The 141,097-nt window shown below is 50.8% G+C and overlaps 5 protein-coding genes across 11 annotated transcripts in view; 1 reads left to right on the top strand and 4 right to left on the bottom strand.

Annotated features, from left to right (window-relative positions):
- The window catches only part of PNMA8A (PNMA family member 8A), a 3,951-nt gene extending 3,151 nt beyond the window's left edge, over positions 1-800 (bottom strand). Inside the window, exons 1-2 of one of the 2 annotated variants that reach the window (XM_079907443.1) lie at positions 538-800; positions 1-414 (exon numbers count right to left, since the gene is read on the bottom strand). The exon at positions 1-414 is cut by the window's left edge and continues 3,151 nt beyond it. In XM_079907443.1, coding sequence (XP_079763569.1) covers positions 1-326 — 326 coding nt within the window. In that variant the 5' untranslated portion in view covers positions 327-414; positions 538-800. The remainder of the gene's footprint in view (positions 415-537) is intronic. The other variant, XM_079907442.1, reaches the window with a different exon arrangement.
- A 31,645-nt stretch (positions 801-32,445) lies between these two features.
- Positions 32,446-58,000, bottom strand: PPP5C (protein phosphatase 5 catalytic subunit). Its single transcript, XM_079907263.1, has 13 exons — positions 57,824-58,000; positions 51,390-51,631; positions 44,013-44,160; positions 43,201-43,322; positions 40,337-40,402; positions 39,917-40,015; positions 38,898-39,003; positions 37,367-37,509; positions 37,175-37,262; positions 36,258-36,298; positions 35,985-36,163; positions 34,997-35,078; positions 32,446-34,814 (listed from the first exon to the last, which is right to left on the bottom strand). Exons 1-13 carry the CDS (start codon positions 57,942-57,944, stop codon positions 34,752-34,754), a joined length of 1,500 nt encoding a protein of 499 aa, XP_079763389.1. The 5' UTR covers positions 57,945-58,000; the 3' UTR covers positions 32,446-34,751.
- A 4,625-nt stretch (positions 58,001-62,625) lies between these two features.
- HIF3A (hypoxia inducible factor 3 subunit alpha) lies at positions 62,626-91,865 on the bottom strand. Of its 3 annotated transcripts, XM_079908429.1 has the most exons (15): positions 91,826-91,865; positions 86,597-86,787; positions 85,395-85,540; positions 83,705-83,789; positions 83,034-83,146; positions 82,321-82,529; positions 80,748-80,854; positions 80,430-80,577; positions 75,401-75,519; positions 74,236-74,426; positions 72,809-72,913; positions 68,632-68,903; positions 67,412-67,529; positions 65,749-65,830; positions 62,626-63,417 (listed from the first exon to the last, which is right to left on the bottom strand). In XM_079908429.1, exons 1-15 carry the CDS (start codon positions 91,849-91,851, stop codon positions 63,320-63,322), a joined length of 2,010 nt encoding a protein of 669 aa, XP_079764555.1. In that variant the 5' UTR covers positions 91,852-91,865; the 3' UTR covers positions 62,626-63,319. The 3 variants fall into 3 exon arrangements, with proteins under 3 accessions (XP_079764555.1, XP_079764554.1, XP_079764556.1); XM_079908428.1 differs by lacking the exon at positions 91,826-91,865 and having other exon boundaries at positions 86,597-87,137; XM_079908430.1 differs by lacking the exons at positions 68,632-68,903; positions 91,826-91,865 and having other exon boundaries at positions 86,597-87,137.
- A 22,695-nt stretch (positions 91,866-114,560) lies between these two features.
- On the top strand, positions 114,561-118,323 carry PGLYRP1 (peptidoglycan recognition protein 1; the record flags this gene model as incomplete). Its single annotated transcript, XM_079906655.1, is given in 8 exon segments — positions 114,561-114,599; positions 114,601-114,702; positions 114,706-114,780; positions 114,784-114,842; positions 117,391-117,466; positions 117,470-117,512; positions 118,142-118,251; positions 118,255-118,323. Coding segments are annotated over 8 exon segments (573 nt in total).
- A 633-nt stretch (positions 118,324-118,956) lies between these two features.
- Positions 118,957-136,948, bottom strand: CCDC61 (coiled-coil domain containing 61). 4 transcript variants are annotated; one of them, XM_079907023.1, is made up of 14 exons: positions 136,891-136,948; positions 129,564-129,722; positions 129,232-129,314; positions 125,486-125,643; positions 124,743-124,904; positions 122,254-122,464; positions 122,082-122,164; positions 121,228-121,397; positions 121,034-121,109; positions 120,559-120,701; positions 120,391-120,469; positions 120,160-120,214; positions 119,371-119,449; positions 118,957-119,256 (listed from the first exon to the last, which is right to left on the bottom strand). In XM_079907023.1, exons 2-14 carry the CDS (start codon positions 129,709-129,711, stop codon positions 119,159-119,161), a joined length of 1,545 nt encoding a protein of 514 aa, XP_079763149.1. In that variant the 5' UTR covers positions 129,712-129,722; positions 136,891-136,948; the 3' UTR covers positions 118,957-119,158. The 4 variants fall into 4 exon arrangements, with proteins under 4 accessions (XP_079763149.1, XP_079763146.1, XP_079763147.1 ...); XM_079907020.1 differs by lacking the exon at positions 136,891-136,948 and having other exon boundaries at positions 118,957-119,274; positions 129,564-129,997; XM_079907021.1 differs by lacking the exon at positions 136,891-136,948 and having other exon boundaries at positions 129,564-129,997.
- Between the last annotated feature and the right edge of the window lie 4,149 nt (positions 136,949-141,097).

Here is a 141,097-nt window from a genome sequence, read left to right as displayed (position 1 = left end):
AATTCACTCAGGTTTTTTAAAAACTCAGCATCCTGGGTGGGGTCCCTACAGACCACTCTCCAGATGCCCCCCCTTCCTGGGAATTCCCGGGGTACGGCCCTCAGATTCACACCCTCGCCTACCTCAACGAGGGCAGCTTTGGCATTCTCTTCCCTCAAAAAAATCTTGTTGAGCACAAAGTATGGGCCCAGCGCGGAGAGGACCCCATTCAAGGTCTCCTCAATTTCCACTTGGCCACAGTCCTCCGGGATGCCTGTGACCAACAGGCACCTGTGGATGTCCACTTCCATCCCCCGGCACCAGTCCTCCAAAAGGTTCACCGCCATGGTCGTGGACACCTGGCAGCTCGATTCCCACGTGTACTGAAGAGTCTACGACGCGGACCGGGGCTGCAGTGGTCCCTAAACAGCGATCCTGTAAGGTGACAGGAGAGGGAGGTCAAATTCCCGGGAACAAGGCCAGGCTGAGTTCTCAGCTGCCCCCTCCAGGCTGGCCTGCAGGAGGCCTCGCGCTTTCCCAAGGTCTTCCTCCCCATACCGGGCCCCGGGTGCTCACACGTGTCCTGGAATCGCCGAAAACCGCGAGCGGCCTCCCCGGGGCCTGGCTCTCGGCCAGCCCGTCAGGGAAGCGGCAGCCCCGCCTCTGACCGCCCAGACGGGCCAAGGAGAGGCCGCCGGGATGCAGCCGCTCGCCAGGTGCCAGCTCGGGCCACGCCGGCACGGATGCTCTGGGCCAAGTGCCCGAGACGACAGCGTCCGCCCCCGCTCGGACAGGGCGCGTCAGGTGGCGTCTCGCCTGGGTCCAGGCAGCTGCGCTGAGCCGAGGCCGGCGTCCCAGGGCGCGCTTGCGCACTTGCTCCCGCGTAGTACCCGCGGTCTCCATGGCAACCGGTGGTTGCAAGCTAGCGCGTGGACTGTGCAACTGGGCCTGGGGAATCGCGTGGGAGTGCGACTGTTCACCTATTCACCGAGCCCGAGGTCTGCATGTTCTCTGATTGCCCTCCCGGACCCGGTCTTTCCACCTTTCTCTACTCAACATGGGCCTCCGGGACGGGGGTGGGGGGTGCTGACTTCTGTGGCTACACCAACTACCCTTCTTACCCTCAGCCTTCCTGTTGAGTTGAGCCAACAAGACTCCTAGGAGACAACAGAAAGCAGAGGGCGCGAGGAAACAGCAGCTTCAGTCCCCCTGAGTTCCCCTAATAAAAGCCACAGCTCTTGTTGAGAGCCTTCTAGGTTAGCTACAGTTCCTTGTTCCAGAAATTTCCAGAAGTTTCTAGAAACTTCTCGATTTCCCACCCCCTTCAAGCCTGGGGATAGTGCCTCACCTTTCCTTGCTGGTTTCCTCAACTCACTGCCTACAGGTAACACCTTTGTTAATAGTTAATGAAACAGTCCTCAGTGACTCAGGTTGAGTTGCCATGTTTCCTGTCCGGCCCTCACTGATACATCTATCAATGTGGCTTCCTAACTGTGCGATCTTAAACGAGAAATTTGAGCTCTCTGAGCTCCTTCCTCTTCTTCACAATAGGAATACCAATAAAAACTTTCCTGATCTGGAAATTTTGAAGATTGGGGGAGATCACATATGAAAAATGCAGTGGGCCTGGGTGTTCAACCAAAATCTGTTGTTTGGATTCCATTTTGGAATTGGCCTTTGCAAGACCAAATAGCCAGGTATCCATTTCACTTTCCTCTCTGATATCCCTGAACTTGGGCATGATCAATATTTGTGTGATTGATTGCCCGAGCTGCCATCATATTTTAGACATCATTCAAATTGCTAAATTTGAATATTCACATTCCAGTAAAGACAAACACTCTAGCTATAACTAAAGTTTTATTAGTTTTTAAAATTTATTTATTTTATTTTTGGCTGTGTTGGGTCTTTGTTGCGGTGCACAGGCTTCTTATTGCAGTGGCTTCTCTTGTTGCGGAGCATGGGCTCTAGGTGCGTGGGCTTCAGTAGTTGTGGTGTGTGGACTCAGTAGTTATGGCTCGAGGGCTCTAGGGCACAGGCTCAGTAGTTGTGGCACACGAGCTTAGTTGCTCCACGGCATGTGGGATCTTCCTGAACCAGGGCTCAAACCCGTGTCCCCTGCATTGGCAGGCAGATTCTTAAACACTGCGCCACCAGGGAAGCCCATAACTAGAGTTTTAAAATCTCAAGTGTTTAACATGTTGAAATTCTATGAATCAGCTGAAGAATGAATGTATGTCACTATGCAGTGGTTTTAAAACGTTGCCATAAATTCTTTAACATTCCTTCTACAGAGAGGTGGGGATCTATGTCCCCTCCTCTTGAATCTGAGCAGACTTGTAACTGCATTAACCAATAGCGAGTGTGGTAGAAAGGAAATGATTGAACCAATAGTATCATGGAAGGGAAGCTATGTGACTCCTCAGGCTAGGAGGCCATGCAACTTCTTCCTTTTTTTTTTTTTTTTTTTTTTTTTTTTTTTGCGGTACCCGGGCCTCTCACTGTTGTGGCCTCTCCCGTTGTGGAGCACAGGCTCCAGACGCGCGGGCTCAGCGGCCATGGCTCATGGGCCCAGCCACCCCGCAGCATGTGGGATCTTCCCGGACTGGGGCACGAACCCGTGTCCCCTGCATCGGCAGGCGGACTCTCAACCACTGCGCCACCAGGGAAGCCCCGCAACTTCTTCCTTGTTCATTGGGACAATCTCATCCTTGGATCTTTGAGCATCCAAGTAAGAAGTTCAACTATCCTCTGGCTGCCATGCTGTGAGGAAGCCCAAGCCACATGGAGAAGCCACATGTGTGTGCTCCAGTCAACGATTCCCAGCTGAGCCCAGCCTTCAAGTGATCTCAGTCCAGGCACCACACATGGGAGTAAAGAAACTTGTAGATGATTCTACCCCTCAACCACTTGAGTCACTCCCTAACCACTTACATCATCCCAGTTGAGGGCTAGACATGGCGTAGCAAAAACAAACCATCATTGCTTTACCCTGTGTAAATTCCTGACCCATAGAATCAGTGCGTATAACAAACAGTTGTTCTATGCCGCTAAGTTTGGGGATGGCTTATTATGCAGCAAGTGATAACAAGAAGATATTGCAGGGGCTTCCCTGGTGGCGCAGTGATTGAGAGTCTGCCTGCCGATGCAGGGGACACGGGTTCATGCCCTGGTCTGGGAGGATCCCGCGTGCCGCGGAGCGGCTGGGCCCGTGGGCCATGGCCGCTGAGCCTGCGCGTCCGGAGCCTGTGCTCCGCAACGCGAGAGGCCACAATAGCGAGAGGCCACAACGGGGAGAGGCCCGCGTACCGCAAAAAAAAAAAAAAAGAAGATATTGCAAAAGTAGAATGCGTCTAGGATTGGTGATGATTGACATCACTTCAAAAGACGCAGAGAGCAACGATCTTTGGTCCCTGAAAAGATTCCCCAAAGTAGCTTTTTCTAGCAGTGCACCGAGTTTCACTTCATGGGTTTGTTTCAATGATATACCATCATTACTATCAACAAGATCCTCCAGTTTCTCAGATGATGAGACAATAAATCTTCTACTTTAGTCAGTTACTTTTAGCAAGGAAGGAAAGGTTGATAGTTGGGTAAGTGTCACCATCAGCTGAGCTGGTCAAATATGTCTTGTTTCTTCTTCATCCATTTAGTATCATAACGTAGAGTCGCCAAAAGAGCAAGTTGTAGCTGACTTTGCTACAAGGTTATACACCCAAACTTAAGAAGAAATTGGGTACTAAATTTAAAAAATAAAATTGTAATAAAAAATTTTTGAATTTGATAGAATTTCAGATTTATTCTTTTATTCTCTAAAGTTCATTCTATGATGGTGATTTTTGCCTGTGACCAAGTACTCAGCATTCAACGTTTTATTTTAAAAAATGTGTATTTGGGGGCTTCCCTGGTGCTGCAGTTGTTAAGAATCCACCTGCCAATGCGGGGAGGCGGGTTTCATCCCTGATCCGGGAAGATCCCATGTGCCGCAGAGCAACTAAGCCTGTGCACCACAACTACTGAAGCCTGAGCACCTAGAGCCTGTGCTCTGCAACGAGAAGCCACCGCAATGAGAAGTCCGCACACCGCAACGAAGAGTAGACCCCGTTGGCCTCAACTAGAGAAAGCCCGTGAGCAGCAATGAAGACCCAATGCAGCCAAAAAATAAAATAAAATAAAATAAAATAAAATAAAATAAAAAATGTGTATTTGGGGGCTTTCCTGGTGGCTCAGTGGTTAAGAATCCACCTGCCAATGCGAAGCAATGAGAAGCCCACACACCGCAATGAAGAGTAGACCCCGCTGGCCCCAACTAGAAAAAGCCCGTGAGCAGCAACGAAGACCCAATGCAGCCAAAAAATAAAATAAAATATGTGAATTTGGAGCTTTCCTGGTGGCTCAGTGGTTAAGAATCCTCCTGCCAATGTGGGAGACATGGGTTCCATCCCTGACCCAGGAAGCTCCCACATGCCACGGAGGAACTAAGCCCATGTACCACAACTACTGAAGCCTGTGCACCAGCCCGTGCTCCGCAGCAGGAGAAGCCACTGCAATGAGAAGCCTGCACACTGCAACGAAAAGTAGCCCCGCTCTCCACAACTAGAGAAAGCCCACACACAGCAACGAAGACCCAGCGCAGCCAAAAATAAATAAATAAGTAAACAATGTGTATTTGGTCCTGACACATAGTAAACTGTTATTATTGTAAAGGCAAGAGTTCCAGGAGTCCTCCCACTGTTTTTTTTTTTTTTTTTTTGCGGTACGTGGGCCTCTCACTGTTGTGGCCTCTCCCGTTGCGGAGCACAGGCTCCGGACGCGCAGGCTCAGCGGCCATGGCTCACGGGCCCAGCCGCTCCGCGGCATGTGGGATCTTCCCGGACCGGGGCATGAACCCGTGTCCCCTGCATCGGCAGGCGGACTCTCACCTACTGTGCCACCAGGGAAGTCCCCCTCCCACTGTTGAGTGGAATTCTTCTTATACCATCTTTCCATTGACCTGGAGTTTGTTCTGGGATGGTTGAACCATTGGGTCCAGGAAAGTAACAAGAAGATTGGTAGTATAATGTATACCAAATGGGATGTTCTTGTTAGAAGAGTGTAGCAAGTTGTACTAAAATCTAGTGGTAGCACAAGGGCGCTGTTGTAAATTTGCTGATGGAAAATGGATAAAATTAAAAGGTCAAAAAATGCCAAGTGGTGATGAGGAGAAGATTGACTGGAACTCTCATACGTGTAATACGTGTACACGTCCCGTGTATGTGTATTTTGGAAATGCTTTGGCTGTATCCACTAAAGGAAAGCAGATGCTAGCCCTGCAACTTAGGAATCCCACGCCTAGCTATGTATGTACCCAACAGAAATGTGTTCACTAAAACTATAGACAAGGATATTCATTGCAGCATAGTTCCTAGTAGCCAAAACCTAGAAGCTACCCAAACACCAATCAACAGAAGAGCGGATAAACTGTAGAATGTTCACACAATAAAATACTAAACAATTAGAATGAATGATCTACAATGACACGCAACAATATAAATGAATCCTGCAAAATCTTGAGCAAAAGAAACCAGATACACAAGAGCACATACTGTATCATACCATTTATATGAAGTACAAAAACAGGCAAAATTAACCATGTTTTTAGAAGTCGGGAGAGTTGTTTCCTGTGGAATGTCTAATGACTTGAAATGTGTCTCCCTCCCGCTCTGTTTCTTGTTCCGGTTGTCGGTTATAGGTGTATTCCGATTGTGAAAATTCAACATGTTATATGCCTATGATATGTGCCCTTTTCTGTAAATATTTCATACCAGTCTTCGCTGTTTTGCTGATTGATTAGACGTAGGGTGCAAGGTAAACTAAGCAAATATGACCCCAGGGTTTTGGAACGAGTAACTAGAAGGGGCATGACGGCACTTAGTTTTATACGGGGAAGGTTTGATGGAGAACAGACTTGGGAAAGAAGGGAGAGGGTAAATCAGAAGTTTAGTTTGGGCCATGATGAATTTGAGATACTGGGTTGAGGGTCACAAGACCACCCTCAGTTTCAATGATTTGCTGGGAGTCTTCCTGGGACTCAGAAAAATGATTGTACTCACAATTATACTTTATTACAAGAAAAGGATACAGTTTCAAATCAGCAAAGGGAAAAGGTGCCTAAGGCAGAGTCTGGGAGAGACCAGGTGTCAGCTTCCAGTCATCCTCTCCCAGTGGAGTTACATGGACAGCACTTACTTTTCCCAGCAACAGTGTGTGATAATAGAGTATTGCCAACCAGGAAAGCTCACCTGAGCCTTAGTGTCCAGGATTTTTTTTTTTTTTTTTTTTTTTTTTTTTTGCGATACGTGGGCCTCTCACTGTTGTGGCCTCTTCCGTTGTGGAGCACAGGCTCCGGACACGCAGGCCCAGTGGCCATGGCTCATGGGCCCAGCCGCTCCACGGCATGTGGGATCCTCCTGGACCGGAGCACGAACCCGTGTCCCCTGCATCGGCAGGCGGACTCTCAACCACTGCGCCACCAGGGAAGCCCCAGGATTTTTTTTTTTCTGGGTCAGTCATGTAGGCATGGAGCACACATGTGACTGACTTTAGTTACTCAGCCGTCAGCATCTCCAGAGGTCAAAGCGATGCTGCGTGGCACAAGGCCACCACCATAAATTGCATTATTAGTACAGGATCCTCTAAGGCTTAGAGGTTACCCAGGAGTCAGAGAAGGGCTAGTTGATGCTTTAAAAGGTATGGGGTTTGGACAACCCAGACCTGTTGAGTTAACTCTTCACTACACGGATGCCTAAGAGTGTTTCAGTCAGGGTTGAATCAGAGAAGCAGATTGAGTTAATTAAGCATTCCAAAATAGTAAAGAGATAAATAAATGCGTGAGAGAGAAAAACTTTAAATTTGTTATTTATATATGAGCAAACAAATATTTATAATTACATATACAATATACAATTATATGTATAGGTAATTATAAATATATATTTGTACATATGTATATATGCATGTGTATATATATGTCTGTGAGTGTGTATGTGTGTGTGTAAGTGGAATCAGCTGCCTGAAACTTCTCCCAACAGTGAACCACCGATGATTACCAGTGGATCTAAAAATAGTTTTGAAGCAACTTTGGTAGGAGTCCTGGCTGTGGTTTCCATGACAACACTTCCAACTGCAGTTTCCATGACAACACGTCCATGCAGCCCCAACACTTTCACCCATCTTGGCACTTTAGGGTTACCTCTGCATCCTCTTCCTCTCTGTTTCACCTTTAGGTTTTTATTTTGTCTTCTTGTGTACTTTAAATGAGAACATACAGAATTTCCATGAATACTGAGGTCCAGGGGCTCTGGGCTCCCACCCAGATTTCCCCTCCTGAGTAAGTTGTAATAACCCACTGTGGTGGTTCTGTGACTCATCTGACTTGTTCTATCCGGTTTGTGCTGTGAGAGCTCCTTCTTGCTCCAGAGTTTCTTCAATTTGTACTTTCTAAAGGTCCTCTGACATGGCTTTCCCCGTCAATGCTAACCCCCAGACTGCTAACCTCAGCAACTGATGTGAGTCTGCACATATATTTCTCCATCTCATATAATCATTAAAAATACACAGACTATAGGGAATTCCCTGGTGGTCCAGTGGTTAGGCCTCCACGCTTCCACTGCAGAGGGAATTAAGATCCCACAAGCTGTGCAGTGTGGCAAAAAAAAAAAAAATACACAGGCTATTTCCAAATACCCATATAGTTTGAAAAAAATTATTGTTAAAATACTCCAGAAAAAACAAGAGGGTAGGGGGATAGAAGGAACAAGATTGGCTGTGAGTTGACCCTGAAAAAAAATTGTTATAGATGGAGGTAATTATACTATTCTCACTACTGTCATTTACATTTTTTAATTTCCATGAATTTTTTTTTTAAGGAAAGAAAGAAAATGTCTTCTATCTTTGGTATTTTATTTTTCATTTTTCTTGCTAACAGAAAGAGTAAAATGCATCCCCACAGGATTTTATTGTTTTAATCCTAACTGTTCTCATAATATCTGATACTACAACTTTTAAAAGGTAAAATTCATATTGTTAACTGGTTAGAAAGAGTCATCCTATCTGTCCTTGTTTTGTTGAAATATTTAACCAAATAAATATATACCCTGTTCTCTATTTAAATAATTATTCTCATAATTTTAGAAAACTGTCATTATTAAATATTTAGATATATGAAAAAAGGTATATACAATAATAGAATGAGTGCCTGCATGCCAGTTTACCCACCACCCCACCCCCAGCTTAAGAACTGAATCATTTCCATGTTCATTTACGTCTTTTTCAGCCATGATCTTCCACTATTCTCACCTTAGGATGTTTGTACTTGCTGTTCCCTATGTGGTTCCCTCCTTGCCCTTCAAGCCTTGGTCCAAATGTCACCTCCTCTAAGAAGCCTTACCAGATTCTACCTAACTGCAGGAGTTTCTCTTTCACACACACTCACAAAAATCACTATCACATCACGTTGGCTTATTAGTGTATCAGTTAGCATCACTGCGTAACAAACAATTCCCAAAGTGGTTTAAAGATAATACATGCACTATCTAAATTTGTACTCCCCATGACAACAGAAGCCCCCAAGGGTAGGCACCTTCCCTGTCTTTTTCACCATCAGATTCCCAGAATCTAGACAGTGTTCGCCATAGAGGGACATTTAATCATTCTTTACTGAATGAATAAATGACTGCATCCATTGACTGTCCTGGGTTGGAAATGGAGCCGGCCATTTGGACAACCACTGGAACTCTGAAGCCAGAGAGTGAGACACTCTCTTTAAAAATAAATAAATAAGACAAAAGAAAGAGGGTTGCCTCTGTCTGCAGTGCTGGGAAGGGAGCCAGAACAAAGGAGTGCTTATTCATCAGTGTAGACAGGTAAATAGTAAACTCCACAAGAGAGACGCCCGCCCTCCCCTGCCTTAGAGGGTGATATTTTTTCTTGATGACAGTCAATGACGCCAGTCACTCCAGGTGGCCATAAATCCTGTGGGTGGCCATTCCAGGGAAACTTTTCAACCTGTACTCTCTCTGCCTCTTCTCTCTAAGCTCAGGTCCCCCTAGTCAAATCAAGGTTGGAGTATTCACAGCTCAAGTCCCCTTCTCACCACCACCCTCCATTACTCTTCACATGTACATTTTCAAAAATCTCCACTGCTTGTTAACAGGCCTTACCACAAAAATTTACTTTTTATCCTGGCAAGCTTTCCCAGTGGATTTCTTGAATTCCCTCTCCTTGTTGGTCCAGCTAAAAGAAACATCAGATGGTCAGAGCCAATGAGAGCCATCTTCTAGGACAACCCCTGTTGGCCTGACTGTAGTGCATGCTGAGACCCAGAGAAAGTGAGGGCCAGAGGTAGGGGGGTTGTAATCAGGAAGAACAAATCTGACTCCGTACTGGATCTGTTTCTTTTATTTTAACTTTTGTATTTTATTGCTTTTGCTATAAGTTATTCACTAAAGGGATGTTACCTATAAGCTTAAAGTATACATAATAGCCCATCTCCAGGAACTCTGTCTCCCATGCCTGAGCGTTAAGCTAAAGTACCTTTGTTTAGCTCACAGGAAACATCCTGACCAGACTTACCTGTGAATGGCTGCAGGAAGGAAGAAATTAACACATCCCCTCTGGAATCTGGCTGGAACCAGGAAATACAATAACTTATCACCTTTTATACTTTACCTCCTTACCTCCCCCTCTTTGTTTTATAGAAGAAACTAACATCCACCCCAGGCAAGGTGGTTCTTTGGGACACTAGTCCACCATCTTCTCAGTCTGCTGGCTTTCCAAATAAAGTTGCTATTTCTTGCCTCAACAGTTCATCCCTCGACTTATTGACCTGTCATTCAGTAAGCAGTACAAGCTTAGACTTGGTAACAAGGTAACCTCAGGGATGGAGCTGAGCACTTGAATATGCCTAGGGGCTCTTGTAATAATTATGATCATCACTATTACCATTGTTATATTAATATAATATAATATAAAATTATTATTATTAAGCATGGTTCTAGTACTGTTTATACAGCAGTGAACAAAACAGATAAAATCCATGAGCCTTGCAGATAGATGGAGTAGAGTCTTTCCAGACAAGGAAACAGTCAGTGCAAAGGCCCAGGGGCTGGAGATCGTGAGATGTCTGAGGAGCAGCAAGGAGCCTAGTGTGACTGGTGCAGAGGGAGGGAGGGGGAGAAGGTGGGAGTTGTGATCAGAGAGGGACTGAGGTCTTGGGAGGACTTGGCTTTTTCTCAGAGGAACATGGGAGACACCATGGGGTTCTGAGCAGAGGTGTGATCTGATATGAATTTAACCCTCACAACAGGCACATGGACTAGAGATTATCAACCCATTATATAGATGAGGACACTGAGGCTCAGAAACCACACATCCAGTTTGTAGGGAGCCAGGATTTGGTGAGATTTTTTTTAAATTATTTTGGCCACACCATGTGGCATGTGGGATCTTAGTTCCCGGACCAGAGATCAAACCAGAGACCCCTGCAGTGGAAGCACGGAGTCTTAACCGCTGGACCACCAGAGAAGTCCCGGGAGTCAGGATTTGAACTTACATCTGTCTGGCTTGCTGTGTCCCTGACGGGGGACTTGGACCCCAAGCAAAGAGGATAAGGGCAGCCTGGTGACCCTGGCTCTGGAACTGAGCAGAGTAGATTTGGGAAAACAGAGATCCACAGAGCTCCCTGAGTAGGGCTGGGCCTGGAAGAGACTGCCAGCTGCTCTCATCAGAGACCCTCCTCTTCTGTTCCATCACCTGCCAACCAGAGACCAAACCTCATGGCCAGTCCTAAGATATGTGATTATCCAAGAGCAGTTCTGGGGAGGATCTGGAATTTACCTTTCTTGTTCAGCTTGGATTCCTCCACGCACTGTAAGTTTTTCTGGAGTCTCACAGTGCCCTGGGCTTCTCCCTGCAAAGCCTTGGTCACACTTGACCTGGATCACACCTCCTTGTCCTTCGGGGCTCAGCTTCCTCCAAGAAGCCCTCCCTGACTGCCCAAGATGGGTCCAGCGCCCCCTTGAGGCTCCTTCGTCCCAACTCTGCACACTCTGGGTCATCACTGCCTGGAGATGGGTCTGTCTCCCCCACTGGATTGTGAATCCTGGGGGGGTCAGAGCTGGGGCTGTCATTGGTCACCTCTGTGTCCCCAGCACAGGCCGAACACAGAGGAAGGGCTTGGGGAATATTTTTATTGGATGGATTTGCCATAAATTCTCCAAAGACACTAATGCAAGAGGGGGGGACGTTTAAAGTGATGGTCATCTTGGGTCAGGCTCATGACCTCAGAGCTGGGAAACCTTGAGCACATCACTCCATCTTTCTGAGCCTCAGCTTCTCTGTTTGCAAAATGGGGTGTTGGGAGGATTCTGGGGATGTTACATATGAATCTCAGGGCCTGGCACCTAGAACTCACTCAGCACATAGCTTTCATCACTATTATTATCCAAGATGGGGAAATGAATGGTTTTCTGGACAAGCACTTATTTTATCTTTTCCTAATTTGTGTGAGGGGGGCAAGTATGCATAAGTGTCTTAATCTGATTATAGAACACCAAAAAAGAGCAATAGATAGCTATTATGAAAGAACATACTGAAAAGAGGACAATAAAAATCTCCCACAGGGCTTCCCTGGTGGCGCAGTGGTTGAGAGCCCGCCTGCCGGTGCAGGGGACACAGGTTCGTGCCCCGGTCCGGGAAGATCCCACACGCCGCGGCGCGGCTGGGCCCGTGAGCCATGGCCGCTGAGCCTGCGCGTCCGGAGCCTGTGCTCCGCAACGGGAGAGGCCACAACAGTGAGAGGCCCGCATACCGAAAAAATAAAAAAATAAAAAAAATAAAACTCCCACAAATTCATGCTGCATGGAGAACCTCATGACCATCTTTTTTTCTTTTTTTTTGTGGTACGCGGGCCTCTCACTGTCGTGGCCTCTCCCGTTGCGGAGCACAGGCTCCAGACGCGCAGGCTTAGCGGCCATGGCTCACGGGCCCAGCCGCTCCGCGGCATGTGGGATCTTCCCGGACCGGGGCACGAACCCGTGTCCCCTGCATCGGCAGACGGACTCTCAACCACTGCGCCACCAGGGAAGCCCTCATGACCATCTTTTTAAAGGTAAAATCTCAACTCTCATACAACCATAAAATGGACACACACCAAATGTTTTATTTAACTCATCTAATAACTTGGTAAAATAGTACAACCAGCTCAAAAGGAAAAAGCCACAGGGCAGGCACACAGGTAAGCCATTAGGAAAGCTTAAATGAACTTCCTCTGTATATAGAAAACCGGCTTTTCCCCCAGCAGGAGAGGGAAATAATTTGTTCTCCAAGACAAAATTCACTTACTGTCTATGGGCAACAATCATTTGCATTGTTTTGTTATCTGCAGTTTACAGAGGAGTAAAGCACTCAAGGATTCGGAGACCCCATGGAATCTGAAAACCCAAAACAGAGTGCCGGACAACCCGGAATTTTCCAGCAAAGGCACCAGTCAGCTTTTTAATACATTTCAAGGTCTTGCACAATTTTTCCCAACAGAAACAACAGAATACAAAATATCTGAATTCATCTTGTGTAGTAATATGTTTCAGGAAGCTTTATTTTCTATAGGGCATGTGTGTGTGTGTGTGTGTGTGTGTGTGTGTGTGTGTGTGTGTGTCTGTGTGTGTGTTTTCTGGGTCACAGTAAAATTCATTTCTTACCATGGATCATGGTCAGTGATGTGTGACAGCCACTGACATAGGTTAATTAGCTACTCCCCTATGGATGGATAGGTAGGGTGTTTTTTGCTGATTTGTTTTGCTATTTCAAATGGAGGGCTGAGCAGAGTCATTGGGTAGGTTTTGTTTTTACGTTGCTTGAAATCAGATGTGACTTTTCAACTTGTGAGACGATGATGCTTTTCCAAAGACACTGCGTCTGGTTTGTACATTTTCATTGCATGGAACAGGAATCTAAAATACAGCCTTGGGACTTCCCTGGTGGTCCAGTGGTTAAGACTTTGCCTTCCAATGCAGGGGATGCGGGTTCCATCCCTGGTTGGGGAGCTAAGATCCCACATGCCTCGGGGACAAAAAACCAAAACATAAAACAGAAGCAGGGCTTCCCTGGTGGCGCAATGGTTGAGAGTCCGCCTGCCGATGCAGGGGAAACGGGTTCGTGCCCCAGTGCGGGAAGATCCCACATGCTGTGGAGCGGCTGGGCCCGTGAGCCATGGCCGCTGAGCCTGCACGTCCGGAGCCTGTGCTCCGCAACGGGAGAGGCCACAACAGTGAGAGGCCCACATACCGCAAAAAAAAAAAAACACCAAAATAACAGAAGCAATATTGTAACAAATTCAATAAAGACTTTAAAAATGGTCCACATCAAAATAAAAAAATTTAAAAATAAAATAAAATACGGCCTCATGCTTCAATACCACGGAACTGGCAACTCTATCCCCTCCCAGGGCCATTCTGAGTTCTCTCTCTCTTCCTCTCTGGAAATAATCGACAAAACCTTGGGATTATGTGTTGGGGGGAGAGATGTGTTCTCATCTGAGCTGGGGCTCAGGTTACAGCCACCAGCTGCAGGCCCTGAACTTTCTCCTGACAAAAAAATACCCAGCAGCTGTCTCCACTCTCTAAAGGGAAGGAACAAGGTTCCAAGGGAGGAAACATGGCCAGGAAACTGGGAGGCCCCATGTTCTTTTCCTTTGCTTAAGTTATTTTTCCTGAAAATCAGCCACACAGCAAAATAATCTATACAGTAGGATTGCATGAATATAACATTCAAAACTAGTCAGATCTATAGTGTTGAGAGATGCATAGCTTGGTAATAAACATACATATCTATAGAAAAGCAAGGAAGTGTTTATCACAAAGCAGGGTATGATTTACCCTGGGGGGAGGGAGGAATTTGTGATGAGCAGGACACGTGGGGCTTCTGGACTGACCGTTTCTTGATGGGTCATAGGACCATGGAGTTTGCTATGTTTTTTGTTAAACTGTGTTTGGGGCACATGTCTGTATGCATGATACATATTCCATGACTTTAAAAAATGTTTTTTACAAGCAGCTACTCATTCAGGTACAGCAATGGAATGAATGTTATGTCTACTTTCTAGAATGTTCCATGGATGAAAATCTGAACCCAGCGGTACAAGTGCGCATTTTAAAAAGACCAAATGCACAAAACAGTCAGATGAAGCTTCTCTCGTTTATGTTGTGGACACTGATCATGTTTCTTCCTGGTGTCTGGAAAGTGTCACGTGGTGAGAATAGTCGTCTTGGCTGGTGACTAATCCTGCGTTTTTGTGTGAAGCCTTTAACTAAAGGACAAAAGAGAATAAACTATTTTATTTATTTTTCTGAAAGAAGATGTGTATCGTTGTCTTCAAATTCTTTGAATACTAAATTATGTTTACGTTTGCCAAACATTATAAATATCTACTTGAAGATGGCAACACAGCAGAAAGACAACTGGTAAACCAAATTTAATAAACAACATGAAGAGAGGTAGATCATATTCCCTTGTGGGCCTGAAAGCTACCACATGGAGGGAAAAATCACATATCTTTGGGTGTGTCCTCTTACACTGTTGCTGGGAATGTAAATTGGTGCAGCCACTATAGATAACAGTAAGGAGGTTCCTTAAAAAACAAAAAATAGAGTTACTATATGATCCAGCAATCCCACTCTTGGGCATATATCTGGAGAAAATTCTAATTCGAAAAGATACATGCACCCCAATGTTCATAGCAGCACTATTTACAATAGCCAAGATGTGGAAGCCACCTAAATGTCCATCAACAGATGAATGGATAAAGAAGATATATATATAATGGAATATTACTCAGCCATAAAAAGAATGCTATTTGCAGCAAAATGGATGGACCTAGAGATTATCATATCAAGTGAAGCATGTGAGACAGAGAAAGACAAATATCATATCATTTATATGTGGAATCTAAAAAAAATGATATAAATAAACTTATTTACAAAATAGAAATAGACTCACAGACATAGAAAACAAACTTATGGTTACCGGGGGGATAGCGGGAGGTGGGAGTGGGAGATAAATTAAGAGTTTGGGATTAACACATACACACTACTATGTATAAAAGAGATAAACAGGGCTTCCCTGGTGGCGCAGTGGCTGAGAGTCCGCCTGCCGATGCAGGGGACACGGGTTCGTGCCCCGGTCCGGGAAGATCCCACATGCCGCGGAGCGGCTGGGCCCGTGAGCCATGGCCGCTGAGCCTGCGCGTCCGGAGCCTGTGCTCCACAGCGGGAGAGGCCACAGCAGTGAGAGGCCCGCATACCGCCAAAAAAAAAAAAAAGAGAGATAAACAACAAAGACCTACTGTACAGCAAAGGGAACTATATTCAATGTCTTGTAATAACCTATAATGGAAAAGAATACATATATATGAATATATATATGAATATATATATGAATATTCATCTATATATATGAATCACTTTGCTGTACACCTGAAGCTAACACAGCACTGTAAATTAGCTATACTTTCATTAAAAATGGTTTTTAAAAATGACGTATATTTAAGCCCTAAATGCAAGGAATTGGGCTATGGAGGACATTAGGAGAGGGGTCGTGGTAATGAGGAACGTACGTCTGACCCAGGACTAGAGAGATTTTATTCCAACTGAAATAAGGTTTATGCAGGAATGAGGCCACCCTCCAGGGCCACCCACTCACACACCAGGAAGGTTTTGAGCTTAGAGGTTGAAGGAAAAAATGAATCATTTGTACATTTTTCTTTTTTTTTTTTCCTGGCTAGAGCTGGCGTTTCCATTAAAATGCTCCGTGGCCGCCTCACCCTAGTTACTTGTTTTTGTTTTTTTTACCCTCAGTGTCATTTATATAGACATTCTTTATCTAACGATGTAAGTAATATATGATTACTATAGAAAAACCTCAATAAACATGGAAAAATTAGCCATCGTTTTGCCACGTATACACCATTTAAACATTTTGCTGTGGAACATTTTGCTTACTAAAGTTAGATTATTGGTTTTAATTCAAAGAATGTAGCAGCCTTTTGGGGCCTTCCCTGGCAGTCCAGTGGTTAAGACTTTGCCTTCCAAGGCAGGGGGTGTGGGTTTGAGCCCTGGTAGGGGAGCTAAGATCCCACATACCTCGGGGCCAAAAAACCAAAACATAAAACAGAAGCAACATTGTAACAGATTCAATAAAGACTTTAAAAATGGTCCACATCAAAAAAAAAAAAACTTAAAAAAAAAAAGAATGTAGGAGACTTCAAAGTAAGCCATATCAGTCTCCCCATGGCACATAAAAATAATTATTATTACTTTTAAAACAGCACCACCACCGACAGGGCCCAGGGCCGCCATATAGAATGAAAGGAAGCTTTGAAGGGGAATCAGGACTCCTGCGTTCTTCTCCTTCTCTGTCACCAACTTGCCCTGTGACCTTAGCAAGATCCTCCCCTTATCTGGCTTCAGCGTTTTGCCTCTGAAATTGGAGGATTGCAGCAGAAACGGTTCGAAGCCCTGGTCACACGTTAGGGTCACCTGGAGAGCTTTTCCAATTACGATGCCTATGCCCCATCCCATATCAACAGGTTCAAACTCTCTGGGGATGTGGCCAGGGCATTCCGATGTTTAAAATGCTCCCCAGGGAACTCCAATGAGGAGCCAAGGTTAAGGATCACCATCCCGGGAGTTCTCTGGTGGCCTAGTGGTTAGGATTCCGGGCTTTCACTGCTGTGGCCCGAGTTCAGTCCCTGGTTGGGGAACTGAGATTCCCACAAGCCACACGGTGCAGCCAACAATAAATAAATACACGAAAAGAATCACCATCATCATCTTTTAATCATCCTTTATCTGGGGTTCTGAGTAAGTAGTTTCCAGGGAGGAGAGAACCCGGGCTACTGCAGCTGCTCCAAGGAACACACCTTGAGAATCACTGCCGTAGATGTTAGCTAACTCTCTCCCTGCTGTGACATCCTACAAGTTGATGAGTCTCTGGTCATTATAAACAAAACCGAGAAGGATTGGGAGTCTGGGATTAGCAGATGCCAACTACTTTATATAGGATGGATAAACAACAAGGTCCTACGGTAAAGCACAGGGAACTATATTCAGTATCTCGCAATAAAACATAATGGAAAAGAGTAAGAAATAGTATACAGATACATGTATAACTGAGTCACTTTGCTGTACAGCAGAAATGAACATGACATTGTAAATCAAATATATGTCAATTAAAAACAAATGATTCCTGGATGACAACACGTTTTTAATAGTGAAGTCCTCTTGTGGTTGCCCCATAAAAGGTGGTTTTGTGGTTGGGTGGATCAAACACACCCCAAATCAGTTGGGATGTCGAGACTTATGATACCACAAGCACCAAGAGGGTATGAAAAGGTTTCTTACTCACAGGATGGATCTTTCTGGAGAGTCCAGGGCAGGCACAAGGCAGTCTGGTAGCTTGAACAGAATTGGAGTGAGTGAGTTGGGTCTTTACGGTAGGTGGGGCTGGGGGTTGTAAGCCTTGACCTTCACATCATTGCCAAGGACAGGAGGGAGTGGGCTTTTCTATGAGCTTTCCCAGACAGGGGGCCGGTGATCTAAACGCTGTGGATGGTCAAACCTCAAAAAGAAAGTCGGGGGACTTCCCTGGAGGTCCAGTGGTTAGGACTCCACACTTTTACTGTGGGGGGCCCGGGTGGACCCCTGGTTGGGGAACTAAGACCCCGCACAAGCGCGTGGCCTGGCCAAGTGGTTGGTGGGGAGTTGGCCCCTTTATGACAGAGGTGTTACATTGTGTGAGTACATTTATACATGATTACAAAATGTAAGTGGCACAAGGAACGGGCAGACCTTGCTCTGGGCTGGGTACTCTGAGTCCTCTGTGCTGAGGACTAAAACTTTACAGTGACCAGCGGGGAAAGGGCTGCATCCAGCATCACCCCATTTTCAGATGTGGAAGCTGAGGCCCATGGAGCTGAATGACTTGTCTAAGTTCACACAGCCTAGGAGTTCGGAGCTTAGCACTTGAACCCAGATCAGGCCTCCAGAGATTAGACCCTTGGCCACTCGTGCTGTTTTCTCTCTCTTTTTTTAAAAAAAATAATTTATTTTTGGCTGTGTTGGGTCTTCATTGCTGCGCCCGGGCTTTCTCTAGTTACGGTGAGCGGGTGTTTCTCTTTGCTGCGGTGCGAGGGCTTCTCAGTGCGGTGGCTTCTCTTGTTGCGGAGCACGGGCTCTAGGCGCGTGGGCTTCAGTAGTTGTGGCTCACGGGCTTAGTTGCTCTGCGGCATGTGGGATCTTCCCAGACCAGGGCTCGAACTTGTGTCCCCTGCATTGGAAGGCGGGTTCTTAACCACTGTGCCACCAGGGAAGTCCCACGTGCTGTTCTCTTTTTTTTACAGGAACACAATGCAAACAAAATCCTTTGTTCATCCATACACATATTTTCTCTTTTTTTGCTAATTCAGATGGTAATGCGCAAATGGTAATGTGCATCCAGGTCACCTCGGTTAAAATGCAGATCCTGAGGCAGTAGTTCTAGGCTGGCGCCTGGTGTCTGCTGTTTAACCAGCTCCCAGATGATGCAAAAGGAGATGGCAAGCACTGTTCTACACTTGCCGTTTTCAATAAACAGTACTTTTTTTTTTTTTTTTTTGCGGTACGCTGGCCTCTCACTGCTGTGGCCTCTCCCGTTGCGGAGCACAGGCTCCGGACGCACAGGCTCAGCGGCCATGGCTCACGGGCCCAGCCGCTCCGCGGCATGTGGGATCTTCCCGGACCGGGGCACGAACCTGTGTCCCCTGCATCGGCAGGCGGACTCTCAACCACTGCGCCACCAGGGAAGTCCCCTGACAACATCTTGATTTCAGACTTCCAGCCTCCAGAACTGTAAGCGAATACATTTCTGTTGTCTTAAGCCACCCAATTTATGACAGGTGGCCAGGGCCATTGCTTCTGTGATTGGCTGTGACCAGCACACCAGCTTCTGGTGGCCCCAGGTGGTCCTGGGCTTGTAGCAGCATCACCCCATCTCTGCCTCTGTCTTCACGTGGCTGTCTCCTCTGTGTCTCACTGTGCCCAAATTCCCGTCTCCTCCCTTTATAAAGACACCAGTCATATTGGATTTGGAGCCCATCTAGAGATCCTTAAAGGATTACAGCCGCAGGGCTTCCCTGGCGGCACAGAGGTTAAGAATCCGCCTGCCAATGCAGGGGACACAGGTTCAAACCCCGGTCCAGGAAGATCCCACTTGCCGTGGAGCAGCTAGGCCGGTGCACCACGACTACTGATCCTGTGTTCTAGAGCCTGCAAGCCACAACTACTGAGCCCACGTGCCACAACTACTGAAGCCCGCACACCTAGAGCCTATGCTCCGCAACAAGAGAAGCCACCGCAATGAGAAGCCCACGCGCACCACAACGAAGAGTAGCCCCCGCTCACTGCAACTAGAGAAAGCCCACACGCAGCAACAAAGGCCCAACGCAGCCATAAATAAATAAATGAAAAAAAACCAAAAAGAATTACATCCACAAACACCCTATTTCCAAACAACGTTGCGCTCCAAGGTACTGGGTGGACCTGAATTTTTTTCCTTGGCCGCACTGCGTGGCTTGCAGGATCTTAGTTTCCCAACCAGGGATCGAACTCTCGGCAGTGAAACCTCAGAGCCCTAACCACTGGGCCGCTAGGGAACTCCCTGGACCTGAATTTTTAAAAGACACTCTTCAGCCCAATACACCGCCTTAAGCAGAAAAGGCTTTGTTGGAAGTTTCAGAAGTGGGCTCAGAGAGACTCTGACAGCTTGACAAGAAGAGGATCATCCTACAATTTTTCTTTTAAAAAGTAGTTCTGCTTAATTTCCTTCTGCACACACATCACTTTACATGACTGGATAAACATGATCGCATAGGTGGTGACCCTTTGTGCCCTTTGTGGTTTAGGTCCACCCCCCACCCCACCCCATTCCCCTATAAATGCCCCTTTTCCCTGCATAACCAGGTTAACTAGGGACTTGTGTACTTATTGAGCACTTACTGTGGGCCAGGAGCTACTAGAAGCCCTTTACATGTCTCCCAGTCACCCTGCAAGGCAGATACTATTGTCTCCATTTTACAGATGAGGAAACTGAGGCCCAGAGAGGTCACCTGAGTTCACACAAGTCCCAGAGCCAAGATTTGGCTACGCTGTAACCCTCACCTTTATAGCCTGACACAGCCGTTCACATTTTCTCATTGTTCATGGACTCACAGAGATACAGAGGTTATTTGCAGTATTTTATTTTTGACAAAAAAAAAAAAAAGGAAATCCTATGACATACAACTTTTCTTGCCTCTCTCTGTGCTTACTCCAAAGGACCCCAGTCCATACATTCCGGGTGCATAAGACACCAGCGTGGTGTTGCACCATCATTTTCAGCCACTCTCCCAGCAATGGCATTTCCGGTGTTTCTGATGTGCTGCCCACGCAGGTAAGCCACCCTGAGGCTTGAAACCCAAGCCCCAGGCCAACCTGCATTGCACTAGAAATCGTCACTTTTTTCTGAGCCTACTAATTGTCTTGTGCACATCAGTGATTGTCTTTATTTGTCGTGTGTACTCAAGTCTTGCTTCCTTAAATGTAACTGGTCAAATTAGACCACTGTTTAGTGGTGTGTTCAGAATGTTTGGACACATCTTCTTCTTCTTTTTTTTTTTTTTTGGCCGCACGGTTTGTGGGATCTCAGTTCCCCCGCCAGGGACGGAACCCGGGCCATGGCAGTGAAAGTGCTGAGTCCTAACCACCAGACCACCAGGGAACTCCCGGGCACATCTTCATTTTTTTAATGAACTAGGGGACTTTTTAAAAACTGCGACGTGATTCTGACTTTTCTAGGGGTTGAGAGGTATCCTGAAGAGTTTGCCTGAGCCTTGGTGTCTATGTTTTTTTTTTTTTTTTTTTTTTAAAGAAGATGTTGGTGGGTAGGAGTTTATTAATTAATTAATTTATTTTTGCTGTGTTGGGTCTTCGTTTCTGTGCGAGGGCTTTCTCCAGTTGCGGAGAGCGGGGGCCACTCTTCATCGCGGTGCGCGGGCCTCTCACTATCGCGGCCTCTCTTGTTGCGGAGCACAGGCTCCAGACGCGCAGGCTCAGTACTTGTGGCTCACGGGCCTAGTTGCTCCGCGGCATGTGGGATCCTCCCAGACCAGAGCTCGAACCCGTGTCCCCTGCCTTAGCAGGCAGATTCTCAACCACTGCGCCACCAGGGAAGCCCTGTCTATGGTTTTTATTGGGGGTTGGTCACGTAAGCCTGGTTACTCAGTCTCCAGCCCCTCCAGGGATCAAACTCAGCAGCCTGGCCCAAACCTCCCAGGAACAAAAACAGGCATTCAGCATCAATCGCGTTGTTAGCATAGACTCTCTGCCCCAAGGCCCCAGGGGAAACAAAGACATTCTTATCAGGCAGTACATTCCAAGGGCTTAGACGTTCCCTCCCAGGAGGCCAGTTCTTTTTTTTGAAAATGCACGGGCCAAGCCCACTGAGTTAACCCCTTACCGCACAGGGACCATCTCTGGAGCCTACAGAGAGGAGGCTTGAGTGCCAGGATTGGAGGGAGGGAAACTGCTTGCCACAGACTAAGGAGGCCTCACCTATTTGGGAATCTGCAAGGTGGGAGGGTGTGGGAGAAGCAGAGATGGGGAGAGACCCTGGGAGGAGTTCAGGGAGCTGGGATCAGGGACCACTGCCCCAAGGAGCTCAGAGAGGAACTCATGCTATAGCAGTTTCCAGGTAAACCCTGCTCAAAGCCAGCTGAGTGTCCTTTTGTGCCTTGGTCACATGAACAGACCCACCCTTGTTAATCTTGAAACTGTTCTCCCTGAGGAGACTGTTTACTCCCTCCCTCACACCTACACACCCACAATCACAAACACACACAGGCATTCACACAGCCACAGACATGCAGACACACACCAAGGCATAAAGACTCATTCACGAATTCACAAACCATTACCCACCTTTTAAAACACCAGGCACCTGCTAGGACTTTCAATACAATGTTAAATAGATATGGGGAGATTGGGCGTCGTTGCCTTGTTCACAATCCTGGGAGGAAACACTTCAATCAAGTATGATGAAGTTTATGATATAGTATTTTGTTTTATCAGATGCCCTTTATCTGGTTGAAGAAAAATAAAATGGAATAGAATAAAATAAAATAAAAAATGAAATGAAATGAAATAATATACCATGCACCAACACCCATCAGCCCAGATACACATACACACACACACACACACACACACACACGAGCTTACAATCAACACAGATCTATACATACACCCACACAATTCTCTGGGTAGACATACACACCCACTCATACACACACTCACAAACACACATTCACATGGACACACGCACCCACATACACCTAATGGTTGAGACACAAACCCACGCTGGCATCCACACTGGGGCACTGACGTATGCACACGCAGTTTCACCCACCACAAACACGTGCAAACACACACTCAGAGACACACTTGTCAAATCACACACAAGGTATTCATCTTCACACCCCCTCTGAGTAGCCCTGAGACTCTGGACAAATTTGTCCCTTACTGAGTGTCTGTCCCTCCTTTGAGTGGACACAGGCTTCCCTGCCCTGCCATCCTGTGTCCCCAGCACGAGGATCCAGTGAGACCCCCAAGGTGGGAGGTCCCTTAGGTAACCTGAGACAGGGCTTTCACTATTACTTTTAATCCAAGGGGGCTTCAAATGTCACCAGCAGGGCCCAGTCCCCAAATGCAGCCTGTTGGTGCCTTCCAGGCTGTGGTTTCAAATGTGCCAAGATTTTCAGGGCAGAAGCCCCAAAACTGGAGTTTTGACTCCAAACCAGCGCTTATCTGGACTGACCTAGCCGCCATTCAACTATCACCACGGAGAAGAACAGTGAATCACAGACGTGGAGGGGATAGATACCACCCTGTGACAGGTGAAGACCTCCAGAGTCCCCCACCCCAGGGCCCAGGGTGGTGTGACAGGAAAAGAGGAAATCGTTGGGGGGATAAGATGAAGAGGGATTTCTGGAAGAGAGACTTGGAGCCTGGCTCACCCCTGGCACTGCCAATTATAAGCTGTGTGACCCTGGGCTGATTACTTAACCTCTCTGGGCCTCCACTTACTCATCTGAAAGGGGGATCATAATAGAGCTTTCCTCTCAGTTCAGATGTAAGGATTGAAGAAGATACTGTGTCAGTGTATCAGGGGCTGAGAACCGCTACCCTAGGGTTCCAGGGGAGATTCAGACCCCACAGCAGGCGTTCTCAAACAGGTCGTGCATCAGAATCACCTGGAGAGCCTTTTAAAACACAGATTGTTGGGCACCTCCCTCAAGGTTTCTGATTCTGTAGGTTGGAGGTGGGCCCGAGAATATGCATTTCTAAGTTGATGCAGCTGATCTCAGGATCTGACTTTGAGAAACACTGCCCTAGAGGAAAGTCCACTTTCTGCAGCCTGGCATTCAAAACACAGGCAGAGGGACTTCCCTTGGGGTGCAGTGGTTAAGAATCTGCCTGCCAACGAAGGGGACATGGGTTTGAGCCGGGAAGATCCCACATGCCCCAGAGCAACTAAGCCCATGTGCCACAACTACTGAGCCTTCGCTCTAGAGCCCGTGAGCCACAACTACTGAGCTGCATGCCACAACTACTGCATCCCCCGTGCCTAGAGCCTGTGCTCTGCAACAAGGAGTAGCCCCTGCCCGCGCACAGCAACGAAGACCCAACACAGGCAAAAAATAAATTAATTAATTAATTAATTAACGAAACAAAACACAGGCGGAGCTTTGGAGCTTAAGACGGCAGGCTAGTGCTCCGCACACCTTGAGCGCTCAGGAAACGCCATCAACCTCATGATTTTAACCGTCAGTCCTAGAGCGCCTCCTGGTGGGGACCGTGGGCGCACCCTGAGAGCCACCGCGGGCGCGATTTTAACCATCGGTCTTGGAGCGCCACCTGGTGGATAGTCGGGCTACGGCAACTTGCCTGAGTTGACACCGTCTCCGCAGGCCTAGACGAAGGAGAGGCGAGGCGTCCTGTGTGAGGGGCGGGGCCAGCAATGAGGAAGGCGGGGCCTTGTGGGCATAAGGCTTTGGGGAACCTGATGGCAGGAAAGGGGGGTTCTTTTCTGTTCCTGGAGTCCTGGCTTCTCACTCCGGCTCTTCTAGGACCAAGTCACATCCCTGGGAGTCTCAGGGCGCCCCCGTCTGTTTGATCCGGTCAAGGGTCGGGACAGTGCCTCTTAGAGGTTCGAGCCTGGGGCACGCTCCCGGCCTATCTGCACGCCGCGACCTGCCCCCTACCCCAGGGACCTCTGCAAGCAAGGAATCCTGGCACCAGAGGGGTCAGGGGTTACATGTGAATAAATCCCGATCACTAGGGCCCCGGCTCGGGCCTTTTGCACCAGCTGTTCCTGCCTCCTGAGTGCGGTTCCCTCCTGCATCCTCCGGCCTCACCCCTCCCCTCCTTCGGGTCTTTGCTCAGAAGCCACCTACATTTTAGTGAGGGCTTCTCTGAACAACCTTAACTAGGTCATGACCGCGAACCCTCTCCCGCCCCAGCTTCCTCAGGCCCCTGCCCTCCTGATTTTTCTGGTCTGCAGTCACCACAGCACAGGGAAGAAGCTTGTACTTGTCTAGGAAGCTTATGATTTGTCCCCCGATGATGCTCCGCGAGGGTCTGTGCTTGTCCGTCCCGCTTCCTGCCGCAGCCCCGGCGGGGCCTGGATCCGCGGCTCCCTCGGGCCTTTCCCGGGACGCCGCCTTCTTTTCCCGCCAGAGGCCGCCGCGTCTCCTCCGTCCTCCTCGGGGCCCGCGGCAGCTCCGGGGCTTCCCTCTCGGGGACCAACCCGCTGCTGCAGGGCCTCTGCGGGCTCCGCGCGCCGCGCTGTCCAGGCGGGAGCGTAAGACTTTGACGCGCGGAGACGGCAGGAGACGCTCCTCCCCGCGCCCCCTCGGCTGGCTCCCACCCCCGCGTAGCGTTCTAGCACCTTCCTCGCCCGGCGCATCTGGGCTCGGGTTGCCAAGTCCGCGCGGTTCACGCCTTCCGTCAGTCACTCAACAACCAGAATCTGCGCGGCCACGTGGGCGGGCACCGTGACGGCACTGGAGACGCGGCGAGGGCCGGGGGGACCCGACGGACCTCAGAGCCGCCCTGGCCGCCGCGCGGAGCCTGAGCGGCTCTGCTGCCCTTCCCCCCTCACAGAGGCCCCTCGGCCTCAGCCACCGTCCCGAGTCCTCTGCCAGCTGCGCCGCCGCTGCTGGCCCATGGACACTGGTGGCAGTTGGAAGCGGGAGGAGGGGGACTCAGGCTGTGGTGGCAGCAGCAGTGACGTGGGACAGGGGCTCCGGGAGCAGCGGCTGCATTTCTGATCTTTGGGCAACCTGACCTTCCCCTTTTTGCTCTTTGCCTTCAATACCCGTGTCCTCAATGCCCTCTATTAACCCCCCAGACAAACAGAGTCAGTGCACTGTTTAGAAACAAATAAGTGTGCCAAGTGACAATCAGAGGTCTGAAATAAAGTGGGGATGTGCGGGGAGGGTTACATTTTTAACAGGGTGGTCAGGGAAGCCCTCCTAGGAATGTGGCATTCGAAGAAAGACCCACACGAAGTGAAGGACACAGCCCTGCAAATATGCTGGGGAAGGGCACTCCAGGCAGCAGGAACAGCAAGTGCAAAGGCTCTGAGGCAGGAATATGCCTGGCGTGTTCCCTGAACAGCATGGATACCTGGGTGGCTGAAGTCACGTGAGAGTGGTGGACAATGAAGCAGAGACGGGACGTAGGGACAGAGTGAGTAGACCAGTGCTGTCCAAGAGAACTTGCTATACTTGCCTGGTATGGTAGCCATGGCCACGTTGTGGCTCCTGAGCACGTGTAATGTGGCTGGTATGGCTGAGGAAATGGATGTTCAATCTTATTTAATTTTAATTACATTTAAATTGCCCCTTGTGGCCATTGGTTACACTATTGGACAGAGCAGGTCTAGACCACCGTAAGGTCTGTGGCTTTGACCTTAATTGACATTGGAAGCCATTCGAGGGTTTGGGGAAGGGAGTGATTGACTGGACTTGACTTCTTAATCAAGCCAGGTCATAAGGCCAGCCCAGATTCAAGCGGAGGGGAAACAGACTCCACCTCTTGATGGGAGAAATACCAGGCATAGACAGGGAGGGAAAGAATTGATACTGGCCATTTTGGAGACAATTCTCCGCCGTGCGCCCTCTGGCGGCGGCTGGCAGAGAAGAGGCCGGAGTCTGTTTGCCCTGCTCCACTCAGAGTGGACACGACTAACTCCACCTTCCTGACCCCAGTGTGAGCATCTGTCAGGGGCAGGTAATAAATTGTGGGAAGGTGTTGGCTTGAATAAGAATCTGTTGAGAGAAGAGTTCTGACTACAGGTCACAGCCGTAAGTTCTTTTTTTTTTTTTTTTTTGCCACACTGCGCAGCATACGGGATCTTAGTTCCCAGACCAGGGATGGAACCCGCGCTCCCTGCAGTGGAAGCGCGGAGTCTTAACCACTGGACCGCTGTGGAAGTCCCTGTAAGGAAAATTTGGAACAGAATCTTCTGGGAAACATGGTCACTTCTTCAACAACTTTTTTTTTTCATAGACAGCTGGTAACCAAAGGATAGCATGGAGCAAAAAGATGGACCGTAAAAGGTGGATTTGTTTAAAAGGAGTCCTCTGTTGGTTCCATTCACCTAGAAGTCTATGATCTGTCATTCCTGTGACACTCTCTAATCAAATTATTTCATTTGATGATTCCCAAGATACTCATTTTAAGTTTTGTGTACAGAATATAAGAAAGTACTTGCTGTCTGAAGCCAGAGGAAAAAGACCTGAATTTTTTCAGGGTTGGCAGACTGATGTTACGAAGTGTATTCCACAACAGAAAAATGGCAGTGACTGTGGAATCTTTTGCTCCACACACACAAAAAGGCACTGCAAGTGCCTCTCCGGAGGGCAGCCTTTCCAGTGTTCACCAGAAGACATGCTTGAGTGTGGAAGAGGATTCACAAGTTGCTGTGTGAGTGCTGGCTCCTGGGCTGAAACTCAGCAGGGACTCTGGGAAATCTGACCAAGTCAGAGCAGATGATTTTGTTGCTTGAATCTCCAAACACTTATTTGAGTTTTTACAGATATTTCAGATCAGTGATGTTGGGCCACTCTTGCTACCTCAGGTTTATCTTTTTGTCCTTATTCATTTCTCCAGTTACCATGTACTATTTTTTAATGTTCGGGTTGGTTTCAGGTTTCTTTTTCTTTTTGTTTTTTGGTTTCAGTTTTAATTTGATGAATTCCATGCATCCCCTTTCCCTCATATTTAATATTTATATCCAAATGCATGCATATAGACAGGGCATGCGGTGCAGAGGGTGTTTTTTTTTTTTTTCAAGTCTAAAAATGAAATAATCGGGCTTCCCTGGTAGCGCAGTGGTTGAGAGTCCGCCTGCCGATGCAGAGGACAAGGATTCGTGCCCCGGTCCGGGAGGATCCCACATGCCGCGGAGCGGCTGGGCCTGTGAGCCATGGCTGCTGAGCCTGCGCGTCCGGAGCCTGTGCTCCGCAGCGGGAGAGGCCGCGGCAGTGAGAGGCCCGCGTACCGCAAAAAAAAGATGAGATTACCCTGAATTATTCAAGTGGGCCCTAAATCCAACGACAAGTGTTATTATGAGAGAAAGAAGAGGAGAACCCCATGTAAAGATGGAGGCAGAGATTGGAGCCAAGAAATGCCAGGAGAGAGAAGCTGGAAGAGGCGAAGAAGAAGTCTCCCCTAGAGCCCTGCTGACACCTTGATTTCAAACTTCCAGCCTCCAGAATTGTGAGAGAATACATTTCTGTTGTTTTAAGCCACCCAGTTTGTGGGCATTTGTTACGGCAGCCTTAGGAAACTAACACAAATCTGGACATAGATTGGCTTTGGATATCATTGTAGATATACGTACAGATAAGGACGCAGCTGTAGATACGACTGTAGCTCTAGATAAGGATACAGCTGTCAGTGTAGATATGGATGCAGATGTACTTAGATGGAAACCTACAGACAGAGACAGAGATAACACAGATCTTGAGGAAACCCTGATACAGGAATGGAGCCAACCTGGGCTAACCATGGGGGCACTGCCAGAGGGAGGCCACCGCAGATGTCACAGACACAGCCTCCCACAAATGCTCCGCAGCCAAACTCTCAAGGTTTTCTGGAGAATCCCAAATATCTGAAATGGCTTTCTTTAATGGCCCCAGAAAGCCTGCTCTTTTCTACTTGCTAGATAATCATTTTGCCCCCCACCACCAAAGTGTAGAAGCAATACTCGTCCCCAAACCATCTGAAGCTTTCTCTTATCTTTCTCGTATAAATCCCGTTTTGCCTTTATGCACTGACAGTAGCCCAAGGCCATCTGCCTCCCCTTCCCACGCTGATAACTCTCTTTAAGTTAGACACAGGGGTTTGGAGCCCAGGAAAGAAGAGGGAGCTAGAAAGGGCTGAGAGAGCGGGCGCTGGGCCCCTAGGGAAAGTCAGGAGGGGAGTGCCCACCAAGCCGCTTGGGGATCCAGCAGCCAGCGCCTTTAAACCAGCTCCAAATGAGCGTTGGGGCAGCTCTGGGAAAGAGGTCCCAAGAAAACTCCTTTAAACATCCCGGTCTTAGGGACAGGAAAACAGGCCCAGATAGGAGGGGACATAGAAAAGGGTAAATGCCAAATACTTTGATTCAGGCTCAGTTAAAATTGGTAGTTGAAACCAAGTGATGCAAATTAGAAATATGTCTGTCATACAAATGATTAGGGGGAAAAATGCGGAATAGAGAAGAGGTACTCCCTTTACCCCGGTACTTTACTGCCATCTGCTGGAACGGTGTTGTAATGAATATAGAACACCACGACGTTAACAGCGCCCCCTAGAGCTGTAGAATAGACAGTCACAAAAGTATCTAATGAGAAATCTTGAAAGGACAGATGGTTAACAAAAATGCTTTGAGAATTGCAAAGCTCTGAGGGATTTATGAGCCTTTATTATCCGCGGTAAGACTGCAAACCATCTGTCCTAAAAGGAGAAAAAAGAGATCACCCAGGTGGGATGAATTCTTACTTAACTTAAATCTTTATGTATTCTGTGTCTCATCATCGTGAAAATTTAGTCTGTTTTGTTTGCTGAAAGGGGTCAAAAGCTTTCCCCCAAATGTTCTGCTTTTAGCATTAGCGTCAAAGGTCTTATTGTCTCCCATTCAAGAAGCTCTGCCCCTTCCTAGCTGTCCTCAGGTAAACTGCTGCCTGACTCTGTGCCTCAGTTTCCTCATCTGTAAAATGGCGATTCTTGTTATGAGGAGCCAATGTGTTCATGCCTGCAATACGCCTGACACAGGGAGTGCTCAATATTACTGCAGACTGGTTAAAGGCACAGACTTGAGCCCAGCTCTGTGTTCAAGTTCCAGCTCTGCTGCTTGCTGGCTGTGTGATCTGGGACACATAATTTAACCTCTCTGTCCTTCGATTTGCTTATCTGTAAAATGGGCATCAAAAAGCATGTCTATCCACACAAATGAACTTATCTATGGAACAGAAACAGACTCACAGACATAGAGAACAGACTTGTAGTTGCCAAGGCGGTGGGGGGGGGGGGGGAGGGAAGGATTTGGGATTGGGATTAGCAGATGCAAACTAGTATATATAGGATGGATAAACAAGGTCCTTCTGCATAGCACAGGGAACTATATTCAATACCCTGCGATAAATCATAATGGAAAAGAATATGAAAAAGAATATATATATATGTATAACTGAATTACTTTGCTGTACAGCAGAAATTAACACATTGTAAATCAACTATACTTCAACATTTTTTAAAAACTGCGTCTATTCATAGCGTTGGCGTAAGAATTAAATGTTCATGCATGTAAAGTACTTAGAGCCGGCTACGTAGCAGTTACTTTATGAGTTGCCTGAAAAGGTGTCCATTTTATAGGTGAGGAAACTGAAGCTTGCACAGATGCAAGCCTTTCCTTGAAGGTTGCTATCCTGATTGCTATCCAGCCCAGGGTCTCTGCGAGGCCAAGGTGGGTGGTATCCCCCCCCGCCCCCCACCCCTGCCCTGCCTTCTTTCCCACCACATTTGCATCCCGCATCTCTGTTTTTAAAGTGAATGCGTTTTTTATTGTGGAAAAATAACATCCAACTTACCATTTAAACCATTTTAAAGTGCACAATTCAAGTGCACTTAGTACATTCACTGTGTTGTGCAACTTTCATGTCTATCTAGTTCCAAAATATTTCCACCCTTAAAAAACCCTCGTATCCGTTAAGTAGTCACTCCCCTTTCTCCCTGCCCTCCAGGCCCTGGCAACCACTCATCTTTCCGTCTCTACGGATCTGCCTCTTCTGGACATTTCAGATCAATGGAATCGTACAGTATGTGGCCTTTTGTGTCCAGCTTCTTCAGTTAGCATCATGTTTTCAAAGGTTCTGTTGTAACATGGATCAGAACTTCATTTCTTTTTAAGGCTGAGTTGATATTCCGTTGTATGAACAGACCACCTTTCTTAATCCATTCATCTGTTGGTGGGCATTTGGGTAATTTCTGCCTTTTGGCTATAGTGAATAATGCTGCTATGCACATTCGTGTACTAGTTTTTGCTTGAACACCTGTTTTCACTTCCTTCAGGCATATACCTAGGGGTGGAATTGCTGTGCATCAGGACTGTACCTGGGAATGGTAATTCTGTTTAACCTCTCGAGGAACTACTAAACGGTGTGCCACAGCGGCAGTGGCCGTTTCCATTCCCACTACGAACATGGGAGGGTTGCAATGTCCCCGTGACTGTTTGTTTTTAAAGTACAGGCTGCAAAGCATGAGGCCCCCTGAGGCTGCCCCTTTAGTCATCCCGAGATGGGCGCTCGCCCCAGCCTTCCCGACACTCTCAGGCTTTAATTGCTTCTGCCCATGTTCATTCTCCAATGCCTCAAGCGGGCTCCCTCATTCTTTGGGCCTCTAGCCCTGTGGTCATATTAACTCTGGATGTAGGCAGACCTGGGGGTCCAAATCCTGACTCCTTGCTTATTCTGTGTGCTCCGGGCAAGTGGCCTCAGTTTCCTCACCCTCTTCGTGCAAACACCAGAAGGAAACCTGAGGGAATTTCCCTGAAATCTGGGTGGAGGGAAAGGCGTTCTAACTCTGACTCACAAGCCAGAAGCAATCAAAGAAAAACCAATACATTTGATTTCTTACAAATAGGGAATTCCCTGGTGGTCCAGTGGTTAGGGCTTGTCACTTTTACTGCCGGGGGCCTGGGTTCAATCCCTGGTTGGGGAACTAAGATCCCACAAGCTGCGCGGTGAAAAATAAAAAAATAAATAAGTAAACTTTTACATGGCAAAGCCTAAAGATAAAAGACAGGTTGGGACAGAGTAAATTTTACGTGATGTGATTTTTTTTTTTTTTTTTTACCACAATACTAGTATTAAAAAAAAAGGCAGGAGGGAGAAAATTATTTGCAACACACATGACAAATACAGGGCCTTTTAGTACCTCACTATGTACTGTTCCGCCTGGAGATCCACAACCAGAGTCTGATCAGGCAGAAACATCAGACGGACCCCAAATAAACATTCTTTAAACAAAGAGGATGGGGAGGATTGTCTTCTTCACAAATGTCAATATCATAAAAGATAAAGAGGCTGAGGAAATGTTTCCGATTAGAGACCAAAGAGACAGGAGGACTAAATGTAACCCAGGGCATTATTGATCGGGTCAACAGATACAACTGGAATACAGTTAGTAGGATAAATACAAATAGCACAGCCATGTTAAATTTACTAGTGGATAACTGTAGTGTGATTATGTGAAAGCACCCTTAATCTTAGTTAAGACACACTGAAGTGCATAAGGATAAAGGATCATGAGGTATGCCACGCAATTTACTCTCGACTCAGAAAAAAGTGTGTGTGTGATACATACAGAGACACACACACACCAGTGCAAGCAAATGGAACAAAGTGTTCTGTGATAGGTGAGTCTAGGTAAACGGTACACAGGGGTGTTCTTCGGACCTTTTTGCAACTTTTTACCTTTAAAGTTGTTTCCAAATACAAAGTTAAAAAAGAAAAAAAGGAACCGTCGGTATTTTAAGAGGACTGCCAGCAGCATGCAGTCTGGAATCGAGTCATCCTTAAAATAAAAAGCCAAACCGAACAGCTGACAAAGTAAACGCGAGCTATGCGCCTCTTTCTATAGGAATAACTGCATCTCTGGGCTTAAAGTTAATTCTAAGCAACTTGAGACCAACCAATAAATTGACTTTTAATCAGAAATTTAAGTAAATTGTTAAAAAACTTCCCCTGAAAGTGCTGTCAACATGGGTCTCGGTGAGGCCTCGCGTGGCAGGCAGTGTTCCGGGGAGGGGGCTGGCACAGTGTCTCCCATCTATTTCCCCAGCCCCTTGAATCTGGGTCAGTCTAGATGACGTGGTCGATGGACACGATGTGGGGGAGGGGATGCATCGGGACTTCCGAGACCGGGTCGTGAGGTCCTGCGGCTTCTCTCTGGGCATCCAGGATGCTCCCTGGTGGGCCCCGGCTGCCGTGCTGTGAGAAGCCCGGGCCACAGGGAAGGCCAGTGTGGGCACTCCAGCCACAGTTCCCAGCCAGTAGCCTGCCCCAGCCGCCAGGCGTGGGAGTGAGCCATCCTGGACATCCAGCCAGGCCAGTCTTCAGGTGAGTCCAGGCCCAGAGGCCACCTGACCGACCACAAATGCCTGAGACTTCAAGTGAGAACTGCACGGCCGCCCTGTCAACCCATGAAACAGAAAAGACGGGGGTGGGGGGAGGGGTGTGTGTGTTTAAAGTGAGTTTTAGGGTTTGCTATGCAGTAAAGGATTCACCTCGCCCAAAGAAAGGTCTGGCCAAGGCGGGGCTCTAAGCCCTGGGAACATCCTCCCAGATAAGGGTCTTTTTTTATCCAGGTGGCCTATACCCGAGATTTATGCTGGGGACCCTGGGCCACACGGCATCGGCTAGTCTCTCTGGAGACTAAGGTCCGCCATGTGGGATGGGTGGCCAACGTGACCAAGCCCAGTACAGACCCTGAAAACCAAGGCCCAGGTGACCTTCCCTGTGCGTGCTGTCCCATGGCTGCTGGGAGAAAGCAGCGCTATCCGTGTGACTTCACTGGCAGAGACAACCGGAAACCCGCGGCTGATCTCTCCTGGGCTCCGCCCTGTGTGCCTCTTCTCTTTGCTGATTTTTTTTTCCTTGCTGTGACAAACTAACCGTGCGTATAACAGCTTTTCTGGGTTCTGTGAGTTCTTCTAGCAAATGACTGAACATGAGGGTGGGCCTGGGGACTCCTGAACTCCTGGGTTACCAGCAGGAGTAATCACAACACCCGGATGCGGGGTGCCTCGCCCGCTGGAATTCCCCCTGGAGGTCTGAAGGGCTCCTCAGAACACTTGTTTCCCATGGGAAGTAAATGCAACTGGCACATTGGGACTCGTGCCTATTTTCCTCAGGACAGCCCAGTGCATACCCCCTGGAAGGTGGTTCATTCACATCCACTGCAACACTGACTTGCCGTGGAGAAGAGGACCTACCCGCAGGACCTCTCTGAATGCCGAAACAGAATTAGGACTGAGATCACCTCATTTCTGTCCCCCGGGCCGGGGGGGCGGGGGCACCTGAGGGGTCAAGGTACTCACCCGGACTCCACCCCTCCATCTGCTGTCATCTGGAAAAGGTGGATCCAAAAGAGCTCAGACTTAAAAACAGACATCTCTCCAGTGGCCCAAGCCCGGGAGAGCAGCCTGAATGGGGTTCAACGGTAACCTCTGATGGAGAATAAAAGGGGAAGTGGTAGAAAATACCTCCAGTCTTCCATGGCGGGTGGAGACGTCTGCTTCGTTGCGTGATGTAAGGACCGAGGCTGGCCTGCCCAAGAGGGCTCTGCCCCGCTGGGCTGTGAGCAGCCTCAGTGAACACTTGCTGACGGGGATCGGCAGAGGGAAGGAGGAGCTTCTGCTCTGCCCTGGTCTCCCCACCTGCACGTGAGCCGCTGATGGGGGTTCTCTGTCCCAGGCAGCAGAACTCTCCCTCAGGAGCCCACTATGATGGGCAAAGGGGCTGCTTGGCTGGCTGGCCCCAAGACCGGCCTGTCCAGCTCCAGGGTGCCCCAGGGAGATGAGAGATGAGGGGACAGGACTTTATGAAGCGGTCACCCCCATCCCAGCAGCTCCCGAGGCTCCACCATCGGAGACAAGCTGACTTACAATAATGACTTTATTTTAACATAATTAATTACAGACATAAAAGAGCCGGGAAGGGGGTGAGCCCCAGCCTAGCCCCGCCCTGGGGCTGCCAGGAGCGGGTGAGGTGCAGGTGAGGCCTCCCTGATGACCCTCCTTCCAGGGGTCTTCCCATGGCGGGGACCTATTGCTTTAGCAGGGGAGGGGCCACGCAAGCAAGGGGGCGGGGAAGCCTCTGGGCCCCGCCCCCCCCAGCAGTGCTGGCCTCCCTCCAGAATGCCGGCTCGGTGCCCCACCCTCCGCCTCTCCACCTCCTTCTTCTTTGTCCAGGGAGCAGACCATCTGGCCAGCCCCCCACCCCCTCTGCAAACCTAAAGGGGAATAAATACAAACTTTACAAAGTAAAAGGGGGTTCCAACGTTGCCCTGGGCCGGGCCTGGGGTCGGATGGGGAGCAGGGCCCCTGCCACGTGGGCCTCACATCATCCCTAACTGCAGCAGCGTGCTGGCATAGGCCATGGGCTTGACGTCGGGATGAGGCTGAGAAACCAGAGGCACACAGGTTAGACACAGACAGAAATGGGCCGGCGCGTGGAGGAGGGTCTTCTGAGCACCAGATGCAGAAACCAGCCCTACCCCTGAGAGCCGTTATGCACTCGTAAGAGCCTCTTCCCCCCGGGGCCCAGGCCAGGGAGAGCAGGGGACCCAAGGGGGTGACTCACCACTGCTGTGAACTGGTGGAACTGGGGCCGCAGGTCAGAGCCCCGGAGGTGGATGTAGGCAGCTTTGTTCCCCATCTGGTCGCTGCGGGGACAAGGGCAGAAGGGCCGGTGTGGTCCATCAGAGGCTGGGTGGGCCTGGGGCATCAAGGAGGAGGCGGGGCAGGGAGAGGGAGGGAGAAGAGCCCTGGACAGAGTCAAGGACACGGACGGACAGAGGCTCACCAGGCAAGAGAGAGGAATCCAGGTGAAGAGGGGCCCAGGGGGCCGAGGCAGGAGGCGTGGGGATGAGGGGGAGAGAGGGCCACGTGGGAGCCGGGGGCGGGGAGGAGAGGGCCCAGGGAGCAGGGCCGGCAGAGGGCCTTCCTGACAGGATGGGCAGAGGGCACGGGCAGCCCCACAGAGGCAGGACTCTTGCCAAAACCTGGTCTCCAGGCTGACCATGCCCCGGCTCTAGTCAACAGGAAACACAGGGGACAGAGGAACGTGGTGTCCGGCCACCCGGGGATGGAACGGCCAGAGCACAAGAGACTCTGGTTTCTTCAACCAAAAACCAGCAAGGGGGAGGGCAAGAAGAACAGGCAACTCGAAGATCAGGAGACTGAAAACGTGGCCCTTGTTTGGGTCCTGCTTGGAAGAAATCGACTAAAATGAGACGTTGATGAGAGACGTGGGGAAATGGAACTCTGGCTGGGTTCAGGTGACCTCTTTAGAAGGTGTGACAGTGGTATCACAATTACACACAGAAAAGAAGACTTCCTTCTTTCAGAAATATACTAGGGCAACAACGGGTAGAAGCGAGAATGCCTGGGGTTTGCTTTACAATAGCCCACGGTAGGGGTGGTGAGAGCTGGTAACTGTTGAACCTGGGTGACAGGTACGTGGGCGTTCATCATACTATTTTATCTACTCTTATGTATCCTTGGAATTTTCTATCACAAAAAGTTAAAAAAAGAAAACCACCAGATGGGTGGGGCAGGTGGGGACGTACCAGTAGTTGGGGGCAGAGAAGACGGTGACGCAGCGCCCGCCGTGCGCCACCTCATAGCCCTCGGCCTTGACCTCATGGCTACGGATGATGTAGTCCAGGTTGTTCTCCTCCAGGAAGGCCTTGGTGACGTCGGGCCCGAACTGGCAACTCACACCCCGCTTGCTGACCGAGCGCCCGTTCTGGGGAGACAGGGAGCTCAGGGTGCCTGCTGCTCCAAGCCGCCCGCTCTGCCCACAGCCCGCACCTGCTGGCCACGGCCCCGGGCACACTGACCTGCGGCTGAGGGTCCGACCAGAGCAGGTCGCACATGGGACCTGGAAGGGAGCAGAGGGGAGCGTCGGGGCCTGGCGGAGGGCAGGGGAGGGGCCGTCCGCCGCGGGCAGGCGTGGGGCACGTGAGACAGGACTCTGAGCCGCTGCTCGCCTCCCCGCTGACCTTCCCCCGGGACCAGACCCCATTCAATCCATTAGGGCCCCAAAGCTGGAGGGAGCGTTTCTTTGTTGTTGTTGTTTTTTAGCCGCACCACGCAGCATGCAGGATCATAGTTCCCCCACCAGGGATGCAACCCGAGCCCCCTACAGTGGAGCGCGGAGTCCCAACCACTGGACCGCCCTGGGGCCAGGGAAGTCCCTGGAGGGAGCTTTTAACACTGCAGTTCTGACCAGGTCCCTCTGCTGCTCAAGCCTCTGTGGCTCCCACTGCCCTAGGAACAAAGACCAAGCTCTTCACCCGGACCTGTGAGGCCGGACAGGGTCTGGCCTCACCAGCCCCTCCGCGCCCCGCGCTTGCCCGGCCGCACTCCTGCGAGAAGGCACCTCCTCCTCCTGCCCTGTCGGTGTTCGCGTGGTGTCCCCAGGAGGCCCTCCCACGGCCCGCTACCTCACCACTCCACACACACCCTCTCCCCACAGCTGTGTGTGGCTAACACTCTGCTGTCTGTCCCCATCACATCACTCCAGGGGCAGCAGGTGAACTCACAAATAAATAAATAAATGACCGCCGAGTGCTGTGGACACTCATGCTCCCCGGCCAGCACTGCCTCACGAGGGAGGTGCACTGACCCAAGTTTCAGGTCAGGAAACTGAGGCTCAGCCTTGCTGTCTCTTGCCGAGGGCGCAAAGCCCATCGGGGCAGGGCTGGAGCCCCCGAGCCCCAGGAGGGAGGGGCTGTCCCCAGCCTTCCCCAGTCACCTGAATCTGGGGGCTGCCGACTCCGCTCGATCTTCCTGATGTCGTCCAGGGTGACGCCGTCTTCACTGAACAAGCCCCCGTGCATGATCTGGGGTTCAGGTGGGAACAGCAGCGTGAGGGCAGGGGCCAGCCACACCTCAACCCTCTGACTCGCTGCACCTCATAGCGGCGGCGGGGGCGGGCCTGCCTCACCAGCACTTTGCCATTGATACACTGGGCCAGCGGGAGCCACTCGAACACCTCGCTGAAGAGCTCGTACATCTGGGCTGTGTACTTGGCCTTCACCTCACCCTCAAAGCCGTAGATCTGGTTCATGTTGTCCGTCTCATGGTTGCCTGGCCGACAGCAGGACAAAGAGAAACCTCAGCACCGCTGGGTGCCCTCTGGCTCAGACCCCGGCCAAGGCTGAGGACAGCCTGGTGGCCCCAAGCCAATGGCATCCACACAGCAGCTCACTGGTCCCTCCCAGAAACCCGGCCCCTTTCTAGAGGGGCAAACGGGCTGAGAAGGCACATGGCCACAAGGCCCAGGCCTGCACTGATCATCACGGAGTGGGTGAGGCCTGGGTTCAGCCCTGGCCCCGATCCCAAGTGACCAGAGGCCTGTCCCTTGCCCCTGTGAGCCTTGGGCTCCTTCTTGAAGGACTTGCCGTACGTTTTGGGCAGGAAGTACCAAGGAGGGGGAGGTATTGACAAAGAAGAGGCCCCCTGCAGAATGCCTGCTGTGGGCCAGCCCCACGCCGTGCTTTTATCTTCCCACCCGCAATCTCATTCCTCCCTCCCGGGGCTTGGGGGAGACAAGGAAGCTGCCAGGCCCCCACGGCTGCAGCAGGCGCTCATCGAGCATCTGCCACATGCCAGGTCCTGCTGCAAGAACCCCCCGAACCTGGCTGCGAACCTGCCCGCTGTCAGCACTCGTGCCCCCAGGAGCCCCCAACCCAGCCTGCTGCCCTCACTTCCTCCTGGTTCTCCCCCTCTCCTGGCTGCACCTTCCGCTCACCGCCCCACCTCTCAGCGGGCAGGTCCTCCGCCGGCGGCCCTCACTCCCTGGTGAGCTCATCCTGCCCAATACCACATGTACGCTGAGGAACCCACACTTTACAGCCCCCGGGTGCCCCCAGACATCTCTCAGTCTCACAGCCACATCCAGAGCCAAGCTCCCCATCTTCCAGCCTACATCCTGCTCTTCCTGTCCCCACATCTGTCAGTGGCAGCCACAGCCCTCCAGATGCTCCAGTCAAAACCTTGGAGTACCCCCTTTGACCCCTTCTTTCTCTCACACCCTCATCCAGCCCACTGGCAAACACTCTGGGTTCTACTTTGAAAAGTGCGCCCCAATCCAACCACTGTTCCCACCCGGGTCCAGCCACCACCAGTCTCCCTGCTCCCACTCTCAGCCCTTGGTTTGTTCCCCACACGGAGGCCCAAGGGATCCTCTCAACACCAGAGAGAGCCCCTGACCCTCCTCTGCTCAGAGCCCTCCCATGACCAAGTCCTCACCAGGGCCCACAGAGCTCCATTAACGTGATGTCACTGCACAGTGCACAACCTGCCCAACCTTACAGGGCAGGCCCGTGCATGATCTCAGTGAAGACACAAAACAAACACACCTGCAACCGGTATCCCCACTTCTTAGATAAGAAATAGGAGGCTCACAGAGGAAAAAGCGAGGGCTCTGCCCAGGTCCCCACACTGACCCCAGACCCTGCTGCCTCCCAGCTCACCTCGAAGTAGGTGAAAGTGATCAGGGTACAGGAGCTTAAAGCCGAAAAGGGTGAGGATCACTTCTACGGAGAAGGAGCCGCGGTCCACGAAGTCGCCATTAAATATCTGCTCTGCTAAGGAAAACAAGGGTGGGGGGGACTGCTCCCTCCTCAGCCCCTCCACCCCGGCTCCTGTCAGCACTGCCCTGGGGTCGAGAACGCCAGCAGGGCTTGGGGCATCTGGGCTTTCGTCTCTCCTCACTGCATAGGTCTGGCCCAGCAGCTTGGCCTCTCCGAGCCTCGGGACGGTACTAAGATCTCCAACCTCGTCTGCTCCTCAGGGAAACTGATGGCAGGGGGGAGACCCCAGGTGGTCAGCCGGCTTCAGCTCTCCCCCCAGTATAGGCCCAAAGCCATAGGGCAAATGGGACACAGGCCCTCCCAGCCGACACTGCACAGGCCTGGTAGCCCCACCCAGTGGCCATTCATCAGGCAGTTATAACACGAGCAAATACTTATTCAGCATGGACCGTGGGCCACTGAGCGCGTCACAGGTGTTAACACACTATTCCTCTCAGCAGCCCGATGAGGGAAGCCCGCTTTACCACTATCTCTTCTCCCCATTTTACAAACGAGGAATCCGAGGAACTGCGAGGTGAAGTGACCTGCCACAGCCATAGCTGGAAAACGGCACAACCAAGAGGGAAGCCAGGTGTGGGCTGGGCCAGGCGCCCCACGTATATGCTCTTGTAACACACACATCCAGCCCTCTTTCACGCCGGGGAGAAGCTGGGGCTCGGACACACTGGCCACCTGCCCAGGTCACACAGCAGGCGGGGACTGGCCCTGACCGGTCTGGCCCCAGAGCCCGGAGCGCAAGGCCGCCAGCCGCTCCGCCCCCGCTCAGTGCCAGAGCAAGCACTCAGGCCTCTCCCTCCTCAGGCCCACGCCTGTTCCCCAGGCAGGGGGTCCTCTCCCTCCTGCACCCCATACCCGGGAGGCGGGGCAGGGGAGGGGCCTGCCCTTCCGAGGAAGGATACGTAGGGGTTGGTGTCCGAGGGTAAACCGTTGAGCTCAAATATGTTGAGGAGGTCATAGAACTGGCCGTGGGTGTCCCCGCACACTGTAATCTTCTCTGTCTGGAAGAAAAGAGGCCACCGGAGAGGGAGGGGCCCAGAGAGAGATGTGGGGAGGGGGGAGGAGTGAGGGGAGGGGTGAGAGGTCACAGCAGACCGAGAAGAACCGTGCAGAACACACAGGCGTAAGGCACAGAAATGAAGAGGGGAGGAGAGAGACAGCCAGGAGGAGAGAGACAGGGTGGGTGAGGAGGGCAGACGTCAGGGAGAGAGAAGGCAGACCAAGCCCGGTGGGTCTGTGAGTTTCTGAGCTCCGTGGCCCCTCCCCAGCCAGGGAGCCACCCGCCCCGGCCCGCCTGCCCGCACACTGCCCCCAGCGCGCACCTCTTTGAGCGTGGTCTCCACGAGTGTGCTCAGCTTGGAGAGGACCTCTTTGACCTGTACCAGAATCTGGAAGGCAGGGCAGGCTGTGAGTGGGGCCAGCTGGAGGGCCTGCCGCCCACCCCAGCCCCAGAGAGACTGTACTGGCCAGGAGATGCTGCTGGGCTGAGGGTGAGGGAGAGGCAGGGAGGGGAGAGGAGAGGAAGGGGCAGGGGAGGCCTGGCTGCACGGGTGCTGGCCGGGAACAGAGGCGGCCCCCAAGCTGTGACCCGAGTGTCCCATGCGGTATTTAAACATCAGGATTATTTCATGGGAAAACCTAGATTCTTGGTTTCTCTTAAAACAATCAGCATGGATGGACCTAGAGACTGTCATACAGAGTGAAGTAAGTCAGAAAGAGAAAAATAAATACCGTATGCTAACACATATATATGGAACCTAAAAAAAAAAAATTGGTTCTGAAGAACCTGGGGGCAGGACAGGAATAAAGATGCAGACATAGAGAAGGAACCTGAGGACACAGGGAGGGGGAAGGGTAAGCTGGGACGAAGTGAGAGAGTGGCATGGACTTACATATACTACCAAATGTAAAATAGATAGCTAGTGGGAAGCAGCCGCATAGCACAGGGAGATCAGCTACGTGCTTTGTGACCACCTTAGAGGGGTGGGATAGGGAGGGTGGGAGGGAGACGCAAGAGGAAGGAGATATGGGGATATATGTATATGTATAGCTGATTCACTTTGTTATAAAGCAGAAACTAACACACCATTGTAAAGCAATGACACTCCAATAAAGATGTTAAAAAAAAAAAAAAAAACAATCAGCATCATGAAGAAACACACAGGATGAAGCCAGATGTGGACCATTTTATAAAACAACTGGCTTGGAAACGTCTAAATGTCAATGTCACGAAAATCTCCCACAAAGGCTTGAGACTGCTCTAGATGAAAAAAGGTTAAAAAGGCAGGTCATGTGCAGCAACTGATCCTTCAGTGGATTCTGGATTTTATTTTATATTTTATTATTATTATTTTTGGCCACACCACACAGCTTGTGGGATTCTTAGCTCCCCAACCAGGGATTGAACACAGGTCCTCGGCAGTGAAAGCACAGAGTCCTAACCACTGGACTGCCAGGGAATTCCCCGGATTTTGGATTTTTTTTTTTTTTTTTTTTTTTTAAAAAAACAGCTAAAAAGAATGTCTGGGGGGAAAAAACTGGGGAAAATTAAAATATTTGTCTAGAAACACAGAGTATTAGTTCTTTCAGATTGAAGATGACCTTGACAATGTCATGTACACCTGACAGTGTTTGCAAATCTTATGGACAGCCTGTGGACTGTTTGCATTAGTCAGTGTTATTGTATTGGTACTAAATTACTAAGGTGGGATGACTAAATCATAGTCACGTAGGAGAATGTCCTGTTTTTAGGGGATACAGATTATGATGCAACTTATTCTCAAATGGTTCAGGAAGAAGAAGGAAGTGTATGTGTACCTACACACCCACATACATCGAAAGATGAAGTGAATGTGTCAAAACGTTAACGGTGAACCTAGGCGTGAAAGGGGCATGACGTTAACCACACTGTTCTTTTGCCTCTTCTGTAGGCTTGACAATTTTCTAAATACAAAGCTGGGAAAACAGAGTGTTAAAGAGAAGAGGAGGGAATTCCTTGGTGGTCCAGTGGTCAGGACTTGGCACTTTCACTGCCAGGGCCTGGGTTCAATCCCTGGTCGGGGAATTAAGAATCCCACAAGCTGCACAGCAGGGCCTGGGAAAAAAAAAAAAAAGTAGGAGAGGCCAAAAAAGAAACAAAAACAAAGGAACAAACAAAAAACCCCCTGAAACATCTGAGAGCAAGGACACAAAGAAACCTAAATTAATCAAACTGCAGGCAGTAACGGTGAGAAACCCTTCCCTGGGAGAAAGGGACCATGACTGCATCCCCCCTGGCAGCGCGCCAGGAGGGCAAGACCCTTCAAGGCTGAGGGGAAGCCAGCAGAACCCTCGTGCCTGCGTGGGCTGGCATTACAGAGCCCTGAGGGGCCCCGCCGCAGGCCTCCACCCTCGCCCTCGGATTCCCTCCCACAGCCACCCAGAAGGCGAGGCGCAAGGCGGCGTGGTGGAGAGAGGCCATCTGAGGCACAAAAGTGGGGGTGAGACTGGAAGGCAGAGAACTCCCCAGCCACCCCATCTTGGCAGCGGGGCTGAAAATCAGAGCGCTTTCCTCCAGTTCCAAAAGCTGGAGACTTTACAGCATAAAGACATCCCTGGGATTTTGCCAGGGCTGAGATCCCAAGCCCTGCAGACGGGAGAGTCCTGATTCCACTCTGAAGACACCTGAAACCGGTGGTGAACTAAGTCCAATAAGACCTGCCCCTGAACTGCAGATGAGATGGACACAGACCCTCACAATAGCAGCCCGACAGAATCAGGTCCTGCCGTTTCCTGAAGGAAAGTTTTGTCTCAGTCACTACTACTCTTTTACACAAGATGTCTGGCACACAATAAAAAATTATAAGACGCAGAGAGCACACAACGGAAGCAGACCCAGAGATGGTGGAACATCCAGACAGAGACTTTAAAATAACTATGAAAAAAATGTGTTAAAGGATCTAGCAGAAAAGGTAAATGACATGCATGAACATATGGGGCAGAGAGATGAAAGCTATTGAAAAAAATAACCCAATGGAAATGCTAGAAATAAAGAATTCATTTGCAGGGTGCCAGGCACACTACGGGCTCAGCAAGTGTTCGCTGCCGGTACCACCCTTCTCCTCTCGTGCCCTGTGATGGGGTTCAGGCCCGGCTGTGATGCTATCCTGGGGTCACAGGCGCGTTCAGCCCTCGACAGGGGCGTTACCTGGTAGGCGCATTTCCGGTGCAGTTTCTTCTGGTCCTTGTACCACTGCATGAGCTCTTTCATGAAAGTGATTGTCACTTTGCCGTCCTCAAGCTTGGGTCCGCTGTACTCATCCTCGATGGCTGGTGCGTGAATGGGGGGATGAGAGTCAGTGGCCATGGCCACTGTGAGGGTGGGAAGTGGGGCCTGGCTCCCAGGCACGGGGCAGATGGCGCTGGACACACAGGTTGAGAGGGGGATGGAGTGAGAGAAGATGCCACTCCCCGGCCGGGTCCTCTCATGGCCCGCTCCTTCCGTTCAGGTCAGCTCAAAGGCCCTCTCCTCGACTGGACTTGATAGCACTTGACACTGTTAACTGACTAGTCAATCCTCTCTCCCCACTAGGACACCAGCTCCAGGAGGGCAGGGGCTGTTTTGTTCTCAGCTGTGTCCCCAGTGCCTAGAACAGTGGCACCTATTAGGTGCCCAATAACCATCTGTGGAATGAATGACAGACTCAGCTGAGCGCCCAGAGGACCTACGGACAAACCAGACACAGGAGGCCCGTGACGGGTGAATGCAACTGTGGAGGGCAGGGTGGGTGGTACAGCAGGGAAGCTTGCCCGAATCCGGAACCTCCAGACCCAGCTCTGGACTGTGGAGTCCCCAGAAGCGCAGGCGAAGGAGCAACAGACAGCGTGTGGGGATGGGCACCAGAGGCACCACTGAGCCCCATCCCCCCTGCGCCCCAGCATGCACTGGGAATGGAGGGCTCAGGCAAAGACGAGGAATGCTCTGGGATGGGCACAGCGGGGCACCCAGGCCTGACTCACTCATGCTCTCGATGTCGAGTGAGTCCACGACGGAGCGCTTGTGCTCGTCACCTGCGATGGCCCGCTCGAAGGCCTTCTGCTTCACGATCTTGTTGCATTCCTGGTATTTCATCTTGGCATCCTTGTCGTGGGGCTTCACCTTCACCACCTGGGTGCGTGGGTGGGTGAGAGGGGAGGGAAGGAAAGAGGCATCAACACCCAGGCCGGGGTCGGGGCCATAGGGAGACGGGGACGCCGCGGCTGCCCTCGGCCTGCCTGGCCCGGGGCTTCACGACTGCTGAGCAGAGCACCCGTGCCGGGTGCACTAGGGGTGCAAGCCTGGGCTCGCTTCACCTCTGGCCCTCAGCTTCTGCATCCCCAAACTGGGCCTGACAGAGCTGCCCACACAGGGCTGCCGGGTGGGTAAACGTGCCAACCCACGCAGATGCTCTTAATAAATCTTAGCTCTGACCATCATCAGAATAAAACTGGCCCCACTTCAGCCTCCTCATTGGAATCAGAGCGGGCTGAGATGCACTTTACTGATACCGTTACAGTCAATACCAAGGAGGGTGGGATTGACAGGAAAGGGTGGGCCGGATCCAAAGTCATAATTTACAGCCCAGACTCATCTGAAGAGGCAATGATTTGCTGGATAACCCGGACTCGCTGAGCCTAAGTTTTCTCATCTGCAAGATGGGGGAGATGACAGGCTCCACCTGCCAGGGCTGTTGGGGGTGATACACAGGGCCTGGCATGCAGCCTGGGCTCTGTGGGCAGCAGCGGGCACCTCGTGGTGACGTGGCCCTTGTTCAATCTTGGGCTCTGGGGAGACCCAGGACAAGTGAGTTCCCTCAGTTTCCTCCTGTGTAAGGTAGAGGTGACAGTGTTTCTACCCTGGGGGCTGGGAGGACTAAATAAGTGAACACTTGTGAAGTGTGTGCAGCGGTGCCAAGCGTGAGTCAAGTCCACATTAGCGTAGGCTGCTCTTCAATGCCCCCTCTCGTGGGCTGCTGCATTCATTAAATGAGATCGTAAGGAGGAAGCGGCAGGCATACGGCTTTGGGACACACTCAGCTCTCAGGAAAAGGAGCCTGTCCTCTCCGCTCTCCTTACCTTCTACCCCGCTTCCTAAAAGCTCTGATCCTCCAAGCTGAGAGGCATGCAGGGCTGCATTCAGATCCCAGCTCTGCTACTTACTTGCTGGGTGACCCTGGGCAAGTGAATTCACCCCTCTGAGCCTCAGTTTAGTTATCTGTAACTGTTCCTGTAACTATTAGTGGACCCTGCCTGACCTGCGCACCCTGTTGGCCTCCCCAGGAGCGGACTCCCACAGCTCCTGTGCCGGGGGGGCCGAAAGGGGTGTGCCAGGGCTGGCCCTCAAGGGCAGGGATGCCCCCCGGTTGGAAAGCCTGGCAGAGTGAGTCAGAAGCCTGGGAAAAGACATCTGCTAATAACCTCTGAGGGTCAGTGTGGCTCACGCCCCTGAGAATGGGTGTGCAGGCCAGGAGCGGGGCAGGAAGCTGGTTCGGGGCAGGCTCAGGCTAGGGCACCCTGCCAGGCAGCTCCACCCAGGGTAGGGGTGCAGTGCGAGGCTTGGGAGAAAGGCAGCACCAGACCTTCCCTGGAGTCCTCCCCACCAAGGAGACCTTACGAGTCCACACCGCAGAACGAAGTCCCAACCACCACTGGGCCTGGCCCACAGGCCCGCCCACCCCTCCACGTTCTCTGTTTGCCCAGCACTACCAGCCAGACCAAACTCCCAAGTCCCCAAGCACCAGCTCCTTCTCAACTCCAGGCCTCGTACAGGCTGCCCCTGGCCCAGAGCACCTCATTTCTACCTCCAGCAACTTTCTAGTCCCTCCTCCTCCTCCAGGTCTCAGCTCCCCTTTCCCCTCTCCCCCAGGCTGGGTCAGGCACCCCCTCTGGGCTCACACAGGGCCCTGGGCTCCCCCCGCCCGCCCCAGCCCGGAGCACTGCTGGAGATGGGTCTGCCTCCCCACTGCAAGGCGGCCATGGCCACGAGGGCAGGGCTGAGGCCGAGTCCCAGCTGTGAACGAATGCCCGGAGTGGATGGATGCCCCACTAAGCATTCCCTCTGAGCCACTACCCTGTTCGCAGACAGCTCAGAGGCTGGGGTGCGGGATGCAGGCAAACGCCAACGATCCCGGGATCGTCGGGGCGGGAGCAGCGACAGCAGCAGCGGCACCGGGACACAGCTAAGTGTTCGAACGCTCATCACGCGGCTGATGTTGTGAGCAATTACCTCGCTCACTGTATCCTAGAGCAGCTCTATGTGATGTTATCACATCTCCACTTGACAGATTAGGAAACTGAGGCCCAGAGAGGTGAGGTCACTGACCCGAGAAGCCAGGATTCAGCTCTCTTGCTGCTTGAGATCCTGCTCCCCCAGCACGCTGGGATGTGCTCCCCTCCCTACCGCTGCCACCGTCCCCACGGTGCCCTGCGCGGCCTCCAGGGAGACACCGTCGTGGTCATGAGTGCAGGCTCTGGGGCCAGGCCTCCAGGGTCTGTATCCAGGCCTTCCAGGGCAGGCAGCCCTACCTCTCCAGCCTCCCTCAGCTTCTAGAAAGCGAGGGAGGCTGGAGAGGTGGAGGGTAGCTGTGAGAATTTAACATCAGGCCCATCACAGGGCTCAGCAGCGAGCAAGCGCCTGTGCCAGGGCCTGGGGCTGCTGCGACTGCTACTATAACTGGCTGCCTGGCTGGGAAAGGGAAGTGACCCTGCCAGGCTCCCGCTCCTGGGGAAGGTCGTTTGCTCCAGGTTGGAGGGGCCTAGTGGGTCCCAAGGCCTGTTGGGTCAGAAGCGAATGCTGGACTTTTCTTTAAAAAGTGGGATCTGGGGGCTTCCCTGGTGGCACAGTGGTTGAGAGTCCGCCTGCCGATGCAGGGGACACAGGTCCGTGCCCCGGTCCGGGAAGATCCCACATGCTGCGGAGTGGCTGGGCCCGTAAGCCATGGGCGCTGAGCCTGTGCGTCCGGAGCCTGCGCTCCGCAACGGGAGAGGCCACAACAGTGAGAGGCCCGCGTACCGCAAAAAAAAAAAAAAAAAAAAGTGGGATCTGGGTTGTATCCGTGTCAGTATCCAGATTCTGATAGTGATGCCAGATACGTCACTGGGGAAAACTGGGAGAGTGGGATCTCTGTATTACCTCTTACGGCTGCGTGTGAAGCTACAACGTTCTCAAAATAAAAAGCTGCTTTTAAAAAGTGGTATTTTCAGCTGGGAGTATTCACAGGCAGTAACTACAACGACTCGAATCAATGAAATGATAACATAGGCTTGTGATCCCCACGTGAAGCCACGGGGGCTGCGTGCGTTTGGGAATTGGGAACTCTTCGGATTTTAGAAAGGTGACACAGTGCACCCGCGTGCTGTATGTTACAGGACACCTCCAGCAAGTCCGGGTGGCACCTGGTAACCACACACACTCCCGTTTCTGCAGTGAAACTTCTAGTCGTACTACATGGGGGCAAACAAGACCATCAACGGCCTATCAGTTCAGATGAGATTTTGCCACCAAACGAGTTGCCCAAACTTACCAGACTATTTTTCACAACGGCTCGGGTTTACAACTGAGGTGAAGCAGCAAGAGCTCACTTCAGGGGACCCACGTGACAATGGGTTGTGAGCCATTATGACTATTTCCAATGTAGAGGTGATGGGATGCAGCCCAGAGAGAGGCCACGCCTGCCAGTGGCACATGGGCAACCAAGGAAGCCAGGGGTCTGGGGGAGGCAGTGGGAAGCAGGACACTAGGGTTTTCACCCCATGGGTCGAGACCCTCCAGTGAATTCATCTAGGAGGTCACACCAACACTCCTCCCATAATAAATCAGAGCGAGACCATCGGAGTACGCTGCCTGAGCTAAGGGCGATGATTATGCCACCAAGTCTGGGGCCAGACTGTCCCTTCCTGGCTGCGGGACCTTGGGGCAGTGACTACTCTCTGGGCCTTGGTCTTCTCACCTGTAAATCAGGGATAGTAAGAGTCCCCACTGCGTAGGGTTGTCATGAAGATCACATGAGTTTTCACAGCACGAAGGTCACCAGTGCACCCGGCCCCTGAGAGCGCCGTGTCAGGTGTCAGCTGTGACCGTTCCTGTTACTATCATACGTCCACACCTTAGGGGAACGGGCGTTCGTACAGGCTAGCGAGGCAAAACGCACTGCTAACTGACTGTGCTGGGCTATGCTGTAAGAAGAAACCCAAATGCAAACCATATTACAGACCAAACCCCAAAAATCCCAGGAGAGGGTGAGGAGTGCTGAAGGAGTCCCCAGATCCGGCCCGGGCCCATGTGACTCACCACCTGAGTTCCAGCCACAGACGGGAAAGAACACAGGTGGAATCTTCTGAGAAGAGGCCCCAATAAGGGGGCGGGGAATCCTGGAGCCAGAGTCCCCCGGGAAGGATGAGCTTGGAGATGAGGGGCATTGGTGGGGGGATTCAACATGGACCCATGGAAAGGGGAGATCAGCTCCTGCCCTGGAGGGAGAGCAAAAGAGAGGTGCCCCCACGTCCCCGCCCCCTAACAAGGCCCTGTGCCTGCACACGGCCCTTCCTGGGGGCCGCAGCCTCTTCCCCAGACACCCCCAGGAGAAAGCGCACCCAGTACTGAGCAGGGGCAGGCCCTACTCTGAACGTACTACTATTGCCGAATCCTCACAAGGCCACTGAGGCAGGCTCTGCTGTTCTCTTCCGTTTACAGATGAGGACACTGAGGCCGAAGATCCAAAGCTCTCAGAGATACACAGCTCATAGCCGGGCATCCTGACCGCGGAGCCGGCGCCTCCAGCCCCTGCATGAGTGACCTTCAGAATTTGAGACTATGACTCACAGTAAGAAGTATATATTTTATCACACCTAATACGCATCCGTATTCACATAAATGAAAAATACTCTTTCACAAATATATACGTACTTCCTCCAAACAATGAACTGCTGTCTTCTTCTCTATTCTATTTGATGAAGACAGAAGTGCTGGTCTCAAACTGTTACACTGACTTCACGGCCCACTAACCATTACAAGCATGGACTATGGGTTCAAGTCTCAGCCCTGCCACTTCGCTGCTGGGTGACCTTGGAGGAGGGACATCCTCTCTCTAGACCTCTTTTTCCTTCTTGCAAAACGGATTGAACGCATTTTCCTTCTTGTAAAAAGCACGTCAAGAGCTCACAGCAGAGCTAGGCCCACAGTAAGTATGCAGGTGAGGAAACTGAGGCTGAGGGCCCAGGCTGAGGGCCCAGGCTGCTGTGAGACACAGCCTCAGGCTCTTCGTTTACCCACGGCCACATCTTGGTTCCGCCTCCGAGGATGCCGTGACCTGAGAGGGGGCCTGGGCACATCCTCCGTGAAACTCCAGCACGTCCCAAGGTAGCCCTGGAGGCAGAGACTCGGGATGGGGAGCCACCCCAGGGCCCAGCCCTCTGCCCTGCACCCAGAGTCGGATGAAACGTGTCAGAAAGGACAGCCTGCAGGCGGGCGGCTGGCCCAGGTGGGCAAGGATCTCAGGCTCGTGCAGGGGCTCCCCAGGGCTGCTGGCAAAGCCCTCACAGGGAAATGGGCTGCGACCCGGCCCCCAGGGCATCCGCAAGGCCCGGGAGAAAACTCAGATGCAGTACGCCCACAAGACGGCTGCAAGTGACCTCTCAGCCTCATGGAATATGCGGGGCGAGGCCCCAGTCTGGGCCAGAGCTGTGCCGCAGACCTGTGCTTGGGGTTCCTCTCATCTCCTGCCCCCTCCCATCTCCTCCAGGCCCCTCCCCCCATTTGGGGACCTGCAGGAAAGCCCTGTCCCCATCCAACCCCACCTGTCTTCCGAGTTACTCATTACGGAGCCCTCCAGCCCTATGATCGTTATGCACACCACTTCACCAGAGCCCAACAGCCGCCCAGGAGGTGGCCACTCCTCTTGTCACCCTTCTCCAAATGAGGACGCCAAGGGACGAGGGAGAGGTTTGGCTGGGGAACGGCCTGGGAGCCCACGCTTGCAAGGGCTCTGTTCTGCTGCTCCTTCCTCCGTCCTCCTCCCGGGGGGTCACCCCAGCCCCCTCCTCCATTCTGCCCCTCAGTCTCTGAATTATCTCTTCCTTCAGGCCTCTGCCCGACCCTGACACAGGTGCCCCCGGCCCAGCGCCTGGCTGGAGGCTGCACTTGGCCTGACAGCCGCCCTCCTCTCCGGGCCAGCAGCCAGCCCCAACCGTCTGCCCTGGCTCCCTCCAACTGCAGCCTGTGGCTCTCAGCCTCCCCTGCTGCCTCTCCCGACACAACAGAAGCTGCTCAGAGTGCGTGACGAATGCAATGAAAGGAGGGAGTGCCGGGTGCGTTGCGGGGACGGGGGCAGAGTGATCATTCATTCAACGAACACTAAGCCCCTGTTGGATGCCAAGCACCGTCCCAATGACCAGAATAAACAAAACCCCTGCTCTCGAGGAGCGACTCTCTCCAGCGGGGAAAGAGTGGGCCGGAGGGCCGGGCTGCCTGCGTTCAGATCCCAGCTCTGCCGTTCGCCTGCGCGTGCTGGTGGGCAGGGGACTTGAGCCTTCTGGGCCTCAGTCACCCCATCTGTACGATGGGAGTAATCACAGTTCCCACCTCACAGGGCTGCCTCACGAGTCCCTCAGCCAGCTGACGAGAAGGGTATCGAACATGCCTGGCCCGAAGGCGTGTGCTCTGGGAGTCCTTACCACTGTCATTATCATCAGAGCAGTTACAGTGATGGGGTGGCAGATGAGCAAGTGAACTGGTGAATTCTTGCCATCCTCTAGGTCCCCTCCCTTGTCACCTCGTTAAAACACATCCCCCGTTTGCTCCCTCTACAGCATATCACCCTCGTCTATTTTCTCCCAGGCCCATATCCTCACCTGCAACGATTCTGTGTACCCTCACAATGACGGGTTTGCTTTTTGCCCTCCTCCGAGTTATAAGCTCCACCAGGAGAGCTGTGTGCCTCTTGTTCACCAACAATAACAGCAACAATTATCATAATAGTTAATTATTACAGAACACTGACTACATGCTAGGGGCAGTTCTAAACACTTGGAAAGCAGAGGCTCATTTATTCTTCACGGCAACCCTGAGAGGTAGGTCTTACTGTCCTCCCATTTCACAGATGTGGGAAAGGAGGCACAGAGAGGCCAGGTAACTTGTCCCAGGTCACCAGGCGACGATGGCAGAGCTGGGCTACGAGCCCGGCTGGCATCTGTTGGATGAGCAAGCGGCAAGTAAACATGTGAATGGCCCCCTCATACCTTCCCCGTCTAGTCCAGCTGCACACACAGAGGCCGTCCTCCCCCAGCCTGCCCCCACCCGGCCCTCAGCACCCGCCTGGCTCAGAAGCTGGGAGCTGGCTCACCCCCCGAGGCCTGGCTCACCGTCTCATAGTCGCGCAGGGCGGCCCGGAACTTGCCCAATGCCATGTTGCTGGCGGCCCGGCGGTAGTAGCCCTTGATGTACTTCTTGTCCATCTCGATGGCCCGCGTGGCGTCGGCCAGCGCGTAGCCATAGCACTCAGTGCGCAGGTAGGCCAGGCTGCGGTTGCCATAGTAGATGGCATGGCTGGGGTTCAGCTCGATGGCCTGGCTGTAGAACTTGATCGCGTTCTCGTAGTCCTTGGCTGTGAAGATGGAGGAGAAGCATGACGCAAGGCTGCCACCGCCCAGCCAGAAGAGGCCCTGGGCTGGGTACTCGCCCAGTCCCCCAATTTACAAATGGGGAAACTGAGGTCCACAGCTGAGCTCAGAAACGTCTCTTCCCTGTCCTGACCTGTCCCACCCTAGCACAGGCCTTGTCTCCTCAGGCCCAAATCCCTAAGACCCCAAATCACTTCCACACACCCATCCACCCAGCCATCACCCCCCAAGGCCCCAGGTGGACACTACTTCTTCCAGGACTTCAGGAGGGTCTTACTGAATGTTCCCCATGGCCTGGAGAGGATATGTTACTGAGTGCCAGACCTGGGCTGTGAACCAGCAAGTGTGAGTCTTCCCTGAGCCCCCTGGTTGTCCAGCCCCCCAAGCAAGTAAACAAGCCCAAAGAGGGGTTCTAGTAGGAGAATAGGAAGTGGGGAAGGAAAAGGAACCTACTTAGGTCTCAAGAAGGGGACACTTCAGCAGAGACCCAAAGGAAGCGACAAACCAGACCAGAGGAAGAGCATTCCCAACAGAAGGAACAGCAGGTGCAAAGGTCCTGGGGGGGCGAGGGAAGGGGGGAGAGCGCATTATGTTCCAGGACCAGCAAGAGGGTGGTGTGGCTGGGGTGGAGTGAGCTGGGGGAGGGCAGGATATGAGGGCAGGGAGGCTGGCAGGACAGATCCCAAAGACCACAGCCAGAGTTGGGTGTGGACATCAATGTTCTAAGTGTGGAGTGACAGGATGTGACATCTGGCCAAGGGGAAAGGTCAATTTTATTTGAAATGAGCTACGGCCATGCCTTGCACGTTACATCTCAGCCTGTGGAATCCTCACATCCCCACGGCATAAGCACCGTCTGGTGCTCACTTTACAGCAAGCCACAGAGGTCTTGCTCAAGGTCAAACACTCAGTCTGTATCTGCAGAGCTGTCTTGGGTCCTGCCCATACGGCCACTCAACAGGCAGGAGGCCGCAGCTAGGAGGTGTGCCCGAACTGCGGAGGCCATGACGTGCCAGGTGCCACGTGGGGCTCTTGGTGCATGAGTCGCCTCACTGAACCCTCACGGCAACCCCGAGGACAGCTGCATTAGCCCCATTTTCCAGGCGTGGCTCTGGGAGGGAAACCCCAACACACAAAGTGGCAGGCAGGAATTGTGAGCCAGGCCAAGACCCAAATGCTCCCACTCTCATCCTCCGTACCAGGTGGCCTCTCAGTGGGAGCCTGGCATAGAGACAGGCACAGACACAGGGGCAGGTAGCCTGGGCCCAATTGCTGGCTCCACTCCTTACTAGCCGTGTGTCCTTGGGCAACTTATGTGCCCTCTCTGGTCTAAAGTTTCAGAGTCCTCCAGACACTGAGCCTAAAATGAAAATTCCTCCCCTAACTTCTACTAGTCTTTTCTCCAGAGCCATCTGATAAACCATGGCTTCCTTTGTTTACTTATAATCCATCATCCCAATTTGAACCTAAGCCCCATAAGGGCAGGGGCCCTGATTGTCTTACTTCTTTGAACCCTTGCCCTGTCTGAGGACACAGCAGCCCCCAGCCCTGCCCTCCTGGGCTCACAGTCCAGTTGCGGGGTGGGAGTGACACAGCACACACAGATCCACCCCCAGGCAGTGATGACCCAGAGTGTTTTACAACTGGGGCAACCCAGAGGGGATGCTGGAACTGAGACCTGGAGGAGGAGAAAGAGTGCGCCAGGTGAAAAGAATGGAAGAAGAGGATTCCAGGCTTCATGAATGGTTCCTGAATGAAGGCAGGAAGGAATGAAAGAAAGAGAAAGACAGGACACACCTACACTAGAGAAAGAAGCCAGGTGCTGGGAGATGCCAGGAACAATATAACAGCGATTCCTCCTGCAGGCTGACGTCTGGCAATCTTTCAAATGGCTCGGGTGTCACCTCCTTTGGGAAGCCTCCCTTGACACCCAGGCTGGATCAGGCACCTCTCCGGCTGCCTCGGCTCCTGGGCTCCCCTATGCCAGCCCTGCCCCCTCTGGGTAGGCACCGTTAGGTGATGGGTGTGTCCCCCAGGATGGTGAGCGCTGGAGGGCAGCCCAGGACTTCCCAGAAACACGCAAGGGCAGAAGCAGGCAGCCCAAGTCTGACTGACCCTCCCTGGAACACCAACACCTTCGAGGGCTCCTTCCAGCCTCCCGGCTGGGCTCCAGAGGCAGACTGGCCAGCGCTCTTGCCGGGCCGTTCGGCATGCGGTGGGGAGCCTGGTGTCTCGGAGCCGGACATCTGGCTCTGAGGATCCCGACCACGAGACCTTGGGCAGACAGCCTCCCCACTCTCAGTCTCAGCTTGCTCATCTGAACTGCGGGAACCACAATCGGCCCTGCCTCATGGGCTGGTTGTGAGGATGAAAGGAACTCCTGGCTGAAATGTGGCTACAGCAGAGAAAGAGGTCAGCAGAGGCTTGTAAAAGAAGTGAATAAATGACCAAATGAAAGGAAGAAGAGACTAGAGCAAACAGGAGGGGCCTGTGCTTCGCACAGCCACCCAGCAGCACCGGATCCCAGCCCTGCTCTGTGTGCTCGACAAATATGAACGCATTTAATCCTCAAGAGAGGCCCCATTTTAGAGGACGAGACTGAGGCGCAGAGAAGTTAAGGTTTGCCCAGGGGCCACACAGCAGGTAAGAGGAAGAAACAAGATTTGAACCCAGGCAGCCTGAGCTCTTAAGCCTGTCTACAAACTCTTAGACTCAGAGGCCTCCTGAGAACCCCTCTCTTTTTACAGAAGGGGGTGGAGGGCAATGAGGCCCAGAAAGAGGGGAAGAGAGCTGAACGACATTGGGGATCACGCTCTGCCCCACCAGGGCCTCTGGAATGGGCCTGAGTTCACAGAAGTGATCCAGCCATGCTGATGGGGGCGGGGGGCCTGGGGCCCCTCTTCTCCCACCATGTTGAGCCCCTGGGTCCCTCTTCTCCCACCATGTTGAGCCCCTGGGCCCCTCTTCTCCCACCATGTTGAGCCCCTGGGCCCCCTCTTCTCCCACCATGTTGAGCCCCTGGGTCCCTCTTCTCCCACCATGTTGAGCCCCTGGGGCCCCTCTTCTCCCACTGGGGCCAGGACGGCTCCAGGTGAGGCTGTGGCTAAGGACTCTGAACGTGGGTGCCAAGCACGTGGTGAGGAAGGGGGATATCCGGGCTGTGCTGCTCACACACCCTGACCTTGGGCAAGCGGTTTCACTTCTCAGAGCCTCAGCTTCCTCTATAAACAAACAGGCCCGCTCCTACCTAGTACCTGGGGGAGGATTAAACAAAGTGGTGTACCTGGCCACCACGGGGGCTCAACTCAGGCGAGCTGTAATTATTCTTTTCATTGCTATTCCCCCAGCCCTGGAGACTGGGGCTCTGCGCCTGCAGCTGCCTGCCAAACAGCGAGGGACCTGGACCAGAAGGGGCATTCCCCTCCGTTCCAGCTCAGTGCCAGGACCGCTGGCTACCTGCCCAGTCTCAGGCCTCCTAAGAGCTCAGATCCCAGGTCCTGGAGGGCAAGGAGCCCTTCCCGACGGCCTACTGTTTCCCAGAATTCTTCCCTCGCCACAGCATCACCCCCATACTTGCTGCTCCTCTCGAGCCCCATTGCAGGAACAGCCCCACCTTGCACACCACCCCCAGCTGGAGACTGGACCCTGTCCTGGACACCTGGTCCCTCCAGCCCCAAAGCCAGGCAGTCACCCTGTTCTGTCATGGCAGCCTCCGGAACACCTCTCAAATCTATTCTCTCACTTCCACCCCGAGAACCCCTCTCTGCCCTGGTCTGGCCTTCACCCTCTCCTGCCCAGGTTCCTGCCCCAGCCTCCTCCCAGCTCTCCCAGCGTACGCCCCCTCCTGCCGCTCCCGAGGGGCCTTCCTGAAGCACAAACCCAATCCAGTCCTTCCCCACTCAGAACCATCCACGGCTCCTCGGGGTCCTCAAGTGGAAAGCTCGGGCTCCTGCCTGCAGCCTCACCTAAACTCCTCTGGCCTCTTACACTCCAGCCCCACTCACTTCCTTGGTGCCAGGCTCACCTCTGGGCCTTTGTCATCCAGCTCTTCCTGCCTGGGGTTCCCTCCTCCCTCTCTCCAGGCGGCCGCTGTCATTCTCCCTCTGAAACATTTCTTGAGTCGATTTCCGATTTCCGTCTCTCCAGCCTAGCGGGCACCACCCCCCTCCCCACTCACCTGCCCACCATTCTAGTCTCCTTCCTGGTCTCCAGCCTTGCCCTTGGGTCCAGTCTCTACAAGGCCACTGGGGGATCGCCTTCAAATGTGCTAATCAGACAGTGTTGCTCCTCTCTTCAAACCTTCCTTGGCTTCCTACCACCCTTGGGATCACGTCCCTGACCTGCCTCCAAGGCTCTACCTTCCAGCCTCACCTCTCACCAGCCCCACCTCCTTCTCGCTGCTCTGGCCTGACCTGACTTTCCCACTCTTAAAATCTGTTCGTGCTCCCACCAGAGGACAGCTCTCCACTAATGCTCTGGATTCCTCCCATGCCCCACCCCTCCTCCAGGGCTCTGCTGCTGTAGGTCTCCTCTCTCTCCTGCAAGATCAACTCTCTCTCTGTAGGACCATACTCTTAGTCTCTTCTACTCTTAAAAAAAAGCACCCTCCCCCCATTTCTCCACTCCCCCTCAGAACCAAAATTTTCAAAATCCTTGTCAACAATTGCTGTCTCCACTTCCTCATTTCCCATTCACTCTTCAGCGCCCTTCCCTCTGGCTACCATCGCTATCATCCCCTAGAAACTGCTCTGGTCAAGGCGACCACCAACATGTTATGGAGGCAAATCCCATGGTCAATGCTCGGTGCTCGCTTTGGCAGCATCCGACCTCAGGTAGAGCCCCTCCTTCTCGATGCACTCTCTTCTCTCAACTTTCCTGATTTTCCTTCCACCTCACTGACCACTCTTCTGTCCTAAACATTAGAATCCCTTGAGGTTCCGTACTAGGCCCCTTCTCTTCTGAGGTGACCTCATCCATTCCCAGGGTGTTCCAGTCCACCCATAGGCTGATCATACCCAAATCCCTCTCCAAAGACTTCCAGACTGGCCCGTCTACCTACTCAATGTCTCCTCTTGGATAGCAGAGTCAAATCCACACTAGTCTATGCAGTGACTTGTGACACCCTACAGGAACTGGCCCCTGTCCTAAGCTTATCTTGTACCTGTTTCCCTACTAACTCGTTAAATCTCCAGCCAAGCCAGCCAGTCTCTTTTCATTCCCGACCTCAGGGCCTTTGCACAGGCAGCTCCACCCACCTGGGACACTCCTTCCCAATTCTCTTTCTCAACTTAAATGCCTTTTCCTCAGTGCGATCTTCCTTGACCGCCCTCTCTAAAGTACTAGCCTCTAACCCTTATTCTCTACTTCACACTACATTGGGGTTTTTCCAAAGGACTCATCACAGCTTCTAAGTATTTTAATATTTATCTGTGAGTTTACTCAATGTCTGAGTCTTCTGCTAAATTACAAGCTATATAAGGGTACGGCTACATCTGTCTCATCTACTGCTACATCCCTAACGTCGAGCATGATCCTTAGCACATAGCAGATGCTCAATAAACGTAATGAATGAATGAATGAATGGGTGCCCCCACACCTTTCTTTCCCAAGATCCTAAGTCATACTATTCTTGGGATTGCCTCACCTCTACTCCCAGAACCTCCTTTCTCCTGGTGTAACCCCAAATCTCCTACTTCCTTTCCCTCCCATCTAATGATCTATTCTCCACTCCCATGATTTCCTGCTCTATTGGGACAGTTCCCCCCTCCCCCCCACTTGGTGTCTTTCCACTTGGTAGCGCCATCACTGCTCCGCCCCATGTCACTACTTGGTAGCGCCCTCTTCAGGTCTCACCATAAGCTGGCACCTCTGGGGTTTCACATTTGGTAGTGCCCTCATTCCCGTCTCCCTCCCGTTTCATACTTGGAATCGCCTTCCTCAGTCTCCCCACTTAGCACCCGCTCCGTACGCCACTTCTAGGTGTCACCCCTTCTCTCAGAAGGCCCCTCTGTCGCCCCTTGGTAGCGCCATCCTCGGCCTCCCCACGCCCAGTCACTTGGTAGTGCCTGCCCCGCGCCCAGGCTGGCGCTCCTCGTTGCCATGGTTCCGCGCGGGCCCGGCACCCCTTGACCTGGGCCGCTCTCCACCCTCCTTCGCTCCCTCCAGGGCGGGCGTACCTTTGAAGTAGTCGTTGGCCTGCGTCTTGAGCTCCTCTGCCCGCTTCAGAGCGCCATCAGCCGGGGGCTCGTCCCGGGGGGGCTCAGCACACTCAGTCCGCTCGCCCTCCGCCATCGCCATGCCGCAAAGCGACCCCCCACCCTGGCAACCGCGGCCAGCGGCACCCGGCCGAATCGTCGCGAAGGAGTGCCGAGTTGCCGCTGCCGCTGCTGCACAAGTGTCGTAAAGCGCGGGCCCTGAAAGCTCCCTTCGCGCGCCTGCGCAGGGCGCTTTAGCCATAGAGCGCGCGGAGAAGGTGACCAGAGGGCCCCCTGACGGCGCCCTTCCTAGCATGAGCCAATGGGGAAGGCGAAAAGGGGCGCGCGGGCAAAAAAGGCCCGGCGTGGCCCCGTCTCCCAAAGTTCCATGTTCCGAGCCGCAGAAGTTTCTCGGGGTCTTAAAGTGGGATTTCCCTGCCGTCTTCTCCCGTTGGTAGGTGGGTTGCGAATGCTGCTGGTGGGTGTGGCTTTTCTGCGAGGCACCACCATGCCCAACGCGGAACCGGAGCCGGGGGTCAAGCCCTTCTGTCAGTTTACCTGCGTGACTTAAACAAAGAAATCTTCCCTTCCTCTCTAGGGCCTCACTTACCCCTCTCTGAAAAATGGGCGGTTTCTCAAACCAACACCAGAAAGGGCCAGTGTTTCTAAGTTATTAATTAAAGGTGCCCTGGATCCCCTAGCCCTGAGCTAGGCTTAGAAGTTTGTTGCACCATCTCCTTTCTCCTTCCTCACGCCCCAGTCACCAGCCTTCCATGGCTCCTCAGTGCCCTTAGGAGAAAACCCAGACTTTTTCTGATGACCTAAGAGACCCTGAGTAGATTAGTCTCAGGCAACATCTCCAGATGCCACTCCCATCCCCAATCTTCATTCACGGTACCCCATTCCAGACTATCCTTCCTAAACCCACAGCCGCTACTCAATACCGAACTGTAGCACTAAATCCTTTAAGGCCCTGCTCTGGCTCCCCTCCTGGAGACAGCACAAGCTCTCCCACCCCCAAAACTTCTTGTCCTGGCAATCGGACCCTACCACATCCAACAATCACCCGAGAAGGTAAATACTAGTATCGTCTCCACTTTACAGATAAGGACACTGAGATTTGCAGAGGTCAACGTATTTGCCCAAGGTCATACAATAAGAAAGTGGCAGAGCCAGAACTTGAACCTGTCCCACCTAATTCCTGTGCTCTTAATTCCTACTCTACTGTTCCTGTATGCTCCAGAGCCTGCGCTGGGGGTTAGATTTTTTTTTTTTGGTGTGTGTGGGAAGAATGCCATAATGGATTTGAATCCTGGATTCGAGTCCAGCACAGCCCTTCCCTGCTGTGTGACCTCGGGCAAGTGATCATCCTCTTTGAACCTCAGTTTCATTCACTGCAAAATGGGGATAATAACTGCCTATGGTATAGGATTAGAGGAGAGTTTGATAAGATCACGTAAGTAAAGTGACAGAGGGCCTGACACAGTGTAAGTACTTTTTATATCCACTCCGAAGTACTCAAAGTGGGACAGAGTACCTAGAGCTGATGGGGGGTGGGGCGGGCAGCTCTCAGGTTGTGGGAGGACCTCACCCAGCTGAGGTAGGCAGGGAAGACTTCTTGGAGGAGGGGATGTCTGAACCAAGATCTAATGTATGAGTAGGAGATAATCAGGTGAAGAGAGGGGAGAAGAGAGAAAGGTATTTAAGGCAGAGGGAACAGCAAGTGCGAAGGCTTAAAAGTGGCTTTCTTTTCTTTTTTAAAATTTTTATTTATTTATTTATTTATTGCCACACCGTGTGGCTTGCGGGATCTTAGTTCACCCCAAGCAGGGATTGAACCCGGGCAATGGCAGTGAAAGTGCCAAGTCCTAATCACTGGACCACCAGGGAGTTCCTAAAAGTGGTTTTCTTCCTTTGAAAAGATTACTTTGTGGAACATAGGAGAGGGGTTATGAGGGTGACATGACAACAGGCACACCCGTCCACACAGGAAGCTGTAGACACAAAATCTCTCTTTGGCACGTGCGCACGCACACACACACACACACACACTCAAGTACAGAGAATCATGTCACAGAGACAATACACAGAATTATACTGTCACACAGTCCCATACGTGCATCTAGAATCACACCACCACACAGACAACACACAGGTACCAAAAAAAAAAAAATCCCAATGCCTCCTACACTCAGGAACACAGAAATCCACAGTAATGAGAAACACACATAAGGCTGAACCATTTCACCCAGACAGTAACACATGGAGGAGGAATTACAACCCTCCCCACACACAGGTTCACAGAATTATGTCACAATGACCCACACAGAATGAAAACATCACCAGACACACAACGTTACATAGACCTATATCACAAAGTGACATGGACACCCAGTCAGCCGGTGCACCCCCACCCCCTGAAGCGACCCCACAGATGAGTCAACACACAGAGCTCTGGTGCCTACCAAGGTGAGATCTTTATGGGGGTTTAGAGATCAGTGGGTTTCACAGCCAGCATGGCTGGTCCAGTCCCTTCCCCTCCCCCAGCCCACACAGTTCCCTCCATAGAGGGCCTAGGTCACCCGCTGAGAGAGGGAGGGGTCAGACCCTTCTCCTCATAGCACCAATCTGGACAGGCCATCCCTTGACAAAACAGTGAGAAGTGCCTTCCATAAAGGGGGTGAATTGGGTTGAGAGAGGGAGGCCTTTTCCTGTGGGAGACCGAGAATAGCACCATCGTCGAAAGAAGGTTGGGGGAAGGGGACAGGGACACATAGGTGGTGGTGGAGTACTGAGGAGTCCTGGCCTCTCTCCCCACCCCATGATATGCAGATAGGGCTGTGCGTGTGCCTGTGCGGCTGGGGAAGTCACCTGGATTGTGAGGGAGCCCCAGGTTCCCCAGATACCTGGGGTTAAGTAATAGTAAGTACATATCTGAGGGCTGAGGTGGGGAGGGAGGGGGTTCTAGGACAGAGAACTTTTAGGGATATGAGACTGAGAATGGAAAGGCTTGAGCATGAAGTCCATTAGCTCAAGGACCTGGAGGGTAGGGATCTGGAATAGGAAGACTTAAGGCAGAGAGTAGTAATTAGAGCAAGTTGAGTTAGGCAGGAAGCCCAGAATAGAGTTAGGAGGGTGGGGTCTGAAGTGAGGGAGTCAGAGGTCTTAAGATTCAGAACTAGAGGAATCTACAGGGCAAGGTCCAGATTCTAAAATCAGAAGGCTTTGGAGGCTGAGTTCTAGAGCCAAAAGAATGTGGATCTGAAATCAGAGGCACTTGGACGCTGTGAGGTCTAGAACCAGAGATACAGAGTAAGGACTAGAATTTGAAAAAGTCTGAAGACCAAGTTCTAGGACCAGAGGGATTTGGGAGTTGTAAGGTCTAGAATCAGGAATTTAAAGCTGTAAGGTCTAGAACCAGAAAAATTTATAAGGCAAGGTCTGTAATCAGAAGATGTTTGAAGGCTGAGTTCTAGATACGTGGTAGTTCGGAGTCGTAAGATGTGGAATGAGGGGCAATTGGAGATTGTGAGGTCTAGAGTCAAGGAAATTTATAGGACGAGGTCTGGAATCAGAAGACATTTGAAGCCCATTACTAGAACCAGAAGAAAGGGAGATCATCAGATCTGGAATCAGAGGGCCCTGGAAATTGCAAAGTGTCAAGGTTGTATAGTCCAGGACCACTCAGTGGTAGCGATGATGAGGTCGAGAGCAAAAGAGAACTGGAACATTGTGTCTGGTTCTGAAAGGTCCAGACACGAAACCCATAAGGTCAAGACATGAAACCCATTTTACTTCTTTTTGATGGGAGAAGCAAGTCTCGAGTGTAGAGTTGAAAAGGGCTGAGCTGGGCATCATGAATCAAAATGATTGAGACATCATGAAGTCTAGATTTGGAACGAAATGCATTACAGATCAGGAAGACTAGAACCAATTCCAAGCTTGGGGATGTGGGGTTCCAAAATCAGAAGAAATCAGGTTGTAAGAGCTGGAATCAGCAGGAGTAGGAGCATGTGCCATTGAGAAGAAGGGAGACCTGTGGGGAGAGCTCTAGAACCAGAGGAAGGCAGAGAGTGAGCTCTAGAACCAGAGGAAGGCGGAGCGTGAGCTTTAGAACCAGAGGAAGGCGGAGCGTGAGCTCTAGAACCAGAGGAAGGCGGAGCATGAGCTCTAGAACCAGAGGAAGGCGGAGCGTGAGCTCTAGAACCAGAGGAAGGCGGAGCGTGAGCTCTAGAACCAGAGGAAGGCGGAGCGTGAGCTCTAGAACCAGAGGAAGGCGGAGCGTGAGCTCTAGAACCAGAGGAAGGCGGAGCGTGAGCTCTAGAACCAGAGGAAGGCGGAGCGTGAGCTCTAGAACCAGAGGAAGGCGGAGAGTGAGCTCTAGAACCAGAGGAAGGCGGAGCGTGAGCTCTAGAACCAGAGGAAGGCGGAGAGTGAGCTCTAGAACCAGAGGAAGGCGGAGCGTGAGCTCTAGAACCAGAGGGTTCTGGTGGTCCTAGGCCTGAGGGAGTTGGAGGTTGTGAGCCTAGAACCAGACAACTTTAGAAAGCGTGAAGTAGAGAGACAGAGTTGGAGATTGTGAGGTCCAGAAGGAGAAGACGGTGAGATCCGGAATCACAGCGGTTTGGAGGATGCAAGGTCTAAACCAGACCATGTTGGGTGTTGTGCAGCCTAGAACCAGAGAAGGCCGGGATGGCACAGTCTAGAACCAGAGTAGGTCAAAAGCTGTGTGGTCTAGAACCAGAAAGGGTTGGAGGTGGTACGGTCTGGAAGCAGAGGTCGGAAGCTACACCTGGGATAGGAAGACCGCCTATGGAGTCGGGGTCCAGGTCAGGCAGGAGCCAGCAGAAGTCCAGAGCGGAGGGGTGGGCAGAGCTGGGTGGCCGCTTGGGAGGCTAAGGGCTCAATCAGGAGTCGCCGGGGGTGAGGTCTGGCCTGCTGTCCCCATTGGCACCTGAGTTGGTGGGAAGATCAGGGTCCCACATTCTTGTGGACCCCAGGCAGTTCGTAGCGATGAAAAACATACCATGAAAGCAACAAAAATAAAAATAAGAATGAAAGAAAGATGGATGGAAAGCAAGGTGCTTCTGGTTATCAATACTCCCCCAAGCCCAGAAATGCAGACATGAGCCCCAAACTCCCCCACCCCTAATTACCGAAAATAAAGCCAAGAGAATTGGAGAAAAGGATGAGGTAACCGGTACTGAGAACCCCAAGGGAAGTCCTGAGAGAAGCAGGAGGGGGCCAGGGACCCCCTCCCAGAGGTCACTGAGCTGAGACCACCCCGGAGCACCCCCAGACAGTGGGGGTAGGGCAGAGGGGTGGGGACTGAGGTAGGCCTGAGGCGGGCGGGGGTCACCGAGAGGAGAGAGGGAGCCCCTCTCCCGGCACCTCCATCCTGTGCATTGGCTGCCGGCTTGGAGTATGATTGACGTCCTTTCTTGTGGGGGGAGAAGGGAGGTGGGAAGAGGACCTGGCTCAGTTGGCCTGGGCCAAGCCTGCCGCTGGCTGAAAGTGGCTCCTGGGCTGGGCGGTGTCCTCGTCCGGGTAGAGAGAGAGCAGGGAGGGGCCCAGGCCTGTGGGGGAAGATGGAAGGTAAACCAGTGGGGAGTTATCACCCCAACCCGTCTTCAGACAGTTAAGAGCATGGCTGGTGAGGCAGGCATGCCTGGATTCAAATAGGACTGAAATCTTGGGCAAGTGCTGTTCTCTGAATCTCAGGTGTCCTGATGTTAAGACGCCTGGAGCCAGATGCCACCTGAGTTTGAATCCAGGCTCTGCTACTTACTTGCTGTATGAACTGGGACAGGTGACTTTACCTCTCTGTGCCTCAGTTACCTCATCTGTAAAATGGGCTAACAACAATACCTCCCCTGCCTCCCACAGGGCTGTCAGTGAGGAGTAAATGAGTGAATCCACGTAAAGCGCTTTGAACAGCGCCCAGTGAGCTGTGGTCATCTGGGAAACAGGGATACTTAGACCTACTTCACTCATGAGAATTCACTCATTCAAAAAATATTTGTTGAGCACCTACTGTGTGCCAGGCACTGGGGACACAGTAGTGAACAGGACAAATGAAACTTCCTGCCCTCGTGGGGCTGACATTCCAGTGAGGGACGTCAATTGGATCATGTACGTACGTAACAGACTGAGCACAAAGCTTGGCACAGAATGAGCTCTAGATAAACGTTAGCTCTTCAATTACAAATATGTACTGAGGCCTTGCTCTGTGCCCAGCCTTGCACACACGGTGAAGCACAATGACCAAGACAGGCCAGGCCCCTGCCCTGTGAGGAGCAGACAGACAGTAATCAAATAATGTTACAAATTCCTATGTGAACGTGGACTGTGATGAGTGTTTCAAACCATAGCTTGGGAAATGAGGGAAGGCTCTGTGGAAGGAGTCCTATTTGATCTGAGATCTAAAGGATGTGGTAATTAGACAAAGAATGGAGGGAAAAGCATTCCAGGCAGAGGGATCAGCATATGCAAAGGCCCTGAGGCAGCCTCCTCAAGCAAGATGACTTCAAAGTCCTCACAATGCCCCACAGTGGCCCTGTGGAATCTGCTTCTCTCCTCTCTTCTCTGTGTTTTAGCCACACTGGCCTGATTTTTCCCCACAGAAGACAGATACACTCCCACCTCAGGACCTTTGCATTCGCTGTTCCCTCTGCCTGAGATGCTCTTCCCCCAGAAATTGTCACAACTCACTCCCTCACCTCCTTAAGGTCTTTGTTCAAATGGCACCTTCTCAGTGAGACCACCCCTAATCATACTGTTTAAAATGGAAATCCCCCCACCACAGAACTCCTTTCTCCTCTGCACACATTATTTTCCCAAGTAGCACTATTTTTCATCACGTGTACTCTTTATTGCATTTGTTTCTTTGTTCTGGACTGTCTCCCTCACTAGCATGTCAGCTCTATGAGGGCAGGGGTTTCCATGTGTTTTGTTCCCAGTTTTGTCTTCAGCTCTTAGGACAGTGCCTGGCACTTACTGTGTGTTGAGTGAATATTTGTTACACGCATGAAGGAAAGAATGAATTAAAGGATAGTGACTGTGGCTGAAACGGAGGATGTGAAGCAGAGTGCAGTCTGAGACGAGGCAACAGTCAGACCCCGCAGAGACTGGAGTCCAAGATGAGGGGCTTGATCTTTCTCTGAAGGGCGCTAGGGAGGCATAGAAGAGCTTTGAGCAGAGGAAGGCCAAGGTCAGATTTGTGCTTTGGAAAGCTCCCTCATGGCCAGTGCCTGCAGGTTTCAGGTGGAGCTATGGCTATTCATAGTTGTGCTGGAAGATGATGAGAGCAACACAGACAAAGCAGCTTGTCTCATACTCTGCAGCGTTGCGGGGGTGGGGTGGTCTGGGACCAGCATCACCTTAAGGGCGACATTTCTTGAGCATTTATTGTGAAACAGGTCTCGTGCTAAGCTCTTCCTGGGCAGCATATCCACAAGTCCTCAAAACATCTCCTTAAAGTATGAACTCTTATATTGGGTGGGCCAAAAAGTTCGTTGGGGTTTTTCTTTACGGAAAATAGGCCCCCACTGACAAGAAGGGGGAAACCGAGACTCCAGAAGCAGAAACTATCTCCCAAAGCCACACAGCTGGGAATGACCAAGGGACAATCAGACACAGGCTTCGGGAGACCTAGACTCAGGCCCGGGCTCAGCTTCCACCTCAAGGGACAGCTTTGGCCAGCCCCTGCCTCCCTCAGGGCCTCTCTTTCCTCCCACAGTGTCCCTGAGAAGAGGGAGGGGCTGCCTGTTTCCAGTAAGGTCATGTCCAGGCACAGACAGACTCCCCCACCAGCCTCAGAATCATCCCACCCTCTCTCAGCCATCTAAGGCACCTCCCACAGGAGATGGGGACCCAGAGCCTCTCTGTCTACCCAGGTTGCTACTCACCCAGGGGCTCATTCAGTTCTAGGAGGTGGGTGCTGGGATCCTGCTGGCTCCCTGGGGCTGGTCCTCCTGTCAGAAGGAAACTCTAGGGGACACAGACAAAGCCACCATCATCATCGCCATCATCATCACCATCACCATCATCATCATCATCATATCCAAGGAGGCAGGATGGGGCAGTGGTTACGGGCACTGTGGTGTTCAGTGGCTGCTTATTGGCTGTGTGAATTAGGGTGAGTCACTGTCCCAGATGTCCTCTGTGGGTCCCTCCAGAGCCTTGTTCTCCCCTTCAGTGCCCCAGCAGGCTGAGCTGTGCGTGTGGACTCCACCAACGTGCAACCTTGCTCTGTGTGTTCCTTTGAGGTTCACATGATGGGAGATACCAGCAGGTGGGAGGAGGAAGACAAGGGGTATTTGATCTTCTAGCTGCTTCCCTGCTGGGTCATCTTGGGTTGGCTGTGTCCCTCCATGGAAGGTTTCAGCTCTTGCGAGGCGGACCCTACTCTCTCCAGGATCCAGTGGCCACCCCTCTGCCCTGTGCCTTCAGGCTAGGGATGGTGTTGCTAGCCCCAGGGTGATGCCTACACCTTTGCCAACAGTCCTGTTACTAAATTCTCCTCAACACCCCATTTGAACATGTTCTCTGTTTCCTGTCCAGTCTCTGACTGATACAGTTGCTTAACCTCTTGTGTGTAAATGTGAATAATAATAGTATTTCAAGAGTGGCTGTAGGGACTGAATAATCATGCAAGGCACTTGGTGCAGTCAGCGTCTGGCACATGGTAGGCACTCAATAAATCAGAGCTGTTGATATTATCAACCACACTCTCATGTTCCAACAGCGCTGTTCAGGGCTTCCCTGGTGGTGCAGTGGTTGAGAGTCCGCCTGCCGATGCAGGGGACGCAGGTTCGTGCCCCGGTCCGGGAAGATCCCACATGCCGCGGAGCGGCTGGGCCCGTGAGCCGTGGCCGCTGAGCCTGCGCGTCCGGAGCCTATGCTCCGCAACGGGAGAGGCCGCATCAGTGAGAGGCCCGTGTACCGCAAAAACAAAACAAACAAACGAAAACCCAGCCCTGTTCAGAGTGAGGAGCCCGAGGTGCTGCTCTTGTTCGGTTGGTGTTTATACGCCCACTTATCAATAGCCCACTAAGAGCAGCTAAGGGCCGTCTCATGCCAGTCCTGTGAAATTTAACTATCTGCTACTTCCCAGATGAGACTGAGGCTGAGAGGTGACGTCACCCACCCAGGGTCTCACAGTTACTGAGTGACGGACCTGGGACTCGAGCCCAAGTCAGTCTGACTCTAGTGTCTGTACTCTTAAAGCTACACTAATAATCAAAGGCCAAGACCTGTGCTAGGTTTGGGAGGGAGTGTTCCGTGGGAGCAGAGAAGATTCCTAGAGATATTCACCCTTGTCATTTCTCCCCTTACCCTGCTTATTTTTTCTTCTTAGCACCTACCACCAACTTACGTCTATTTGCAAAGCCCTTCCATACCTGTTGCCTGAACCCGCAGATCAAGGTCCTAGCCCTAGCTGGATGGCTGACCGTCCATTTGACCTTCAGCCAGGCCCTCCCTGCCTCTCTTGTTTTTCCATCTATAAAAACTAGGTTTAAGCCTGCTGGGTTCTGAGGGCCAGAGAATCCCACGAATCCCCACACATACCAGGCTGAGGGGAGGCAGCAGGAAGTTTTCGGGTTCTGGGCTGGGGGACCGTTTGGGGGGTCTCACTCCCAGCAGCTCCACCCCCTCTGCCTCGTCCTCTGCGCTCTGGGCCAGGGCCCTGGAGGAAGACAGGCAAGAATCTCAGAACCCAGCAAACCTGGGCAGGTGTGGGCACCAGTGTGAGCAGGTGATGAGCGTTCATTCACTCCCCCAAGCACCTATTTATTCCTTTACTCATACACCCACCAATCCATCCATTCATCCATCTGCCAGTCCATCTTCCCATTCATCTACCCAGTGATCCGCCACCCACCCACCCACCCACCTGTACAACTACCATCCGTCTATCCTTCCATCCGTCCGCCTATCTGTCCATCCACTCAGCCATCCAGCCAGCCATCCATCCAACTACTAGATTCACTAATTTCCTCCCTCTCTCACTTCACAACTTTTTATTAGGCACCCATTGTATATCCAGCTCCAAACTGAAAGCCTTGGAAAATAATGAGATGTATCCATGAAAGCCTTATAAGGATAGTAACGAGACCACCCTGGAGACTAAATGGGCACACGCCTACAATCTGGAGAGCAAAAACTTGAGTATTCGTAGTGTAACATCTTTGGAAGGGGGACATAGATCCTCTGAAATTATACGCGAGATCACGTGTCTATATGTGCATGTGAATCTTCTTGGGAAGGGTCCATGGCTTTCAACAGATATTCAAAGGTGTTAGGGAACTTAGTTCTAGACAGTTTCTCTGACACTGTGGCAATGTCCTCTGAACTATGACAAAAATGGTTACTAAGCCAGATAGAAACAAATTCCAAAGGAGAGGGCCGTGGTTGACTGGTGGGATTTGGATAAACAATGAGAACGGTGGAGGGCACTCCAGAAGGAAGGCACAGCCTAGGCAAAGATATAAAGTTTGAAACAAACATGACATGTGCTGGGGACACTGCGGGCCTGGCTGGAGCAGAGGTCAGGGTAGGAGGAATAATGAGGGATGAGGCTGAAGTAGGAGGCAGGAGAAAGATGGGGTCAGGGACCTTCTCTACACTTCTTTTTTTTTTTTTTTGCCACGCCACTGCTTACAGGATCTTAGTTCCCCGACCAGGGATTGAACCCACACCCTCAGCAGTCAAAGCGTGGAGTCCTAACCACTGGACCGCCAGGGAGTTCCCTCTACACTTCTTTATATCCCACCTGTACTGTGGCTCACCTCTTCCGAGCCCCAGCCATGGGGGAGGATGCTGAGGGGTCCCCTCTGGAGGGGCTGGAACAGCTCAGCCGGGGGTCACTCCCCCAGCGGGGCAGCAGGGAGGGCTCAGGGGTTGGGGGCGACATGCCGTGGAAGCTCCGTGCACGGGGCCGGGGGACAGCCCCTGGAGGTCTGTGGTAGGCCCTGGGTAGCTGCTCACTGGAGTTGAGCTGGAAGTCATCATCCATGGAGATGTAGGGGGCCAGCATCTCCAAGTCCAGAGCATCGACGTCCTGCGGAGGGCAGGAGGGAGTTAAGAGCATGAGCCTTGGCCTTGGGTGGACCCGGGCTAGAGTCCCAGCTCCACCACTTCTGAGTTGTGTGCCTGAGGTCAAGGGTCTGAGCCTCAGTCTCCTCATCTGTAAAATGGGTAGAAGGACTCTGTGGTAGCCAGTTGCCAAGATGGCCCCCAAGGATCCTCACCTCTTGGTATTCACACCCTAGGTTATTCCCCTACTATGGTGACTAGGGCTGACCTGGTAACAATAGGATATTGAGGAGATGATGGTGTGTGACTTCCAACATTAGGTTGTAACGAGACTGTGGCTTCCGTTGTTGCTGTGCTCTCTCTCTCTCAGGTCACTGGCTCTTGAGGGGAGCCCTCTGGAGAGGCCTACATGGCAAGAAACAGACCTCTTGCCAACAGCCAAGGGAGGGATCTCGGAAGTGGATATTCTAGTCCCAATCAAGCCTTCAGATGACTGCAGCCCAGCGTGACATCTTGACTGCAACCTCATGAGAGACGCTGAGCAAAAGCCACCCAGCTAAGTGATTCCCAAACCCCTGACCCTCGGAAAGTATGTGAAGCAATACACGCTTGTATTAACCTTCGAAGTTTTACAGTAATTTGTTATCCAGAAATAGATAGCAAATAAGATTTTGATAAGGAGTGTGGGGTGTAGCTGTAACAAAAACCTAAAATGGGAGAGGGGCTTTTGCACTGGGCAGTGAGCAAGGGCTCGAGGACTTTGAAGGGCCCGTTAGAGGAGGCCTGGATTGCCTTGAACAAGGCATTAGTCAGAATTTGAACCATGAGGAGCCTGCCACTGAGGGCTTGAAGGCAAGTGAGGAACACGTTATCCGAAGCTGGAGGAAAGATTTTTGCTGGGAAGTGGCTGAAAGTTTAGCAACACTGTCACCTGCAGTTTTGTTGAAAGTAGAAAATGTAACTAGTAAGCTGCGTGATCCAGCTAAGGAGATTTCCAGCCAAAGTGTTGAAGGGGCTGCCTGATTTCTTCTTGCTTACTTGGAGTAAAAGGCAAAGGGAGAGAAAAGATAAAGGAAGAAATGTTAAACAGGAAGGAGCTGGGGCTTGAAGGGCTTGAAAATTCTCAACCTCCCTGTGCAGTGAAGAATTTTACCCAAGAAGAGGTTCGGCCTTTGTCCTGGCTCCTGGGAGGTGACATCTAAACCCTTGGAATTTCCCAAGTGATAGGTGTGTCTTGGCTACTCGTGATGGACCCCTTGGACCACACCTGATAGTTTATTCTGACAAGACAACTGAGGATGGGGACTCTCCATGCCAGAAAAGCCAACCATGGGATTTGAGGGCTGGGGCTTTGGGCCCCATGAAATCAGCCTGACCTCCAAGGAAAATGTGTGTGTGTGCTGGGGAAGGTGGAGATGGAGATGGAACTCAACTACATTGGCAATAACTCAATTGATCATGCCTACACAATGAAACCTCAATAAAAACTCTGGAGACCAAAGCTGGGGTGAGCTTCCGGGACTGGCAGTATTCCATATGCATGTTTCCACACATCAATGACAGGAGGGTAATACCATCCCTGGGGACCTGAGAGCTTTGAACTTGGGACTTTCCCAGTCCCAGATTCTACCCTATGAATTTCTTCCTTTGGCTATAATATTCTTTTGCTATAATAAGACTGTAATCATAAATACAGTGCTTTCCTTAGTTTTATGACTAGTTCTAGTAAATTATAAAACCTGAGGGAGCCCATGAGAGTCTCCGAATTTGCAGGCAGCTGCTCTGAAATGAAGGTAGCCCTGGGGACCCCCAAACTTGTGGCTGATGTCAGAAGTCTTGGGCAGACTTGAGAGTCTGGAGGACTGTGCCCCTCACCTTGGGTTTGGCTGACTCTGGGAACCAGATAGCAAGTGATGCTAAAATTAAGAAATGGTTTCTGAGCAAAGAAGGGCACTCTCAGGAAAGCATGGTCTAAAGATTAAGCCCAGGGTGTGTTTATAAAATTCCTTGTTAAGACCCCAGAAAGACAAAAGGTGGTGCCTAGAATATCCTCAGTCAGACAAAAGGTACTCTAGGGTTTAAGGATGTGCCTCACAGGTCTTCTCAATCAAACAATAGGGCTTCTATTAAACCTCAGGGCACTGTCACTCTGCCATCTCAACAGAAGCCCAAGGTAGAGAAGGGTTTCTCTCAGAGATGTGTGGGTATGGCTTTTGTCTAATGGAGTGAACTCCAAAGAGATTCATTTAAGACATACAATGTTTTTTGTTGTTGTTGTTGTTTTTTAAAGAGAATTATATGAACAGAAGCATTGACAGCTTGGCCTGAAAGGGACAGAGATGGTACAAAATGAAAAGAGACCTTCGGGCCATCAAAGTTCTAAAAGCAGGAAGCAGGTTACAAAAACCACTCAGTTGCAAATACATGTTACCTTTTTATGAAAAAGGAAGGATGACTCAGAGTGAATTGCCAAGAGCCCAGAGGGTGGAGCCAAGAACCACGGAGAAAAACTCCTGGGATGTTTTTGAGTCAGAATGGGTTCTGACCAAGGAACTTTTGATATTTGCCCAACTGGATTTCAAAACTGCTGTGGACCAGTGATACCTGTGTGCTCTCCTTTCCCCTATTTTTTGAATAGGAGTATTTTTGGCAGTTATTCTATGCCTGTCCCATCACTGGATGTTGGGTACGTGGGTGGCAGACAACTTGTCTCTTTAGTTCACAGACCAACAGATTGAGAGGAACTGTATTTGAGGTGCTTTGCCACACCCAGACCTGACTGAGGTGACGAGATTCTGGACTTAAAGTTGATGCTGTAGTGGGAAGAGACTTTGGGGGACTTGGGAGGGGGTGAGTGAGTTTTGTGTGAAGGAGAGACATAAATCCCAATGACCCTGGCCTTTTGGAGTCCCCACTTGTTTGTGGCTGCCTTCCACATTGTACCAGGGTTGGTCTGTATGACCAATACAATACAGCAGAAGTGATGGTATGTCACTTCTGAGATTAGCTTATAAAAGACTGCATCTTCTGCCTTAGGTTCACTCTCTGTCTCTTGGATTACTTGCCTTGGGGGAAGCCAGCTGCCATGCTGTGAGGTTGCTTAGGCAGCCTCTATGCAGGCCCACATGGTGAGGAACTGAGGCCTCCAGCCAAAGCCAGTGAGGGACCGAGGCCTGCCAACAGCCATGTGTGCGAGTTTGGGATTGAATCCTCTAGCCCCAGATGACTGTGGCCCTGACTGAGGGCTTGACTTCAACCTCATGACAGACTCAGAATAAACCATCCAGCTAAGCTGCTCCCAGATTCCTGATTCTCAGAAATTGTGTGACCTAATAAATGTTTGGGGTTTTTTTTTTAAGTTTTTTTTTTTTTTTTGATGTGGACCATTTTTAAAGTCTTTATTGAATATGTAGCAATATTGCATCTGTTTTCTGTTTTGGTTTTTTGGCCCCGAGGCATGTGGGATCTTAGCTCCCCGACCAGGGATCGAACCTGCACCCCCTGCATTGGAAGGCGAAGTCTCAACCACTGGACTGCCAGGGAAGTCCCATAAATGTTTGTTTGAAGGTACTGAGTTTTGGGGTAATTTGTTACACGGTGATATATAGCTAATACATCCATGCCACTGTCATTTATCTCTCCAGACCATCAATCATCCAAACATTATCCATCTATTATCCATCCAACGGTCTATCTATCCAGCTACCCATCCAAATATACATCATCCATCCATCCGTCCATCCATCCATCCGTCCAAATACCTAAGCATTACCCATCCATCTCTCTACCATCATCCAGCTAGTGAATTCAATGACCCATCTATCCATCCATCCACTCATCCCCTTAACCATGCCACCGTCCTTCTCTAAAACTTAGCTATGTCACCCAGAACCCAGAGGTAAAGACCGTTCCTTCCATGCCAGCCCTTACCTGAGCTATATCTAGATCTGTCTCCACTGCCTCAAGGTCCTTCCCAGAGGCGAAGAGTTTGTGTGCATTCTCCACATCCACAAGTAGTTCATCTGGGAGATCAGCCTGTGGGGAGAGAGAATAAGAGACTTAAGGAAATCTTGAGCCTGGGAGATGTTAAGCAGTAAGGCAGTCTAAACATTTGACCTCAGGGGTAGAAGTGAGGGTCAAATGTCAGCCAGCTGGGACACCAAAGGGGTCAAATAGCAAATGTGAGTTTCTGCACCTGGGTGTTCAAAAGTCTGAGCGCCTGGGTATAAATTTTTTTTATATATAAATTTATTTATTTAATTTTATTTATTTTTGGCTATGTTGGGTCTTCGTTGCTGCATGCAGGCTTTTTCTAGTTGCGGCGAGCGGGGGCTACACTTCATTGCGGTGCGCGGGCTTCTCATTGTGGTGGCTTCTCTTGTTGTGGAGCACGGGCTCTAGGCGTGCGGGCTTCAGTAGTTGCGGCACGCGGGCTCAGTAGTTGTGGTGCACGGGCTCTAGAGCACAGGCTTAGTAGTTGTGGCGCACAAACTTAGCTACTCTGTGGCATGTGGGATCTTCCTGGACCAGGGCTCGAACCAGTGTCCCCTGCATTGGCAGGTGGATTCTTAAGCACCACCAGGGAAGTCCCTCTGGGTGTAGATTGACAGAGCAAACATCAAAGGTTCGAAAGACCAAAGCCTGAGGCCAAGATATTCTGGCCCTCTGGGGTTAAATGTCTTGGAGTCTGGAGGAAAACAATGCCCGGTCCAGCTTCCCAAGGGTAAAGGGTGAGGTCAAAGGTCACAGTCTATTTCTCTGGTGGAGAGAAGATATTTGCGGGGGGGGGGTCACAAAGGTGGGAATAAGGAAACTCAAGACCAGATAATATGGACCTCTGAGTGAAAGGTCAGACTATCTGGACTCTTAAGTGAAAACAGTAACCGTTATGGTCTCTTGAAGCCTTTCTAAGTGCGTCTCATGAATGATTTTGTTGAACCCTCACAATAACCAATGAGGTGGCAACTTGCTATTATCTGAATTTTACAGGTGAAGAAGCCGAGGCCCCACTTGTCCAGGGTAACACAGCCATAAATGGCAGAGTCAGGATTTGAATCCAGGTTTGTGCAGTTTAAGACATTAGACATTCTGGACTCTGAATTCAAACCTCAGAAAACCTGGATGCTTGGTCACAAGCAATGAGGGGGTCGCCCACGCCAGTCCCAAACAGCCTAGGTTTTGGTCCAGATAACAGTTGAAGAATCTGGAATCTAGGTCTTGAAGGAACCCCCGACTCCATCTCATCCCAGCCTTTCCACTACACAGATGGAGAAACTGAGCCCCAGAGAATAGCAAGGTTCAAGCCAAAGGCCAAAACAGCCTAGATCCTGAGGGCTGAAGTGGAGGGGACTGCTTACCGGAAGAGGACTTCGGGGGCGTCGTGGGGCTGGGGGTGCACTGGGGGTAGCGGCTACTGAAGTCCCATCCAGGATCGGTGCCAGGAGGCGACGGAGGTCAGGGCTACAGAAACGACGGGGGTCAGCGGCCAGGGCGGCCTCACTCAGGGCAGGGGGGTGCAGGAAGGCTAGGATCCGGGGACCAGAGGTGTCTGCAGGACACATCAAGATGGGGAGGACACAGGAGGGTCACCCAGGGCTGAGGGGCAGAGCCCTCTGCCAACCCCCGGGAGCATAGCTGACTAGGTAATCAGCATAGACCCCGTTCACAGTGCTGCCGAGTCCTGGAGAACTTCTGCTGTCCCTTCAGTTGCCCTGGAGGGGCTAACGTGGGGTGAGGGCACACAGTAGGCTGGGGACTGTAGCAATTGCCCAATGGTGGGGAAATGTTTTAATATTTAAAATTGACATGGCTGGACCATGGCAAGTGATTGACCCGGTTCCCCGGTGGCACAGAATAACATTCAGCCTGGGGGGCTGTCATGTTAGGAGAAAAGACTGGCCCATGATCCTCAAGGAGATTCTAAGGTCCCTGGAGGTCAAGATGTGGCCCTGAGCCAGTTCTAAGCCAGAAAAGGAAAGGAGATGGGGGACCTCATTACCACACCCAGGAGCATGGGTTGCCAGCAACAGTTTGGAGACGGTGAGGCCCTGAAGAACAAACAGGGAGGGAAACTCATCCATCCAGGATTGGAGGGGGTGGGGTGTTAAGCAGAGGAGAAGGAAGAGGTAGAAAGGAGCCAGACGTGGAAGGGTCAAGATTACCGGAAGCCAAAGAACAGTGAAGTGGGAGCACGGAACAAATGGAAAGTGGGGGCGATTGGAAGCCACAGCAGGATTCAGAGCAGAGAGCAACAAGACTGAAGCAATCATCCTGGGGACAGAGAAGAGGGAGGAGGGAAGAGACAAGGGCATTCTGGGCGAAGGAAACTACATGTGCAAAGGCCCTGAGGCATGAAAGAGTTTGGTTTGTTCCCAGAGCACTAAGGAGGCTGGTGTGGCTCAGAGAGTAAGAAGGGGAGGGAAGCAGGTCACACAGGGCCAAGCGAGTGGCATTAAGGCACTTGGGCTTTCTTCCGAGCATCCTGGGGACACAACCCCTCCCAGCCCCGGCCCTGCCCCATACCAAGGCTGTCACCAGGATTAGGGGCGTCCTTCTGAGAGGGGGTGCCCCGCTGAACGTGTCTGCGAGAGTGTCGCTCCGTTTGCTCCAGGGACAGCACCACTTCGGTCTCTTCCACCCGGCTGGGGTACAGGGCAGAAAGGGGAGTGGGAGTCAGGGAGGGTGCCTGGCAGCCTCCACATATGATGTCCTGTTAGAGGAGGGCAGTCTCATCCGGGGGCTGGTGGGCATTGTGCAGAAAATAATTTGCCACATTGACTTGTTTTAAAGATTTAAATTTTGTTGAATGCTTTTTAATTATAATAGCATTGACAAGAAAGTGAAGTGTGTCTTCCCAAGCTCCCTCTGTGGAAGGAAAGGCAGAAAAAAAGAGTTGGCAATTAGCATAGCCTGGGGAGAGAGAGAGAGGAGAGACTGAGGGGCCATGAGGGGCAGAGAGCAGGGAGAGTGAAAGGCATGACGACTAAATATTCTCTTTATAGATATTTACTTATAAATACATTCTTATAAATGTATTGATGAGGATTATGCACTTACTATATTCTTATGTTGCCAAATAGGAAGAATTTATGGGGATATATTTTTATGAATAAGAGATTTTATTTATGAAGCTTCTATTCATAGGCATTTGTCACATTCAAGGGAACGAATTTATAAATACATCCTTACGTCCCTCGTGCCTTCCTGCCGCCCCCTCCCTCCCCAGTCTGTAGCTGCAGAAGCCACTCAAATGTTCTCTCTGCAAATTGGCTTCTGGAGAATGGGTCTGGGATGGAGGACCAGACCTTCATTTGCATCTCATTTGCAGAACACTATCCAGGTCAGAATGTGGGTGGTCCTTCTGCCAGCTCTTTGAGAAGCTGTGATCCTTCCCCATCCTCACCCACCCCTACTGAGCTGGAAACATCCCAATTTAGGCTGGATCCAAAGCCACCCCACCCCTCTAGAAAAACATAAGGTCGCACAGTCACACGTGTATGCACCCTCGGCACAGGCACAAACAGGAACTCCCATATACACCCAAGTGTATACATCAGATATGCACACATGTTCTATACACTTGGGCTCGCACATATGCATACATGCCACATGAAATGCACGCGTTCATTCATTCCACAGACATTTCCTACACAACCAGTAATACTTAGTGGTTAAGAGCAGGGGCTCTGCAGCCAGCAGCCTGGGTTCAAATTCCAGCTCTGCCACTTATGAGCTGTGTGACCTTGAGCATATGGCTGACCTCTCTGGGCCTCATTTTCCTCTTCTGTAAAGAGGGAGTAATAATAGTACCTCCTCCCCAGGTTGTCGTGAGGCCTAAATGAGTTAGTGTATGTCAAATGCATAGAACCGTGCCTGGCACGGGGTGAGCTCTATGTAAGTATTTGCCATCATTGTTTATTGAGCAACTACTGTGTGCCAGACACTGTTCTAGGCGCTGGAGATTCAGCAGCGCACAAGACAGACAAAACTCCCTGCTCTCATGGGGCTTAAATGCTAGGGGGAAAAGACAGACCTTCAATAAAAGATATTATTTGTTGGTAAATGTATCTATCTAGTTATAAAATATATATTTCCACTAACGAAGCACTTGAAACATGGCTGGTTGGAATTGAGGTGTACTGTCAGTATAAAATACACCCCAGATTGAAAAAATTGAGTATGAAAAAGAATCTAAAATATCTCATTAATAATTTTTAATATTGATTACATGTTGAAATGACATTTTTGGATGTATTAGAATACACACATATACCTATATTACAATGTATAATACACTTAATAGTGTATTATTAATTACATTAATTAATAATGTATTACTGATTTAACAATATTATTGATGTGATATATTATTGTATTTAATAAAGTACTATTGAAACTAATTTCACCTGTTTCTTTTTACTTTTTTTGGGGGGGCGGGTATAGTTGTTTTACAATGTTGTGTTAGTTTCTACTGCACAGCGAAGTGACGTAGAGTTCCCTGCGCTATACAGCAGGTTCTTATTAGTTATCTATTTTATACATATTAGTGTATAGATGTCAATCCCAATCTCCCAATTCATCCCACCCCCCACTTTCCGCCTCTGTTTACTTTTTTAATGGCTATTAGAAAATTCAAAGTAACATATGTGGCTCATGTCACACTTTTTTTTTTTTTTTTTTTCCTACGGGGCTGGCTTGAGGGATTTTACTTTCCTGACCTGGGATCAAACCGGGGCCCTCAGCAGTGAAAGTGCAGAGTCCTAACCACTGGAGTCCTAACCACTGGACCACCAGGGAATTCCCATGTCACACTTTTATAGGACAGTAAGTATTAGGGGAAAGAAAGGCGAAGAAGGAGATATGCAATTTTGAGAAGGGCCATCAAGGAAGAAGGCCTGGTTAAACACACAAATGGTTCTAACTGCTCCGAAGCAAAAGGACAGGACCAGGAGGGAAAATGGGGAGATATGACCTCCTGTAGGGGTTCAGGAAAGGGTCTCGCAGTAAGTAATGTCTGAGCTGAAACCAGAAGGATGAGTGGGCGTCATTCAGGAGAAAGAGGAGGAGGGAAGGGGGAGGAGCATCCTGGCAGAGGAATCCGCATGTGCAAAGGTCCTGGAGTTTGGAGTGATAAGGGGAGGCATGCAGGAGTCAGGTCACACGGGGCCTGAAGAGCCATGTTAAGGTTTGGGACTTTCTCTTCTGGATACTGGAGAACCACAGAAGGGCTTTGAGCAGGGGAGAGACATGAACCAATTCGTATTTCAGAACCTGCCCCCTGACCTCGGCAGTTGTGTGATCAGTGGAATCCAAACCAGCTTTAGATCTCAGTTAGGAGGTTAATGCTATAAACAAGGTGTGAGATGGTGGTGGCCATGGAGACAGAGAGAAGGGAAACAAATTCAAGATCTATCCCAGAGGTGGACAGAGTGGATGTGGATAGGAGGGAATGAGAAAAAGGATGCAGGAGAGACTCCTAGGTTTCTGGCTTGAGCAAATAAGAGATTGTGTGGTTTGGTGGTTATTAGTGTAGCCTCCTGACCAACCTTGGGTCAAAACCCAGCTCTGACATTTACTAGCTGTGTGACATCAGGCAAATGACTTCCCCTCTCTGGTCCTCAGTTTTCTCTCCCCAAAAATGGGGATCGAAATAATTGCTATACCTCATGGGGTGGTTGTGAACACAAAGCCCAGGGCCTGGAATGTTGTAAGTGCCCCGTGCAAGTGAGTTGTATTTTTATGGAGCAGGTGCTCACTGCAACAGAAGGAGGCTTAGGTGTGGCAGGATGGATTCTACAAAGTGTCAGCACCTGGGCACGCACCAAGAGCCACACAGCTGCACGCCACACAGTACGTACACAGCACTAAGCACGATTCATACCATATGCTTCTCATCTCACTGTTACTAAGTAAACACCTATTCTTTCTTCACCCATTTTCTGCCAGTAAAACTGAACTCGAGGCAGATTGAAATTCCAGGGACTGGCCATCAAAAGGCAAATCTTCATAATGAATGAAAGGAGCTTGCCGCAAGATATGGGGGCGGGTCCCCTCTCCTTAGCTCTGACAGTGAGGAGACTTCTTCCCAAGGCTACAAGTTATTCAAAGATTCTGATTTGAAAGGGTGTTAAGGAGAGAACATTCCAAGGATGCTCAGCCTTGTTTTCTTGTGTATGAAGACTTAGATGAATCTTCCTGTTACCAACCTCTGTTTTCTAATAGAATCTGTTCTTGACCAAAAAGACCCAGGGAAACTCCTCTGGCTTTAGAAATGAATGCCATGTCCTGGAAGATAATCTTCAAAGAAAAGCTGTAAGTCTCCGTCTTGGGTGATCATTTGCTGCCCTCGTCACAATGTTGTCATGGTGAAAAACTTCTAAGGTGCATGATGGAAGCGGCGGGAAAGACTATGATTCACCACTACACACCCATTAGAGTGTCACCCAATGAAGACAAAACAAGACAGAAACAGACAATACAAATGCTGGCAAAGATGTGGAGGAACTGGAACCCTCACACGTTGCTGATGGGAATGCAAGAGGGTACAGCCTCTCTGGAAAGCAGTTTGCTAGTTTCTTAGGAAGCTAAACATACACTGACCATATGACCCATCCATTCCATTCTTAGGTGTTTGCCCAAGAGAAACGAAAACATATGATCTCAAAAAATCCTGGACAAGAATGTTTACAGTAGCTTTTCTTGTAATTGCCCCAAATAGGCAACAGTCCAAATACCCTCCAACTGGGGAATGGATAAACCGTGGTCCATACATATTCATACCACAGAAGATTACCTAGCATCAGAAAGGAACGTATTGATACACACCTCAATGTAGATAAATTTTAAATGTATTAGGCTATGTGAAAGAAGCCAGGCTCAAAGGCTACATACTACAGAATTTCGTGTACATGACATTCTGGAAAAGGCAAAATTCTAGAGTCAGAGAACAGATCAGTGGTTGCCAGAGATGACTGGGGGGTGGAGTGGGGTTCACTATGCAAGAATTTTCTTGGGTGATGAAACTACACTATAGCTTTTTTGGGGGGGGCCGCACTGCATGGCTTGTAGGATCTTAGTTCCCTGACCAGGGATTGAACCCAGGCCCCTGGCAGTGAGAGTGCGGAGTCATAACCACTGGTCCGCCAGGGAATTCCCTACTCTATAGCTCGATTATGGTCGGGGTTACACGATTCCATGCACTTGTCGAAACTCATAGAAGCGTATACCAAAAAGAATGAAACTTCTCTATGTAAATTACACATCAATTTTTAAAAAGCACAAAAAAGCCCCTAAGATTCAGCTAGATTTCTTATTTTAACTTGAATATAGAATCCTTTTAGTTGAAATTACACGCTCACACACATTGGTGTCTACATGCAGATACGCGTGTGGTCAGTCACACATGTTCTACATACGTGTACCTGTGCACATTCCCTCACACACGTGTGCACCATACACATGCACACTTGTGCATATACACACACACACCTGTTCACACGTATGCAGACCAGAAGAGAACCACACACAGCCACCCCACCTCATTCCCGCTTACCTGATCAGGAAATGGACGCAGACGATACTCTCAGACTGGGGGCCCCGGCCCCCCGACACCACTGTGGCCTGGGTCTGGGTCCACAGGTAGCCACCACTCCGGGCCAGGAAGCGGTACTGCCCCGTTACTGCCTGGCCCTTGCTCAGCACTGGGGAGGGGCATGGGGAGGGGTTAGGGCAACTGGGGAGAGAAGGCCGTGGGAGCAGGGCGCTGGGGATGAAGGGGCCAGGGAAGAGAAGGTTCCTGGGGACTTGGGGAAGCAGGCGGCTGGTGTTGGCTGGGGCCATGCAGCACCGGAAACGGAACCTGAACACGTACAGGTATGGATGCTCTGGCCGACTGCATCTGAGTCCAGCGCATGGATGTACTCATAGGCAGAACAGCCAATCAGGTCATCGGGGCTGTAGCCAGCAACCTCCGCAATCCTGAAGTGGGTGCAGTGGACCCCGGTCAGTTCAACTGGCGAAAGTGGAGGGTGGGTGAAAGGAAGGAGAGGGGGACACGGGGATGAAGCCAGCAAGACAGACAGAGACAGGGTTGTAACAGAGAGAAAGGGAGAGTAAGAAATAGAAAACGGGGTGTGGCCGGTTGAATAATGGCCCCTGAAGATGTCTCCGTCCTAATTCCCGGAACCTGTGAATATGCTACCTTACACGGCAAAAGGGACTTTGCAGATGTGATGAAGTTAAGGATCTTGTGATGCGGAGATGATCCTGGATCATCTGGGTGGGCCCAGTGTAATCACAGGAGTCCTTATAGGAGGGGAGTAGGTGATCAGAGTGAGACTAGATGTGATGATGGAGGCAGAAGCTGAAGTGATGCTCTGTGAAGGTAGAGAGAGGGGCCACAAGCCAAGGAATGTAGGAGGTCTCCAGAAGCTTTCATGGCAAGGAAACAGATTCTTCCCTGGAGCCTCCAGAAGGAACATAGCCCTTGATTTCAGCCTCATAAGACTCATTTCAGACTTCTCACCTCCAGAACACTGAGATAGAGAATTTGTATTGTTTTGAGCCACTACGTTTGTGGTAACATGATACAGCAGCCATAGGAAACTAATAGGGGAGGAGAGAGAAGGTAAAAATTGGAAGAGTGATGAAAAGAAAAAACAAAAAAGGGGACTTCCCTGGTGGTCCAGTGGTTAAGAATCCGCCTTCCAATGCAGGGCACGCAGGTTCGATCCCTGGTCGGGGAACTAGGATCCCACATGCGCGGAACAACTAAGCCTGTGTGCCACAACTAAAGAGCCTGCATGCCGCAACTACAGAGCCCACGCACTCTGGAGCCCGCGTGCCACAACTAGAGAGAAGCCCACACACCACAGTGAAAGATCCCGGGTGCCGCAACTAAGACCCAAGGCAGCCCAAAAATAAATAAATAAATATTTTTAAAAAAAGAAAGAAAGAAAGACAAAAGAGAACGTGAAAGAAATAGGAGAGGGGAAGAGAAAGAAAGAAAGTCACAAAAAGAAAGATAAAAAAGAATGAATAGAAATAAAAAGTAATCATGATGATAATGATTTTAAAAAATAGGCACTTCTAGAGTGCTTTGTACCAGGCAACTCACTGAATGCTCAGAACAACTGTTCAAAGTAGGTTCTGCTATCACTCCATAGGACGGATGAGGAAAGTGTGGCACAGAGAGGTGAAGTCATTTGGCCAAGGGTGCACAGCCGGCATTTGAACCCAAGCAGTCTGAACCCAGATACGAAGACCCACAGACAATTCAGAGACAGAGAGATACACAAAGACAGAGATAGATGGAGTCAGAGAGATAGAAACAGAGCAGAGAGAGCAGCTGGGGGGTAGGAGAGGAGACGTGAATGAACTTGGGCAGAAAGGAAGAAGAGGAGCCAGGCTGGCAGGTGGTGGGTGGGCCCCTGGCTCCTGCCCACCTCTCATCACAGTAGGTGAACTTCATGTCCAGGCTGTGGCGGCTGAGGAAGGCCCCCCGGCCCAACGGGGGCTCCAAGCTGCCAGGGTGGGGGATGGCTTCACAGATTAGCACCAGGCATTGCAGGGGGGGCTCCAAGTGGGGGCTCCCGGCCGGGGAAGACTGTGCAGGGGGCTTGTAGGCCCTCATGTGTCCAGAACAGTGCAGTACCTGGTGGGCAGGGAGCGAGGCAATGATGCACCTGGGCCTAGGGCCACCCAAGGGGCGGGGAGGTATCTCCCTGTAGGCCCCTCCTCTCAGGGAGCTGAGAAGAAGAAACCCCTGAGGATTCTAGAGACCCAGCTCAGGGAGCTCTGAGGACCCCCAGACCCCAACCCCACAGAGACCCAACCTAAGAAGGTTCTGACAATCTCTAGATTCTTAAGACTCAGGGAGCTCCGAGAACCCCGGATTCCAACCCCATGGAGACTCCAGGCCCAAGATGCTGAGGACCCCCAGCCCCAGGCTCACAGAGACCCAGACTAAGAAAGGATACAAGGACCCCCAGATCCCCAACCTCCGAGGTACCCAAAGGATGCACTAGACCCAGCCTGAGAGTGCCCCACTGGATCCCCGGCCCAGGAGACTCCCGGACTCCAACCCACTGTGAAACTTTAGGGCTCAGGTCCAGCCCCAGCAGGTCCCTTGCCCTCCTCCAGGCCAGGCCCTGCCCACCTTCCAGGTGGCCGCCTTGAGGTTGAGGGTGCGCCCGCGGCTGGTGAGGGTGCTCTTCATGCGCAAGGAGAAGCACCGCTCGGTGGGGGCCTCCGGCTTCTTTTTGGACAGGCCTGAGGAGGGCCGTGGGGGGGGGAGGGGAGGAGCAGGTCACCGGGCAGCTTGGGACAGGGCCCAGTCCCTCCAGCACCCTGGTTACTAACCTCTCCCCAGCCTCATCCCCCAAATTGAGACTTCCGACCCAGAGAGGGTCTCCACGGGGTACGCTATGCTCCTTTAGACCCCCGGGGTGCAGCCATGTCCCTGTATTCCCCTGGGGCAGGGCCACATCATCCTCATCCCATTTTTCTCAGTCCAGTATTTCAGAGGGGGAGAAGATATGCTGAAGAAAGAATGGAGGGCTTCCCTGGTGGCGCAGTGGCTGAGAGTCCGCCTGCCGATGCAGGGGACACGGGTTCGTGCCCCAGTCTGGGAGGATCCCACATGCCGCAGAGCGGCTGGGCCCGTGGGCCGTGGCCGCAGGGCCTGCGCGTCTGGAGCCTGTGCTCCGCAACGGGAGAGGCCACGACAGCGAGAGGCCCGCGTACCGCAAGAAAAAAAAAAAAAAAAAGAAAAGAAAGGATGGAGCCTCAGTTTCTGTAATTTGGGGGCAGAGATCTCCAAGGACTCACTCTGCCGGGGAGTCAGGGCGTCCTGAAGCTCCTCTTGGTCACAGGGATGGACAAAATCAAAGATACTGTGTCCGATCAGCTCAAGCTGGGAGGGAGGGAAGCAGGGAGTGTCTTAGAGGAAAAGCATTTTTACCAGGGCCTCTGACCCATCTCCTCCCTCCCATCCTCATCAGCCTGCCCTAATTCATGAGCCTGGATTATTTCCCCAGTCTCCTTATTCATTCATTCATTCATTCATTCATTCCTTTCTTTGGCATATAATTTGCTAGGCATTCTTCTACCTGGTATGGGCACAGCAGTGGCTATGAAGACAAAATCCCTGCCTCTCAGAGCTTACTGGCTAGTGGCGGGAGATAGCCAATGAACAAACAAAACAACACACATGCATAAAACAATATACTAAGTGATATGAAGAAAGCTAAAGCAAGGTAAGATGATGAAATGATGGGACGCTATCTTAGAGGCAGTAGTCAGGGACAGTTTCTTGAAGAAGTGACATTTACACAAATTGCTGAACAAAGCCAGTGAGGTGGCTCTCTGGAGTAGAGTGTTCCGGAAAGAGAGAACAGCAAGTGCAAAGGCCCTGAGGTGAGACTCTATTCAAATTCCATTTGTTGTGCAAGCCGAAGACCCAACTCCTTATTTCAATTCAGGAAATGAGACTGGTGCTGGGAGGAGGTGACACAGATGAAAGGGGATCCACAGAGCCCAGAGTCCAGAGCTAATGCTGAATAGGGGAGGAGTGAGATCTTGTAGTTGGATTTGAATCCGAGCCCTGCCACTTCCGAGCTTTGGGATCTTGAGACATTCACCTATCTGAGCCCAAGAGCTCAAACTAACAGAGAAATTGGTATCAAGAGTGGGATAACAAGGCAGGGGAAAGGAAGGGATGCCAACTGTGGAGCCCATTTATGTGAGCTAAGAAGAAGAATGGTATTGCTGTAAGGATCAGCTGAAATTAGTTCTACTCTCTAAGTGTCTCTTGTTTGTCCTCCCATCCCCAGGCCCCTAATCCTACTTCTTTTCTCCCACTTGGGGCCCTGCATCCACTTCCTTATGGATTTTCCAGCCGCTAGTCTCACTCCCTCTAATTCTATCTCTGTGCAGTACCTAGAGGGATCTTTCTAAATAAAATGAAATTCTGATTCCACCTTTCTGACACAACCTCTCCCCTGCTTAAAATCTTTCCATGGCTCCACAGTGCCCTAGAGATAAACCTTCTATTTTGGTCCTAAATTATGTCCTCTCTAGCCTTTTCTCTCTCACTTTCTCCCATTGCACTCTGCACCTAGCTTGGATTAATGTCTTTATTTCCCCCAAATGCTGTTTTATCTCACATCTGTGTCTTTGCATATTCTGTTCCCTTGGCCATGCATGTTGCCAGTCTCCTCTGATCCCATCCATTCGCCATACCCTTTGAATGGCTAAGCCCTTCAGGTTTTAGCTCAGATGTCTTCTCCTCCAGGAAGCCCTCAATTCCCACCCAGGCTGGGTCAGGTACCACCCTCCACCCCCGGCTTGTACAGCCCCCTAGGCTGCCCCACCCCAGCCCTGACCATTCTGAATCTTCCTGTCTGGTGACATATTTGTCTCCCCTCTGCACTGTGGGCCTTGTAAAAATAGGGCTAAGGTAGTTCTGGTCACCTCTGTATCCCAGCATCACCTGCACAAAGCAGGCAGCTCCTCTTACCTGACTGAGGCCCAGGTGTTTGCTGACATTCTCTGACAAGTAAGCCATGTCTCCCTCGGCGGTGAGCACCATAACGAAGCCCTCCAGGGCCTTCAGGTAGCAGGCATCCAGTGGTTCGCCCCCTGCTCCCACCTGGTTCCACTCCCCTGGTGTCCGGACCAGGATGGGGCATCTCTAGTCAGCGGTAAGGCCACCCTGGCTAGCCTCCCTCTGCTTTCCCTCACTCAGAGGAACTTATAGGTACCTCCAGGTGAGTGGGGCACATCCCAGTGGCTTGGAGTCCAAGGAAGAGGGCAGGACCACCAAGGACTGGAATTCTAAGGGAGCAGAGCCTCCCAGGGGTACAGAATTCTAAGGAGATAGGGGTTTCCTAAGGGAACAGAACTCTAAGGAGGGCAGAATCTTAAGGGGATGAAATTTCCAGGGGTCAAAATTCTAAGAAGCCGGGGCCTAGGAGGAGTCAGAATTCCAAGGGGGCCAAGCTTCCCAGGGGTTCAGAATTCTTGGAGCAGGACCTTCCAGAGGATGAGTCCAGTTTCCCCATAATAAAAGCTTTCAGGGTCCTGGGATTCCAAGGGTGTGCGTGTGTGTGTGTGTGTTTGTGTGTGTGTGTGTGTGTGTGTGTGTGTGTGTGTGTGTGTGTGTGTGTGTGTGTGTAGGCGTCCTACAGAGAATTCTAACAGGGAGGGAATTCAAGGGGATGGCTACTAAGGGGACAAGCAATAGAACTAGGGACCTGAGGAGGGGAAGCGGGACTCTCTCAAGTAATTAAATATTGGGCAGTGAAGCCTCCTGGGGATATTGATTATAAGGGAAGGAAGCTTAGCCGAGAAGATCTCTCAGGAGACCAAATCCTAAGGGTCCAGGTGCCTTAGGGAGTTAGCCGGCCTCCTATTCCCTAGGGTTCCAACTCTAAGGAGGCGGAGCTTCCCAAGGGCGCGTTCCAATGGGCGGGGCCTCACAAATGATAGACTTCTAAGGGGGCGGGGACTCCAAAGAAACTGGGTTCCGATTGGCCCAGAACCTGAAGGGGCGGGGCCTCTCCCACTAAGTGGATTCCAGAGGGGTGGGGCTTCGCCGGGAAGACATAGGGGGGCGGGGTCTTGTGGAGATGAGGCTTCCCGGAGGCGGGGTCTCCCTGGGATGTACCTTTCCGAGGGCGGGGTCTTGCTGAGGTGGGAATTCCCGGGGGCGGGCCTCACCTGCGGCGCAGAGTTGGTGCATGCGCAGGTAGCTGATGGTGAGGCGCATGATGGAGGCTTTGTCCAGGTGGGCGCTCACCCCGCGCGCGAAGGGCAGCGTGTGCGCCAGCTGGTACAGCACCTCGGTCTCCTGGCTGCGCCGGCTGCGGGCCGCATCCCGGGACTTCTCCTTGCGCAGCTCCGTGCTCGACCTGCGGGCATGGGCAGCGTTCACTGGCGGCGCCCCGGGAAGGGAAAGAGTTGGATGGGACAAGCACGTGGGTTGCTGCCACATGGGTCTCGGGTTCAGGGAGGGCAGAGCCGCGACTGTGCTGGCCTCGCAGTGTGGCCCGGGCGAGTTGCCGGAGCTCTCTGGGCCTGGGTGGATTATACTGTGGAGTCGTTCCTTGCCTCAGGTTTTATCTGTCCCGGCGCCAGCCAGCCCATGCTGCCCTCCGGTGCCTCACTCCTCTCCAAGGCGTGCCCAGGGCCGCTCTGTCCCCTCCCTGACTTATCTGCTGTTTATTCTCCGGGCTTGGGAAGACCGGGGAACAGGGAGGCCTCCGGCTGGGAGGGGGCTGGCAGAGCTGGCCAGGAGCCAGGGAACGGAGGGCGCAAGAAGATGCCTCCAGCCCCCCAGGCCCCCTGCCCTACAGCCTCCCAGAACCCCCTCTTCTGCCCTTTCCCCTCCTCAGCTGAGCTGAGTCCTCAGAATCTTGGAGTACAGATCTCAAAGTCCAACGACCCACCAACAGGGGCCCTGCCAGGGTGACACAGCAAACCAACCCCAGGGCCAATGGCTCACCACTCATCTCTGCCCTTTAATCCACTTCAAATGCCTGAATTCTGCATGTGGGGTTGGGAGGAGAGGATGAGTGTCATTTTTTTTCAGAAATATCTACCACTTATCCAGCTTTTACTATTAGGTCAGACCCCGTGCCGAGTGTGTAACTTACATTAACCCGTTTAGCTCAGACATCCCTAGAAGGAAGGTAGTAACATTTTCCCCGTTGAACAGATGAAGCCCAGGCACAGAGAGGTGCAGTGCTTGCCCACAAGGAGTGAAGCCAGCGTTTGAACGCTGGTCTTCCTAAACTCTTCAGTTTCCTCTGTTGTATGGCCCTGGGTTTATCTCCAGATTTCAGTACTTCTCCCTGTTTCTGCCACTGTCTTAAAAGTCAAACTCCAGGTCTGTCTGAATCCAAATTATAGTTTTGGGGAAGAAAATTATAGAGTATGTTACATATAGTATGGTATATGTAATCTCATCTATATTGATACTATTGATAAAACCATTAATAAGCAGCTATAAGTTGCTAAGCATTTATGCGTCTGGCGTTGCACTAAGTAAGGACTCAGCCTATGTGTACTCATTCAGTCCTAAGAAAGCCCTAGGCAGAGAGCACTTTAAACCTCCACTTCACAAAGGGGAAACTGAGGCTCTGGAAAGTGAAGTCCTTTGCCCCAAAAGTCACAAAGCCATTAAGTGGTGGAGCTGGCATTTGAAGTCAGGCAGTGAAGTTCCAAAGCCTTTATTCTTCTAATTCCTTTCTTGTGGCGTCCCCGCCAACCTCCATGGACGCAAAGCTCTAGGAGGGGAAGCTGCCCCTTCCTAAAAGCCAGAGGCCACTTCTGGGGCATCAACCTCACCCCCGAGCAGGAGACCTGCAGCCCAACCCACAGGCACGATGGAGGGAGGGGAGTGGACTCTTCTGACTCTCCAGATGGGAAAGAACTCCTCAGTGCAAGTGGGTGGGAGGCACAGAAGGGGGCAGCTGGGTGGAGGGAGCCAGCAGTTGCCCTCATCCCCTCCCTCCTGGCTGATGGGGGGCAGGGGCCTCCAGTCCCGCTCTGCCCAGGGGACATTCCGTCCTCCTGTCCCGTTCTGTTCCAGCCCTGTTTGTCTTCCTGCCCAGAGGGTGGGGGTGGGCGGGCCTCGCTGAGCTGGGGGCCCAGACAGAGGGAACAGGGAGTAGGAACAGGAACGGGGTTGGGGGGTGGGGTTGGGGGGTGGGGTTGGCCCCCCACCTCCTGGGCAGCTGGGCTCTATAATCCTCTCTGTGGCCAAATGACTCCTCCCTCCATAGAAGAAGCTAGCTGGTGGCTACAGCGGGACCCTCCTTCTAGCTCCCAGCCTGTTCTCCGGATGTTCTGACAGGAAGTGTGGCCTCTCACTTGCTCCACAGATGCCTGGTCTCTGGCCTTTCCCTTTAAACAGAGTCGGGGCTAGTTCCTCTGGTGCAGGGTTCCAATCTCAACTCCATTACTTAATAGCTGTGTGACTTTGGACAAGTTGCATAGCCTCCCTGAGCCTAAGAACAGCACAAACTCATGGGGCTGTTGTGAAGATTAAATGAGTTAATATATGTCAAGGGCTTAGAACCGGGCCCGGCAATTGGTTGGTGCTATATAAAGGTTCAACTTTTATTATTTCCCCTTTGTCCACATCAGGGATGGAAGGCTTAGGAGCATCGTAGGCACTGGAGAAACCCTCGGGCTTCAGTGGTAACCCCATGGTGTGATGTGTGTATGTGTGCAAGTACACACGTGATTTAAACAACACCTTGGGAAGAAAACGAAATCATAGTGATACTAATAATAATGATAGCTTTGGTGGATCAAACACTCATGAGCTTAGAGACCCCATGAAATCCTCTCAACAAACCCTAAGAACCTGGAAAAGTGATCTCCCTTTTACAGAGTCAGAAACCAAGGCTCTGAGCAATTGCATCACCCAGCCAAGTAACCAAGCTGGTAATCCCAGGGCCCTCCACCAATGCGCAACCATGCCCAACGCTTCTGTTAGTCTGACCACGTATCTGCTTCTACCCAGAACCCTGTCGGACTCGAACACAGTTTATTGCTCACCTATCGGGTATCCTGCCCCAAAGATCTGTCCCCTCACTGCTTCTCATCTTGAGCGGGTGCAGGGGAGGGGAGGTATAACCCTCATTTTCCAGGCTACAAAACTAAGGCTCAGAGAGCAGTTGCTGGCACAAAGCCACACAAGCCAGGAAGCGGGCGAGCTGCAATTTGAACCCTGATCTGGGGGCCTGTGCTCTTAAATGCCATGCCTTGGTGGGCATGCCACCCAACGGACCCCTGTCCTGCCCCTCCTCTGTCCATTGGCCCCAGTCCCTTCCCCTTGTCCCACCACTGCTGCCTCCAGATTTCCCCAGCTGGCCAGTCTCCCCAGCTGGCCCCATGCCCAGCCCTGGTCCGTCCCCTTGGCACTCTGCCCAGGTTGGGACGTGCAGCTGGAACCCTGCCACCCTTCCTCTGTGTTCCAGTAGAGAACGGGGGTGGAGCCAGGCTGGGAGGCCCCAGGGTAAGGCCTGGGAATGGGGACTAGGGCTTGGTGCCCCCCCCACAACCAGGAGAGGGAGAAGCCCACCTCTTCCCTGCCCTGAAGAACTTGCCACCCGAGAACAAAGGCATGGAGAAGCGGGGACACCCTTCCCCACGTTCAGGGCTGCTCCTGGGCCTCTCCTGATATTCAGCTGGGTACTGGGGGTCTTGCAAAAAGTGTAGAGGATTTGAGGGGGGGCTTAGGTTGAATACATGCAGGGACTCCTCTTGGCATTGCGCCAAGGTGGCCTGAGAGGGTTTGGGTTTGAGAAGGGACTTGGGGTGGGGGCCGGTGGGAGTCTCTCTACCCCTGACTCTGCTCCTTCCTAAGGACATGATAATCCAGTGGGGCGCCTGTACCCAAAGCCCTATGTTCTCTGGGAACCCTCTGACCGGAGGGGCACCCTGGGCCGAATGCCCATCAGGGACTTCCCAAGAATCACCCTTGCCTGGGGTGGGATGGCAAGGATGGAAGAAGGGAGTATGGGGGGCCCACTCACCATCACCCTGACCCTCTTTGGCCCTAGCGCCATCCTAGGGGTGCAGGAGGGGATGGAGCGTGGCTGGGATCTGGGTGCGAGTTATGAGTGGGCGGTGCGTGGGCTCAGATGACACCGCAGGAGAGGGCTGGCCTTGGATGGGGAGGGGGGAGCGCCCCAGCTCCGCCAAGAGGGGCCCCCACCTAGGCAGGAAGGGGTGCTGGGAGGGGCTAGACCAGGGTTGGCCTACAAGGGGTGGGATAGAGTTCCCTGGCAGGCCCAGAGCCAGAGACTAGAATAGAATTGGGGGGTGTATAAGTGGGGGGAGTGAAAACATGGGGGTGGGGAAGGATCCAATCAGACCTGCGAAGCCAGGGAGGAGGGAAGGGGGTGAGGCTTCCTGGACGCCTCAGATTGGACAGGAGAAACCAAGGGCGTGGGATATTTTCTGGGGTCCCATGAAAACATGGCCAGATAGGACCCCCTGGCAGTGGACCCAGAGCACGAGCTCCCTGTGCTGCCCCAGCAAATCTGCACCTGCTGGGAAGGGAACACAGAAACCCACCACCTGTCCGGGATGACCCCAGCTGGGCTCTGCGGCAGGGGGCGCTTCCCACAGCTTGCACTGAATCAGGCACAGCACCCTCTCTGGAGTCTTCCCCAAATAAGGCTTGGGTGCCCCTTCCCACTGTCACAGGGACTGGGTGGGAGTGGAGGAGTCAGATAAGAGGCTAGACTTTGGGAAGTGGGTCAGGCTGTTTTCTGGTTCTTAAAGGGGGTGACCCTACCTTCCAAAAGGCCCCTGGGAAGGGTCCCAAGGTGGCTTCTGAAAGGTGACCATCTCTGCCTATTTCTAGGCAACTCAAGGTTTGGGAGACTGTCAGGGAGGGTCCAGTTAAAGAGGCTCTCTCTTCTCTTGAACTCAGAAGCTGACTCCGCATTCCAAGGGACTCCCTATATCTGGGAAGGCTCAATTTGGGGGTACCCCGGATCCCCTAGGACTCTAGGGGTCTGGTGTCAAAGAACAACCTCAATTCTGGGGGCTCGGAGGCCAGAAGGGTCAGTATGTGGAGGGAGAATGCCTCCCGCAGAAGCCTGGGAACTGCTCAAACGCAACTACCCCCGATTCCATGGGGACCCCGAGTTTCAACCCCAGTCAGGAGGGGAAGCGAACCCGGAACAGCAGGAAATCTGGGATCACGACCCAGATGTCGCTCCTGGCTAGAGGGGCGTGGCAGCCTGGACTTGGGGAAATGCCCCCACCCCTGCAGTCCCCTAGGGTGGAGGGTGCGGCGGGGATGTCTCTCCAACCGCGCGCCCGAGTGGCCCTAGGCTTGCACCCGCGCCTTCCCCACCCGGCTCAGGGGTCGCTGGAAGAGGAGCCCCCCCAATTCTTATCATTCCTGACCCCAAAGCCCAGTACCTTGCGCGCTGTAGCCCCAGCGCCATGACTCGCCAGTCGCCGCTCCGGAGCCCTTCGAGGCCCCTAGCCCCCTCCCCTGCCCTGCGAGCCCCCTCCCCAGCTCCTCCCCACGCCGAGCGGTTGGCTGCGCAGCGCCCGGCCCGCGGCTCTGGTTGGTTGACCGGTCTGTCACTTCCATGAAAGAGGCGGGACAAGAGACGAAGACTTGGAATGCCGGGGGGGGGTGCGGGGGGGGGGAGAGAGAGAGAGAGAGAGAGAGAGAGAGAGGTGTGTGTGTGTGTGTGTGTGTGTGTGTGTGTGTGTGTGTGTGTGTGTGTGTGTAGAGGGGGCGGGTGCAGTGGAATACACCCCCCCCCAGCCACACTCCTTGCCGCGGACTTCTCAGCAGTGTCGCCAGCGCGGTGCAAGCAAGGTCGGCTGGCCGCGCCTTCTGGCCCAGTATCTCCCGCCAAGTTCCGACACCAGTACTCTTCTGAACCCACCTAGTTCACTCCAGCCCCCACCCTCTAACTCGCACCCCTGGCTCACTCCTCCATTTCCTACCCCCGGGTGGGCCCCTCCGACCTCCAATCCCACCCCCTCCAGTGGCCCAGCCCTGCCTCCTGAGTCGCCCAGCTCCGCCTCCACCCCTTCCCTATCCACTGAGTCCTCCGCTTTTCCTCTCCGCCCCCAACTCCCGACCCCACCCCAGTTCTACAATCCCTCCCCCCTCTGTACCCCATCGTTCCCTCTCAGTCCCGAGCCCCTTCCTTCCACCTTCACCCCTCCGTCTCGTGCCCAATCCCTCTGCTCCCCACTCCTCCGGTCTGGCACCCTCTGTACCCCAGCCCCACCTCCTTGCTTCTCTAACTCCGTTTTCAGGTTCTCGCTGGTGAGTGATCAAGTTTATGTCAAGTAAATATGTAAAACTCAATCACACCCACTTTTCAAAAGAGCGGAGAAATGATCTTTCTACCAATGAAGTAAGAAGGGAGAGGCACAAGGTCACCAAGGAGTGGTGGAAGTGTTACAATTGGATAAGGAACAGAGTGTGTGTGTGTGTGTGTGTGTGTTGGTGGTGGCTGGGTTCTAATCCGTAGCAGACCAATATTCAGGATGCAGCTTTGGGCAGGGAAGAGGACACTACAGCAGAAGTGGTTTTTGCCCATCCTAGTGTCCCACTCAGTTTTCTTTTGGGGAACCACTTCTCTCCCCTCTCAGTCTATTTAATTTGAATAGGGCTGGCCATAACCCTCCCCTCACCAGCTCCAGGGACTAGACCTAGCCAGTTTATTCTGTTTTTCTGATCACAGTGATTGGTTCAGGGAAGGCATGTGACCTAATCTAGCCCAGTGAGAAACCAACCCTGAGACATTTGCTGCAACTATCACAAAAGAGGTTCTCTTTCTACTGCAGTTGCCAAGCTGGTGGGATGTGAGCCTGGAGCTCATGGGGCTCTGTTACCATGAAAGAAGAGGCTTTATGCTGAATGTCAATGCAGAGGAAAGCAGAAATGAAAGTTTGTAAAAGACAGTCCTAACACTAGCACTTAAGTGCCTGGATCCAGCCATACCTGAAGTCCATTTTAATCTTAGAACCATTATGGGTTTTTTGGTTGTTGCTGTTGTTGTTAAATATTGTTTTATTCATTTACTTTGTGCTTAGATTAGTTGAGTTGATTTCAGCTGCTTACCCCCAAAAGAATCTTGATAAACTGAGAGAATATCTCCTGAGCCTCAGTACAGAGACATGTGAATGAGAGGTCAAAATTAGGAAGGGCTGCAGGAGAAGCAGGTCCTATCCGAGGAAAAAGAGGCTATCTGAGTCATAGCAGATAGCCAATCTGAGGATTTACGGTGCCCAAGGAAAATTGACATTTGTTAAACAAACATTAAAACAGGACTAAAACTTATATACACAGATGTGCCAGGCATCTATGATCTAGGTTAGTGTTAAACTTCACTTGATGGTTCCTGGCAGCAAAGGTGATATGGGAAATGTGTTTTTCGAAATGATTTCCAATTTTTGCTAAAAGGATATGTTCTTGTTTGGGGCTTCCCTGGTGGCACAGTGGTTAAGAATCCGCCTGCCAATGCAGGAGACACGGGTTTGTGCCCCGGTCCGGGAAGATCCCGTATGCCGCGGAGCAACTAAGCCCAGTGCGCCACAACTACTGAGCCTGCGCTCTAGAGCCCACGAGCCATAACTACTGAAGCCCACACGCCTAGAGCCCGTGCTCCGCAACAAGAGAAGCCACCACAATGAGAAGCCCGCGCACCACAACGAAGAGTAGTCCCTGCTCGCTGCAACTAGAGAAAGCCCGCACACAGCAATGAAGACCCAACACAGCCAAAACTAAATAAATTAATTATTTTTTTTTTTTTAAAAAAGGGATATGTTCTTGTTTTTCTGGAGAGACAAGTTTTGTTCCTGGAGCTGAAGCTTAGGGGAGAGCTTTACATTATTAAAATGCAGAGTGATCCGAGCCACCAGGAACTATGAGAGCTCAGTGCAGGCACCTCACCCAGCCTGGGGGGGCTTGTCGAGAAGGTTTCCTAAGGAGGAGACCTCTGAACAGAGACTTGAAGGATGAATAAGAGTGAAGAAGGTAAAGAGAGGGCTTCCCTGGTGGCGCAGTGGTTAAGAATCTGCCTGCCAATGCAAGGGACATGGGTTTAAGCCCTCATCTGGGAAGATCCCACATGCCGTGGAGCAACTAAGCCCGTGCGTCACAACTACTGAGCCTGCGAGCCACAACTACTGAAGCCTGTACGCCTAGAGCCCGTGCTCTGCAACAAGAGAAGCCACCGCAATGAGAAGCCCACGCATCGCCAGGAAGAGTAGCCCCCGCTGGCGGCAACTAGAGAAAGCTCGCGCAATGAAGACCCAACACAGCCAAAAATAAATAAATAAAATAAATAAATTTATTAAAAGAGAGAGAGAGAGGGAGAGAGAAAAGTATTCTGGGCAGAGGGAAGAGAATGCAATGGCTTGGAGGCAAAAAAAAGAGCTTGGGACCTTGAGATATTTGAAAGGTACCTGTGGCTACAACGTAGAGTGTAAGGAGAGGAGGTGGGCAGTGATGCTGGAATGGTGCATGCAGGTGAGATCAAACCAGATCTGAGAGCCATGAAAGAAGTTTGGGCAATATCCTGGGAGCACTGGGGAGCCATGGCAGAGTTTTGAGCAGGACAGGAACACAATATGTGCCTTAAAAAGATTCCTCTGGTTGCCATGTGGAGAGTGGATAACAGGGGTGAGACTGAAGGTCAGAGAACAGGAGGGAGGCTGGGGTGCAGATCTGGGTGTAAAGAAGAGATGCCTGGGCCAGAGAAGGGGCAATGGGGGTAAAGGAGAGGAGACAGACTGAAAAGATATTGAGGTTCACCCACACATCAACATATTACTATACTGATATGGATAAACAAACTGTGGTACACCCATACAATGGATACTACTCAGTAAGAAAAAAGAATCAACTATTGATACCCATACAACACAGATGAATCTTAAAATCATTATGCAGAATGAAAGAAGACAGACACAAAAGAGAATTACTATGTGATTTCAATTCCATGAAGTTCCAGAATGGGCAAGGCTAATCTACGGTGGAAAAAAAACAGTGCAAGTGTCCTGAGGTGGGATTTGCCTGGTAAGTTCAGGGATCAGCAAGGAGACCAGTGTGGCTAGAGCAGAGGGATGGATGGGAAGATTGGGAGATGAGATCAGAGAGATGATGTGGGGAGGAAGTGGACAGTGGTGTGGAAAGATCGTGCAGGGTGAGTTTTTTTTAGGTTGTGTTGGCTTTCACTCTGAGGGAGATAGAAACATAGAAGGCTTTTCAGCAGGAAAGTGACATCTGAGTTAGGTCTGAATGAAGTCCTCTTTCCCCACAGGTTGGAAAGAACTGGAAGCTCTCTCATTTGCAAAACAAACCACCCAAGCGAGATTTATTTTGCTCATGAATCTGCAATCTGGGCAGGGCTCAGTGGAGACAACTCATCTCTGCTCCACTTGGCATCAGCTGGGGCAGCTTAAAGACTGTCGGCAGGAATGATCTGATGCTTCCTCAGTCACATGCCTGGTGGTTGATGCTGCCTGTCAGCTGAGACCTCACCTGGGGGCTGTGGCTGGAACATCTACATGTGACCTTTCCATGTAGCTGCTTGGGCTTCCTCACATCATGGCAGCCAAGCCCCAAGGGAGAGGGTGAGTGAGTGAGGAGACAGGCAGAAGCTGTGTCTCCTTTATGACCTAGCCCTGGGAGTCATGCAGTGTCACTTCTTTTCATCAAGGCAATCACAAAGTCCTGCCCAGTGGAGGGAAATAGACTCTACTTCTTTTTTTAATTAATTAATTAATTAATTAATTAGGCTGCACCGGGTCTTAGTTGTGGCACACGGGATCTTCGTCGCAGCATGCAGGATCTAATTCCCTGACCAGGGATCGAACCCAGGCCCCCTGCATTGGAAGCATGGAGTCTTAACCACTGGACCACCAGGGAAGTCCCCAGACTCTACTTCTTGGTGGGAAAGGTCAAGCTTCCACAGGAAGAGCACGTGGAACTGGAAATATTATTGTCGCCATTTTGGAGAAATATCTCCCACACTCTTTATAGAACATCTTGGAGCTCTGCTATGAGCAGCACCGTGGAGGTAGAGTCTTAGGCTTTGGGATATTGGAGAAAAAATGCTTGATTTATTGACAGGGAAATAGGGTTCAGCAACAAAACCCCAGAACCAAGCACACACCCAATCTGACAAGTCAGCATCTCCGGCTACTGTTTTCTGTACATCTGCTCAGATATTTTAGCCGCTGGTGTTCACCTCTGTAAGACTCACCCTCCCTACTGCCCAAGACTGGGGGGGACTTGCTCCTAACCTCTCTACTGCTGCCTCTGGTGATCTGATTTTCTCTCTGCTCTCCCTTCCCCTGGCTCTGACTCCTCATAGTATGGGTTTATAAAGGTCAGCTGGCATTCCTGGAACACGGCCAGGGGCAGAAAATCCCTCCAAACTCAAGCCAAGGCCAACCTGGAATCAGACGATGGACGTAAGTAGGGCGAGCGTTCTGTGCCCAGTGCTGTTCTGCTTTGACTGGAACATCATGACAGCCCCATTAGGTGGGCTCCATTATTTTCCTATAGTTTAGTGGTTTCAATATATGGTTCTAGAGACAGCCTTTGGGCTCCATCACGTGCCAGCTGTGCGACCTTGACCATGTTATTTAACTTCTCTGTGGCTCAGAGAGTCATTTCTGAAAACTGCATTAATAAAAAAATAATACGCCCTGGGGTAGATTGGATGATTGTTTCCAAATCTCCACTCCCCTGCCAGCCAAGGGGCTCCATCCTGGAGGGTGGACAGACGAGGCTCAGACAGGCACGGTCACTACCCACACGTCCACATGCATACATGTCCATGTGCATTTGGATGTCACACACATAGGTGTCATGTAACAGGCTGCCATTAACACACAAGTCAGTAGCAACACGTGGATTCTGACAAATAGACGTGTCAGTACATACCATGGTCAAGATATATGTCTTGGCATTAGGCATGCCTTGATGTGAGCCTGCTTGTCGATGCTAGCACGTGGATACATGTTGTTGCACACACAGATAGTGACATCTATCTGGGTTCTGTAAATAAGGGCACCTGTCATCAATAAAACATGTGAAACACACGCACGACTATAATCACACACATGTAAAAGTCTCTTGCATGTCATGGTTCCCTATGCAGACGCTGATGTGTATGTTGGTGTAGATGCAGGTAACTGCCCCCCCTCTGCACTGTGGCCGGAGTCCCCTGCTCGCGTGCTCAGCGCTTTGGCGCCCCCTGCAGGAGAATCTGTCGCTCCACTCTGGGAGGCCAGGAGGCCCCTCCCAGCGCCCTGAGACCCCACCTCCCTGGCACATCCCTCCTTCAGGGTTCAGTGAGCAAGACCCAGTAGCTGGGGCAGTCCCGGGAGATGCATGTAAATCTGTAGGGCTTCTGGTATTTGGTGGCCAGGGCCAGGGAACCCAGATTCTCGCAATGCACTGTGCAGCCCAGAGCAGGAGGGGTTTCCTGGGTTCCTGCCCGAGTTCGTAGGTGCAGGAAGAATCTGTTAAGGATCATCTTAGGCTACAGTGGCTCCCATTTTACATATAAACAGCAAAAATTTTACACTATTTTAATATACTCTGAATTTTCCAGGAAAGCAACTACATGTGAATCAAGGGAAGATCATACCCTGTTTGGGGCAAAAGTTGGTATTACGAGTGCTCACCATGTCAGAGAATCATATCACTGACATTCTTCCTCCTTAGGGTATTTGAATCCCAGACAATCTAGCTGGTCACCCTGTTTTGCTTTCTCTCTTAATAGACATATGAATGTTTTTTATTTAGCTCTTATTTCAAAATGTCAAATATAAAGATAAAAATCTGACTGAATCTTGTCTTCTTCACCTTAAATCTAAACTTATAATTCATCAAAAGCAGGAACATCGGGCCCTGTAGCGTCTGAGAACACTGACCTAATGGAACACTTCATATTTAATCATAGATTACAGGCTCACCATCAGTCATCCACAATTCCAGGATCCAAATAGCACTGAAAAGGAGAGATTGTTGTCTAGTGTACTTGACAGCAAAACCTGACCCGACCCGGGCTATTTTGGTAATCTATATTTATCCCACTGTGGTGGGATAAACAGCCCACATTTCACTGTGGAAATATTGATCTGTTTGATTCCAGGAGCCACCCTGAACCTAGCTGGGCTGACCTCATATATGCCATATACACAAACCACCTTTCTAAAAACCAAACACATGCTTCATTCCTAAACACACATGTCTAGTAAAGGATTGTAGAGTGTATTTTTCTTTTGTTTCTTTTCTAAACTACAGATAATGTATTGCAATAATTTTAAGTTAGAGATTACATGTACAAATAAGTTATGCTGTGCATGAATTTTGTTTCCTGGTAATAAAAGGAATACTATAAAAATCTATTATTTTTAAAGGGGGTACTGGATTGAATAGATTTAAGGTATATTACATTATATTATTTTATATTATATTACTAAGCCAGTGATTCCCAAGTATGGTCTGCAGACCCCTGGGAGTCTCTGAGATCCTTTCATGAGCTCCACAAGGTCAAAACTATTCTCATGAGAATACTAAGATGTTATTGGCTTTCCTCTTCTTCCTACTATAAGGTAAAGTTTTCTAGAAGCTATGTGATGTCTGATGATATCATTGCTCTGATATTAACATGTAATGGATTTATCATTGCTACTTTTCAATGAATAAATAAATCTTTAAAATTTATCAGTTTAAATTTATATAAGGTAAATATGAATGAATAACTACCCTGTGGTGTGCTGGTGCCAGCCCTTACTGGCTTGGGAGAGTGAATTGTTAAATTTAGGATCATGTGTACCAGTTGTTAAAACTTTGATAGCATGAAATGGGCCATGGTGAAGTATTTACACCATAGAAACATCATATCATGGATTTTTTTCAGAAGGCTGGTTGAACAGTACACCATATTGTATATTACCCACACAAGCAAAGACTCTCTGGGGGGTCCTCAACATTTTTTAAGAGTATAAAGACGTTCTGAGACCAAGGCATATGAGAACAAGTGGTCTACCTAAACTAAAAAACAATGAAGCCGTAACCTAAGCCTGACGCGCCCCCTGGTGGATGTGATGATATACACACTCAAACATACATACGTAAAAAGTGTGTGCGTGTGTGTTTGTGAAGAAATAGCTACAGGTAAAGGTCACACTGATTACATATTTTTAGTGTCTTGATTTTACATAATAAGAACACCTTCAATTTAGTGAAATATTATGTGCCAAGGAATGTTACAAGATCTCACATCATATCATTTAATCCTCACATCTATCCTATAAGATAAATATTATTACCTCGCTTTGGTTTCCAGAGCCATTGAGAGTAAGTAGCCGACATAATGCCTCATCACCTCACCTTTGAAGTGCGTAATTACTGCAAACAAGGACCCCTTTTCCTACATAACTACCTTCAATATCAGGAAATTCACATGATACATCACTACCTTTTAAGCCTCAGACTGCATTCAGGTTTCATAAATTGTCCCCCTTTATAACAACAGGGCCCAAGTCAGAACCACCCACTACACTTAATTGTCATGTCTTATTTGAATTTCATGGTCTTCACCCTTTTGAAGCTTGCAGGCCAATTATTATTTATTTTATTATTATTATTTTATTTTTTGGCTGCACCGCGCAGGATGTGGGATCTTAGTTCCCGGACCAGGAATCGATCCCACGTCCCCTGAAGTGGAAGCACGGAGTCGTAACCACTGGACCACCAGGGAAGTCCCAGGCCAGTTATTTTGTAGAACATCCCTCGATTTGGGTTTGTCTGATGTTTTCTCATCATTCACTACAGGATATACACCTCTGGCGGGAATGCCGCAGAAGGGATTCAGTCTTCTTATTGCATCCTTTCCAGTGACACGTGATTATGATTTGTCTCATTATCCATGAAATTAACTTTGATTACTTTCAATAATTTGAGCCTATTAATACCTCTCACTTTACTTCAAAGTGATATTACTGGGGAAAGGTGGGGAGGAGGGATAAATTAGGAGTTTGGGATTAACATATGCACACTACTAAATGTAAAATAAATAACCAACAAGGACCTACTGTATACTATAGGGAACTCTACTCAATATTCCTTTTTTAAAAGATTTTTTTTGAGGTGGACCATTTTTAAAGTCTTTATTGAATTTGTTACTATTTTATATTTGTCTCTATTTTATGTTTTGGTTTTTTGGCCTTGAGGCATGTGGGATCTCAGCTCCTCAACCAGGGATCAAACCCTCACCCTCTGCACTGGAAGGCAAAGTCTTAACCACTGGACCTTCCCTGGTGGGACTGGGACTTCCCTGGTGGCGCAGTGGATAAGACTCCACGCTCCCAATGCAAGGGAACTGGGTTCCATCCCTGGTCAGGGAACTAGATCCCACATGCATGCCACAATTAAGAGTTCACATGCCACAAATAAGGAGCCCGCCTGCCACAACTAAGGAGCCTGCCTGCCACAACTAAGGAGCCCTGGAGCTGCAACTAAGGAGCCCACCACAACTAAGACCCAGTGCAACCAAATGAATAAATAAATATTTTTAAAAAAAAGAAAGAAAAGAATCTGAAAAAGAACGGATATAAGCATATGTATAACTGAATCACTTTGCCATACACCTGAAACAAACACAATATTGTAAATCAGCTATATTCCATCCAATATAAAATAAAATTTAAATTAAAAAATACAAAGATTAAAAAATGATATTACTTTCATACATTGGTGTAAAATGTCTATGCAAATTAAGTTCTTTCTTAAAAAGTTCTCTGTGTAAATCCAGAAGTAAAGACAGACAATTGTTACTTTATCTTCCATAGACAATACCACATAATACTCCCCTGAGGAAGATACTTACCAAATATTGTAAAATAGATCATACTCCTGGATGGGAAGAATTTCTTTTTAAAATGCTGCACTAGATGTAGAGAATGGACTTGAGGACACAGGGAGGGGGAAGGGTAAGCTGGGACGAAGTGAGAGAGTAGCATTGGCATATATACACTACCAAATGTAAAATAGATAGCTAGTGGGAAGCAACTTCACAGCACAGGGAGATCAGCTCGGTGTTTTGTGACCACCTAGAAGGGTGAGATAGGGAGGGTGAGAGGGAGGGGATATGGGGATACATGGATACATATATTCACTTTGTTACACAGCAGAAACTAACACAACAATGTAAAGCAATTATACTCCAATAAAGATGTTAAAACAATTAAAATAAAATATCACTTCCTTGATAATAAAAAAATAAAATGCTGCAATATATAAAAATATATCTAGTGCCATCCTAACCAGTTTTTCATACAATTTGAAAATGAAGAGTAGCCCCTGCTGGCCACAACTAGAGAAAGCCCAGGTGCAGACACAAAGACCCAAGGGCATGATAAATAAATAAACGAACAAAAGCATTCAAAGGCCTTTGTAAATCCTAGAAAACAAGTGCCTTTCTCTAGGTCATTTTCCTACCCCCAGCCCCTCCTCCTACGCACCTGACATTCTCTCTGTAATCCTGAAAGTCCACCTCTTTCCTGCCTGTTTCCTGGGAGAGGTTCCCTGTGGCCAGATAAAAATAACACCTAGATGCTGCCAGGAGGAAGATTCAATCAATTTATTCCTGGGGCAAAGGGGAATCCAGCGAAGAAGTATGTGAAGACAGGAGCTGATGGGGACTTCTCTGGTGGTCCAGTGGTTAAGACCCTGCGCTCCCAACACAAGGGGCCCAGGTTCAATCACTGGTCAGGGGACTAGATCCCACATGCCGCAACAAAGACCTGGCGCAGATAGATAGATAAATAAGTATCTTTTTTTAAAAAAAACAAGAACTGACAGCATCCTCCTGGGTTTCACATCCAGGAGCCCAGCTCCACCATCCTTGACTAAAAGCTGTGGGAAGGACAAGCCAGGTCTTGTTCAGGGGTGTCTGACCAGGTCCAGCCTGTCCTTCCTAGAGGGTTTGGAGGCTCTTGGACTGGGATTCAGGAGACCTGAGATCTATTCCATCCTGCATCACTGACCAGCATGGGACCTCAGGTCACTATCTTGCTTGAATCCAGGGAGCAGGTTGAGAGAATTCAATAAATGGCCAATTGATCTCACCCTTACTGTCCAGAAACCCAGAATCTTTTAGACATGGTAGAAGCAGAGAGTCCCAACACCTGAGACAGCTTCCACCCAGCAGCCTCGGCCCTGCCTCACGAAGCTGGGCTCAGGAGCAGAAGACAGACCCACTCCCACACAGAGAGGACCAAGGTGGGCAGAATAGGATGGGGCCTCTGAGGGAGCCGGTGGTGAGATTGGATAGTGCTGTGTGTAATGGCTTTTATGACACTTGAGAAGGGATAGAAGCAGGATGCCAGCACAAAGCCTCATCACTGTCAAATCAGGGGCTCTCAGCGTCCATCGAGCCCTGGCCTGGTCCCCGCTGCCCTCCTAACAGCACAGCCTCTGAGTTTCCCCTGCAGTGTCAGGATCTCTCTCCACTTTCCTACCCCAGGGCCTGACTCAGCTGCCCTGAGAGATCAGACTCCAGGCCAGGGAGGGTGGGCTGGATTCCTCCCTCCACAGAGATGCTAACCCCGACCCTGGCCTGGGGACTGTGCTTCTGTCTCTCACCCTGGCTGGGATCCAGTCCTGGCATAACTTCTCTTTTTGGTCGAGACAACCAGGTTTGCATTCCTCCAGGAAAATCCTGATACTGAGGACCAAAGAGATGAACCCCTTTATTTATTTATTTATTTAGGCCATGCAGCACAGCATGCAGGATCCTAGTTCCCTGACCGGGGGTGGAACCTGCGCCCCCTACAGTAGAAACCATGGAGACCTAACCACTGGATCCCCAGGGAATTCTCGAACCCCTTTATTAGAACACGTGATGGGGCAGGTAAGTTAGTGATTCTTATTTTTTTCTTTTTTAAAAATTTATTTACTTATTTAATTTTATTTTGGCTGCGTTGGGTCTTCGTTGCGGTGCGTGGGCTTCTCACTGCGGTGGCTTCTCTTGTTGCAGAGCACGGGCTCTAGGCACACGGGCTTCAGTAGTTGTGGCTCATGGGTTCTAGAGCGCAGGCTCAGTAGTTGTGGCGCACGGGCTTAGTTGCTTCGCCGCATGTGAGATCTTCCCGGACCAGGGCTTGAACCCGTGTCCCCTGCACTAGCAGGCGGATTCTTAACCACTGCACCACCAGGGAAGTCCATTAGTGATTCGTAGGAAAAGAGGAGGTGATCCCCAAACCTTCTCTATTCTCAAGTGTTCTAACCACTTGTCTGTGACTCACTGGGGAAAATAGATATTACATCATTATGTAGCTTATACACAGTCACAGGAGAAAGTGCATTGAACAGTATAGCACAGCATCCTGTTCAGAGCACACTCTCCCGTATTCTAGTCTATTCTTATTCAAGTAAAACATACTATTGTTTATGCCCAAGTGAATTGGTTTTACATCCTACCAGGATGCCCCAGTCTTTTCCTTGGGAAATATTGTTCTACCTGCTGCTGTAAGAGATGGGGCCAGAGAGCAGAGGGGGAAATGGTCCTGCAAGAGGAGGTGAAATTACCGCATACTCTGTCAGGAGAAAGGGGGCGATCAGTTCTCTGCTATAGGGTGATGACTTCTGCTTCAGAAGCCTTCTCCCTGGTCTCCTGCTTCTACTAACTCTCCTGTCCACCTTCTTCACAGCAGACAGACACCAGGAAGTTCCACAGACACAGATTTGACCACCTTCATCCCCTGCTTATGATCCCTCCACAGTGCCCCGTGAGCTCAGGATCATACCCAGAGTATCTGAAAGCCTCACGAGACGACCAGCCCTGCCACTTCCAGCCCCTCTCCTGGCCCCACCCTCTGCTCTTAGAGGCTCCAGATTCACTGAATCAGCCACAATTGTAACTCATCCTTGAAATCTCAGAGAAGATGCCGCTTCTCCAGTATCATCATCGCAGACTCTCTCCAGGTAACACTTGCTCTTCCCCACCTATGGCTTTCCAACCAGCCCTGACCTCCCTGAGCCAGAGGCTGGATCTGTGTCCCCAGTGATGGCACAGGATCTGCTACTGAATTGGCACTGTGTCCTCACATCGCCTAGTGCTACAGAACCAAACTTGGGCCTGCTCGCCTGTGTGCAGTAAAGCCAATCTACTGACACCAGGTTGTGATGAAGGAAAGTGCAGGGTTTACTGCAGGGTGCCAAGCAAGGAGAACGGGCAGCTAGTGCTTGAAAGACCCAAACTCCCCAATGGCTTCCAGTGAAAGATTTTTAAAGACAGGGTGAGGAAGAGGGGCTGTAGAGTGCGTGATCAGCTCATGGGCATTCTTCTGATTGGTTGATGGTGAGGTAATCGGGAGTCAACATCATCAACCTTCTGGTTCCAACTGGTCTGGGATCTATGTGCTTGTGGTCAGCAAATAGTTAACTTCTTCCACGTGGTGGGACTTTCAGTATCTGAAAAACAGCTCAGGGACTTCCCTGGTGGTCCAGTGGTAAAGAATCCACCTTCCAACGCAGGGGACACAGGTTCGATCCCTGGTCAGGGAACTAAGATCCCACATACCGTGGGACAACTAAGCCCACAAGCCACAACTACTGAGCCCAGGCGCCTCAACTAGAGAGTTCACGTGCCACAAACTATAGAGTCCACCTGCTCTGGAGCTGGTGCGCCACAACTAGAGAGGAGCCCACGCACCACAGCGAAAGATCCCACATGCCTCAATGAAGATCCCGCGTGCCACAGCTAAGACTCGAAGCAGCCAAAAAAAAAAAAAAAAAATGCTGTCAGAGTCAAATATGAGAAAGCAAGTCCTCCTCTTATACAAGGACAGGAATAGCGTTACCTATAAATGGCCTATTTGGCCCTTTGAGAAAGTATAGCAATTCAAACCCAAGGTTCTCTGACCCTGAAGCCTCATCACTGTTGAGTCTGGTGTTCTCAGTGTCCATGGAGCCCTGGCCTGGACCTCAATGTCCTCCCACCAGTACAGCCTCTGAGACCCACCCTCTAGCCCTGCCCTGATCTCCTCTCACTTTTCCACCCAGGTCCTGACTCAGCCCCCTGGAGAGATGAGGCTGCAGATGAGGGGAGGGGAGGGGGCTGGGCTCCTCTCAAGGGATGCCAACCCCAAGCCTGCCCTGGGCAACCAGCTTCTCTCTGGAACTGGCAGGTATCCAGACCTACCTCGCCCCTCTTTTTGGTATAGATGCCAGGCTGTGTGCCAAGCCTACCTTCAGCCACTCCAGGAAGCACCTGGGATGAAGGATGTGAGAGCTGAACCTATTTTTTGGGAAGACATGATGGGACAGCTAAGTCACTGGCTCTTAGGAAAGCAGAAGACAAGCCTGTGCCTGGAGTCTTTCCAATCGTGTGCGTTTATGAACCATTGTATGTGACTCACTGGGAAAGATAGATATTACATCCTTCTGTGAGTTAAGATTCTCTGCCGTGCACGCTATTCTATCTTCCATCAATTCTCTTCTCATTTTAAAAGAACCCATTAAGATAAATTCATTGGTTTTACAACCTGAAGGAGTGTCACAACCCACAGTTTGGAGAATGCTTTTCTACCCTGCAGCTGTAAGAGGAGGGGAGGCCTGAAGAACAGGGGAAGAAACGGCTCTGGGAAACGAGTGTGCTATACATCCCACCCCCTTGAGAGAGGTCAGACATTTAGAACTCTGGTAATTGCATGATTATTTCTGCTCCAGAAGCATCCTCTCTGGTTTCCTGCTTCCTGTCCGTCCACCCTTCTGTCCACTCCCCTCACAGGAGACAGACACTAGGATTTTCCACAGACCCAAGTCTCACCACTTTCATTCCCTGTTTAGCATGTGTTCTTGGCTCACAGTGCACTCAGATTAAGCCCGAATCCTCACCAAGGCCCACAGGGTGACTCGCCCTGTCCTGTCCTCCGCCCTCCCAGGGCTGAGCCCCCTCTGAAATAGTTACAATTCTTGCTCATTCTTAAAATCACAGCTCAGATGTGCCCTCCTACAGGAAGCCCTCCCTATCACCCTTGGCCCTTCTTCCCAGACCTGCTCACTCTGGGTCATTATCGTCTGTGCCCCAACTGGACGTGGGAGTCAGAGGGAAAGGGTCTGGGACTAAGTCACCACTGTGTCCCCATCATCAGATAGCACAAGGCTGGTGGCAGAGCAGGTGCTCAGGGAATATTGAAAGAATGCACGAATGAATGAATGAAATCATAAATGGATGAAGGAAGTGTGTATCTAACTCAACACGTCTTTGTGACATACTGAGAACTGGCGCCTGAAGTTCAAATCTCTCCCTCTCTCCAGACATCTCCCTTGTCCTCCCTGTAATATTGCTCCTCAGCAAGGCCTGTTGGGATCTCATACACTGGGGAAGGCCTCAGGGTCCCTCTTTGCAGAAGGATCTCCCTCCCAGCCATCTCTCCCCTGCTTCCCCACCCCACAAACATAGGACTCAGCCCTGTGTTGGGCACTGGAAACCCAGGCTACCAACAGCATCAGGGCCCTGCCAGGAGTGAGCAAGTTGGGATGGGGCTCAGAATCTTCTCTATTCTTGATTTTACTGACTGCCTGGCGGCATCTATTAGGAAAAATAGACATTACATCATAATGCATCTTTGAGATACATGCATCATGCATCTCAAAAAAAGCGAAAAGAAGTATAGGCAAGTGGCTTCTCTAGTGGCGCAGTGGTTAAGAATCCACCTGCCAATACAGGGGACAGGGGTTCGAGTCCTGGTCTGGGAAGATCCCACATGCCGCAGAGCAACTAAGCCCGTGTGCCACAACTACTGAGCCTGAGCTCTAGAGCCCGCGAGCCACAACTACTGAAGCCAGCGCACCTAGAGCCCGTGCTCCACAAGAGAAGCCACCACTATGAGCAGCCCACACGCAGCAATGAAGACCCAATGCAGCCAAAAATAAATAATTTTAAAAAATAAAAGAAGTATAGGCGGGCTTCCCTGGTAGTGCAGTGGTTGGGAGTCCGCCTGCCGACGCAGGGGACGCGGGTTCTTGCCCCGGTCCGGGAGGATCCCACATGTCGCGGAGCGGCTGGGCCTGTAAGCCATGGCCGCTGGGCCTGTGCATCTGGAGCCTGTGCTCTGCAACGGGAGAGGCCACAACAGTGAGAGGCCCGCATACCAAAAAAAAAAAAAAAAAAAAAAAAAGAAGTATAGGCAAAAATGTGCACTGTCAGCCTCCCTCAGGGGAGCAGCTCTTTCATCTTCTGATCCCAACTGGCTTCTCTCAGAGGAAAAACTACTCCCCTCTCCCTCACATCTACTTAAAATCTGGTGTGGACTTTTTGTCCAGAATGGCAACAAAACAAATTAGTATGGTAACGATCTTGGTCACATCAATCACCTCTAAAGTCATCTATTGCTTACCAAGTACCCAGCACAATTTCTCCCATTCTCTCATTCATATTCTTCACATCTCCCAAATCAGTTATCATTTATATTGTTTAGATTATTCCCAAAGCAATCAACAGATTCAATGCAATCCCTTGCAAAACCCCAATGACTTTTTTCCTTCTTCCAGTAATGTGAAAGCGTATTCTCAAATTCATATGGAATTGCAAGGGACTCTGAATACCTCAAGGAATCCTTAAAAGAACACTCTTGGGAGACTCACAAGTCCCAATTTTAAACTTATTATAAAGCTACAGTAATCAAAACAGTGTGGTACCGGCATAATGATAGACATATAGATCAATGGAATGGAATTGAGTTTCCAGAAATAAACTCATGCATTTATGGCCAATTGATTTTTTTGTTAATTCTTTATTTATCAAGAGAAGCTATTCCTTAGCCCAGATATTCATAGTTCATAGTTTCATAGTTCAGAAACACAGGTAAGTGACAAACTTCCACAGAACTCAACCCAAAGAAATTCTTTGCATTCCAAAATCACTTTGCACTCTGAAAGATACCAGCCTTCCTCATCTCCTCAAAATCTTTTATAGAATCATAATTTCTGTAGACAGACTTCCCTGGTGGTCCAGTTGTTAAGAATCCGCCTCCCAATGCGGGGGACGTGAGCTCAATCCCTGGTTGGGGAACTAAGATTCCACATGCCGTGGGGCAACTAAGTCCACGCATCGCAACTGTTGAGCCCGCGCACTCTACAGCCTGTGTGCCACAACTAGAGAGAAGCCCACGCACCGCAACAAAGAGCCCACGTGCCACAACTAAGACCTGACACAGCCAAATAAATTAATTAATTAATTTTTTAAAAAGAGTCTCTTTTTAAAAAATAATTTCTGTAGAAATCTGCATTTTCAACTCTCAGGGAGACAATGAATGCTCCAACAATATGAAATCACAGATTCTTGGCCAGAACGTCACACATCTTGAGGTTTTGTCAAAGAACTGGAAGCCATGGTAGTTTTTCACCTTGACAGCTCAACAACAATGTCCTTACAGACTGATGGAGAAATGGACTTTGGCCAATTGATTTTCAATGAGGGTCCTAAGACCATACAAAATGGGAGGAGGTTTTCAACATGTGGCAGACTGGGTCAAATGCATATCCACAGGCAAAAGGATGAAGCTGGACCTCTACCTCACACCATAAACAAAACTAAATCAAAGTTGATGAAAGGCCTAAATGTAAGAGTTAAAACTAGAAAAGTCTTAGGAGAAAACATAGGAGTAAGTCTTCATGACCTTAGATTTCAAAATGGTTTCTTACATATGACACCAAAAGCATAGAGGCAAAGGGAAAAAAAAAAACCCAGCATATATTGGACTTTAAAAAATTTTTAAAGTTTTGGGTATCAAAGGATACTGTCAAGAAGGTGAAAATACAACTCACATAATAAAAGAAAATATTGAAAATCATATAGCTAATAATGATCTGGAATATAAAGAACTCCAACTGAATAACAAAAAGATAAATAATACAATTTTAAAATTGGCAAAGGACTTAATAGATACTTCTCCAAGAAGATATCCAAATATCCAATAAGCACATGATAACATGATCAAAGTCATGTTTTAAGGGAAATTCAAATCAAAATTACTAGGAATTACCACTGTATAGCCACTAGAATGGTGGTACTTTTTAAATGATAAAAAAAAAAATGTGTTCACAGGGATATGGAGAAATTGCAAACTGCACACTTTGCTTGTGAATATGCAAAGTGGTGCAACTACTGTGGAAAACTGTTCATTCCTCACTAAATTAAACATGTGAACAAACAAATCTGCTCCTGGATTATAACCAAAAGAATTGAAACAGATGTTCAAACAATCATTTGTACATAAATGTTCATAGTAGCATTTTTCACAAGCGTCAAAAGGTGGAAACATCACAAATGTCCACCAAGTGATGAATGGATAAAAAGATGTGGTACGCCCATACAATGAAATATTATTTCTCTTAAGAAATGAAGTACCGATACATGCTGCAGCACGGATGAACCTTGAAAACACTGTGATGAGTGAACGAAGCCAGACGCAAACCACCACATCTTTCATAATTTATAGGAAAACTTCAAAGCAGGTGAAAACATTGAGACAGAAAGCAGATCAGAGTTTTATAGGGGCTGGGAGGACAGCGGAATGGACAGTGATTGCTTAATGAGTATGAGATTATCCTTCTGGGGCGATGAAAATATTCTGGTGATGGTTATACAACATCTTGAATGTACAAAGTGTCACTGAACAGTACAATATACAAGGGTTAAAATAGTAAATTTTATGTTAGGTGTATTTTTCCACACACATTAAAAAAAGAAAAGTAAAAACATTTGAATGGGGGGGTGTGTGTCCAAAGAACAGCAGGAACTGTCCACACCTCTAGTGCTGACCAATTCGATCTGTTTCTGGAATGATACATTCTCTGAGTATCTTCACTTTATAGTGTGATTTTGATTCCCAACTGCTCGTGCAGAGTGAAGGTTGGTGTGGTTCACCGAAATCTGAAACCCTTGATCTGTTTGGTCCCAGAAACGACTCATTCCCTTCTCACTGAGCATCAGAAGCACAACTGGCTCTAATTCTCAAGTGTCTTCCTTGACAACAAAGCCACACACACAAAAAAAGCTGTGAAAAGTGCTCAAGAGAAGACGTCCAAGGTGCTATCAGGATGTAATGAGGTTATAGACCACACCCTCAGAGTTCAGGGACATTTCATGTGGGCAACATTTAAACTGAAAGCTGCTGTGGGGGTGGTGCGGGGGCCGCGAGTAGAACGCACATGAAGAGATTGGAGAGAGGGTCAGACAGAAACCATCATGCATGAACCCTGGAACTTGTGGATGAGGGAGGCACAGACACTCATGCTGGGGCACAAGTAAGAGGGAAGAGAGTGGTGAGCCGTACAGCTGAGGACTTGGCGGTTGAGCCGTGGGAGACATTTTGGGTTGTAATAAGCAGTTATAATAAGTTGGGGGCAAGGGGGAACCATGAGGAATGGGCAGGACGCTTGGCATCATTGCCCTCCACTGAGGGCCTCCTTGTCTGCAGAGGCTGGGAAGATTCAGACTGCCTTTCCCACACGGCCTTGCAGCTGGAATTCTGGGTGTATTTGAAGCTCTGGGCATCACAGCCAGGTGTTTCCCCAGCAGCACCCGTGAGTTTAGGCAATAGCTTTGAGGTGCTGAAAAGCCACTAAGCAGAAACAAGGGCGTCCAGATCCTGGATCACAGCTCAAGAGTGCTGTCCTGAGTACCATTCAACACAGCCTGGAGCCTGTTGCTCCAGCCACTCCTATGACATGTAGGCTCTTAATTCACTATATCATGTGGAGGATGCAACCAGGGCTGGGTCAAGCCAGATCATCCATTCTTTCATCACTTGAAGTCACTTTGCAGGGAGCAGGGGTCTCTTTCTGTAATCCCAGGGATATGGTTGGTGCAAAGGTTGACACAGCCTCCCCATCAGCCAGCAGAGGAGGAACCTCCTGGCTCTGGGGAGCCCCAGCCCCTTCTCCTGCATCCCTGACCTTCTCTCCATACACCTGAAAGTCTACCTCATTCCTGCTTGTTTCCTGGGAGGGGCTCCCTAAGGCCAGATGGAAATAACACCCAGATACTGCCAGGAGGAAAATCAAGTCTATTTATTCCTGGGGCAGCAAGGAAGCCAGTGGGGAATCCAGTGAGAGCAGGAACTGACAGCATCACCCTGGGTTTCACATCCAGGAGCCCAGCTCTGCCAGTCCCAAGAAAGGGCACATGGGAACGTTAACCTGGGTCTTCCCCAGGGTTGTCTATGAGCAGAGGCTGTCCTTCCTACATGGGCTGGGCCAGGGATGTTCGGAGGCCCCCGGACTGGGGTTCAGGAGACCTGGGTTCTAGTCCAGCCTGAGTCACTGACCAGCAGTAAGACCTCGGGTCAGTGTCTTCCTTGGATTCAGGGAACAGAATGAGAGAATAAAACAAAGGGCTGTTTGAAGTCAGAAGTAGAACTTTCTCTAGCCATAAGTAGTGGCAGGTCCCGACACCAAATGATGGCTCAATCAACACAGGCCAGGTCCCTCCCAGATCTGGGCTCTCTTGCAGAAGACAGAGCTGTCCCCAGACAGTGAGGTCCCATGGTGGACACAGTAGGATGGAAGTCTCTGAGGGGGCTGGTAGTAGGATTGGACAGGACTTTGTGCAAAGGATTTTTTGATACCTTGAGAAAGGGGCCAAGGCAGGATGTGAACCCAGGGCTATCTCATCCCAAAGTCTCAACGCTGTTGAGTTAGTGGCTATTGGTATCTACAGAGCTCAGAAATGGCACTGCTCTCCCATCAGCACCCAGGCCCCCCTACCCTGTCCTGATCTCCTTTCACTCTCCTGCCCTTTAGTGACTCAGCTCCCCTGAGACACAAGGCTCCAGGCCCTGGAGTGCAGTCTGGGCTCGTCCCTCTTCAGAGACGGAACACAAACCCTGCCCTAGAAAACATCCTTTCTCCCTCACCCTGGTTGCTGTCCAGGCATCTACTGCACTCCAGATTTAAGCAGAGGCAACCAGACCTGGGCCCCGTCCTGCCTGAAGCCATCACAGGAAGCGAATGGAATCAAGGTCATGAGCAATGTGCCCCAACCTGTAAAACATGACGGGGCAGCTAAGTCTGTGGCGCTCATCAAAGGAGGAATCCACCCTTGCCCTGAGCCTCCTCCATTCAAGACTTTGTTAACCAACAGGCTGCAGCTCTCTGGGAAAAAATAAATATTACATTATTACGTGGCTTCCAACGTCCTTGGGGGCAAGTTTCAGGACACAATGTTTAATTGTTGAAATCCATTCCCTAATCTGTATATTTTCAATTAAAAAATAACATAGCTTATGACCAACTCTAGTGGTTATCTAACCTACTAAAATGTTGCAATCTGCTGTTTGGAGCTACTCAGCGGCTGCAGGAGAAAGGACACCAGAGACCAGAGGGTGATATGGGGTTGGGAGGGGAGCATGCTGTACCCCTGCCCCCATGGGTGATAAAAAACAGTTAGGACTCTGGTAATTGCACAAATATTTCTGCTATAGCAGCACCTTCCCTGGACTGCTAACTCTAGTCTCAACCTTCCTGTCCACCCTCCTCCCAGTAGGTACTGGGATATTCACAGACACAAATCTGAATACTTTCCTTCCGTGCTCAGGACCTGGCCATGGTGCCCAGTGTCCTGAGGATAAAGTCCTGAGTCCTGGGACTTCCCTGGTGGCGCAGTGGTTAAGAATCCACCTGCCAATGCAGGAGACATGGGTTCGAGCCCTGGTCCAGGAAGATCCCACATGCCGCGGAACAACTAAGCCCGTGTGCCACAAATACTGAGCCTGCGTGCCTAGAGCCTGTGCTCCGCAACAAACAGAAGCCACTGTAATGAGAAGCCCTCGCACCTCAACAAAGAGTAGCCCCTGCTCACTGCAACTTGAGAAAGCCCCCGCACAGTTAGGGAGACCCAACGCAGCCAAAAATAAATAAATAAAAATAAATAAATTTATTTTTTTAAAAAGGAATGGAACTGTCAGCTTACTACCAAGGGTAGATTTGAGGTCAAGTCCCAGTGATGCTTTTTTTTTAAAATTTACTTATGTTATTTTTGGCTGCGTTGAGTCTTTGTTGCTGCACGCGGGCTTTCTCTAGTTGTGGAGAGCGGGGGCTACTCTTCATTGCTGTGTGTGGGCTTCTCATTGCAGTCGCTTCTCTTGTTGCAGAGCACAGGCTCTAGGCACGTGGGCTTCAGCAGTTGTGGCACTCGGGCTCAGCAGTTGTGGTTCACGGGCTCTAGAGCTCAGGCTTAATAGTTGTGGCGCACAGGTTTTGTTGCTCCACGGCACGTGGGATCTTCCCGGACCAGAGCTCGAACCCATGTCCCCTGCATTGGCAGGCGGATTCTCAACCACTGCACCACCAGGGAAGCCCCCACCTCCACCCAGGTGATGCTTACGTGGCACTGCGAGTCAGACATCTTCTAAGGGATCGACCCATGAGTTAGATACGTTATAGTATCAGCCCCATTTTGCAGGTGGGGAAAACTGAAACCCAGAAAGGTTGTCACTTGCCCAAGCTCACACACTGGAATGCCACCAGAATTCAAACTCAGGCAGCCTGGCTCTGAATGAGGGCTCTGGACCACCAGGCTCTACTATCTCCCATGTGGCAGCAAGGTGAGTAGCCCTCTTCTGGCCTGTTTACTCAACTATGAAATGGGCTTCCCATTAGTCACCTCTTCAGTTTGCTGCAAGGGTTAAATGACATCGGGCTTAGGTCCAGGAGAAGTGTTTTTAAAATGGGCCCCTTTGTTTCTTCAGTTCCTTGCAGGAGGATGGGAGAAGAGGCCTGGCCGCCTGCCTCCCATGTTAAGTTCTGGTGAGCTGTCCAATGCTCCACTGAGAGGAGAGACAAAACAGGGCAGAGATCCAGACCCTGGGTCTTCCAGAAACCACGAGGCGAAGTGCCCAAGGGCCTGTGTGCCTCTCCCCACCCCCAACTCTCGGCTGGGTGAGGGGCCCCTTGGCTTTACCACGGTATCCCCCCTCCGGACCGGACCACACCGCATCCTGTTGGGGCCCTGCCAGAGAAGGAATCGGAGCCTGGGTTCCCACTGGGAAGTCCCGCGGGGTGTGATGCAAGGCCTTCCCTGCCCCCCAGGCAGATAAAGGCACAGAGCCAGCCTGGAGCTGCTAGCCATCTCCGCGCGCCCTGCCTGCCATGACCCGCCGCTGCGCGCTGCTCGCCTGGGCCCTCTCCGGCCGTCCTCAGCCTCGGAGCGGCTCAAGAAGCCTCGGTAAGCTGCATCCCCATCGTGCCCCGCAGAGAGTGGAAGGCCCGGGCGTCCGAGCGCAACCAGCGCTAAGACGGGCCCGTGCGCTACGCGGTGGTGTCGCACGCAGCGGGCAGCGCCTGGGACACCCCATCCTCTTGCCTTAAGTAGATCCAGAACGTGCAGCACTACCACGTGCGGACGCTGGGCTGGTGCGGCGTGGGCTACGAGTGAGTGAGGAGGAGAGGCAAAAGCTGGAGACGGGACTGGAGCAGAGGGAGGAGCGCGGGCCCAGGAGACCGCAGGGACCCTGTTCTAGAGCCGCCTGGCCGACACCCCGGGCACCTTACTCAACCGCGCAGCATCTTCGTTTGTCCCCAGGGTCGCCGCTTAGGCCTGGGCATGTGCAGGCAGCGCAAAGATGCTAGGAGGAGGGGAAGCAGCTGCAGTCCAAGCTCTGCCCCCAGAGGAACGGACAGACTTTGCCAATACACAGGAAGATATCCTGTGCACTGGATTCCCTTGGTAAAGTCCGGTGCCTCGTTAAGCATCAGGCCGGGTTGCCGTCCCAGCTCCATTTACTGATGGCTGAGCCCTGGGGCAGGCATTCACCCTCTTTCAGCTTCAGTTTCACCTTCCTCCTCTGCAAAGTCAGGGGGGTCGTGGCCCACCCCATCACTAAGCCAGCCAATACCACTTAGGACACCGCCTGGTGTGCAGTGGGAGCCCCCAAATCCATGGACTGTTGGCGCCTATTACTATGTGCCAGGCTGTGCGCCATATGCTGGGACGGGGGCACAGCCATGAACAGTGTGAATCTAGCCCAAAGGGATTTAAAGACCAGCAGGCAGCAACAGGTGAGAAACAAGCAAGTCAACAAGATGAATTCAGATGGTGAGAGAAGCGATGGAGAAAAGGAACAGAGTGACTGACGCGGCTCTGGCATATGGGAGCCGAGAGAAGAGTGTGGTAAGCTGGGGGTACAGCAGAGGTAGAGGCCAGGAGGCTGAGTGAGTGGGTCATTCCTGAGGGACAAAGGTCAGGGTGGCTGGAGGTAGCCAGGAAGAGTGATATGAAATGAGGAAGGAGTTGGCAGGGGCCGGATGGCACAGGGTCTTGTGGGCCATGGGGAGGACCTCCGTTCTACTCTAAGACAGGAGCCATGAGAGGGATGTGAGCCTGCTTGGATATAAGAAGCTCCCTCTGGCTGCAGCGTGGAGAACAGACTGTAGGGGGGTGAGGGCAGAAGCAGGGGCAGGGACTGGTTAGATCTGCCTCTGGGGCCCATGCCCACCAGCTCCCTTTCCAGGGTAATAGGCTGGGGTCCTGCATACGGGCTTCTATAGCAAGAGACTCTACTGGTTCTCAAGCCTCGGTAAACACCAGAATCACCTTACTGGAAATGAAGGTCCCCAGGCCCCACGCTTAGAGACTGCTTCAGTAGGGCTGGGGTGAAGCCAGAAAGCCTGAGGACCTCGCTTGGAAAAACCTGGAAGCCTTCAAGGGTATCCCCAGCTCTTCTGGCTCAAGATTTTACAATTCAAAGACTCCAACTTCAAATTATTTTTCCAAAAGTCAGGCGCTCCAGTTCTAAGCGTTTCCCTGAAGGAACGAAGAGCAGAGCTTGGCTCCACAGCCTCTGGTCTAAATCACTTTATAGAAAAGCAAACTGAAGTTTGTTTCTCAGATTTTAGGATTCAGAGTCTGATCCAAATGTTTGGAATCCCCCTTCCTTGTCGCATCTTGTTCGGAGCCTCAGTTTCTTCACCTGTAAAATGGGGCTCCTGACTGCCCACCAGGTGGTGGGGTTTGAAGTTTAAATTAGATGCATCCATTCAGCTAATGTACAGAGAGTACCAACTGCTTGTGCCAGATGCTGGGGCTGTGGCAGGACCATAACCGGCCCAGTCCTGGGGGTCGATATCACTATGGTATTTCTAGTCTCTTCAATCCAGATTCTGAGAGTTTGCCTTCCCAAGTGGCAGATTCAGGACCCAGTATTAGAGTTCCCACATTCTGCGCATCCTTGGTGACCTTGTGAGCCAGAGGACCGAGGTGACAGATATCGCATCTCCAAAACGCCAATCTTCTGGTTAATTCCAAATTTGTGCCAAATCAAACTCGCTCAAGCAGGACGTGTTGAATGACTGAACCTGACAGATCTGCTGCCAGGATTGGAAACCTCAAAGAGGCAGATGCTGGGGCTCCAGGGTTTGTGTCTGGTTGCAGCGCCAACCCTCGAGTCCCTGATCCTGTCACTCAAGTGTACCCCAGCAGGGAAGAGGAAGCAGGAAGCAGGCTGGGGAGAGGGCAGAAGAGCTTCTCAGTGGAGAGTTCTGAGAAGCGTTAGTGTCCAGGACGTGACCTTGGGTAAATAATCTAAGTCTGCTTCCTCAGCTTAAAGTGGGGATGACAACAGTGCCTGCCTCCGAGGACTGCATGTGAGAATTCAGCAAATCAAGAGCTCAACCAATCCTCCGGGGAGGCAGGAGAGAGCCAGACCATGTGGGTGGGAGTCACGGAGACCTGGGTGAAAATCCTGACTCCTCACGGGGTTGAGGATGCAAAAAGGCGCATGTAGAGCTGTGCTTGACAAATGGCAACGGTCACGGTCATTGTTCTTACTGTGGAAGATTAGAGGATAGGAGGAGGGTGTTGGGGAAATTGTGTGTGAGTGACAGGGACAGGGGCGGGGCAAGCAGAGGACAGGGAGGGAATCCCCCCCCAACCCGGGGAAGCCCTCTGTCACTCATCCAGACCACCCTCCCACCCCCACAGCTTCCTGATGGGAGAAGACAGGCTCCAGTATGAGGGCCGGGGCTGGAACACCTTGGGCGCCCACTCAGGTCCCACCTAGAACCCCATATCCCTCGGCATCTCCTTCATGGGTAACTACGTGGGTAAGTGACTGTCCAGCCATCAGCTAGGGGGCTGACATGGAGCCCGGGGGTTGGCACCGCGTGGTGAGTAGTTGCTGGGAGGCTCTGCCACCTGGAAGCTCTGTGACCTCGGACAAATGACTCTGCTTCTCTGAGCCTTGTTTCCTCTTTTGGATAAAGACCATTTGCAACCACATGGTTTCAGTGAAGATTAGTCTGTCTCTATAAAAGTTCTTAGACCAGTCCATGGCACCTAAGAAGTGCTTGATAAATGCCAGCTATTGCTGCGGCTCGGCTGGGGAGGTCTGCGGGCAGATGAGGGCAAATAAGCAGTAATCTTGACAGCTGACACTTGCTGAGGGCTTACTCTGTACATAAAATAACTCTTTTGATTATCCCACAGCCCTGTGGGCAGGTGTCATTCTCCCCTTTCACAGATGAGAAAACTGAGGCACAGAGAGGTTCTGTCATTCTCCCCTTTCACAGATGAGGAAACTGAGGCACAGAGAGGTTAAGTCACTGCTTGGTGGCGGCAGGCTGGGTTCTGGGCCCTAGCGGGCCAGCTCAGAGTACAAAATCAGAAGCACTACCCACACCCCCTCTGCCCTTCGAGGAAGCCCCAGCCTAACTCCTGCCTCTACCTCCCACAGATCGGGTGCCCCTGCCCCGCGCCATCAGGGCAGCCCAGAGTCTGCTGCCTTGCGGCGTGGCTCAGGGATTCTTGACTCCTAGCTACGAGGTCAAAGGACACCGGGATGTGTAGCAGACGCTTTCTCCAGGCTACCAGCTCTACGAAATCATCCAGCAATGGTCACACTACCACCGCGTGTAAGGCCCTGTCCGTCTTCTCACACACACCCCCACCCCATCAGAAACCCCACTGCCTCCCCCTCCCCCAATAAAGGCGAACCTCAAACTGTATTTGTGTCCCGCCATCCCCCTCCCCACCCTCTCTCTCCCCCATAAGATCTCAGCCATCGCCCCCCAACCTCCCAGAACTCTGACCTTGCTCAGAACCCAGAGGCCCCGACCCTGAACCAAGACCCCAGAGATCCCAGCTTGGAAGCCAAATCACAGCTCAGAACCCAGAGGCCCCAGGTCACAGCACAGGAATAGCACCAAGTCGGCTGAGATGTCACCACCAGAAGCTCAGGGGTCCTCACCTCCCGGGCAGTAAGCCATGCGGCAAGACACCCCCTCTCACCGCCAAAGACATCCTGGGCAGCATCTCTGCTTGAACTCCTCTGGGGACAAGCTGCTCACTCCCACCCCTCAGGTTTCCGCCCCCCCCATTGCTTTAGAGACTGCGGGAGTTTTTTCTGAGCCTGTACTCCAATCTGCCGCCCAGTCATAGGCATGGCCAGAAATACACACAGGTCCCAGTTACACCCCCTCCCCACCCAATCTTCATTCCTCCTCACTCCACCCCGACCCTTCAGTCATAAGCTGAGGGATCCCAAGGGCACATATGTTTATTTACAAAACACACTTACCCTCCCTCCCAGAATGCAATGCCTGCGGGAGACGTAGGGATTGGGGCCTCACACACCTGAGACCCCAACAGCACCAGGAGGAGCGGGGCCTGGGCGGGGCCAGGACACACCAGCCCCGCCCCTCACGCCGAATCCATCCGAATCCATTGGAGGGGCAGTAGTGTCTCTCTGAGGTCACGAGTGCACGTCCAGTCTGTTCATGTATTCCTGCAAGGCCTTCAGGCGGGCGTCGATTTCGGCCATGTCAGCTGCCTGGTGGTCCGAGCTGTACTCTGTGAGAGCAGGCGTGGCTGTGGGGGTCCGTGAGGGGCCCAATATCCTGCCCTCAGTAGCATCCCAGTGGGCTCTGGGGCAGGTGAGGGGGAGATGTGGAGTCCCAGGCTCACCTTTGATGGGGACCCAGCCCCCCGAGTCCGCCAGGCGTCTCTGATGGCGGCCGCGTTCCAGGGGGCTAGGCTTCTGCTGCTGGGGGTGGCAGGAAAGGGGGTCAGGCACCCTCTATGCCTGCCCCCCAAATCCCACCGGCAATTCTGAACCAAAGGACCTCATAAAAATTAAGGGTTGACACCTACTGAGTACTTATATGCAAAATAAGCTCCCTGTAGCTTCACCAGAACCCTCAGACGTGAATGCCATTACCATCCCCACTTAACTGATAAAGAAGCTGAGCTACAGAAGCTAAGTAGCTACCCTGAGTCACACAGGTTCTAGGGAGGGGAAGCAGGTTTCAAGACCTGGCAATTTGAGGCCAGAGCCGGTGCTCCTAACCAGAGTCTCCTGCCCCCACCTCAGCCCCACCCTCCTCTCCAACCCAAAGGTCTCAAAACACTGCCTCCAGGGCTTCCCTGGTGGCGCAGTGGTTGGGAGTCCGCCTGCCGATGGAGGGGACACGGGTTCGTGCCCCGGTCCGGGAAGATCCCACATGCCGCGGAGCGGCTGGGCCCGTGAGCCATGGCCGCTGGGCTTGCGCGTCCGGAGCCTGTGCTCCGCAATGGGAGAGGCCACAACAGTGAGAGGCCCACGTACCGCAAAAAAACAAAACAAACAAACAAAAAAACACTGCCTCCAGAGGCACTGCGGAGCCGCTTTTACAACCTGATCCCCTAGAATGGAATCATGGGAGAAAGGGCCAGCGAGGCCCCTGCCTCCTCCAAAGCCTGAGGAAAGACACTCACCGTATTGGACCCCCTCCAAGTGGTGGGGCTGGGCGGCTTCCCCCGGCGACGAACGCTGAGAGGATGGAGTAACCAAGGACCAATGGGAGGGGTCTGTGGCACCTCCCACCTGGCCCTCTTCCTTGGTTTCAAGGCTCCAGCCTCCATCACCCAAGTTCCCCGCAAAAGACTGTTTCGAGTCTCCCCAGACACCTGTTTGGGGGCGGTCCCTTCCCCCAGCCCAAGTTTTACCCTCTAGGGAGGGATTCAGAGAAATCCTCGAACTCGCTGCAGGAGCTGGCGGACGAGTAGCGGCTGCGGAAACTGTCCACTAGAGGGAGAAGGAGAGTGTGAGCCTCTAGCACTGGCCACAGCCCCGCCCAGCTCGTCTGCCAGTCCCGCGCGCTCCGGCCCAGTTACCCGAGGAGCTGCGGTTTCGGGAGCGGTTAGCCGCGTCTCCTCGACCGGTCACGGCTGCGGGGGGCCGAGTTTGGCGAGACCAGGAGGTGGATGGACGGTCCCCGCTTCCTCCGCTGCCCAATCGGTTTCGCTGCTGCTGCTGCCTGGAGAACAAGAAAGGAGACGCCCACCTGTGCGCCCAACTAATTCGGGAAAGGGCGTCGCTGCGCCCCGTGGGTCACACCTAAATAGGGAAAAATCATGCGGAGACACAGACCAGGTAGGGGTGGGAGAGACAAATAAGCAGGGCGTGGGGATGGGGGAGGCTGGCGATCAGGAGAGGGGATGGAGGTCAGGCGGGAAGCAAGAGCAGGTAGGGGGAAGGGGAGAGATGGAGCAGGTGACAGGTGATGGAGTTGGGAGTTGGGGATGGATGGTCAGAGGGTCAGGTAAAGGGGCAGGGATATGGGCAGGTGAGGAGAAAATGGGCGCTAACTTCATCTTGATCGCTCTCTGCTTCTTCTCCTTGGCTTTCACAAAGGCTGTTGGGTCGAAACGGGGCACGCGACCACCTAGGACCGGGTGGGGGTGGGGTGTGGAGAGAAGAGGAGGCTGGAGTCATAGGATCACGCCTCCACAGTTCTAGTTCCATCCACCTCCTCCCACGGGCAGAGCAGGGTCGTCACAGACCTGTGGGCGAGGGCGAGGGGCGGCCAGGGCGGCCTTGACCCCGGCCCCCGCGGTCGCTCTCCCGGGATGAGGAGCGGGCAGCGCCACGGCCACGCGACGTGGAGCGCTCCCGAGACGTCGAAGCCCGATCTTCCCGGGCCGAGGGCGGCACCACCGGTGTAGTCCGTCTCCTGGGAGCACAAAGCCCACTGTCAGTTTCCCACCAGCGACGACAACTCCTATCCCAAGCCTCTTGCCGGACTGCACCATCTCCGAAACTTCAGGCCCATCCCCCATCAACTCCTAAACATTCACGTACTTACACAATCCTCACAGATACCTTCTCCCAGGGTCCACCCCTATCGGAGCCCCACAAACCACGCCCCCCCAAACCCATCTGTCACTTCCCTACAACCTAACACATCCTTTCACCAGGCCCTTCTCCCAGAGGTCTCCCACAGCTCCCTGGAAACCCTTCCCAATTTTTCAACACCCACCCCAATACATGCCAGCAAACATCACTCGGATACCCACATGCTTAGCCACGCCCTTTCGCTCAACCTGACCTCAGACCCCGCCCCTTTTCGGTCCCTATCTCCAGGTTCAGCCTCCTGAATGCCGCCTCAGGCCTGCCCATCTCTCTACAGACTCCGCCCATCGTTTTCAACTACTGTGTGTGTCCTTCCCTATGCCCCATGCAGTCCTTTAGGCCCCACTCATCCCTCCGTTAGGCCCACTCTCAGGCTCTACCCGCCCTCTCCACCTTACCTGGGCCCCGCCCCGTCACTCAGGCCCCGCCCAACCACGCCCGGAGCCCACCTGCAGGCGGGGTCCACAGCTCCAAGGCCCCACCCACCCCGGGCCGCGCCCCTCACCCCCTCTTGTACATGGCCAGCTCGGTGTTCAGCGTCTTCAGCCGGGCACGCAGGCTCCGCTCCGACGCCTTCACCTCCTCTAGCTGCCGGGAGGGAAGAGGAGCGTAGAGGTCCAGACTGAAGCCAAAGTCCGGGACCCGCCGGCGCCCAGCCGGCCGCCCCGCCACCTCACCTCCTTGGCCAGGCGGCGGCAATCCTGGCTTCGGCGGCCGGTCCCGCGGTGCCCGAGGCCGCGCTCCTGCCGCAGCTCCAGCTCCAGGCCGCGCACGAGCCCGCGCAGCGCCTCGACCTCCTGGCGCGCCGCCCGCCCGGCCAGCGCCTCCTCGCGCGATCTGCCCAGCTGGGCCTCCAGCTCGCGCTTCTCAGCCGACAAGCGCGACACCCTGGGAGGAGGAGGTAGAAAGCGAATGTTGGGGCGGGGTGAGAGGCATGGTCCCATAATCCTCATTCCTCCACTGGGTTGGGCACGCACCATTTCTTGATCGGTAATTAGAGAAATGCAAATGAAAACCATCAAGAGATGCTGAGCTGATAGGAACTTTCTAAGACAGGGATCCAGCTCTCAACATCCAAACCCATCAGTCCCAACACCACCTGACAGTAGCAAATACACAGCCCCACAGAGGAAGGCACTGTCCCAGAAACCTGAATCTGATTAGCCTATAGGTTTAACAACCACTTCGCGGGAAATAAACAGAACAGGCGACCACGTGAACCATGGAGATAAAATCAACAAAATCCAGGGACTTCCCTGAAGTCCGTTGAAGCTGGGGCACAAGTACACGTGCATTATACTACTGTCTACTGTGCGTGCTTGGAATTTTTCCCAATAAAACATTTTTTTAAATCCGTGGCTCCCCCGCACTCTCCAAGGAGCTTCCCCATTCGGTCCCTTCCAGCTGACTTCCCCCCTCCCCTCCTCTCCTCCCCCCTCCCTCTCCCATGGTGCTCTTGGCAAATGCAATTCCCTCCTCCTGAACCCTCTCTCCTCCTCCTGGCAGGAACCACTCCACTCATCCTCCAAACATCACATCCCCCCCCCCGCGGGGAAGCCTGCCTGCCCTCCCAGCCAGGCTGTCATGTCCCTCTATTCTCTCCTCTCCTGGCTCTCTCTGTACGTTTCCTTCCCGGCACCAATCATGGTGGAGCTGACGTTGATCAGTGTGATTATGTTTTCTGTCTGCATCCTCACTCCAGCTGTCTGGTCACTGTGTAGGAACTCGGGCTCTGTGGCCTGGCTGATGGCATCCAACTCTATTCCACTTCTTACAAGCTGTGTGACCTGGGGCAGTTTCACTTCACATCTCTGTGAAGTGGGATGATAATAATAACACCTACTGATAAGGCTGCAGGAATCTATAAAGAGCGCTTAGACGTGTCTGGCACTGAGTGATGGCTCAGTAAACATCGATAGGGCCAGGCAGTGTGCCTGGCACACCGTAGGAACTCAGTAAATGTTGGATGACTGAATGAATGAATCTTGGAGTCTTCCCAAACTCCCTAACTCCAAGCTGGGAAGAGAAAGGTAAGAACCAACTGTCCAGTTGTGGATCTCAGGGCAGATGACGCCATCTTGTGGCCATCCTGGGAAACACATGCACACGCACCTGGAAGACTCGCAAGGTTCTCCAAGCCCCATGAGCTTGCACTCTGGGAGGGGAGAGGTCTGGTCCTCCCAGGCAGCCCTGAGCGCTCAGTCCTGGGCTAGCAGCTGCCAGCAGTGCACAGTGGCTGAGGAACCAAAGGTGGCTTGGGCTGACTGCCTGGATTCAAGGTCTAGCCAGGCCATATTACTTCACTGTGTAACCTGGGGCAAATTCTCTAACCTCTCTGGGCCTCAGTTTCCTCCTCTATAAAATGGGGACGATAGTAGTGCCTACTTTGGGAGGATTAAATCAGTTAAATCATACAGCACTGAACAGAGTCCCTGGCACACAATTAAATGCTCGATAAACAATAGCTACTGGTATTATTATTATTACTACTACTAAAAATAGTATTAGCCCTCCCCAATGAGTGGGGCCCCCACCAGATGGAGACCAAGTCCCAGTCAGCCCCTCCACAGCCCTCAGCACACAGCAGGCACTCGGTAAACATGCCCATCAGGTTCCTGTCACAGCCTCCCATAACACAGGCTCCCTTTCCTGCCTAACCCCATCTCCATTTGCAATATACTCGGGTGGGTATGTGATCAATGTCTCTCTGCCCCCTGCACTGGCACTACACCATGGGCAGGGAAGGGGCCAGCACAAGAGAGGCGCTTGGGGAAGGTGGATTCAACTGAATAGAGCCCTGCCTCGCACCCTGTCTTTGCACATGCTGTTCCCTTTGCCTGGAACACCCCTCCCTTCCCAGGCAGGGCCAGGTCTCTCTCTGGACTCCCTCAGCCCCATCCATGGTGAATCTTCACAGTCTGCATACAGATCTGTCTCCCGCACTGGACTGGGAGCCCCAGGAGAGGACAGGGCCAGAATTATCTCGGTCATTGCTGTGTCCCCAGCACCATTAACACATGGTGGGCACAGAGGAGGGGCTCAGAATAAGTATTTGGGGAATGAGGGATGGCTGTCCTTCCAACAGTGCTAAGCATTGGGTCCCGCAGTGCATGATGGGATGTGTCCCCCCCCAGCCCCAACCGCCCACCTCCACCTCCAGACTTACTGCTCCCGCAGATGCCAGATCTCAGTTTCCCGGCTGTCCCGAGTGTCCTGGCCATCCAGCCCTCGAAGGCGGCTCAGCTCCTCCTTTAGTGAGCGAATGATGCCCCGCAGGACCACAGGGTCTGGTTTGCCCTGGTACGGGAGGGGCAGCGGGTAGTGAATCCTGAGAAGGAGGATTAGAACCGTGGCACTCAGAGGCCAAGAATCCACCCAGGAAAGGACATGTGACCATTTCTAGCCAAATACTACAGGAAATTGGTTGGGAGTCTTCTGGGAGCACTTTTAGTTTCCTGATAAAAACAGCTGATACAATTAACAAGCACAGCCCTGTTCCATTTCCTCCTGCTTTGATGTAGATGCAACGCCTGGAGAAACAGCAGCCATTTTGTGACCGTGAAGAGATAAGGATGCAGTCAAAAAGCCAACACGTTAAGGATGAGGAAAAGAAGAACAAAAACAAAAACAGAAGGAGCCTGAGTCCCTAACAAAACTGTTGAGTAGCAGCCATCTACCTAGACATCTCGTTATGTGATAAACTATTGTTTAAGGCACTGATAATGGTTATCCTGATACTTGTAGCCAAACACAATACTAAATGATATAACCCTCAACACTGAAGATTCCAAAGGCTAGACTTAAGCAACATCCCCACCTAGCCCTGGGTACCAGGGGTTCTTAAGTTCTATCCACGTCCTCTCCCACCTGACCACCAGCTACCAGCCTGGTGGGTATACTTGTACCCACCTGTCAAACTCCACAGAGTAGATGAGGATCAGGTAGCGCTTGGAGTTGAGCTGGGCCGATCTCCAGGCCAAGGGGCCTGGGCGGCCCCCCATCTTTCGGTTCCGCAGGGACTCCAGATCTGTGTAGGTCAGCAGGTCAAGGGTAACCGACTCACTGCTCTGTTGGAGAGAATGGGAGGAGCTGCCAAAAGACCCAACGTGGCCATACCCAGAGCACACAGCCCACACACCTGGGCCACGCCCCATTCATTCTCTGGGCTAGCTGGGCTTTTCCACCACTGAGGCTGGCGATCAAGATGACCCTGCCCCATGAGGGGCTGCCACAGGACATCATCAGAGGGAGAAACTGAAAAGAACCTAAATGCTCAGCCATAGGAGACAGCTTAGTGCTGGGGCTTCCAAGTACTGTCCACAGACCCCTGGGGGTCCCCAAGACCCTTTCAGGGGAGTCCATGGGGTCAAAACACCTTGCATAATAATACTAAGATGTCATCTGCCTTTTTTGCTGTGTTGACATTTGCACTGATGGTGCAAAAGTCATGGTGGGTAAAACTGCTGGTGCCCATTAGCAGAAAGCAAGCCAGGGGCATCAAATGCACTAGTAACCATTGTATATTCCACTGCCACGCAGTCTCCGCAGGGGGATGGGAAGGAGGGAGAAACACACAAATAAATAAATAACTAGATAAAAACACAGAAAATGAAACCTAGGAATGTCCTTGATAAACCTGTAAAAATTATTAATTTTGGGGGGGCCGCACTGCGCAGCTTGCAGGATCTTAGTTCCCCGACCAGGGATCGAACCCGCACCCCCTGCAGTGGAAGCGCGGAGTCTTAACCACTGGACCGCCAGGGAACCCCAAATTATTAATTTTTTTGACTCTTGACCCTTGAGTGCACATATTTTTACTCCTGTGTGTGACAAAATGAAAAGTACACATTCGGCTGCATACCAAGGTATGACATTTTCTAGGAAAAGCACTTGTGTGATTGAATTTTGAGCTAAATTAGCCACTTTTTCATGGAACACTATTTTTACTTGAAAAGGTACTGACAAAAACTACGGTTATTCAGTCTTCGATGTTTGGCAAGCATTTTCTCAAAAATGAACAAAGCAAGCCTGTCACTTCCAAAAAAATACAGCTAACGGTATTTGTTTTGCAACAATAAAATTCAAACTCTAAAGTGAAAATTAGAATTTTGGAAAACTTGTATCTGCCACTGTGTGCTTGATAGCTTCTCAGTGTTGAAAGGCTTTCCTGGACAGATCAGTGAGGATATTAACAAATATGACTTCCTGATATTGTATAATGAAATGTGTCAACATTTGGGAGATTTGCACAACTCCGTGAACCAATATTTTCCAAATGACCAATGCATGATGTTACAAATGATGCTACAAATGCATGATGTTAGAAAATGAGTAAAAGATCCCTGCAAAGTAAAGACACACCAATAGATTTTAATGTCACAGAACAGGAAAAGTTCACTGGGAATGGTCTCAGATTCCACACTGCGATAAACCTTTAAGAAACTACCATATGTCCAGTTTTAATGTGCTGGCAAGAGAGGATATGCACAATTATCTGAAAAAGCTATTAAAGGACTCCCTTTTTCAGCTATATATCTTCCCGAGGCAGATTTTTCTGCATGTACGTCAATCAGGACGTATCACAACAGACTGCAGAAGCACATGAGAATCTAGCAGTTTTCTATTAAGCCAGACATTAAAGAGATTTGCAAAAAATGTTAAAAAAAAACCCCACTATATTTCTTACTAAATAATTTTGGTTTTGAAAATATTTTTCATAAAAAGGTTATTTAGGTCAGTAACAGGTTTGTTACTGTTATTTTTAAATGAATTTGTAAATATCTTTATATTTTTCTCAGTTTTAATTTACAATATGGCAAACAAATATTGATAGATAAAACCTGCATGAACAAAAGCTCTTTGGTGTCCTCAGTAATTTTTAAGAGTATAAACGGGTCCTGAGACCAAAAAGTTTTTTTTTTAATTAATTTTTATTAGAGTATGGTTGCTTTACAATGTTGTGTTAGTCTCCACTGCACAACAAAATGAATCAGCCATACACATAACGGTATCCCCTCCCTTTCGGACTTCCCTCCCATTTAGGTTACCATAGTGCATTAGGTAGAGGTCCCTGTGCTATACAGTATGTCCCCATCAGTTGTCTATTGTGTACATAGTATCAATAATGTGTATGTGTCAATCCCAGTCTCCCAATTCCTCCCACCCCACCCCTTTCCCCCTTGGCATCCATACATTTGTTTTCTATGTCTGTGTCTCTATTTCTGCTTTGCAAATAAGAACATCTATACCATTTTTTCTACATTCCACATATATGCCTTATTATACGATATTTGCTTTTCTCTTTCTGACTTACTTCACTCTGTATGACACTCTCTAGGTCTATCCACGCTGGGACCAAAAAGCTTGAGAACCACTGGGTTAAATAAATCATGATGCATGGGTATACTGGAATACTAAGCAACCACTAACAAGGATGACAAACTCAAAAGTTGTAATAATAATAAAAATAGACAATACCTGTATAGCACGTATTATGAGCCAGGCACTATTCTAAGCTTTTTACATGTAATTCACTTAATCTTCATAACATTATGAAATGGGGACTACTATCATCCCCACATTACAGATAAGGAAACTAAGACATGGAGTAACTGGCCCACAGCTCCCAAGTAGTAAGTGCTAGTGATTACTGATTCCAGAGTCCATGATCCTGGCCATTATGCTATACTGCCTATAGATACCAAAATGTTAACAGTCTGAGGTGGGGGATAGAAACAGAATTTAGACTCTTACTTTCTAAGTCACACATTACTTTAATATCATCACAATTTTATGAGTGCACATCTTACCTGTAACCAGAGAAATAATGTAGTTCACAGTTTTTAAATGATGTCTAAATAGCATCTATGTCACTCTAAGCTCCAACCTGCTTCTTTTTTTCCTATTAATATTTTTAACTATTTGACATTATATTTTTTTTTCAATTGTCTGTCTCTCCCACTAGGCTGTCAGGTTCATGAGGGCAGGAATTTTGTCTCTTTTGTTTAGTGCTGTATTCCAGTGCCTGGCACACAACAGATGCTCAGTAAATGAAATGAATGATTATCTATATCCACTGACATGACTAAATTTTTATGAATTATTGTTAAATCTTTTAAAAGGCTACAGAATACCTCGGGAAATATATCAACTATATAAAATTATAGATCTGCAAATACACACACGTTCACATCACAAGTGAATACAGAAATGCAGAAATGGCTGGAGTGATTTCCATCAAAATATTAATAAAAGGGACTTTCCCAGGGGTCCAGTGGTTAAGACTCCACCTTCCAATGCAGGGCGTGCGGGTTTGATCCCTGGTTGGGGAACTAAGATCCCACATGCCACGCAGTGCGGCCAAAAAATATATATATATTAACAAAATATTACTAGGAGTAAGTATTGGGAATGGAGTGATTTTTACTTTCTTCTTTACATTTCTCTGTGACTTGAATTTTCTCCATGATAATCATTATCATTAGAATTACAATCAGAATAAGGTATTTACATTTGGGAAAGAAGAAAAGAAAACGATAGCCCTGTTCCTTCAATAAAAGAGAAGGTAGAGGGTCTTGCATACATCAGGTGGGCATCTACCCTCCCAGAGACCCAGGGAACAGACAGCTCCCCCAGCCCCCAACCCTGGCCCCTACCTGGGTGAGGGCCGACTCCAGCATGTTACAGAAGATGTTGAACTGTTTGAAGTTCCCTGTCTTGTGAGTCAAATCTTCGATGACTAGGTAGGGAGAAAAGTCCTTCCTGAGGTCTGACCACTTGGCCAGCCCAAGGGCAATGCACCCAACCTTTCCACCTTTCCCCAACACCAGTGCCTCTGGCCCAAGAGATGAGCCCTACACCCCCTCCCCAGCTTAGAGAGCTTCTAGTCAGGTAGAAGAGGCAGGTGGACAGGATCCTGACTGGCCTCATCTGGGAGAAGCTGAGCCCAGGGAAGGACAAGTGAGCCCACCCAGGCAGGCACACTCACAGCTGGCATCGAATTCGGCCCGCCACTGGTCGGCCGTCATCCGGTCCTCCACCTCCAGCTCTAGCACCTGCCCAGACACCATCACCCGCACGGCATGCTCCACTCCCCGGAAGACGTAGTCCACCTGCAGGCCAGCTGGCTGGTCCATGGCCAGTGTCGCTGGAGAGGGGAATGAGACAGAGACCTGGAGGGGCTGAGAGCCCATACCCAGGAGCTGGAAGGCCAGAATCCTGGTTCCACCATGTATCACCTTAGGAAAGAGACTTTGTCTCTCTGTGCCTCAATTTCCTCATCTGGAAAATGGGTACAATAATGGCACCTACCTCATAGAGCTGTCATGAAAATTAAATTGGACAATACATGTAAAAGCACTTGGAACTGTGTCCTGCACGTTACTATGCCCAACACACGCTGGTTAATAGAATATATGATTTCCAATAAGAGGATCAAGATTAATACTATTGATTATTAATTTATTAATCCTTATACTCATTATATATTTATTGTTTATTCATTTATTTAAACATTTGTGGAGAAAAGTCAAGCCGTAAAGGAAGACAGAGTACTGAGATCAGGCTGGGCAGAGATTTTAAATAGAGGGTCAAGGGCAGGCCTCCCTGGGGAGGTGATATTTGGACAGAGAACTGAAGAAGGTCAGGGAACAAGCCAAGTGGCTATCCCTAAGGAAAGTGGTCCAAGTCGAGAGAACAGCCAGTGCATGGATAACAGATTATCCATGATAAACTTAAATCATTTACATTGAATTAATAATTGAACTTCTTCATTAGTCCGCTGTAAGCATAAATACTTTCTCTCGGCCAACAGGACTACTACTCACTGTTAGTTCTATGAGGAGCTGGAGGAGAGGGTAGGCCTCCACCCTCAGCATGAATTCTAGGGAGTGGTTCAGAATGGGAGCCCCAGGCTGTTTGGGTTCGTGTCCAAGTTCAGCTACGTGCATTTAGATGGGCGAGTAACTTAACCTCTCTTGGAGCCAGATTCCTTATCTTTAAAGTCTGTGCCATCCTGGGTGCTGGGGATATGATGAGAAACCAGATTCTGTCCCTACCCTCAAGAGGGTGGCAACAGTTAGAGGCATGAAAATGTCAACTGGTGGGGAAAGGGGATACTAGCGAGTAGGGGTCGCTCTTTTAGCTAAGGTGGTCAGGGAAGGGCCACCCCCTCCCTGCTGAGCAGAGGCCTGGAAGGAGGGAGGGGGGGAAGACAGGTGAATATCTGGGGATTAGGATCCAGGTAGAGGGCACAGCCAGGCAAAGATTCCAAGGCAGGATGTACCTAGTTTGTTCTGAAAACACCAAGGAGGTCAGCGTGAGGGAAGGAGAGAGGGAAAGTGAGGAGATCAGAGAGGTAACGGGCCAGATGATGTTCCTGCAGGCCTTTGTAAGCCCACAGAAGGATAACAGCGTTTATCTCCTTAGATTGGTGTAAGGATTAAATGAATTAATTATGTAAAAATCCTTGGTGAAATTGAGCCATCCCTGACCCAAGCAAGCACTCAATACATATCGGCATCATCATCATTTTTTTTATTGAAATATAGTTGATGAACAACATTATGTTAGTTTCAGGTGTACTACACAGTGACTTGACATTTGCATACATTATGAAATGATCACCACGACAGACCTAGTAACCATCTATCCCCATACAAACTTATTCCAATATTACTGATCATATTATGTGGCTTATTTTATAGCTGGAGGTTTGTACCTCTTAATCCCCTTCACCTATTTCATCCCCACTCCCAGTCATCGCTATTCTTGTTATTATTACTTTGTTGTTGTTTCTGAGCTTGAAAGGGACTAGAGAGACAAGGCCAGCCCATTCCCTTCCCAGTGTACAGATGGGGAAACTGTGGCTCTGTGAGAAAAAGAGCCCTGTGCAGAGTCCCACGGGTGCTGCAAAGACAGAGGCACCCAGGGATGCCCCCAACCCAGTTCATAGGGACTCCTCCAATGCCTGACCTCCTTCTCTCCCCACTGTCTCCTTTAGTCCTCACACTTTCCCCAATTTAGTCCTTCCTAAAGACTGATGTTGGAAAATTTAATAGTTTGAGCCCTGAATCTCTAGGTCAGTGATTTTTTTTTTTTTTTTTTTGACCGTGCCACTGCACGGCATGCAGGATCCTAGTTCCCCGACCAGGGATCGAACCCGCACCCCCTGCAGCAGAAGCACCGAGTCTTGACCCCTGGACTGCCAGGGAAGTCCCTCTAGGTCAGTGATTTTTAATCTTTTCAGAGTCCTTGAGCTTTTGAGAATCTAATGAGATCTCTGAACCCTCCCCAGATAAATGAATAGATCCATAACCTCTGCAAGTAATTTCAGAGTCTCCCAGAATACCGCATCCCCAGGCTCATCCACAGATCCCCTTTCTCAAATGCCCAAGGACAATCGCCAGAGCCCCAGCCATCCTGAGAGGCACGTCTCTGCCTCTAGACCCAAGCTCTTAACTTTATCTGGGGGAGGGGGTCTCTGGTGCTTTGGACGGACTGATGAAATCTGGAGAACCTTTTCCCACTCACACTCTCATAACTGTACTTTCATTCTCTGGGGTTTCAGAAGCAGGGGGGAGGTTAATAATTCCTGATCTACGGGCAAACAAACAGCTACACATTTCAACATATCCCTCATCCCCTGGCCCCTAGTGCGGGTGCCAGGCAGCGCTGGCCCCGCCCTACCGGGTGTCCTAAACCCCGCCCGCCCACTCCGCCCCTCAGACCCCGCAAGCCAATCAGCGGTTGCGCTGTCCCGGTTACCACGGCGCCAAAGGCAGCAGCGGAACACTTGACGAGCCACGCAGCCTAACCGCCCCATTCACCACCCCACTCTTGGTACCCAACTCTCCCGAGGAGGCAGAGGAAGAAGGGGACGCGGCCCTGCCCTCCTCCTTCCCCACTCCCCTACATAAGCCCCCCATTCATAGGCCTTCATTAGATAACAGGGCCTTTCTGCATCCCACTGCCCTGATGACACAGCCAACACCTCAGTCTCCAGATAGTAAGCCCCTGAATATTCTGCCCGAATTCAACTCTCCCCTTACACCTACCTGCCTCCTCACCTGCACAAACTGCGCCCGCTCCCTCCCTCCATCCTCTCTTCTAGACAGAATAAATCCCACACTCCCCAGCCAGCTCGACTCTCCCCTCCTGACCCCAGCTCCCCATCACTCACTCCCTAGATGGCCTCGAGATTCTGGTCACTCCCCTTCTCCCAGTCCCCCATGTTCTACTGGGGTTCCCCCCATATTCTACTTGAATTTTGTCCTGTCCCCCACAACACACACACTGTTCCGCCTGGATCCTGTCTGCATATTTGCCCAAGGTTCTACTCCACACACACCCCATCTTCAGCCTGTATTCTGTAACCCTGATATTTCATCTGGATTCTGTTCCCTCTCAAATTCTATGTAAACTCCCTGCACCACCCCCCATTTTCCACTTCTCTTCCCTTTGGAGAGCCCTCCTTGAAGCCCCCCTCCCCCCCAAGTTCTGGAATTTTCCAGGCACGAAGTCACTCCCTCCCTCCTTCATGCCCCACCCTGCCCCCACTGCCGACCCTGTCCTTCTACCTGCATCCTCCATCCTTGCTCTGTGACTCCAACCAGTGGTCTGTGACCGCCGACCAGTGGCCCATCCTGGTCGCTGGTTTTGTTCCAGTCTCACGTCTCTCCCAGCTCCTCTTCGCCTCAGCTTAGTGACCTCCGCAACCCAGCCGGGGTGCTGTGCCTTTGAGGCCCCGCCCCTACCAACCCGCGACGTCAGCACTTCCACCTAGTGCACTCCGGGTGGGCTCCCCAGCGCCCCACTCTGGTCCTCACACCTGACACCATTTCTCCGGCCTTATGACACCATGGCTTCAGTGCACACGCGCGTGTACACACACTCAGTTTTCCAACCCCCAGCCCTCTCATCTTTCACTAAGGTGACCCCCTCTCCATTTCCAGTGTGACATCACCGCCCCTGGCTCCTCCTCCCGAATTATGCTCCCCGGATATTTCAGATTTCACAGCCCTCACCCCAGGACCGGAGTTGACAGTCCTCCACGCTGGGCTACCCCAAAACAAGTCCACATCACCATGTCCTACACCAGACATGGGTAAATCATCGCCCCTGGCAGCCCCTACCCGATGGTTGTTTTCCCACCATCTGCCACCACCACGCCCCACACCAAATATTCCCGCCAGCCATGACCTAGCTGGAGTCTCCAATACAGCGTACCCCCCACTTCACCTTCATACACGTGGCCTGGCCTCAGTGACTCTTCCGAGCCCCCAGCTCACTGCCCCGCCCCCCACCATGTGGGTGAATTGGGGCTGGATGGAACCCCCTTCCCCTTAGCCCTGCACTCCAGATCAAAACCTTCCACATTATCCCCCTGGAATATATGGACCCCAAAGCCCTTTAGGACACCCCACAATCCAGACCCCCATAGTGCCCACCGCAGCCCATCACCACCCCCTGGGATATCAGACACCCTCCCCCACTGTCCCTCAAATGCTTTTTGCCTTAGATAAGGACTAGGCACACCTACCAACCAGTGACTCACCCTTAATTCTGCTCTCTGGTAGGTATTGTAACCATCCCCCATTTTACAGAGGATGAAGCATCTTGCCTCGAATCCTACAGCGAGGGACTGGCACATTCATCCCCCTACTCCTTACTCAGCTGCCTTTCCCTGACTACCTTCCTTTTCCTGCCATAACTCTCTTCCTTCCAGCACAAATCCAAATGTGGGCTCACACCTTAAGCATGGTACACGCTGCAGGCTGGGGACTCCTGGGTTCAGATCCTAACCCATGATGTGACCCCCGGCAAGGCATTTACCCTCTCTGGGCCTTTCCCCATCAGTAAAGCGGGGATAATAAGAGTTCCCACCTCACATAGGATTATTGTGGGGATTGAATTAGTCAATACATACAAGGTGCTTCAAACAGAGCCTGGCACTTGGTCAACCGTTACCATCTGTGCAACTAGCTGATGACTAGTTGCCAGACCAGAAGCTCATGAGGGCACAGCCATTTTGATCGTTCTTGTATCTTCAGCACCCGGGGCCTGGCACAGATCGGGGGCTGCTTGTGAATTAATGATCGATGCCAGGAGGCAGGGTTCAAGGCACTGGAGATACAAGCAAGGTCTTCTCAGCTCACTCCTTGTCATCCTCCAAGTCTCAGCTCCAATGTCTCCTCCTGCAGGAAGCCCTCCCTGACTCCCAGGCTGGGTAAAGGGCTGCCTCGATCACTGCAGAGTCCCCAACATGGCCTAGCACTGGGCCAGCCACAGAAGAGGAGTTGAATGATGAGAGTTCCAGCCCAAGCTCTGAACTGACCTGTTTTTCAAAGTGAGGGCCGCAGACCTTCAGCATCAACACAGGAGCCTGATGACAATGCATCATCCTGGGCCTGGTCCCAAACCTACAGAAGCAGAATTCCTGGAGGTGGGCCCAGGAATCTGCATTTCCTATAAGCTCCCCCAGCACGAACTAGAGCTGAGATCTTCTGCCTGTGGCCACCACAATCTGCCCAGTTTATGATCCCATCTAGACCCCAACACCCTCCCAGCTCAACAACCCTGCCCTGTATCACAGGGAGACCCCCCACGAAACGGTGGTAATGGTGGAACAGTACAACTAACACCTTTTAAGCACTATGTGCGTTTCTAGGTGCTGAGTTCTAGATCCACTTGAAGCCAACACTCTAGTGAGGGGCGTCTAAGAATCCCAGTGGATATAAACAAACACTAACATATGTCAGGTAATGGTAAACCTTATGAAGAAAAGTAAAGCCAGGTGGTGAAGGGCCAGAGGGTGGCAGGAGCTATTTTAGTTTGGGTGGTCAGCGAGGGCCTGTCTGTGGAGTTGACATTTGAACAGAGACTTGAAGGAGATGCCACAAAGGCATCTGGGGGAACTCAATGCAGACAGAGGGGACAGCAAGTACATTCCCCAAGTGGGGATGTATTTGCTATGATTGAGGGACAGCAAGGGGGCCAGGGTGGCTGAAGCAGAGTAAGTGGGATTGGTGGGATTTGAGAGCGGCGGCGGGGGAAGCTGGATCAGGTGGGGCCTTGTAGGCTTGACAAAGGCTTTTACTGCGTGAGATGGGAGCCATGGGAGGGTCTGAGCAGGGGAGCAACATGATCTCACTTCTGTATTAACTTGACCGCAGGGTCAAGGGCAGAGGCATGGGACCCAGTGAGGAGCCCACTGCAAAACATCAGGTAAGGACAGGTGATGGCTTAGGCCAGAGCAGTAGCAAGGGAGGTGGTGAGACACGGCTGGATTCTGGATGTGTTTTGAAGGCAGGCCTGTGAGATTTGCTGATTGACAGTACGTGGGTGAAAGAACAGGGAGGAGTGAACGACAACTCCAAGATTTCTGTCCTGAGTACCTGGAAGGACGGGACTGCCATCAACTGGGTTTGGAGGTTGAAGGGGGAAAACGCCAAGTTTAGTTTGGGACAAGTTTTTAAAGTCTGTATGTCAGCTGGACTTCCAAGTAGAGAAGGGCCAGCCATTGACATATGAGTCTTGAGTTCAGAGTAGATATCCCGACTGGAGATAGACACTTGGAAATATCATTACATAAAGAGCATATGAAGCCAGGAGACTGGGTGAGGCCACAAGGTGAATGGTACAGACTGAGAAGAGAGAAGGTCATTCTACTGATGATGAAGCTGAGGCACAGAGGGTTAAACAACTCACCCAGTGGCAAAGCCAGTGGCAAAGCCAGCATTCACGCTCAGGCAACACAACGCCAGAGCCCACACTCTTAGCCACCGGTAGGGTTAAGAAGTTTAAGAGTTAATTCACATAATACACTTGGTAGGTGCCTGGCACATAGTAAGCCTTCAGTAAACGCTACGTGTATCATAAGCTTTCACACCTCATCAAAGCACACCCTCATCCTTGGAGTTCTCAATATTGTTCTTCACCTGCCCTCCACCCAAATCAAAGGTTTAACTGATGGCAGGGACTTCCACCACTCCACAATGCTCTATAATAACCCTCTGCCTTAAAACCTCCCATTAAATCGCAAGGCTATCTTACAAGGACATTTCTATATTTTACCATCTTCTGTCTCCTACTTTACACACTTCCCCCTTTAAAGAGCCTCCTGCGAAACAGAAAACGCCCCCCGCCTCACATACTGCCCTCTGCCTCACAACTCTACCCCTGTTAAAGGGCAACCCCTCCCGATTCTCACACTGCCAGTTCTGCTGCCTGCCCAGCCCACTCTCCCCCCAGAGCACCCCCCTCCCCCCAGGATCGCTACCCCAGCCCGCGCACCAACTACTCTCACCGCCTCTCACCTTCTCCGCGGACAACCCTCCTCGCGAGCGGTTCAACTGCCGAAGCTCCAGCCCCGCCCCAGGATCCGGCCTTCTCGCTTCTGATTGGTACTGGCTTACTCGCAGCCAAGTTCCCATTAGTCAAAACAGACGCCCGTCACTATAACCCGCCCCAGAGAAGAACCCGCCCTCCAATGCTTGCAATTGGCCAACTCAGAAGAGAGGCTCCGAAATGGGTCGGGTCGTCAGTCTTCTCTCCAATCACTACTGGCCGGTAACTACTGCCAGTCATACAAAGAAGGTTGTTCCTCTGAGAGGGGAGGGAATCCCGGAAGTAGCTCTTTGACTCCGCCCATAACCCCCTGCGGCAGAGCAGGCCACGCCCACGCGGGGGGGGCAGGCTGGAGGACGCGCCTGCGCAGAGGAACGTCTTGGCTGAGGGTACAGAAGATGCGGAAACGTTCCTGAAGACTGGTTGAGATTTATCATCGTTCAGTGCGTTCCAAGCCTGCACTTAGCAGTTTGCAGGCCTTGGCTTATTGATAGTTAGCAGTAACCATGCAATGTAGGGGCTATTATGATCCCCATTTTGCCACTAAGGAAACAGGCTCAGAGAGGTACAGCCACTGGCCTGGGATCACACAGCTTGAAAACTACCCCTATTTTGGCTTATGAGTCATCAATAGGGACGATACAGTTTATAGAATTTGATGGGGGAGTAGGGGCGGGGATCGTTCTTTAAGAAAAGGAATACAAAATCACTAACACAAAACTGGGTATGAACATGAAAATTTACTTAGAATATGATATGAAATAATTGTTATTGTACTTTTAATATTGTTATTGTTACTTTTAAATGGTACATATTTAAAAGAGCTGACAAATACCACAAACATTGCAAAATCCCCAAAGATAAGGTAATGTTTTTATTAACTTACTACCTGACACACCTCTGTGGTATGTTTCCTACTTTTCTGGCTGCTTATACTTATTTCATAATATCCTGATCTGCAGAGAGAAGAGAAAAGTAAATTATCTTTCCTCTAGCATACTTGATGGAACTTTTTTTAGTCATTATCATTTAGAAAAAGTTCAGCTTCACAAGTCAGTATTGGTGATGTCATCTAAGTTTTTTGGAAATTTGTGAAAACTTTCATAAAGTTTAACTCATGTAAGCTACATGTTTTGGAAGATGTTTCCACAGACTAGCTTCTAGCTCAGTCCTTTTAATTCTTGACTCCCTTTCATTATGCAGGTGCTTCTGGAGTAGACCACTAGAGGACCATTCATACCACAACAGACTGGCCTTGTAACTAGTCAGTTAGCACCCTGGACAATAAGATTATTCTGGAAGCCATTCCAGACACCAGGACAACTAGTTAGGTAATTTAAGTACAGCTGAAAGTGTCTATGAACCACATCAGAACATCCCATGGAACCCGACCTAAATGTATCCTCAACTCACCTTCCCCTCACCTAGATCCCACCAGTAACCAAGGTGACTCCAGCCCCACCCGTGGTAGAGAGAAATGCAACAGGGGGACATGGAACTGGGAAAAACCAGTGGTCTTAACCAGCTGTATTTTAAATACCTTCCTTTTGCAAATCTTACAAAAACATCAGCCCACAGGAACACCTTGCTAGGGCCATGGAAGGGCCTATGCAAATCAGGGGCCCTGAAGCTTATGTGAGCTTTACTATAAATCCACTCTGAATACCTGTCATCATGCATCTATTGAATTGAATGTCCACTGTGTGCCAGAGGCTAACGCCAGAAATCCTGCCCTGAAGCATAATAGCTCATCCTGATACTGCCACCAACTGGCTGTGGGCCCCCCTCCCTCTCTGGGTGTGAGTTTTCCCACCTATAGATTGAGTATTGCTAAAAGACTAACATTTGGGGTTATTAGGAGGCCCCGACATAAAGTCCACTAAAGAGTCCTATTAAGAACTTGTGGGGGTGGGGGGCTTCCCTGGTGGCGCAGTGGTTGAGAATCTGCCTGCCGATGCAGGGGACACGGGTTCGTGCCCCGGTCCGGGAAGATCCCACATGCCACGGAGCGGCTGGGCCCGTGAGCCATGGCCGCTGAGCCTGCGCATAACGGGAGAGGCCACAGCAGTGAGAGGCCCGCATACCGCAAAAAAAAAAAAAAAAAAGAAAAGAACTTGGGGGTTTGCAATCAGAGAGACCTGGATTAGAATCCCAAAGCATATGGGAAAAAAAAATCTCTCAAGGCTTCCTCTTACCAGCTTGGGACTGTCCATAAGCCATACGTCTTCTGTGAGCTTCGCTTTCTTCATCTGTAAATGGAGTTCAGTGCATTCATTCATTCATCAACTGTTTACTAAACACACTTCCAGGCACTTTTTTATATTCCAGACACTATGTGCTGAGAGTAGGTACCTCAGTGAACAGGCAGAAAAAGCCCATGCTCTAGTGAAAGTGAGACAAACAATAAAATGCAAATAAATAAATGTCAGGTGGTGATAAGTGCTGTGGAGAAAATAAAGCAGAGTAAAGGGGACAGGATGGTCAGAGAAGTGTCTCAGCGAAGCTGGCTTAGAGCAGAGACCGGAAGTAAGTGAAGGAACCAGCCTTGTGGTCCAGGGGTAGAGCATGCCAGGAAAAGGAAACAGTGAGTGCAAAGGCCTTGAGGTTGGGAGCATGCCTGATGCATTTAAAGAACAGTGAGGGGACTCCCCTGATGGTCCAGTGGTGAAGACGTGGCACTTCCGCTGCAGGGGACACGGGTTCAATCTCTGGTTGGGGAACTAAGATCCCACATGCGGCACAGCCAAAAATTAAAAATAAATAAAAAATAAAGTCTTTAAAAAAAAAAAAAGAACAGTGAGGAGGTCAATATTGAGTGACTGGGAATGTGGTGGAAGAAGTCTGGGAGGGATCCAGAAGCCAAGTTGTGTAGGGTCTTAAAAGCCATTGTGAGGTCTTTGCTGTGTGAGAAGGGACCCGCTGAAGGTGGAGGGCAGCAGGGGCATAATTTTACTCATGTCTTGAGCAGTCATACTCTGTTAAGAATAGGCTGTTAGGGCTTCCCTGGTGGCGCAGTGGTTGAGAGTCCGCCTGCCGATGCAGGGGACACGGGTTCGTGCCCCGGTCCGCGAATATCCCACGTGCCGCGGAGCGGCTGAGCCCGTGAGCCATGGCCGCTGAGCCGGCGCGTCCGGAGCCTGTGCTCCGCATGGGAGAGGCCACAACAGTGAGAGGCCCGCGTACTGCATTAAAAAAAAAAAAACAAGAATAGGCTGTTAGAATAATTCCAATGAGATAAAATGGTACAACCTGGGAAAAACATTTTGGCAGTTCCTCATAAAGTTAAACATACAATTATCTAATGACCCAGCAATTTCACTCCTAGGTATATACCCGAGAGAACTGAAAACTTGTGTTCAAACAAATACTTTCCATGAGTCTTCATAGCAGTACCATTCATGATAACCAAAAGGTGTTAACAACCCAAGTGTCTCTCAATAGATGAAAGGATAAACAAAATACGACCTATCCATACAATGGAGTATTATTCAGCTATAAAAAGGAACGGAGTACTGATCCATGCTACAACATGGATGAACCCTGAAACACTGTGTTAAGTGAAAGAAGCCAGACACAGAAGATCACATATTGTATGATTCCGTTTGTATGAAATGTCCAGAATACGCAAATCATAGAGACAGAAAGCAGATTAGCAGTGCCAGGGACTGGAGTTGGGGGGTGGAAAGGAGGGGAATGGGGAATCATTTAATGGGTGTGGGGTCTCCTTTGGGGAGGATGAAAATGTTTTGGAACTAAATAGAGATGATGTTTTCACCACATTGTGAATGTATGAAATGCCTTTGGTCTGTGCCCTTTAAAATGGTTAATTTTATGGTGTGTGGCTTTCGCCTCAATAAAACAATTTTTTAAGCAAAAGATTACCCAAAAATCATTCAAACGGGAGATGATGGTGGCTTTTCTGAGGGTGGTAGCAGTGGAGGTGGAAAGACGTGGTGAGAATCTGCATCTATTCTAAAGGTAGAGCTGACAGAATTTGCTGATGGATTGGGTGTTGGGAGGAAGAGAAAGGGGAGTCAGAAATGATAGCAAGGTTTTTGAGCTGAGAAGCTGCCAAGATGAAGTTTCCATTTATTGAGATTAGATGAATAGCAGGTGCGGGAGGCAGGGGAAGAGTGGGGATCGAGAGTTCGGTTTTGGATGCATTGAGGTACCTAA

Source organism: Stenella coeruleoalba (genome assembly GCF_951394435.1).
Source record: "Stenella coeruleoalba genome assembly, chromosome: 20".
Lineage (NCBI taxonomy): Eukaryota > Metazoa > Chordata > Mammalia > Artiodactyla > Delphinidae > Stenella > Stenella coeruleoalba.
Note: the sequence above shows the minus strand (reverse complement) of the source record. Positions and strands in the feature narration are given on the sequence as shown.

Coding starts and splice junctions, on each gene's coding strand:
- PPP5C (XM_079907263.1), bottom strand. CDS start 57,944: ATGGCGATGGCGGAGGGCGAGCGGACTGAGTGTGCTGAGCCCCCCCGG. Junction 37,510..38,897: donor TCACTTTCACCTACTTCGAG/GTGAGCTGGGAG, acceptor GCTGTCGGCCAG/GCAACCATGAGACGGACAAC. Junction 35,079..35,984: donor TTCTCTGCCCCCAACTACTG/GTACGTCCCCAC, acceptor TTGTCCCCGCAG/CGACCAGATGGGGAACAAAG.
- HIF3A (XM_079908428.1), bottom strand. CDS start 86,870: ATGTGGCAGCAACCCACGTGCTTGTCCCATCCAACTCTTTCCCTTCCC. Junction 80,578..80,747: donor CGGCCAGAGCATCCATACCT/GTACGTGTTCAG, acceptor GCCCCTCCCCAG/TGCTGAGCAAGGGCCAGGCA. Junction 68,904..72,808: donor CAGATCTAGATATAGCTCAG/GTAAGGGCTGGC, acceptor TGCCCTCCGCAG/GACGTCGATGCTCTGGACTT.
- CCDC61 (XM_079907020.1), bottom strand. CDS start 129,768: ATGGGCTCTCAGCCCCTCCAGGTCTCTGTCTCATTCCCCTCTCCAGCG. Junction 129,315..129,563: donor GGCCGAATTCGATGCCAGCT/GTGAGTGTGCCT, acceptor CTCCCTACCTAG/TCATCGAAGATTTGACTCAC. Junction 120,215..120,390: donor TCTGAATCCCTCCCTAGAGG/GTAAAACTTGGG, acceptor CCATCCTCTCAG/CGTTCGTCGCCGGGGGAAGC.